The sequence below is a fragment of the Cyprinodon tularosa genome, unplaced genomic scaffold, assembly GCF_016077235.1.
Source record: "Cyprinodon tularosa strain WSP-4 unplaced genomic scaffold, ASM1607723v1 ctg283, whole genome shotgun sequence".
In the NCBI taxonomy this organism is placed as follows: domain Eukaryota; kingdom Metazoa; phylum Chordata; class Actinopteri; order Cyprinodontiformes; family Cyprinodontidae; genus Cyprinodon; species Cyprinodon tularosa.
This window is the reverse complement of record NW_024038989.1, coordinates 780,841-898,364: the sequence shown is the minus strand read 5'-3', so window position 1 is coordinate 898,364 and position 117,524 is coordinate 780,841. Positions and strand designations below refer to the sequence as shown.

General features: G+C 37.0%; 5 protein-coding genes across 8 annotated transcripts; 1 reads left to right on the top strand and 4 right to left on the bottom strand.

Moving 5' to 3' along the window:
* Positions 1 to 17,846: 17,846 nt before the first annotated feature.
* On the top strand, positions 17,847 to 50,894 carry cabp2a (calcium binding protein 2a). 3 transcript variants are annotated; one of them, XM_038290556.1, is made up of 7 exons: positions 17,847 to 18,020; positions 18,265 to 18,447; positions 47,252 to 47,282; positions 48,631 to 48,765; positions 49,075 to 49,184; positions 49,265 to 49,412; positions 50,146 to 50,894. In XM_038290556.1, exons 1-7 carry the CDS (start codon positions 17,961 to 17,963, stop codon positions 50,169 to 50,171), a joined length of 693 nt encoding a protein of 230 aa, XP_038146484.1. In that variant the 5' UTR covers positions 17,847 to 17,960; the 3' UTR covers positions 50,172 to 50,894. The 3 variants fall into 3 exon arrangements, with proteins under 3 accessions (XP_038146484.1, XP_038146482.1, XP_038146483.1); XM_038290554.1 differs by lacking the exons at positions 17,847 to 18,020; positions 18,265 to 18,447 and adding exons at positions 37,656 to 38,140; positions 42,743 to 42,976; XM_038290555.1 differs by lacking the exons at positions 17,847 to 18,020; positions 18,265 to 18,447 and adding exons at positions 38,088 to 38,140; positions 42,746 to 42,976.
* A 999-nt stretch (positions 50,895 to 51,893) lies between these two features.
* LOC119786944 (up-regulator of cell proliferation-like) lies at positions 51,894 to 54,873 on the bottom strand. Its single transcript, XM_038290541.1, has one exon. It carries the CDS (start codon positions 54,844 to 54,846, stop codon positions 52,417 to 52,419), a length of 2,430 nt encoding a protein of 809 aa, XP_038146469.1. The 5' UTR covers positions 54,847 to 54,873; the 3' UTR covers positions 51,894 to 52,416.
* Positions 54,874 to 56,479: 1,606 nt separating this feature from the next.
* LOC119786943 lies at positions 56,480 to 76,578 on the bottom strand. 2 transcript variants are annotated; one of them, XR_005281257.1, is made up of 22 exons: positions 76,496 to 76,578; positions 76,013 to 76,087; positions 75,437 to 75,558; positions 74,871 to 74,954; positions 74,610 to 74,687; positions 73,509 to 73,580; positions 69,323 to 69,409; positions 69,013 to 69,111; positions 67,559 to 67,645; positions 67,249 to 67,347; positions 65,485 to 65,571; positions 65,170 to 65,268; positions 63,264 to 63,350; positions 62,952 to 63,050; positions 59,482 to 59,568; positions 59,310 to 59,381; positions 59,131 to 59,211; positions 58,591 to 58,683; positions 57,731 to 58,015; positions 57,628 to 57,664; positions 56,783 to 57,049; positions 56,480 to 56,700 (listed from the first exon to the last, which is right to left on the bottom strand). XR_005281257.1 is itself a non-coding variant. In XM_038290540.1 (21 exons), exons 3-21 carry the CDS (start codon positions 75,451 to 75,453, stop codon positions 57,883 to 57,885), a joined length of 1,647 nt encoding a protein of 548 aa, XP_038146468.1. In that variant the 5' UTR covers positions 75,454 to 75,558; positions 76,013 to 76,087; positions 76,496 to 76,578; the 3' UTR covers positions 57,696 to 57,882. The 2 variants fall into 2 exon arrangements, 1 of the variants encoding a protein (XP_038146468.1); XM_038290540.1 differs by lacking the exons at positions 56,480 to 56,700; positions 56,783 to 57,049; positions 57,628 to 57,664 and adding exons at positions 71,212 to 71,298; positions 72,427 to 72,525 and having other exon boundaries at positions 57,696 to 58,015.
* A 14,497-nt stretch (positions 76,579 to 91,075) lies between these two features.
* Positions 91,076 to 95,502, bottom strand: LOC119786954 (C-type lectin domain family 4 member M-like). Its single transcript, XM_038290575.1, has 7 exons — positions 95,362 to 95,502; positions 94,997 to 95,129; positions 93,419 to 93,517; positions 92,519 to 93,313; positions 92,189 to 92,331; positions 91,598 to 91,707; positions 91,076 to 91,510 (listed from the first exon to the last, which is right to left on the bottom strand). Exons 2-7 carry the CDS (start codon positions 95,100 to 95,102, stop codon positions 91,372 to 91,374), a joined length of 1,392 nt encoding a protein of 463 aa, XP_038146503.1. The 5' UTR covers positions 95,103 to 95,129; positions 95,362 to 95,502; the 3' UTR covers positions 91,076 to 91,371.
* A 6,667-nt stretch (positions 95,503 to 102,169) lies between these two features.
* LOC119786956 (N-acetylaspartate synthetase-like) lies at positions 102,170 to 104,862 on the bottom strand. Its single transcript, XM_038290577.1, has 3 exons — positions 104,525 to 104,862; positions 104,138 to 104,302; positions 102,170 to 103,055 (listed from the first exon to the last, which is right to left on the bottom strand). The coding sequence occupies exons 1-3, from the start codon at positions 104,715 to 104,717 to the stop codon at positions 102,667 to 102,669; spliced, it is 747 nt and encodes a 248-aa protein (XP_038146505.1). The 5' UTR covers positions 104,718 to 104,862; the 3' UTR covers positions 102,170 to 102,666.
* Positions 104,863 to 117,524: the final 12,662 nt, after the last annotated feature.

The window sequence follows — 117,524 nt, the reverse complement described above, 5'->3', positions numbered from 1 at the left end:
GAAGGAAGGAAGGAAGGAAGGAAGGAAGGAAGGAAGGAAGGAAGGAAGGAAGGAAGGAAGGAAGGAAGGAAGGAAGGAAGGAAGGAAGGAAGGAAGGAAGGAAGGAAGGAAGGAAGGAGTTATTTTTTAATCTCATCTAATTACAAAAATCAAGATAACATTAACTGTTTCATAAAAAATTCTAGTAAAAGTAGTTCTTCCTTGCCCTGGCTTTGCATACTAAAGAGAGATTATTTAAGCCTGTTTATTGGTTGTCATGACACGGCTGACTGGGAATTTACACAGGCATTTTTATGAGAATTATTACAAGGAAACTGGGGTTTTCTGCACTCTAAGCTCTTTGTCCAAAGTGCACTGTAGAAAAGGAAATAAGTACGTCAAGGGGTTGTGCCATGCAGATAAGAGATTGACAGTAAAATGCGATTGTTCATCAATAAGCATAGATGACGCCAATTGGCTGACAGGACTTAAGTATGCTTTAAATGTATACTGAGATGTTAGCTGTTTTATAGCCACCTAAACCCTCTCCATTAAAAAAAAAAAAATTAAGTTCTACAACTAATTGGCTTTATTGTTCTTTTATTATAAACAAAAAAAAACTAAATCTACATAATTATATAGCAACTTACTTATTTACTTATGTCCTAAATGGTGCAGATTAGTATGCAGTATTTTCATTCATATCATTTTATTTAGATACTTAATTTATTAATAATATCACCTGTCTTATATCTCGTAAATTGAACTTGGCATTGTCTTATCCTTCCAACCTTTTAAAAAACAAAACAGTAATTTTTACCTACCTTACCTACCATTTAGCACTTTGTTTTAAAGTGATATAATAAAGTCAGTGTTATTCTTATTTTTAAACACATATGAGAACCTCAAAAAACAAAAACAAAACCTTTTTACAATACAGGAATTATTTAATTTCATCTAAAGAGTTAAGAAGAGTAATGAATCTTAAACACCGTTTCAGATTCTGGATTGATTTCAGGAAGTGATTCAGATCAATCCTGAAGGATAGCCTGTCGCGCAGCAGGTTTGTTGTTCAGGCCATGGTAACTAGCCTCAATAAGAATGAATCCAGCTTTGTGGTACTAGAAGTCAGGGTTAAACCTAAGGCAGTGTTTTTCAACCCTGGTCTTCAAGGCGCCCTGCTCTACATGTTTTGGATATTTCTAAGCTTCAGCACACCTGATTCAGATGATTGCAGTTCAGCAAAGCCTGATAATCTGCTATCAACTGATAACAGGTGTGTGAAAGCTGGGAAACATCCAACAAACTAACAACATTCTCTTTTCTTGTGTTTTTGTTTTACGTAAAATACATCTAGACTGCTGAGGCTGTCAATAGTCACCGCGGCTACCTTCTGGTTTAGTGAGAAAGTGCTTGTTCAGCCAAAAATCCCTAATTCACAATGTTAGAGAATTTTTGAAAAAATCCTGTATCCAGATTATGATCTAGATCATCACCAAAATATAATGGATTGTTCCTTGGCATGAGTAACACCTCTGATGCTAATCCATTAACTAATCCATTGATCCATTAACTTTTCAATCCTGTATACGGACAGACAAACTCTCCCAAAAAAGTAACCTCCTTGGAGGAGATAATACACACACTTAATACTTATTCATTTATATTATGTATTAGAGATCAAGAAAGGGGGTCAGAAACACATTTCTTTCTTAAATTTTACACGGTAAAGAATTGTAAATTTCATCTGATCTCTCTATCTTTCTATCCAACCTAAGGGCCATTAAACCAATCACATTCACTGTGGCACGAAGCAACAGTTCCCAAAGAGATATATCCACACATCCACTGTGAGAGCATGCAAATTCCACTCCAATCGAGTGTTTAAAATATTCTGGCTGCAAGGCAACATTTAACCACTGCTGCCCCAAACCACCAGAGAGCAGAATTGTACTGAGGACATGAACAGCAGTGGGGCGATGATGTAGGATCATGAATGTATCAGGTTGAGTTTTCTAGGATCACTTCAAATCTGAGTAAGCAAGCATCTGAGCTGCTCTCTGGGAGATTAGATTTTATCCTACCTGATATCAATTTTGATTAACCAAATCATCACCATCCATTCAAGTTGTGTGAGTCTTTTACACTCCTGGAATCAGACACAAACACACACACAGGCTTTGAAATAATGTAGGCCATGGCAGCATGGGATTATCACAAAGGTAGTTCTAATTCAGATAGAATATTAGAGAGAGAAAATTCAGAGAATAAACACAGACCAGGATTAAACCTCAGTCAGCTTCTACTTTCTAATCAGCTATTCCCTCCCAATACTGTTATCTTCCTCATCTCTGTATTAATCTTTGTTGCAATAAGATCATGCAGATATTTTTTGGCCTGATTATAAAAAATGGTGGTTCTAATATCCACAATGTCATTGATATCCAAATGATATATAAACTCTTTTTTTAATCCAATTTCTCCACTAATCTCCATCTAATCAGGCTAAACTTTTTGGACTCAGTTTATAGATAAAGGTATAGTGGAGGATGTTCTTTTTCCGAGTGGATCATAAAATAGTGGTCTTCCAAATTGTCAATTATTCTGGTGATATGTTTACGTATAGCCGTCCTGCATGCTCATCCCCATTTTCACTTGCCGTCGGTGAGTCTGACATAATGTTGCAAATCAAAATTGCAAATCTTCTTTTGGAAAGTAAGCTTGTATGAGCTATGCAAACAGCAACTTTTAAACAAAGCGTGCATGAGGAGATATGCTCTAACGCGTGTTTAATAGCCGTTCCCTATTGGTAGCGGGCAAAGGGTTGTGCATGTGCATTTTTTTTTTAAGTGAAGAGGGCAGGTCATTTAAATTCACGAAAATCCTCCTCTATACCTTTAAGTGGGAACATTAACAGAATTTAAAATATTTATAGAATCACTGGTGCTGCATAAGCAATTAACTTGTGAAGCAATTACAAAGTTTTTACTTAATTATTTCCTTTGATCAGAGCTACTGAGGTTTCCAATCAGGAATTCATGATCTATTATTTCCCTGTTGTATTTATAACTAAAACTAATGTGTATCTATCTTAGCCAGTCCTCAAAGCAGAAAGACAATTGTTTGGCAGAATATTATTAATCCTCATAAGTAAAAAAAAAAAAAAAAAAAAAAAAAAAAAAAAAAAAAAAAAAGCAGTATGCTTAAACTTTACATCATCTGCCAGAGAAATCCTTCTAAAGTTTTCTAAAACTGGAACTGTGAAAAACAACCCTGGGTGATGACTCAAAAAACAACCTTCACAGTGACTTTAGCGCTAAGATTATAAACATTTTACATCCTCGCTGCTTGTTTACAAGGCCTGCCTCCATTTTTCTGTTATTGCAAGTTGGTACACAAGACTAATTGTTCAGTAATAGATGCTTCAGCTGGTTACAACGTACAAAAAAAAAAAGAAAAATTGAAAGTGAGGCAACATATATTCCAAGAATAGTATAGAAGATATGAAGACATGGCAATAGGAGCATAATTTGAACAGAACATCTGGTTTGTTTTACCTGAAAACTGATAATTATTTCGTCTTCCAGCTAAAAAAATTATCAACCTTGTTCCTCATGCTCCAGATTTCAGTATCCACTATAAAAAATATTTCACACAAGGTTTATAAAATTCCCAGTGACAGATTATGCTTCTATAACTAAATTTGATCTATTTTAAGACGTTTGCAAATATTTACCAGGGTTACCACATATTTTGAAGGGTGCTGTATATACCAATGACCAAATTTTGGATCTAACATTTAATTTTGCACATGATCTGAGCATTAAAAAAGGAGACATGGCTGGGATAATGCAGTCATATAAAGGCCTGACAGCAATCTGCAAGCAGATTAGAAAAAAGATATTAAAAAACTGGAAATCAGTATGAAGATGCTGAAACAGATGCAGCCACAGAGAAAGATGAAGATGAAGATTGTGTAACATCAGTGAAAAACATCTGGTGCAGATGAGATATGAGAAGAGAATAAAAGAGAGGTTAGATAGGAGGAGTGTTGCCTTAAAAGCGTTTAGTTCTCGGCTGGTGTATTTATAGCTGGCAGATGCTGGCAAGATTATTAGAGCTATGAACATGGTGGCTTTTTTTCTTACTCATTGTGTATCTAAGCAAGCCCTCCAATATACAAAATTTCAAATGAAAGAGCGTAAATTGTTAAAAGGAATTTGAGAATGAGAATTCTGTGAAAACGCTTTAAGAAAGGTTCAGGCAAGCTCAATCCTTCCATACCTGAATATCCACATTTGCTGCTCTCTAACTTTCAAACTAGTTTTAACACTTCAGAGAGTTGTCAGGAAAATGTACAAGAAATTGTCAAGTAAAACCATCTAAAAATACATATTCAGAGACATACTCCTGCAGGCCTATTAAAGGGTTAACATTTGCCATATTCTAAAGCTTATAATAGGTTGTAATCCTTTCAAAGTCACCATAGGCAAATACATCATTAAATGTTGCCTTTGGCTTCATGGAGTTTGTTCATTTGATATTACCGGTAAAAAAAAATTTTCTTCCAACCCAAATACTGAAGAGAATTGCCTACAATGAGAGGCCACCCCTCCTTTTGTGAGCGCCGTCCATTTCATGACATCACTCTACCATGTCACAGAAGTGGCCAAGCAATCTGCTGGAATCCTTGGTCTTCTTAACTTTATCTGCACACTTATATCTCCACAACCTCTTAGGCATTTATAGATCAGCTTTATTTTTCTCAGATCAAAAGTCATACTAAATACTCCTTAAAAGGGGTTGTACCAGCAACTCCTTACTCAATTCTTACTGTAATAACTTGTTGGAATAATTATGTATAAGATACTTAATGTTTGTTCTTATGATGTAAAATGTGTGACATATTACTGTTCAAGAGAGGTGTTGCAAAAGCAGTATAGGTAAACTCTCTGGAAGTATTGCTCAAGCTTATCGAAACCAGGAGATTCTCGGACCATTTGACCGCAAGACTTTTGAATGCAAATTAACCTGTTCACTGAGGCTGCAAATTGAATAGTATTTCTTGTTTCCTATTCCTTTATCGCAACCTCAGCTTGTGTAATTAGGGACCCCCCTCTAACTTTACTAAATAGCGAGGAGAAAGCTGAGATTTGTAAACACTGCAGTCTCTTCCTACTCTCCTCACAGGTAAAACTAAATTAATTGTCTCTGCGCCTTCTTCCTTTCCCTGTATGTATGTATGTATGTATGTATGTATGTATGTATGTATGTATGTATGTATGTATGTATGTATGTATGTATGTATGTATGTATGTATGTATGTATGTATGTATGTATGTATGTATGTATGTATGTATGTATGTATGTATGTATGTATGTATGTATGTATGTATGATGTTTTAGGTGCTTAGACCTGACATAACTACTCAATATTTCCTAAATACATTTTATGAAAGCATTTTTTTCCTGGATGTTACATCAATACCGTGTTACTTTTCCATCTGATTGCTGTTACACACTAAATTATAATGATACAGGATGCATCTTCTATCTGATTTTCTTTCTGATATTATGCCATAACTGCACATAGCTGAATTATTTTAGCAGTCATCTCGATCTACAAAAGCAGTCTTTTCAGTAGCGGTGTGATTGAACTTTATTGCTCTCACACTGGATAATTTACCTCTGCACATAACCCATCCCCTTGGGGAGCGGTGGGCTGACATCGTGGGGCGCCCGGGGAACAGTGTGGGGTTAAGGGTCTTGCTCAGAGACCCAGAGTGGCAGTCTCTGGGAGTGGGTCTCACACACAGAACCTCAGAATTCATAGCTCTATACCCTAACTACTAGGTCCCTCAAGTGTGCATGTCACATAAAACATGTAGGTGCAGTTAACTCCCAAATTCGGACTATTTAGTACGGTAGGTTTACAAACAATAGAGGGCTAAATGAAACACAGCACATTCTATGGTTGCAAAGACTATGCATAATTAAATAGCTAAAGGAGATTTCCTGCTTTATTTATATATTCATGTTTTGCAGAATGAGTGAGAAACACTGAATGCACTTCGAATGTTGTAAGACTTAAAGTCATAGTGAAAAAAGTAGTTCCTAAAACAACTTTCATTGCAAAAGCATTCCGTGCTTGGGCTCAAGATGTTACACAACACCTGATCTTATCTGAAAAGTATAGAGAATAATCTGTCTTATTAAATCCCCTGAATGGGGAAAACAAACATTTCATATTACATTTCTATTTATTTTGACACCTGGCCTACATGTATATGTACACCTGGCCAAAAAAAGTAGGGATTTTGTTGTGATTGCACAACACAAAGGCTGATGAATAGTTTAGATACACTAGGTAAGGGTGCAAGCCCTGCTTTCCTCTTCATCTTTTTTCTTTAATAAAATTGTACTTGCTAAAAAAATGGCCAGTGAAGTTATGTTGTTTAGCCATTTAACAAAGTTTCTTGCTTTCTGACACTTGAGACAAATTAACACAGCATAAAGCACAACATATCACTGTTAAACCTAGACTTTTCACAGTTTATCAAAAACAACTACTTGGCAAGCTTAAACTCTCCATGAGTAAATCAAACTGCGCCCAGCCATGCTTTCTGTGATGAATCAAAAGTTTATTGAAAAAATATCACATATGGATTTTTTGTAGGACAAAAAGAGGCAAAAAATATAAATATTTACTTATGTTAACATCTATTGACATGTTCTTAACTATGGAACAATTAAACTCATACAGTTAGATTGATTAGTTTATAGCCCTGGCAGTAGTTAACTAAAATTAAAAACGGACAGGAGTATGACAATTTTAGACTTAACTGTATATTAGTAACAAATTAAAACAAATTTTACTCTCCAGTTTGGTCCACAACAAGATTAGGATCTCATATACTTTCTTTTTTTAAGTTCTTAAATAATGCCATCGTTAGGTTAAAAAAACTAACACATGGGCAAAGCACTTACTTTTGTGTGTCTTCTTTGAACTCCAAGTTTCTATTTCTATTTCTGCACAAGCTGCAGCAAGAATACCTCACAGATTTGAATCAGCCTTATTTTTTTGAAGGTGGGTGTTTTGAAACAGGATTTCCTGCATTTTTTTTAAAAGTGAGCTCCTCTTAATTAAATTTACTGTAGCAAGTGCAGACATAAGAACGTGGGAGAACTGAGTGCTTTGGGTATTATATTACACATGGAAGTTTGTAAAAGCATTTGTACTGTTGCTGCCCTGTGTTTCTAATGTTTTTAGTACTGTGTATTGCAGCGATCTTTACTGATAGGCTCTAAAATAAAATTGAATACATTTGAAATGTATAAGATAAATAAAAAAATAAAATGTATTACAGTACACCCTAAAAAATTTTGTGATCTGCCGTTCTGGGATTTTTGGTTCTGTTTAGTTTTCACTTTGGGTTTTCAGTTAGGCCTGGATTTATGTTATTCTGGTTTTAATGTTAATGTTATATCTTTTTTTTTTAGTACTTCTTAGTCCTACTGTTCCTGTTTTTTTACTTATCTTATATTTAGCATCCCTTAGTCTTTGCTCTAGTTTTATTTTGTCATTCATTATTTAAAGTTATCTTTAAGTTATATTTCCCAATTTGTCTCCATTGCCCCCAGTGTCACCTTCCTTCCAATTAGCTTTTTTCTAGTTCTTTCTCTGCAAACCTGTTCCTACAATCTTTTTCCATTTAGTCTCCTCCTTCTTGTATATATACCCCTCCTTCTCTTTGTCTTTTCTGGATCGTCGTCATTATATCATGTTTTCATTCGTTTTTGTCACTCATCTCCTGATAACACGGTTCTGGTTCCCATGTTCTTTGGATGTTTAATTTTGGACTTATACTTTGGCTGCAATAAATCTGCAAGAAATCATCTTTGCCTCAGCCTCTCCATTTTTGGTCCAGATACAAAGTTCTCCATTTACTGACAAAAACACAACACAGTATCAATAAATACACCAGACTACCGCTCTGCCTGTGTCCAGCAGGAGCCATACTAAATAGGGACAAGAGAGAGTTAAAATACAAAGAAGAATCAGGATTGAAAATAGTGCAGTAGAAGTGTTCAGGCAATAGAACCTTTTCAAGAGGGTGTCATGGTCTTGGTTCAGTTGTTCTTTATTTTGCTCCTTGTTTTCTAGTTTTATTGGTTTAATTCCAGTTTTGTTGTAATTTCTAGATTTATGTTAGTTCTCATGTTTTTCTGTTCTCTGTTGCCCTCGTTTGTGTGTGTGTGTTCCTTTCCCCTTGGCTCCCTCGCTGTCTCCTCTCACACCTGCTCCTTGTCAGCTCGTTGGCCTTCCCTTTGTCTCTGTCAGCTATACATGCTCTCTTTCTGCTCTCACTCTTTTTTGGTTCCTTGTCTTTGCTGTCCTCCCATGCTGTTGTCCACCTACCTTGTCTCTCCCTGGCTCCTAGTGTTTGGTTTCCCCAGATGTCTCCATAGCTCTGGTTTGCTTTTCTTTATTAGTTGGATTTTTGCATCCCTGCCTTTGTTTACTTTTTCCTTTGATTAAATCCACAAGAAATCACCTCAGCCTCTCTGCCTCTGCATTTGGGTCCTAAACCACAACCAACCCTGACAGAGGGATCAGGATAAGCGGCTAAACTTACATCATTTACCTGTATGCTTCCTAAAAGTGTCTTTGAAAAAGAAGCTGATTAGTTAGTTAGATAATAAAGTAAAAAACCTTGTCTTATTTTTGATCAGGGCCTGCTATTTAAATCCCATATAAAAGAGTTTTCTAGAAATTCCTTCTTTCATCTGCAGAATATTGCAAAAATTAGAAATATCAGGTCCACGGGTGATGCTGAGAAACTAGTCCATGCATTTGTTAGTACAATGCTGGACTATTGTAATTCTTTGCTATTAGAAAGTCCACAAACTGTAGTTAAAAGCCTTCAGCTTATCAGTAATGCTGCAGCCAGCTTTCTGATGAAAATAAAAAAGAGAGATCATATCTCTACTATCCTAGCTTCTCTTCATTGGATTCCTGTTAAGTCCAGAATAGAATTTAAAATCTTTCCTCCTTCTCACAACAAATAAAAAAATAAAAAAAAAAGTGTAAATATGCAGTATTTTTGGTTTGGTGTTATCAGTGTGATGCAGACTTTGTGACATGATTTAGTTTCTTAACAGTTCAGCAGTCTGGTGGCATTGGGGAGGAAACTGTTGCAGAATTTGCTGGAACTGCATTGAATGTTAAGTCTTTTCCCCGAGGGCAGCAGGGAGAACAGTCCATGGTTGGGGTGTGAGGGGTCATTAATGATATCACAGGTTCGGGACACGCAGCAAATTTCTTTTATGGAGGGAAGAGGAGCACCGATGATCTTCTCTGCAGTTCCCACTACTCTCTTTACTTTCTTCCAGTCTGAGGCACTGCAGTCTCCACACCACACAGTGAGACAGCTGGTCAGACAGCTCTCTATGATGCTTCTGTAGAACGCCATGAGGATGGGTGGGGGCAGGTGGGCTCTCCTCATCCTCTGCAGGAAATACAAGCACTTTTGTGCCCTTTTGAATAGTGAATTTGTGTTTATAGTCCAGGTGAGGTTGTCTGTGATGTGCATCCCCAAGAATTTGGTGCTACTGCTGAGCTGTGATGAGCAGTGGTTAGGCCGGTTCTTCCCGAAGTCAACGATGATCTCCTTTGTCTTCTCCTTTTCAGGATCAGGCTGTTATTTTTGCCCCAGGCAACCAGCAGCTCCACCTCCTCTCTGTAGTCCTGGTCACTGTCGTCTCTGATGAGGTCCACCACCGTGTTGTCGTCTGCAAACTTCACAATGTCATTGGTGGTGCTCAGCGTTTGGGGGTGGATGCCCGGGACGGGTGCTGGCTTATTCCTGGCGGCTGCTTCGTGGGGCCTGGCCCCCGGGGCCCAACCGAGGCTCCTGCCAGTGGGCGGTGCACCCCTGGTGCGTCGGATCCCCGGGGCCCATGTCCAGTTCCACTTTGGGATGGATGGCTGCCAGCGTCTGGGCCACGGGCCATCGCTCCGCTTCCCGGAGGGAAGATTTCCTGCCTGGGTTGGCCCCTCTTGGGCACCTTTGCTCTGGGGATCCCTTTGGGTGTCTGGGGTTTTGGGCCCCTCGGCCCTTGCCTTGGTGCCCTGGTGGGGCAGGTCTATGGCTATTCACAACCAATATTGAGCATTTTCCCTTTGCATAAACTTTACATGCAAAAGTGCACTCTCACAAACAACTACAGGTGTTTGGTTCCAGGCACTTAGATATTCAATTCCATACAGAGAGCCAATATTCTTATCTTCAGCTACCACTGTATACATGTAAGATTAAATAATACCACTTATACTTCAGCGATAGTATCAAGGTACTACTTTATTGTCTTTCTATTATACTTGTTTTGCTGTTCTTTTTTTACATCTCTCTTTGCAGGTGATGAAGCAGAGTGAAGACGTTTCATCATTATCTCCTCTATCTTTCATCTTTTCTCATTTTTCCTGTTTTTCTTTCCTGTTCTACTTACATTGCAGTGTCCATATAATCTGTAATACTCCCTGAATGAATTATAATAAAGCTATTTACATGCATAAATCAAGCAGAACACTATGGCAATAGCCGTACTGCTCCACTTGTGAAAGCAAAATGTGTTGAGCTCTTTTTTGACAAAAAAAAAAATAATCTCACTCAGAGTATTACTTTGTTTAACCAACTTCACTTACAGAGATGTGAAGTTGAAATACTCCTGTGGTCTGCAGAGAATGGTAGCAACCACATCAATATGCCAAGAACTGATAGTGTGCATTTTCATCCCCATGTCCCTAAGCAGCCATCTAGTACTCTGCAGTCTTTGAAAAAAAGTTCTCACCAAACTGTTGAGCCGCAGCTCAGGTGGGGCCTGTATTGACAGAGTTACAATAACATGCATTGGGAAAGAAGTGTCAAAACTTGTTGCATCATGCCCACCTTGGAACTGTGTTTGGGAATTAAGGTTTCATTTCTAATTCACGCTTGTTCTATGCTGTCAATCTTCACTTTTTGTGAGGGCTAATGCCTATGCACTTTCAGTCCTTAGGCTCTAACATTCTGTGCTTTTGTCATTGGTTGCTGTTTAACAAAGGTTAAATATGGAAGTGAATCCACACCCCCAAGTGTTTGGTGGAGCCATATTTGATTGTGAAAATTGACTATACAGACCCAACAAAATTTGGCCATAAACCAGCTTCTTGGTGCTCAGTTAATCAGAGAGAGCAGCAGTCTCTATGCATTGCTAAAGGGAAGTCTTAAAATATACGTGGACTATCGGCAGCTGAAAAGCAAAACCTAAAAAAACCCTTTTCCATTGCCATGCAACAAGGAGTCCTTGGATGCACTCCCAGGCACTTGCTGGTTTTCAGCTTTACACTTGGTAAGTGGCTCTAACCAGTGGCGGGCGATGCGTCTAGTACTTAGCCCTTCAGTGGGCGTCCCTGAACTCAGAAACAAGAGCTTACCAAAGGTTCCTGTTCACTGAATGTAATAACTGGCACTGAGGGAATGCAAAGGGTTACTTGCATATTTGCAACAATCGATGTCAAGTGGGTTGATATCACCACTTTCACATTTTAATTAAGAAACCACTAATAGCAATCAAATATGAAATGTAACATGCACAAGCATAACCGGGAGGAATATACCTCCCGGTATAATATAATCAATCAAGCAAGAAGCCCAATTAAGACAACCACAATCCTCTAATCTATAACCAGGGCTCTGCCATATTAACATCATCTTCAGCAGTTCAGATTCAATATTCATCTAATTATCAGATAAAATAACACGTAAAGCATGAAATAAGATATATCATACTCACCAGAGATGCTGGTAATGCCTGTTTCTGTCTTTGTGCAGGAAGTCTCATTTAGCATCAGCCATCGAGACCAACACTTTTAACAAAAGCAAATCTAAAATGCAGATTTTTGCTAGCTTAACATGGCTGTAAACAGTTTGCTCTAACTGACCAATTAGAGGACAGAAAATGCTGACATTAGGGTGAGCCCTATAGCTGACTCCTGGTGAAAATCTAAAATCTGATTGGTTGAAGAAAACGTTCCTCATGAATATTGTTAAGGTAAGATCAGCCAGCACTGCTGGTTCTGGAGGCAATGAGCAAATTTGATTTACAATGCAGCGCACTAAGGCTTTAATCTGATTATACAAAAAATACAGCAAACACATAATTGTAATAGAAGCAGTGCAGTCAAGAGAAAGGCTACAAAATTAAGAGAATGGATTGTTTGAAATACAAATTAATACAGTTGGATAGAGGAAAATTCAAGCTTTATTTTTTGAATGTAAGTTAGTGTTTCTGATTGATATTATGCCAGCAGTCAAGGCCATGAATGCTCTGACCACCCACCACTGGTTCTAACCAGGTACCTGTTGTGGAGGCAGACTTCCACAAAACAGCATTCTGTACTCCAGTTAGTTTATTTACATTCAATAAAATGCCATTTCTGCTTTGTAATGTGCCCTCTACATTGCACTACTCCCTCGGCAGGGAGTAGTGCCTACACAACGACGCTGGCAAAGCTGACTCAGTTCCTTTTTCAGCTTGTACACTTAATACCCAATACTACCATCTCCCTATTACCATTAATGGGCTTAGGTTCTTACTTCAGTTTGCAAGCCACTACCATCTAGTGGGTGCACCAATGAGGTAGTACCCAATTCAGAACATTGGTGAGTGCTTGATGGATAAGTATTACAGAACTTGGAAAAGTTAACCAGGAAGCTAACAATTTCACCTGTGCTGGTTGATGTGATGGTGCTCCACTTCAAGACCTATGTTACTGATGGCTCTAAGGAGATGCTTCAGCTGCTGTTGCCTGTGACGATGAAGGATGAGGTCATTCTCATCAAAATCATGGCCATTGGGGTATAGAAAGACTGTCACCCTTGGAGGGCAAGATGTTACTGGCTAATGATGTCCTCTGACATGGCTGATTGGTTGCATGGGATGTTAGCAATACTATAAATACTGTGCAGACATAAATAGGACTTCTACCCCCACAGGTGAGTCTGGAAAGGACTTCATCACTCTTGAACCTTCAAAGGATGGGCCGGAAAGTGTGCTTGTTTTAACTGATGTTTTCACCAGGTACAACCTGGCCATACCAACCACAAATCAGCCATATCAGCCATCCCTATAGCCGCTATTCTAACAGTCTTCTACTGTTAAAGGAAAACCATACCCAGATTGCCACTAATGTGAATGTTCTCGTTTTTGAATTTTTAAGCCTATATTAACCAGCAACAACACAAATACAAGTACCTCGCTGCCATACTTTAGAACACCAACTGGGAATATTAAATAGGTTTTATCCACAGGATTTGTTTTGGTAGGTCAGTAGTCAAGTAAATTAATAAACAAAACAAATTTGTATTAGTATTCCTGCATTGATCATTTTATTCTGTCATTTTAAAGTTCTCATGTTTACATGTCAGGTCTTGCCTGAAGATACTTCTTTCTTTGTCTAACAAAGGTTAGTGGTTTTATTCACCTAATGCCTGGGCAACTAAAAGTGCATAATTACATTTAATCCTCTTATTTATAAAACGTTTAAGCCTGTTGATCCTACAGTAGAAGCACATACTGAATGTTTTAACCATAACCATGGTTTTCCCACAAGATGTATTTTCCCAGAGCCTTGGCCTTTTTACCCACCCAATTCCTCTAACACCCATCTATCTAAAGTGTTTTAAGATTAAAAGCATGATGAAACATTTCCATACATCACTCTGTATTGACATATCCTTTGCAGCATTTTGAAAAAAAAAAAACATTCTGGAGCTATTAAAATCATTCTTGTAAACCACATATGTCAAAGTCAAGGCCCACAAATTGTCTAGCCATGCCCCCCTGGATGATATTTAATTACACATAACATTAGAACCCACAGGCCACGGCCGCTTGTGTGCGCTGCTGTGACTTTGCAGGCTACCGTTGCATTGTGTGGAATGTAGTGGTGGTGTGGTTGTGTTGGACGCACTACCACTACATTCCCAGGGGAAAACATGATTGTGTTTTTCTTTTATTTTAATTTTTTTGTTGTGCTTTGCATGTTTGGATTGTTTTGGTTTTCGCTTTTCACCCTTTAACATTTTTGATTTATGATCAGTATTGAAGCATGGTCTGTGCTACACTCTGTGGGTCTAGATACGGCCGAGGCGATGAGGAAGTGGGGGCGAGTTTCGTCCGACAACGTAGGGACATGGCGGCGAAAAAGAACGGGGATCCAAGTGGAAAAAAGATCCCAGCGTTCTCCCGCACCTCAATCTTCTAGCTGGTCCAACTTCACGAGTTGTTCTCCGCAATTTCGGTCATAAAAACAAAACAAGCCAGCCTCCTGTCTGCGGCACTGTGTGCGGTCAGTCACAATTTGGAAGAGGTGCAGCGGAGTGCCTGCAGAGGGGACGGGGACGGCTTTTTGTTCACTGCTACACCTACACAGAGGACCTGGTTTCGAAGTATAAATCAGCCGCGATTCATCACAAAATTTGTACTTTTCGTTTTACAAGATGTGATTTTCTTTGAAGGAAGTACTGTTTTGTCTGTGTGCCATACATGTAGGTTTTTGCATTTTATTTAATTTATTCATATTTTTCCATTCAATGGGCTCAGGGAAAATGCAAATAAGAGCCATGAGAGAGAATAAAACTGATTTTATTATTATTTTTTCTCATTTTACTATTTAAAAGAAGTGATTGGTAGGATCCTAGAGCAGCACAGTAATGCATTGTCGGGTTATAAGGCATACACTTTCATTTATGTATTTATCTTAAGTTATTAATATAATAAAAGTTTATTAATAATATTGATGTTTTTTTTTCTTAAGACAATGTGTTAGGTCTTTGTTCAATAGGCTATGTTCATTTCAATATGTTTTAATAAACATTTAACCAGTCAGGCCCTCGGTTTATAGCAAATTTGTTTGTTTTTTTGGCCCTTGGTGTATTTGACTTTGACATCCCTGTTGTAAACTATTACACGCTATGTGTCATGGTTTTGGTTCTGTTTAAGTTTTATTTTTTTGTTTTCATTGGTTTTATTTCCATGTTTTGGTTATTTTTTACTTATTTGAGGTCTTGGGTATTTCTTGTTTGCCTTCTGTTGCCCTCCTCTGTCAGTCTCCTTTTCCCTAGCTCCTTTCTAGACTTCTCTGTTCACACCTGCTCCCAATCTGCTAATTAGCCTGGTCTTTGTTTCTCTCTCCCATATACAGGTGCTGGTCATAAAATTAGAATATCATGAAAAAGTTGATTGATTTCAGTAATTCCATTTAAAAAGTGAAACTTGTATATTATATTCATACATTACATACAAACTCATATATTTCAGATGTTTATTTTGTTTAATTTTGATGATTACAAATGACAACAAATGAAAATCTCAAATTCATCATATCAGAAAATTAGAATATTACTGAAGACCAATAAAAACAAAGGATTTATAGAAATGTTGGCCAACTGAAAAGTATGAACATGAAAAGTATGAGCATGTACAGCACTCAGTATTTAGTTGGGCCTCCTTTGGCCTGTATTACTGCAGCAATGCGGCGTGGCATGGAGTCGATCAGTCTGTGGCACTGCTCAGGTGTTATGATAGCCCAGGTTGCTCTAATAGTGGCTTTTAGCTCTTCTGAATTGTTGGGTCTGGTGTATTGCATCTTCTTCTTCACAATACCCCATAGATTTTCTATGGGGTTAAGGTCAGGAGAGTTTGCTGGCCAATTAAGAACAGGGATACCATGGTCCTTCAACCAGGTACTGGTAGCTTTGGCACTGTGTGCAGGTGCCAAGTCCTGTTGGAAAATGAAATCTGCATCTCCAAAAAGTTGGTCAGCTGCAGGAAGCATGAAGTGCTCTAAAACTTCCTGGTATGTGGCTGCGTTGACCCTGGACCTCAGAAAACACAATGGACCAACACCAGCAGATGACATGGCACCCCAAACCATCACTGACTGTGGAAACTTTACACTGGACTTCAAGCAACGTGGATGAAGTGCCTCTCTTCTTTTCCTCCAGACTCTGGGACCTTGATTCCAAAGGAAATGCAAAATTTACTTTCATCAGAGAACATGACTTTGGACCACTCACCAGCAGTCCAGTCCTGTTTCTCTTTAGCCCAGGCAAGACGCTTCTGACGCTGTCTGTGGTTCAAGAGTGGCTTGACACAAGGAATGGGACAGCAGAAACCCATGTCTTTCATACGTCTGTGTGTGGTGGTTCTTGAAGCACTCACTCCAGCTGCAGTCCACTCTTTGTGAATCTCCCCCACATTTTTGAATGGGTTTTGTTTCACAATCCTCTCCAGGGTGCGGTTATCTCTCTTGCTTGTACACTTTTTTCGACCACATCTTTTCCTTCCCTTCGCCTCTCTATTAATGTGCTTGGACACTGAGCTCTGTGAACAGCCAGCCTCTTTAGCGATGACCTTTTGTGTCTTGCCCTCCTTGTGCAAGGTGTCGATGGTCGTCTTTTGGACAACTGTCAAGTCAGCAGTCTTCCCCATGATTGTGTAGCCTATAGAACTAGACTGGAAGACCATTTAAAGGCTTTTGCAGGTGGTTTGAGTTAATTAGCTGATTAGAGTGTGGCACCAGGCGCCATCAATTTTGAACCTTTTCACAATATTCTAATTTTCTGATATGATGAATTTGAGATTTTCATTTGTTGTCATTTGTAATCATCAAAATTAAACAAAATAAACATCTGAAATATATGAGTTTGTATGTAATGTATGAATATAATATACAAGTTTCACTTTTTAAATGGAATTACTGAAATCAATCAACTTTTTCATGATATTCTAATTTTATGACCAGCACCTGTATGCATCTCCTGCTCAGTCACGGTTGCTGGTTTGTCATCATTTCTTTGCCCCCTTCTTGTGATTATTACTAATTCTCAATTTTTTGTGGATTTATTTATGTTTTAGAGTTTTGCTTCTGCTGCAGCCCTTTTTCATTAAATCTGCAAGTAACCACCTTCAGCTTAAGTGTCTGCATTTGGGTCCTGTAAAACCTCCACCCAACTGTGACACCATGAAAGGTAAGGTTATTTCACCAAATTTCACTTCCTGACTCAAAATTCAATACAGCTATGAACATCCACATCAACATTTAATATCACTTTGAGATCAATAGATTTTTTGAGTTTAAATGATATACATGATATATCATTTAAAATACTAACAAGTAAGCTAGTAGAATTATTAGCTTTCTTCCAGAAAACTTCTCAAGTATGTTAGAATAAATTAAAAGTGCTACATCCTTTTTAGACTTTTTAGTCTTTCCCGTAACATATTTATGCGCTGGGAATATATTTTCCCACTGACGGATGCATTAATTAAATCATAGACCCTGTAAAATGGTCTTTTAAAAGGGTCTTTTAGTGAAACATTTCTTTAGTTTGTAAGTTTTATTGCTTAGATCTGAAGCACCATTTTACAAAAGAAATCCAGTGAACAATGGGAAGCTTTATAAAGCCAAGGGATTGAAGATAAGCCAACATCAGTATGAGAGCAGAGGGGTGAGTGAGGAAATAAACACAGGATTAACAGAGATGTCACATACATGGATGGAAAAAATAGTGTCAGGCTCATATCAGACATAACATAAAGAGTACCACTGATACACCTCTGCTAAATAGAGAAAACTCTGACTATTTAGATGTATTTTCTTATATTTCTTATATGCTTCAAAATATGTGCATAAACTAAAGAATAAATAAAATCAGGGTCAAACAGATAAAGTGAGAGACCGATGTAAATAAAAGAGGAGGGGTAAAACATGCAGAGTGAGGGGTGAGAGGAGGGGCAAAAACAGCAGAGGAAATACCTCAGATTATGCTTTGGTGTCAGATGCTGTAGTGACAGATAAAGAATAGGGAACGAGAAATCGAGGCACAGGGAGAAAAAAAAATAAAGTGTCTCTGTGGGTCAGCTGGACTGCAAAAATGACTGAGATCAAAGGAGAACAGTCTATGGATGTACAGGAGGGGAAGTTGATAAAGAAGGTCAGTGGTTATGATTTCAGTATATGACTGCAGCGTGCAAAGTTATGCCAGTGATGCAGATGCAAAATTAACTTTGTGTGTAATGTGAGATTCTCTTTTTTTTTTTTTGTACACAAGTTGATCATTTTATGTTTACTTTCTTTTTTTTTTTTATAAGTGACTTTTGTTCAGTTTGGTTGACAACAGTGTTTTTATTAGAGACTCTAATGCGGCACTGGTTGACACCATTGGCACTATTCTCTAGGGTTCCATTAAAAAGAAGATTGAATCCTTCAGACGATGGAGTTCAGCGAGCATAAAGAGGCCCCCCAAGCCCAAAGCCAAGACCCTAAGTCTTTCCTCCCCTGATGGAGACCATGATGATCTGTGGCTGCCAGAAGGAGACAAGAGAAAGCTGCACCCAATTGTTGCTTCAGTCTTTGGACAGGTAGGACAATAATATGGAAAAATGGGTCACTTCTGAGTTCATACGCTGGGTTTTTTCATTGCTGGACTGACATTCTGATATAAGCCCTTGTCAGACATACACTGCTTTCAGTTAATCAGATGACAGCTGGACATCTATATGTCATGTCTTAAAAACACTCTATGTAGCAATTTGTGACAGTAGCAGTAATCTGATGAGGTCAGGCATAAAAACACAAGTATCATTTGTTTAATCCACGGCTGCATGTTTGCTAGCTTACTGTTAGCTGTTACTGTTAGCTGTTACTGTTACACTGTTACCACCTCAGCCTTGATTTGCCATAGCTTTTCTTATTGATGTGGTTCATCATAGAGATGCAGTTTGAGCATAGAACAATAACTTTAGATGAGAGAAAAGTGGTATTGTCTGCAGCTCCCATCCATTTCCAGTGTTCATGCAAATAATTATTTTCTTATACCTTTTCACATTTTTTCCCCTTATGAATTCAAACATTTCTATTTTTTGGGACAAATTGTAAAACAATTATTTTCAGAATAATCTTTGGGACATTAACTTAGGACATTTAACTCGTCTCTCTTAGTAGTAGTGGGCTGCTGTTGAACTGCCCTGTTCATCATTGTTCTTCTTAAACAGATGTAAGTCTTGTTCAGCGATCCAGCTGGGGGGGATTCGAAGCAGGGAACTTGCAGCCTTCACAAGATGCAAATGTCCTATTCCAACCAAGTTCCAAATCCACAAGAAGAGAAGTGTTAAAAATAAAATGACTACATGGAGGAACTGTGCTGAAGATCTCTATAAACTATTTGGAAAATAGAAACTGTTACTTGAATGGTTTGAAGGCCTCAGGGGTGAGCTATTCTTTTGGAAACTAAGAAATAGACAGAGGCTCAAAATATTCTAAAACAGCGGAAGATATGGTAAAAGTAGCATTATATCTGTTTAAGAAGAACAATGATGAATAGGACCGTGTCCTTAACTCTGCATTTTATAATTGAATTGGTATCCTACGTCCAGTGTGTAGGAGGGCTTGATGTAGGAGTAGGGAATCATGTCAATTAATTTAAATGGTAAAAAAAAGGATCAACCTAAATAAGGAGCAGACCTTCACAATCTAGAAGTGTTTAGTCCTGTTTCTCTCCTAGACGTATCTATTTGCTTAGTTTTTTCTGTAACTAAATATATGTGGTCTCCTTCATCTGTTTGAAATGAAAGCTGGCTCAGACTTAATTTTTTCTATCCTAGAGAGACTCACCAGTGGGGCTAGTTTAATTACCTTTTCCAGTATAGAAAGTATTTATAGATGAGTACTTTGGTTTCCTTGTACCACCAGTCGGACTCAGAGGATGGCCGCTCACACTGAGCCTGGTTCTGCTAGAGGTTTCTTACGGTTTAAAAGGTTTTCCTCTCCATTGTCACCACAAACATGCTCAGTGCCAGAGATTGCTGTAGAGTCAAAGACAAAATGCAAGCGAATATCAAATTGTCTCTCCAAAATGCCTTGAGATAACATTTGCGGACAATTAGGAGCAGTATAAATAAATTGAATTGAATTCCTGCATATACTGCATATGATGAAAACATACATATAACATAAATGACTTTGCAGACCTCTGAAAAGCAGCACATTTTGCTTCGGATTGTGAACTATACCTATAGCTAAAACGTGCACATCTTCATCATGACTTTTGGAGTCCAATGTTTAAGCTGCTAACTGTTTCCCTCCATAAATCACAATCTCACAATGTTAAAGATCCTGCATCTAGATTATGATCTGGATCATCACTGAAAATTAAATGGATTGTTCCATGGCATGAGACACACCTGGTAAAAATGTCATTAAAATCTGTTCATAACTTTTCAAATTATCCTGTACACAGACAGACTATCCAACATACAGATATAACCTTATTGGCAGAGGTAATGACAATTGAATGATTTAGTCCTATGAACTTAAATAAGCATAATATAGGAACAAGCAAAATATCAGCTCTAATGTAATCATAATAGTGTTTTTGTTTTGTTTTACTGCTATAATATGTAGTGAAAGTGATGGGTCCTTTATTTAACATGGTAATGCAGGATTTTCCAAAGCAGAAATGAGAGTAAATATAACAGCAGTAGTCATACAATGCAAACTTTAACTTAAGCCTTCCAGAGGAAGAAAAAAAATAATTTTTTTAATTTGTAATCCATAGAAACAGCAACAGATGGACTGAATGATGAGAAAAAGAAGGTTGGGCTTAAAGAAACACAGAAGAGACTGATTGCAATGTAAAGAGAGATTAGGGCTTAGAGGACAGTTCAGTTAAAATCCAGAGGACAGTTTAACTTTGAGGAACAAGATAAGTTCTAGTACAATCTGACCACTGAATGGCAGCCAGTTCTTATAAGCACAACAATTGCATGTCAGTGTGGCCATGTTCATGCTGTAGCATTTAATGCCAAATTTTAACTCCTGAAATCTGACTTTTTTGAGAGGTCGTCCACATTACTTTCAAAATGCTGCCTCTATCTGACTCCATTGTGGACAGTTGTAGCATGGCCATCCAGTGATGGTTCACTGGATGGCCAAAAGGAGGTCACCGATCTCTGGCACTGTTTGGTGCTATTGTGACTGATGTCCTGAGGGGTTGTTTTAAAATTTCCACATTTTGCTTTTTAATCTTTATTCCTTTCATTTTGTGAATTTCATCAGTCCTTTCTGAACACCAGAGCATGCTGCTGCCACAAACCTCTATTCTAGTTCTGGTAATTCAGTTTTTTGTGTTGTTTCCTCTCTTAGTTGCCTTTTAGCCCACTTTTCAGCAAAATCAGTCTAGATAATATCACTTTCTTACCAGCTTCAGTCAGCATCTTCATGTGGTCTTTTTTTTTTTTGTTCTTTTGGGAATTTTGAACCAAAACACAGAACCCATCTGCCTGTCCAATGGTCATAGCTGGACATTGCCATGCGTAAATCAAGCGGAACAAAGTTGCACCTTTGCACCTTTTGGGATTGTAGCCAAGGATGAAGCAGACTTCAGAGTTCTCTTCCAGATATATTAACTGATTTCTTTTTAAAATGTTCATGTTGTCACAAAGGAAAAGTGTGGTTTAAAGAGTCACTTTAAAATCCCCACATGTGCCTATAGCTGCAACTGGCTGCGTTAAAGACTTGATGAACTGGCTTGATATAAAAATTAGTTTGCTAACCCTAATGTATAGTTAAAAGGGTTCAGATTGTGCAGAACATCTCTAAATGTTTTGGTTTAATTCGAAAGTAAAAATGTCAAACACAAATGTATATATATATTTTTTCCATAAATACTTACTAGTAAAAAAATTTTTCAATACAAGAATAATAATTTCTGGGTAGTAAATATACTTTATCAAGTATATATGTCCATACTCCAGTTTTGTGTTGTGCAGACAATGTAATGAGGGCATTAGAATAAAAACAAGAACAGATTTAGCAGACAGATTTAAAAGTGGGTTAGTTGCTGAACCATTATGACGGTGGAGCAACAGTTGGCACTATACTCATGAATGTAGATAACAAGAAAAAAAAAATGCAGTGTCGACTTTTCGGTGACATTTTACCTTCATCTATCCCCTCTTGGTTAGGTTTGCTTTGGATCTCTTATCTATAGGACCTCTGGGACCTTAAAGGGAATTCAGATGTAACTTTTACGTTACACTGAAAAGCACCAGAGAATTTCTGAACAGGTGCAAAGGGCATAGCCGTTGTTCTATAGAGGGTTGGTGTTTGAGAATGAGAGCAGGAAATACGGAGTAATCCACACATTATATGGTTGAAGACTAAAAAAGGATGTCAGGTCAAACAGAGTTTTGACTAAAGGACATGTGGCTTCAATGGGCAATCTTTTGCTGCCTTCGACGTACATATTTTTTTCTTTCTCATCTTCTCCTTACTGTTTTGATTTGTGACACATTTAATTCCTAATATTTCAAATAAATAAGGGAATATTAAATAAACTGTTAAAATGAACAACCTTTGTTGGTTGTTATATACAGTATATTGCAGGTGTTATAAATACAGCATGTTGGCTCTATAAAGGGTTTTATAGGCAAACAAATTGTGGCATACAAAATGCACAATAAAGAATAATTCCCTATTTTATTTCTTGGTAATGGTGTGCATTTATCAAAACCTTTTAAAAGAGAAATGCACATTTGGGAAACATTTCAAAGTGGAAGAACTCCTAGAGAACAAATGACAATTAGAGTTTTATTGACATGGGAGATATACAGTGGAAACAAAGGAAGATATAGGCATAGAAAATAAAGATCTTATGAATTAAGCATGTTATGTTTGAGTAAATAAATGTGGATATGTATAAGGCGAAAACAAGAGGTAAGAATATCAGTGGAAAAAACGGAAGTTCTTTTAAAGGAATATGTAATATATAATATCACTTTTGATATAAGCGAGTTATGCAGTAGCATGATCACGAGATTTGAAAAAGAAGGAACTGGGACTTGATGCATATCTGAAAAAGAGGTGGCTAAGAAGGGAGGAGTTAGGACTGTTTGGAATTCACTTTCTGGAGCGGCTGTTGCTGAGGATTTAAAAAACAAAAGCTGCAGCTAAGGAAAATAATGCATGAGAATGAGTACAGGAAGTTTTAATGAAATGTCGCAGATGGTAATATTATAAAATGCCTGGGTAACTCATGCTTTGCTATCGAGGGTCTGAGACCTGGAATGGAGAGCAGTTTATAAGAGGATGAGTTGTGAAGGAAAGGGAGAGTAGGACAGAATGCACTTTGATGACGGATGGGAGAACAGATGGAGCAGGGATTGGCTTGGGTTGATGAGAATCTCTGTATCTAAAGACTAGTCGAAATGGATTCATGATTTAGTGGGAACTGCGGCGTTTAAAATGATTTGAATTCCTTGAATCCAACCCTGTATTAACCCTTATTTCCTGTTTAAAAGAGTCATTAATTTGGAAATTGTAACCTTCAACTATAATTTAGATTTTGATAGACACGACTCATTTATGTTTGTCTGGAAATTATGGTGAATTCAGACTGAGTCTGCAACACCATCATCCAACAGGAAGAAGGTCCCAGGCCTGATCCTAATTAGACTTTTACCAAATTTCTCCTGATGATTATGCAATAAGATTAAATATGTTGTATCAACAATAGTAATTTAACCCAAACTGCACCTATGATTTTTTTTTTCTTCTAAAAACTAGAAAAATACAGGTCGGTTGTGCAGTTTTAATGAGAGAAAACTAAGTCTCCAGTTCAACTCTACAGTACATTCAGGAAAGACAGGAATCATTTTAATGAAAGTTGCATCATTATTTATAAGTGTTTTAAATGGCTGGTTGAAGCTGTTTGGATTAAATGGTTTAGAAGGCCAAAATCCTCAGTTTTTTTGCAAGCCTTGATTTTGACACATGCAGTAAGTTAGGGTGGGTGATTAGTTCCATTTAAACACAGATATAAAATAGCAGATCCCTTTTACAAACCCTTTAAAGTGGGTTTGTTGCCATGAAAAAGGAGAGTAACTTCCAGATAGCACGCAGATCTATGCATACATGTTCTGTAGAAATAAGCGCTTCTCAAAATAAAGGTTAAAGTAAATTCCTGCAACAATAGATTCTGGACAAACAAGGTGTCAAGGTTATGAAAAAACTGAAGTGAACCATGGAGGGAAGCATTTACATGCTTGTCGTTAGGTTGACCTGTTTTTTTTTTTTGTTTTTTTTTTTTTCTTTGACAAAATCGTTTAGCTCTACTGTTTCTCCTAAAACAAAAACAAAAATTGGCTGATAGTAGGCTGCTTGGACATCCGGGAAGGTCAGGATGTGAATGGCTTTGAATCTCAAGCCTGAAGAGCTATCCTGATCAGCTATGGGAGAGAGGGAGGAGGGAAATCAAACTGACTAGCCTATTGAAGATTTTTAGAGAGAGGCATGTTGAAATTAAATGAGGCAATGATGGCAAGGAGATGTCATGAAATCTGCCGACTTCAGAAACACCTCATGGTGAGATGGTGGCCCTAGGAGAAAGTGGGTGACCTTGGACCTTTCTCTTGCTCTATGAACCAATCTCTACAACAGAAGACTCATAGGTGATGGCAAAAGATTTGTGGTGAGAAAAAAACATGTGTGTCGCTAAATGTTTGTTGCTATTCGATAGTCTGATTCCCCAAAACTCTAAATGTTTCTCTGATTTGATAGAGCAGTCACTCTAGATATGCAAACCAGACATGTTCTGTTTCTATAGCAAAGAAGAAGAAACTTCTTACCAAATGATTCATTTCTGGCAAAAGCTTATGGTTTTGATGAAAAAAATGTAACACACACTACAGGCTTTTTCTTATTTTAGAATGGCTTTTTACTTAATGGATTTTTCATCATCATAATCGATTAATAAAACACACCTGCTCACATTTTCCTGAGACAGTATTTTTTGTAAAGGTGTTGCGGGGGGCTTACAGGTGTTTCTTGACTTATGAAAACTTCACTTGCATGAAGTTTTTAGCAAAGCATTTTGCTAAACATCTGCCTGCAATGATTAATCAACAAACACAGGAGTAAAATTTATAAATCCAAATCCTGTGTATATTTCTTCAGAAATATGCAGATACTGGGAGGAAAGTCTGTCTCCACCTCCACAAATGTTGTCTGCTCTGCTGCATTCTGACAGTGGAGTAACAGAGGACTGAAGCAATTTATGTAGAGAGGCGGGGTAGCTTTGAGAAATGCTTCTAAAAACAAATAAAACTTATCAATTCATTGTAAATAAAATTTGCATTATTGTGAGTTTATTACTGAGGGGCATATTATTTTGTCAGTATTATAATTTCGGCTATAGAAACCTCCTTTTTCACCCCTTTTGAGCCAGAAGCAGAGGAGAGGGGCAGCCTTTGTGGCACCTAGCTTGTTGATTGCCAGATTTCATAGCCTTGGGGAGAGAACACCTGGTAGGGTTGTTAAATAGAATGAAGAATATTGTGCAGACATGTTCTTCTCAATAAAAATAATGCATTACAAAAATGCATTCATTTCTGTCATGTTACAGTACCTGCATTAGCTACATTTTTTTTTTTAGGACTTCACATTTCAAGTAAAAAAAAAAAAAAAAAGAATGCAATAGCTTACAATTTACTTGTAAATTTCTCACAGTGGGCAATATTTTCTCTCAAGGGAATTTAATTTCTTGAAAAGCTTCTTAAACAAAATAAGGCCTGATCTTCAAAAGGTTTGCAGGTCTTAAAATGCGTCTAAACTTGTTTAACAGCACAGAGCATATCCAAAGAATTAACGATGGTCCTGATCCTCAGAAGGAAAACGAGGCATTGGTACACTGAGAGAAATTCTGTGCATGTGTAAAGACATATTTGTTAATTTTAGAAAAGAATAGTAGAATGCTATCAACGGAGAACAAAAAAAGTCTAATGAGGTGGGTGCAAAGTGGTGCAGTGGGCTGGAGGAAATTCATCCATCGATTTTTCTCCCGCTTAGTCCATGTCAGGGTCTCGGTCACTGATCTCTATTTATTCCCTGGATTCTTGACAGCCTGTTGGTAGTACGGGGTGGAGTGAAGCCACCGGCTGCCATACTGGCACACCATAGTTAGACCGTTCGCATTTAAACATTATGTGCGCATTATCATTTTCAAGGGGGCTTGAGACTTTTAAAATAAAGATAAATTCATCACTTTGACACACACCTGCTGTTTCATAGCATGAGTAGATTACTGTAATTTATGATAATAGGCATATCACATTGCATAGTAATTGTGAAATCAAAGAAGTCTATAAATCATGTAACATGACATATTATACAAATACATTGCAACAAAAGAAATGTGTCAAGGGAACACAATAATAAAGGTGTGTCAAAGTGCTAAATTGATGATGTACATGTAATATACATGTAATTACATATTGCATATAATTTCAAGGTTTCATATCAAGACTAAATTACAAGTACATGTCTGTGAATGTTATAGTATTTGCCTATTTGCAAATTGTGCATGCATGATCCCATATACTTTTATGCTCTGTCTGTGCGTTAGCCTTTAAAAAGTTTAAGTTGCTTTTTTGTCCATCAAAATAACATGCAATGTTTTTCAGTACAAGACTTTTTCAAATGAGAAATACAACAAACACTACAAAAACGATAGCGTCAGCCACTTAATAAGAAATTACTATATTGAAATTTCACAGTGAATTACTTTCTATCTACTCTACTTTCTATTTTTCTAATGTTAGACACAATGTGAATGATTAACTCATGATACACATGTAGGAATTTTAATGGTGGGTCTCTGTGGGAGCGGGAAGTACTTCGCGCTATCAGCAATCCAGTGTCACCAGTCTGTGACACAGAGGGCAACACAGAGACACACAACCATGCTATTACTCCTACTGACAATTTAGAGAAGCCAATTAACTCAAAAATCATGTTTTTGGACTATGGGAGGAAACCGGAGTACCTGGAGAGAATCCACACATGCACAGGGAGAACATGCGAACTCCATGCAGAAAGACTCAGGGCAAGGTATCGAACCCAAAACCTTTTTGCTGTAAGGCAACAGCGCTTCCCACTTCACCACTGGGCAGCCTGGATGGAGGACAATCCTTAAACAATTGAAACAAAACAAGACACTTCTAACCTTTATTATTTTTTTAATCATATTGAAGGTGATAGCTTTAGAGCAGCCTTTAATGCCATCTTATATTGGCTTTGTTCAAAATGTGAATAGTCCCACACATTCACATCTTCATACTTTGGATCTGGTGCTGACATATGGCATACAGGAAAAAAATATTTCCTCTCTGACCACTTTTTAATAACCTTCAGAATTACTTTGAAAGAGGTCTTCTCCCCCGAAAGGTTTCACTTAAGCAGATCATTATGAGATAGTGCAGTTCTAAATTTTAAATAATCTGTTTCACTTTCTCTCTCCTCTGCAGGGTGCAGCACTGCTCAGTTTATTCCCCTTGATTCTGAAGGTCGGTCAGAATCATAGACAGGTTTCAGATATTACAGGCTAACAATGGAACCAAATGACCCACTTATCAGTTTCCAAGCAACACAAGGCCTTGTCTATATAAAGACTCAAAACTCACTGCGGATCCAGATATTTGAATTGAGAAAGCTTCCTGGAGAGGTGGCGAAAAATCTTTAAATCTTGGAAACCAAGTCCATTGGATTTTTTTGAACTCTTACGGAATGACTATGACCTGGATGACTGGGGAATCTTCATCAGCACGATCAGCTTATAGTTAGAGTGGCGCAGGTTATCCTGAGCTATCTCTATAGTTATGCTGCTATAGGCTTAGGCTTCTGGAGGACATAGGCACTCCTATTTCATCATTCTGCTTCATACTATCTCTATTCTCCCACTCTGCAGAATATGTAAGTTCAATCTCAAATGTTATGTTCTCTGCTGTTTCTCATAGTAGCTTTGCCTCGTCTGTTCCTGTTTGGCTTTGACACCATCCTGGATATAAATATCAGCTGTGCTGCTGGCATCAACACCTTTGTTTATAGATGTTGGAGCTTGGCCTGTTTTCCAGTGTAGTCCTATTTCTCTGACTGTGACGAGCTGGATGTGCTCTCTTTATCCTCTGACACGGGAGCTGGCTCAGAGCTCATCTGTCTGGCTGTGTGTTTCCTGGACGGGGCCGCCTTTTACAGTTGCTTTTTGTATCTCTGCTTCTGTCTCCTTTAACCCCAGTCTGCCTCGGCAGATGGCCGCTCACACTGAGCCTGGTTCTGCTGGAGGTTTTTTCCTGTTAAAGGGGAGTTTTTCCTCTCCACTGTCGCTACAAACATGCTTAGTGTGAAGGATTGCATTTGAGTCAATGAGTCAATCCAATCAACTGGTTGTCCTTAGAAAACTTTGAATCAATTTGACTGTATTCCGTAAAAGTTTAAAAAACAATCCACTGGACTTGGTTTCCAAGGTTTGAAGACATTTCGCTTCCCCTCCAGGAAGCTTTCTCAATTCAAATGTCTGGATCTGCAGTAAGTTTGAGGCTTTATATAGACAAGGCCTTGTATTGCTTGGGAACATGCAAATTGAAACTGACGAGCAGGTCGTTTGGTTCCATTGTTAGCCTGTAATATCTGAAACCTGTCTATGATTCTGTAGGTCGGTCGTTAAAGGGGGGGATTGTTGTTAAAGGTGTGATTGTCTCCTGTAATACCTGAAACCTGTCTATGATTGTGAAGGGTCGGTCGTAAAAGGAGGGATTGTTCACCTGGCTGAAGAGAGGTGGTGGACGTCTTCAAACCTTGGAAACCAAGTCCAGTGGATTGTTTTTTAAACTTTTACGGAATGACTATGACCTGGATGACTGAGAACCTTCATCAGCAATTTGACTGTATGATCTGGTGAACTGTAAAATGCCTTGAGATGACATGTTGTGAATTGGCACTATATAGATAAACTGAATTGAATTGAAGTGTATATAAAAAACCTCAAAACTTAATAGAATATTAACAGCTATCCTAAAAATATCCATCAATTATCCATCCATGTGCCTGAAACTGAGTATCTCTTAGGCTACGTTTACACTGCAGCCTGAAGTGACCCAATTCCGATTTTTTTGCCCATATGTGACCTGTATCAGATCTTTTTATGACAGTCTGAACAACACAGATCGGATTTTTTCAAATGCGACCCAGGCCACTTGGATATGTGTTCCTGAATCCGATACGTATCTGATCTTTTCAAATGCGACCTGTGTCTGTACGGCCAGGTCGCATTCATCCGACCTACACGTCATTGATACTTGACAAATGTTACTAAATGTTACTAATCTGCGTCCTACTAAGCGGAGGCGGGAAAAACTAACAACCATTGCGGAAGATAACACAGAGAGCAGTCAATGGAGAGAAAGTGAGGTTGCTGACTTAATTCATATTTGGAAAGATAGCTCGATTCAGATCAAACTCGAAGGGTCTTACCGGAACCTGGCTCTCTTTCTTTTTGATCTTCTTAAAAAGATTTCGTTCGTAATGTGCCTGCTCCTGTTGGAGAAGAACTTAAAGTATACACTGCGGTATTACGAGTCATGTTTACTTCCGCAAACACTGAGGACGCTTGCTACATGTGACGTCATCGCGTCCTCGAGTGCGCATGCGGGACACTTCGGTTGAGCGCTTTCAGTTCACACAGTAGATCACATACAAGTCGCATATACTTGGAAGTGTGAACGGACACGCAAAAAAATCTGATTTCACAAAAAAATCGGAATTGAGCATTAAGGCCTGCAGTGTGAACGTAGCCTTAGTCGTGTTCTTTAGGGGGCTACTGACTACTGGCTACTCCAACAACTGAAGAATTAACTTACCTCGAAAGTATTGTAAGGCGATGAAGGAGCAGGGAGAGCTATTAATAACCGCCTCAGCAAGGCCAGAAACTCATTCAAAATGCTCAACAACGACTGGAGGTCTTCCCAGTACATCACCATGACCAAATTGAGGATCTATCAAAGCTGTGTACTGTCCACCTTGTTATATGGATCTAACTGCTGGAGGATAATAGAGTGATATCACCAGGCTGTCTGTATTTCAAACGAAGAACCTCAGGAGAATGCTGCAATGTTTTTTGTCCTAGCACCATAGCCAGCAAAACAACAACTACTTGCCCGATGCAATCAAGACAGCATGGAGACCATGGTAATGCGAAGAAGATGAACAGGAGATCAGGACAATATCACTCAAACAGCCCTTCACTGGACATGTGGTAGAAAGCGCAGAGGAAAACCAAGAAACACCTGGCACTGAACGGAGGTCAAGACCATGCTACACTCTTGAGTGCCATCCAGAAGCTGGCCTAGAACCAACAGTAGGGGTGTAAATTATAATCGTTATGTATTGATCCATTTATCCAACAGCCGACAATCCGATGCATCGACATGTCCGCAAGAGTATCAATTTGTTTTTTTGTTTTTGTTTTTTTTTTTTCCCCTCCAGTCTATTTTTATCCATTTGCTCCTAGGTGTAATTCTGACTCCCATGCTGCGGTGGCATTAAACCTATTTTGCCCTCCCACCTCGCTTCCTGGTTATACTCTTGCAGCAGTGTGTTGCAGTGAGCTTGACACAGACATTTTTGATTTATGCCCAATATTGGAGTGTGGTCTGCTTCTCCCAGCGTTCTCGCGCACCTCAATCTTCTAGCTGGTCAAACTTGACGAGTTGTTTTCCGCAATTTCTGTCATAAAAACAAAACAAGCCGCCCACCTGTCTGCTGCACTTTCTGCAGTCAGCTACAATTTGGGAGAGGTGCGGAGTGTCTGCAGAGGGGGCGGGGACATCGACTCTCTGGAGCAGAGATATTGCATTGCACTGATTGCACTGATTTTTGTGCAGTATTTTTTGATACAAAGCCTTTCAGAATCTATAACGCAGGGGCATTATTATTTTTCAGAGAATGAGGTTTTAATAGGCCTAGGTGGAGTACAACTTTTCTACTTCTGTTGTTTCTCAAATAAAATGCATAACAATATTACAGCTTTCATTGATTTATTTCAACTTTGAAACATTGTCTAGCTTGTAAGGTAAAAAAAAAGGAACCAATTAATCAAATCGAATTGTATTGTATTCTTGAGTATTAAAAATAATCGAATCGTTTGGTCAGGAAATCAATGCTGAATTGAATCGCCATGATGGATGTGATTTACACCCCTAACCAACAGACATGGTGATCCTTTCGCTATCACCCTCACATGCCACTGAGCATAACGAGCATGGGTGAGTGAGTGATATTTGGCCTACCTTATTTTGCAGGACACTGCAGGAGGTGGCTGTTCAGGGAAGTTGATAGAGGTCAATCCAACTCTTTAGGGCACAATTCTTCTGTAAATCTGACTACCTTTTACCTGGGTGGAATGGTAGATGGGCTCAATCAACAGACAGACATTTACTCATGTTTAACATTATTTTCTTCTTGTCTGAAACATGATTTTTTTTTTTTTTTTTTTTATAATTCAAATCCTGATTACCTTCTACTATATAAAATCTCAGAATCTCATCTCTTCTGCCACTTTCAAACTGCCACTATTATACACAATATTCTCAGAACCAAATCAGTTTGTGCTTCGTAACATTTGTGCGAGCAATCATCTGCAGAACAGTCACATATTGCGCAAGGAAAAAAAAAAAAAAGAATTGCACTTGCAATTTGGTGCTGCTAATTTTGAATCTTTAAACATCAGGCCAATGTGTACAGTATGTGGTGCTCTAACAGACAGCTCTCTGTGTGGGCTACCTGTATGTCCGCCTGACAGAGTATGTTCCATCAGTACAATGTAATCTGAAGTTCACACTGTTTCTCCATGTCTCTCTGCTTCCATTGCAACAACTTCCATTTATATTGAAACACTTAACATGCAACCTCTGTTGAGCCATTTTATGGTGTTGTCACTTCTTTCACTTATTTCACCTTGTTGCACTGTACTTAAGTGTCAATCATGCAGAAGCCAGGAAATACTTAGATGTGCAACTGATTTGGTCACAGTAAATACACAAGTAGAACCTTGAGGGAAGTTTGAAAATTATAACATGTAAATTGTTTGAATGTCCCTTGGTGCCACTAAGAACTTCATTCTAAAGTATTTTATGTTTTATCATGAGAAAAAATTAGCTTGGAAGCAAATACTGTATCTTGCTTATTCAGATGAGAGCTTTCTTAAGCGTATCTACCAAAAACAGTTGTTTGAGGCCGTGTTGGGAAATTACAAAGATTACATCATGTCTTTGAAAAGTTACATTAGTGCTTAATAGATTTTATTTGACCTTCAGAAGAAGTTTTAAGGTCTTTAGAGTGTCGTATATCTTAGACTTGCCTCTCTATGATCAGATGATAGGGGGAAAAAAAGTTTGGGTTTCTCTCCAGTGTGGACATTCTTGCAAAGAACTATCTTGGTGAGCGCTATTTATTTATTTATTTTATTTTTTTATTGTGTAAAAACTGTCAAAATGGCAAAATCAACACACATTGGTTTTAACAAGAGGCTTTAAAACATTTTGCTACTTTTGGTAGGGTCAGAAAATCCAATTATGTTATATTTTTATTGTTTGGGAGAAGCAATTTAAAGCTTGTCAAAGGGTGAAGGTTATCCTGAATCTAAAGCGAAATTTAAATATAATCCATAGCACCTCCTCAAGCTTTTAATATGTAATAAACTATCGCATTCACTGTTGAAGTTGTTGGTTGACACGCTTTCTAAACTTAAATTTTTTAAACTCAGCTTAGATGCTTTGTTTTTGTTCTCTTGTTAAAACAAATCCCACATCTTCATCTATACAGGTACATATTACATTTTATCCTCCAAAATGATGGAAGCGCTTGACCTCTTTCTTGGAATGTTTTATTTATAGTCGAAATGCTACCTACTGATCATGACACACTGATTATCATGAATTGTGATCTCAGGAAAAAAGGAAAATTAAATCTCAAGGTTCTTACATGCGGCTTAAATGAAGCATTAGTTATTTAAATGTTTAAAAAAATTGACATTTTATTTTGCGATACATGGAATTGTTTTAAACATTAATGGCTATTCACAAACTCTGTGTAGTGACTTGTTTCAAGCGGAAATTTGGTAGGGATATTAGCCGAAATTCTAACAATTTGGTATAGATAACGATGACAGTTTAACACTGGAGATACAGTTTCGACTTGATATAAACCCTGTCAAGCAAAAGTGCTGAAAGACTTTTTCTTAATTTTCTTCTGTATTATTAAAAGCATGACATTTTCAGTCACTTATAATTAGTTGCTGCTATCTTTACAGTTTCCCACACCAACAATTGCAAAAATTACATTCGCTTCAAATTTCAGATTTTCTCCCTGCTAAAAACTTTTCACATGAAAACTAAGCACACTTAGAAAATGAGACCTCTGGTCATTTGCATCCTAGCGACGCCACAAGATACCTGTTTGGAAGCACATGCTGCTACTCTAAATCCCTGATCAAGACCTTCAGCCCAATAATGCTCCATGGACACTGCAAAAAGCTGCTTATTGCTACCCAAGGGATGGGGGAAATACAGACAACTACTGTTTACTGTAGTATTTTTTTCTGGAACAAGACTATATTGTTATGAAAATGCAAAGGTTTTATATTATCATTGATATATAAAGTTATCCAACTTGCTCTACAGCTGAATGATTGATTTTTGTTGTATAAAAGTATGCTAGTGTGTCACTGTATGGATATACAAACAGATGTTTGTGTATCCAGCTATTAGCATTGTGAGTCATGTAAAATCCTTACACTTGGAAGGTGTCCATACTGTCTTTTACCAACTCAGTCTTGGATTTTTCTGCTGGGAAATCTTCTGCCTATGTTTTTATTTGGGCATCTGCTCTGTGTACTGTTGTCAAGGGATGAAGCGCAAACTGTCACCCAGCTACTGTATTTTGGATTTTATGACTGAGAGGCATTGCGTTAACCAGATTGAGAAATGAAAGGTTTTGGTTTTCGTTGAAAAACAAAACCTCCATTTTTGCAACATACAAATTTGATCTCTCTCCTTTTTTTTTTCTTTCCACATTGTAGTTCAATGTCAAACTCAGCTTTGTTTTAGGAGCTCGACTTTTACCAATCACAACTTGGATACGTTTTTGGTTTTTTTGGTTTTCAATCTGTTTGTCTGGATCAGGAACATTCTATTATACAACTATGTCCTGCTCAACTCAAACCTTTAGTAGTATATAATTACAGTGGTTCCTGCTTTTGTGTGTTGAAATAAGGCAATGGTTCTCAGATTAAACATATATATTCCCACCATAATTTACTACGTTTTTCCCCACATATTTTACATAGCTCAACTAAGAAACAACCTGATCTGTGCAGAGTTAAAATGTAAAACAAAAAAGTCATAAAAACCCTACTGCATGAGTCTGCAGATCATCCTGCTAACAATTGCTGAAGCCCCTTTTGTATTGAATTTAAACATTTTTTGTCCACGGGTTAGGGTTTATCAGCATAGCAAGACCTGACTCTAACATTCGTCCATCTGGCAAAAGTTCTCCTGATTTGATGGATCACAAAGAAATCCCTTGTAAGAAGCCCTCTTCAGCTAAAGGTACATTTTTTCAGTTCTGATTAAGCCATTCCAGAATAGAATAAGTTTTTTTTTATTTTCTAGTGTAGCCCTTCTTTTTTTATTTGGACTCATTCTTTAAATATTTATTGTCAAACCCTTATAACAAATTTACATATTTGTTAATTATACATGTTATTTTTACAGTATAATGAATTGTTTTCTATGCTTATCTTCTCCCCTTATTCAAAAAAAACATCAACATTTTAATGGCTTCATCTCTGCTAAGAGAATAAGCATTTGAAATATCTATGCAGTTAGGAAAGGATGATGGTGACATTTAGTGGTCATTTATTAGTATTACAAATCATGGCCGTATTTCAGCATGAACAGCCATATCTAGTTCATCCCACTGGTGGAAAAGCCACAATGCAAATTCCATAAAAGTTCATAAACACATCAGGGTCTGCAATTTGTCATCAATTAGACACAGAGTGAAGATGAAAGTTTTTAAGAACAAATTATATAATCAACAGTTATTGTGAGTCGAGATGCACCATGGGGACATGCCTAGCTCAACATTTTGTTTGGGCATGGTATTCTTCCTGAAGCTTTCCTTCTTCAGAGTGTATGCCAAGCATTTTTAGCACAATATGTCAGTTGCTCACAAGTAACAGCACCAATATCAACCAACCGGCAACTGTGCTAACAGCACAATTACTTCACATAATATTAGCAATTGTCATAATAAACATTTTGAAAATTGCTAAGGAAGATTTTAGATCTACTTAAAGTATTAGATACTGAATATGCAAGACTTGCCAAAGAAAAGGATGAGGGTAAAAGATCTAAAAACTGGATTTTGAAAAGAACAAAAAAAGTGTAATTTGTCCTAAACTGTCCAGCACAGATTAGTGCTGCAGATTTACTTATGTGATAATCTCTGGTACACAAACAGCACCGCATGAGTCATGCCAAAACAGACACCCACGCAACACTGGATTAAAGGATCTTGCTATCGGTAGATAGGATTAAAACATACTATTAAAATATATATTTATGTGTGTATGTAAATAGTAAGATTTTTCTAATTCAACAATTATAAGGATAAAAAGAACCCCCCTTCAAAGATTGTCAATGTTTTTCCCGGTTTTCATCACATCAAGCTTTTATATGTTGTTTTCTGAGGTGTCAAAAGTATTCATGTTTATTTTTGAAGTATAAGTACAAATACTACCGTTTAAAAACAGTGAGTTTCAACTTAAGCTTTTTTACTCAAGTAAAAGCATAAAAGTACAATTTTTAACACTACTTAAAAGTAAAAATTAAAGTAATGCAGGGAAAAAGGTTAAAGACAGACGCTTTAAAGCTCATACTTGTTACTGCACTAGACTTTTAAAGGAACATTTTTCCACAATTCTGGATGATAACTTTCTGATAATTAAGTTTCTTAGTGTTATACAGTAGCTAATGGTAGGAGTGTCAGATTTAACTTTGAAAAATCTTGAAAAACTATTTATTTTGGCATGCGTTGAACAAGTTGGTGCAGCACCGAGTCAAACAACAAAGAAATAATTGTCTGGGTGAAGCTAATTATTTAGAAGGTTTTTTATTAATTTTTAAATATAAAAAGGCCATAACTAAAATGAGCTTAAATGAAATAAAACTAACACATCTATTTTTAAAATGTAAGGTGTAGAAGTAAAAAGTTGCCTAAAAAATAATTACTCCAGTAAAGTACAGATAGCCAAGATTTCTACTTAAGTGAGGTAAAAAAGTATTTGTACTTAGTTACTTGACACCTGTGGTTGTTATAATGAAACACATATTTCGAGAAGCAATGCCAGGAAAAGTTTTCTCAACCAAAATTTTAATCATCCTCCTACTCATAGATTAGATGGAGGTTTAGTACAGGGTTTAACTCATGAGTAACCAAAATATATCCTAAAACAGTGGAACAATTGAAGAACTAAGGGAGCTCAAATATTGTTAACTTATCTTTCTTTTTAAAAAAAAGAATGTGTCTTGGATTAGAAATAGACCCAACAGTGCAACAGTGGTGCTGTTCACTCTAGAATAAACTGATACAGTGTAAAACAAATTAAAAGGATGGGATTGCGCAGCAGCTGCCTACCTGATGAATATCTTTTTAGACTGCAGAAGGATACTAACAGACTGTTTTCAATTCCATTGACACTAATAGAAACTAGACCTAGCTGAGATAACTTTGTGCTAACATTGCAAACAACTTCACCAATATGCAGCCTTTACTCTAAAGAGATCTGATCTCTGGGGGGGGTTTCTTGTGGGTTAGAGCAGTGTGCTTGTGCTCTGAAAAGGTTGCAATTACCTGGTTCAGACCCCACAGCCTCCACTCTAGGTTCCTGAGCTAAACCCTTAACCCATGATTGCGCCACACAATGGCAATTGTGTGGCGCAATCATATATAGATCCCTTTAGACAATAAAGGGATCTATATCCCTTCACCCCTCACTTGTAAACAACACCCAGAAATTATTAAACTCTGACAATTGAGGCAAGGACTTCTCCACAACTTGGAAAGGGTAACCCTCCTTTTTCTAATCAAGAATCTTGGTTTCAGTTTTTGTGGAACTTATTTTCAGCCTGGACCCTTTACTGATTTTGAACAGCCCAATCCATTCTGTTGGACTTGCCTAGAGCAGCCATTATCAACCTTTGGGTTCCATGTGCCATAGATGTTTGTTTTAAATCCCTGTTTCCATGATTTTCCTCTTAATAGAGCCATAAAAGTGGACTAACTATAATTCACCTTTTTTACATTCTTCCTTTATACACATCGCCTGACGGCATAGCGCTTTTGACCTAATCTGAAATTCCAGAGATTAAACATGCGGCCAACTCTCCATCCTTAATTCCTTCATCCCCTCCCCCTTTTTCTCCTGCAGATTTACACACATTCACCCACACACACTCAGAGTTCTGCCAGGCTTGTCATTTTGAGTGCATGAATATGATGTTTTCAAGGCAGAGGGGAGACGATGGGTGGGATGAATTAAATTTAGTTGGACTAAATTCAAAAAATGACTTGTGAGGATAGAAAGAAGCTTATGTGTTAGTGTGTAAAAAGACAGACAGTGTGGAAGACAGAGAGAGAGAGAAAAACAGAGGGAGAGAGAAAAATGGTCAAGTCCTGCAATCACAGCCAGAGTCTGGCAGTAGCAGGATGTTTCAGCCCAGATATGAGCCAGTGTTACCGACCTGCTCAGTCAATCTTTAACATCCTGCTTTTCCATAATATCTCACCAAACCTTTTAAATATCTGAAGTCTTGGATTCAACATAGCATCACACACCTGTTTTACGCCTCAGAGGACCAATAGGATTCAGGGCAAGTGAATTTAGAGCAGGTGCCTTTAGTGACAGAAGTGCAGCTGGAAACTTTTTTTTTCCTCTCTTAAAAGCTGCCTCATTGCAATGGGAGGCTCTAGATTGAGCATGGATTTTGGAGTTTTATGTGACTTTTGAGTAGAGGGGGGGACCAAGGAAAAAGGAGTAGAAGAAACCCTGTATAATTGCTGCGACCACCAAAGAAGAAAGGGTGGGGGGGTGGGTGGAGATCCGTGGGGAGGGTAATGGGAAACATCAACAAGGCTTCTAACAAGGACAGTGACAGGAAAAAGGTATGTACACTTTGCAGTAAAACTGAAAGAGAACACAATGCCTTGTAAAAGACTTTAACTCTGACATCTTGTCACATTTTGTGAATCACAAACTATGGATTTTGTGTCAAGACCAATACAGAGCAGCACATTGGTGTGAGGAAAACTATGCATTGTTTTCAAAATTGAAAGTAAAACAATTGAAAAGCCTGGCCAGACCTTCTAGGTCAGTACTTTGTTGAATGATCATTTTGCTGCAGTTACAAGATTTTTGTTTGCCTTTCCACCAGCTATACAGATCTAGAGACTGAACATTTTGCCTTGTCCTTCTGCTATTGACTAGAATTTAAATTGTTCCTTTTAATGGACCCTTGCAACAAATAAATATTTTTTTAATCTGAACCCCGCCGTTGTTTCTCTTCATGAGCAGAGGCGATTCTAGAGTCTGTGGGGGCCCCAAGCAAAAAATCCTAGGGGGCCCTACTGACCAGTGTTCATCACCATTATGTTAGGCTGTAAATAATCTGACACCAATGAAAAATGTATTAAATAAAACCTTTTTTTTATTCCAAATGTTCTAAACATGAACAACCTTGTTATTTTGGAAAATATAAAAGAATAAAAGTAAAGAATAAACTAATAAATTAAAATAAATGTATAATAAAATAAAATAAAAAGTAAATTACTTTAAAAACCCAATATAAACTTTGTACAAAATATAAAGTAGCTATAGTAAGTGTAGTGAAATTATTGGGGTCCTATTAGGGCTGGGCGATAATTCAATAACGATATATATCGATCAATAGACGTGTGGCGCAATAGAAAAAAAGAGGGTCGATAAAAGTTCGATAAAAAAGAAACGCAGTTTTCCTTCCTTCTCATTGTAGCCTAGCATGTAGGTTTATGCTAGTCACTGCTTCCTCCCAACCAATCACAATCGCGGACCCAGGCACGCCGTCACAAAGCGCCGCCCTCTCAAACCACAACACAGAGCACATGAAGATGTTGCAGCAAGGAGAGGCGGAGGAAATTGTTTCAAAGAAGGGTTTTTGTAGTTCGCCAGTTTGGCAGTATTTCGGTCATGGAAAGTCGGACAAAAAACAAACCACAGTCATCTGTAAAATGTGTAGGGAACCAGTGAAAAAGAAGTCTGATAAGACAACCAACTTTTTTTTATTATCTCAGCCGCTCACACCCGCAGGAGAAGAGCTGTGCAGGCCCCGGCGCGGCTCTGCATCGCCTCCGAGGAATCTTCGGGAATTTCGGGAAAATATATATTTTCAGTTTCAGGGCAGTTTCCCACGTAGTTCTAACAATTGAGAGAAAAATGCTGAGGGGCCAGAAACTTCAAAGTAATAACTCAGGTTAAAGCAGGAAACTAAGCTGAACCAGGTTCAGCTTAGAAAAATGGGGGCGGCAGCGGTTGTGGGGGGTCCATTTATTTATTTGTTATATTTATTTTGGTCACTTTTCTGGTCACTTTAGTTTATTCTTTGTCAGTATTGAATAACATAATTCAGGTCTCTTAAGTTATTTTTCTTTAAAACAATTTTGTTATGGTTAAAAAATTTGGTTAAATAAATATTTTATTGGAAGTCTGTGATTGTGTTCTTTATTCAAATTAAATCATTTAGCAATATCATAAAATGTCCAGGCAGAGCTGCACAAAAAATATGGTTTCAAATCTTTTCAATAATTGTCGATATTGATCAATATGCATTTCTTTTTTTATCGATAAGCTTTTTTTCTATATCGGCTAGCCCTAGGTCCTATACTGCTTCCAGAATTGCTGCTTACGGGATTTGGCTTTCGCAAATGCAGACATAAGTCCTCCAGATCCAAAGACCTTCGCACACTATACTCTATGGAAATAAGCACCAGTCCTGAAAGTCTCTCTTGAGACATGGAAAATGAATCATTTTCCTTCAGCTTAGTTACATAATTGCTTTCCAATTTACTGAACGATAGGCCTAAAACGTCACCCATTCGCTAGGCTACATTCATTTTCATTAAGGGAAGTCATCCACCTGGGCAGGGCTGGATTTTGACTGGGCAAAGCCAATGTCAATCAACATTCCATCCAATCTGAATTTTTATATGCAGTTGTGCATCTCCTCAGTTACTATAGCGTTGCCACTTCATGCTCGCCTGTTGCTGTTTATCTACCGGGTGTACAGTAGCTGGCTCTCGGGGGCCCCCCAGCGGCTCGGGGGCTCCAAGCAGTTGCTTGGTTTGCCTGTTGACAAGGTGCGCCTCTGTTCATGAGCTAAGTTTTTGATCTACTTCTGACTCAGTCTGAAGTAATTTGGCAGCCCCCTGCAGAGTTCCTTCCTCAATAGAAAAAAATAACATCCCCACAGCATCATTCTAACATCACCATGTGTCACTGAGGGATTCCTTTAGGTGATCTGCAGATTTGGTTTGTGTGCAAACATCATTTTGCTTGTGGTCCATTTTTTTTTTTTTTTTTTGCTTCTTTTTTCTTGATAGGTCACCTTTTTGACATACCCATTGTTCTTTCTACAAACTAAAATGCCACTTATTGTGGCTTTGATTTAATAACGGCTGTCTTCATAATAATTCTAGACTAAACTCCTATCAACAAATTCCCCCTGTGACGGGGCAGCGCGGTCCCTCCCGCTGACACGCATGCACGCATACACACAGCAACGCACGTGCGCACACACCCATTCAACTGCGAGTCCCTTTTCATGTATGACAGTTACTGCCAGATCGTTTTAGTTAGTGATGCACATTAATCGGAACTAATACATTTACACTTAAACAAATACACAAGTTTGCACTTACCCGTGGAGCGTTGTTTTGGCCGACTGGGCCGTTTGAGAGAAAGTGGGCGGTGTACTTCTGGTGTTTTTCTTTCCTGTTTGTTTTTTCCCCCATAAAGGAAGTCAGTGATTTTCTGCTGGCAAGCTTGTTTTTTTTTTTTTTTTTTTTTTTTTTTTTTTTTTTTTTTTATAACTAAAGAAAGTAACTTCAGAATGGAAGCAGGAAATTAGTAATTTTTTTTCTAGGGATAAGTGTTTATTTAATTTTTTTTAATTATTAAAATCAATGCTCAATTGTTTGCTGATCTAATTGTAGGGCGGGGCTAAGGATTTATAAAGAACTACTGGCCCTACTGGGTCAGTCTGGCCTGGTTACAGAGAAGGTAACGTTGCTGTGCTACACAAAGTTTTTTTTTTTCCTCTGAAAAGATGTAAATACTACATTTGTATCCATCTTATTTTTTCACATTTTTCCCTGCTACTCTGCACTTATTTTTTGAAGGTGTAAAATAAATATCATAACCTGAAGATGTCGACATGCCCTCCATGATTTTTTTCATTATTTTGGAGTCAAGTTTACCGTGTCAAGGCCCAACACAGGTAGCCTGACGTAGTCCTACTCAATTCTAGTCAGAATATGAGTCTGATACGGCTCCATAGAGCTGTGATTATGGGGCGTGTTTCGAACGAACCAGGGGGAAAAGAAATGCCTCTGCACTCAATTGGATAGACCTACAACCAATAAGAGCAACGGAGTGCGTGACGTATGTTAAGCGACGCATAGTTGTTGTCAACAAAAATCAAAGCGTGCAGTTTCACACCTAGAATAAGATGAGCCTTGATCGCGTTTCTCTGTTCCTCTTTTAAAATTGATTTGCTGTTGATATCTTCTAGAACAGACCTAATAGCAGAATCTACTCACCCAAACTCTCCAGCGGCAGCCATTGTTGTTGTCACCCAAGCGTGCTTTGGTGACGTGGTTGATTACGTTACTGTTGATCATCTGTCCATCATCGTAAAGCCCGCCCTGACAATTTGATTGGCCCACTAGATATTGTGCGAGCATACTTGCGCTACTATTGAGCAATGCCAGACCGAACTTCCCGACCTCAAACGTTGTGGGCGGGACTAAGTTCGGAATGGCACCCAGGCTACAACACAGGGGCTGTTAGCAGGAACCCACGACACCCCCATCTGTCCTCTGAATCTGTGTAGCACCTTCAGATCTTTGGTTTCAAGTTTTGTCCTAGCAGAGCTGGGATTTTTACTTCTGTATCTATATTTACTTGGAGTCACAGTTTTTTTTGCCCCTTCCATGTTTGGATGATGAGAGTTTTGTGACTTCAAATCCTAACACTAGTTTAGGATTTCATATCTGGATTTTGTCAAAGTCCTCTATGCAAATTTATCCCTAAAATATCTGTTGTGTTTTTTGTTCTTCATGGTGACGTGTGTTCTAAATTGTTCTCCAAAAAAATTTACCAACTAAATTTCAATTGGGTAACTACTTAAAGCAATTGGTTTCCTGGGATTTAATGAAGGGATATCAGAATAGAAGGGATTGATATGTATGAAAATAAATATGCATCAAACATTTTTAGTCATGTGCTGTATGTGTTGGTCTTCTCAAAAAAATCCAAGTAAAATTCGTAATTTTATTACTCTTAGGATGCAAAATATGGCACTATATCAAAGTAAGATTCATAAGACTAAAATCTGACTATTACAGAACTGAATGTTGTTTAAAATAACCAAAACAGTTATCTTAACAAAATCTGACTCCTTCCTTCCACATTAGTGTATCATCATGTTAATATGAGTGGTTCTCTTGTCCAAGGAGGCTTCACCCATTCAACAAAGCGACACAGCGTTAGCTGCTGCAATGCTAGGTTCCCTGGGTGGTGCAGGGGAGGTGGACACAGAGGAGGAAGAGGAGGAGGATGAGGAAGGAGGGAGCAGGCCTGAATTTGAGGACCCCCTGTGTGCTCTGGTTAAGAACTGCAACATGCTGCACAACATAGTGGGGCCTGCTTGTATCTTCCTCAGACAGGGCTTCGCTCAAAGTCAGATTGTATGTATGACTCTCACCTGCACATCACAACTTTACAGCAGGTTCTCTCACTAATCCACTCTGTTACACTTTGACCTATACTGATCAAGGGGAGGTCAAATCTGCTGGGTCATCTTCACAATTAAAATCACACCATATCATTCCTATATTTATGAGCCCGTTTGCTGAATATAAAAGGAAATATTTTATGTAAAAGAACAGAATAACATATGTTAAAGTGGTCTATTGTATGCTATGTTTGAGTACGATGTAATTAAACGCTACATTTTTTTAGTTTTCTAATTGAAAAAAATACTCTGAGGAAAGCATGGTGTTATTGGAGATGTAAGGCTCCTGGGATACAGGAAATGGCTATTTAAGATATTTTTCTATTTACCTATGAAAGCTATTTTATGGCATTCTAACGCTGACTTTGTGTTCTGAGCATACAATCAACAAACTAATGTAAAGAATCAAAGGGCCCTGCCCCTTCAAAAGGTCGTCAGTGAAGTTCAGTTTAAACTAATGTGCAACACAAGGGCGTAGGTTTGATTTCAACTTTGGTAGGGACACTATTCTTCAGTTTCATTGGTCCTTTGCAAAAAATATGCATGCTCTTTTTTATGCTTAATGTGAGCTTCAGGGCTCATTTTGTTAAAAGAGAACAGCAGCATTTCTTGCTACATTAATACAAATCTTATAAGCACTACATGCACTAGATGCTGTTTATCAATATTTAAAGCATCACTGGCTCTGATGAATGTGGAATTAGGACTTTTTCCACTTTGAAAAGGATTGCATTTAAATTTACCTGCTACTAAGACAGTGTCTGTTTAACCAAATATAGTCTAAATATGTGGATTTATCCTGTGTTTTCTTCTGAAGATATAGAATTGTGCAGAGGTAAACCCCACTCTTATTTTTTTTTATCTAATATGCTCTCTCTGGATCATGCAAAATAATACATTCAAGGGACAGCAAATAAATGTATTGTATTTACATGTGCACTGGAACTAGAAGAGGAACTGACACTGAGCATTTAAAATATTAATATTAGAAGTTGTAAATCTGGGCTGTAGTTACTCTGTGGAGCTAATTTCATGTATTTTATCTATGGCTGAAACAATTAATCACATTAACAAATTATTTAAATAATCGTGAACTAATTTAGTAATTGATTAATCGTTAACTGGAATATAGGGCCACTAAAATGTGCCTTTAGGCGACAGTGGCGTTGGATGTGGGAGTTTGCCCTGTAATCGAAGGGTTGACGGTTCAAGCCCCGACTCCGACTTTCATTGTTGTTGTGTCCTTGGGCAAGACACTTCACCTGCATTGTCTACTGATGGTGGTCAGAGGGCCCGGTGGCGCCAGTGTAAGGCAGCCTCGCTTCTGTCAGTGAGCCCCAGGGCAGCTGTGGCTACAATGTAGCTTGCCACCATCAGTGTGTGAGTGTGTGTGTGAATGGGTGAATGAATGTAGTGTAAAGCGCTTTGGTCAGGTCTCCTAACCTGAATAAAGGCGCTATATAAGTACATGCCATTTACCATTTACCATTTAGCCGACAGAGTGACCCACTTAGAGCAGGAATTATACCAAGATTGTAAAAAAATATGTAAACATTTAGCATTTAAGAAGTAAAAAAAAAAAAAAAAAGTTTTTGTCTGTCAATATTCTCCATCCAGAACTCCTCCAAAGGAAACGTTTAAACGTTTCTTTTTCACCTGGTTTCATTTCATAAAAGATCTTCTTTAAGGAGCCTTTGGCTATCTGATTAAAAGATAAAATAAAAGTAATCCTAACGTTGTTAACTTACATTTCTCAAGTTCCACAAATTAAAAAACTCTCTCCTGCTTCTTTACAGAACTCCAATCAGAAGCTTTCGCCTGATTTAGCGTAGATATTAATATATTTTTTTAAAATTCGGACTAGTTTCATAGCCCAATATTAATTTATTTTAGTGTCTTTTTTTTCGTGCTCCAAGCACCCGCGCGCGCGCACATACAGACTAGAAAACACGCAATCAGAAAGAGAGAAGGCAGAACTTAAGGCAGAATAATCAGAGTTAAACCGCGCAGCACAGTTGATGCGCTGCTATGTGAAAGGGACAGGAAAGAGCAGGCAGCTGCAGCTACCAGGCAGAGAAGCTGCAGAGGAAAAGAAGCGGCTGCTGTATACTAAATTATAAACATGTTGTTTACATTCAATTATTGGTAGGGACAAATAGGTCCTTCCAAAATTTTGGTAGGGACATGTCCCTATGGTCCCTATGCAAACCTACGCCCATGGTGCAACAATTGCAGTGTTTCAGTTTAGAATCACAGAATAATTTAAAATCTGTAATCATACGTTCAGCTTCTCAAGGTCTGATATGTTGTTTTTATAAAAAAAAAAAAAAGTGGTGATCATTGTCTTATAGAAGCACATTGAAAATGAAGCTGTATTTTTCTGCCCTTATTAACACGTTTTGGCTGAATAGACATGGATAATGAGCCCCGGTAATGCATGGCAGGTGAAGATGAGTAAAAAGCCTTACAATTATTTCTTTATAAAGTAAGCAAATCCGTATATGTATTTATATGTAGTTATTTTTTAATCATACATCCACCACAACATTTTTATACGATTCCTGTGATGTTAACTTACCTTAAATCTTTTTTGTAATTTTCAGATTTTTTTTAGGTTTGCCAGAGTGATAAATATCAATGAGTAATGATCCCTCCATAAACCTGCACATATCTAGAGTCAGACCATTAAGCAAATATTCTGAAACATCTTGAACTGTCGCAAACAAGACTGGATATGGACCCATTTTTTATATAGCCTATGAGCAGGGTGCTAATTGAGGAGCAATACAATATCAAAACATCTGTGAAGTTCAGCAAAATATGAGGTTTTGCCAAATCTCCATGTGAACATTGTATTTGCACGCTCTATGTATTTAAGACGCCAACTTTGTAGAGAGGTGATAAAAGAGCTAAATTTGTATTTACAAAACATTCTAAATGCTTTTAAGTTATGTTATATCGGGCCACTGTAACTTTAATGAATACATTTTACCCAGCTTTAATTATTCAAATAACTAATTACGGTATTTGAATAATTAAAGCTGTCACTGCAAAACGGTTGGTGCAAAACAGAAAACATGCAAAGATAAAATCTTGTTGCTAATTTTTTGGGTTGACCGTCCTTAACCCTGCAAAATAGAAAAAAAAGATCCTGATTTTGTTTGAATCCATACAGCAAGGAAAATAATGGAATCCCTAGACAGAGAACATAGGGTTTTTAATCTCCGCTAATACTCCTTTCATAATAAGATTGCAAAAAATAAATAAATAAATAAATAAAAATAAGCAGATAAAAACAGCTCTTAACATTTTGATTTGACAGGGCACTCTTGTCATTTTGGTATCCTTTGTAGCATTCTGGCCTTAGTACATAACACATCATATTCCTCACAACTTTTAAACCTACCAGTGGAACAAGAATCAAATATGTATTGTTCGAATTTTGCATTATCCACTAAATTAGGGGGGAGGAGTGTCTTACATGTCTTCATTTAGCTCATTCAGGTGTATTGATCTCTGTGAAAACAAAAGCAAAGCGAGCAGCAGTTCAGCTGGGGATGAAAATAAGCTGCAGAAAGGGGAATTATAAACCGATAAGCCTCCGTGATTTGTAATACAATTTACGGCCGTAATCTTCCTGCTGCCGTAGTGTCCCCTGTATTCTCTAATCCAGGCCTGTAATATTCCTGCTGCTGCTGATGTCATGACCTTGCAAAGCAAGTAGTGAACAGACAAACTCTACCTTAACCAAGTATCCATGCCTGAAGCATGAACAGTAACTTGAAATGTTATTCTTCGTTCATTTTTTAAAGTTCTATGAGTTTGATGTATTCTTTCATAAGGTGGTTGTTTGCTGAGGATTTTAAAGGGTTTCATTTTTTTTCAAAATGCACACTCACAAGCAGAAAACAAACACCATCAGCTTTAAAGCACTGACAATATGTTTGTGTTATGCATCCGCTGTATTTCTACACTTCAAAAACACGAAGCATATTTTCTAGACACGTGAAAACTGAATTCATCCTGTTGCACATTATTAGTTTAAACTAACTATAGTTGAAAGGAAAAAGCTATGCTTTTATGGAGTGGGAGAGATGGACTTAAACTGAAACCTGTTTTCTTCTTTAATATGTATTCTGAGTGATAATCTCTATTGGCTGAAAGTGTAACCTGACTGACTGCTTTTCTTTATTTCTTTCTTACTTATTTCCTTCTCCCACCAATGCAGGACAGAGACCTACGACCCGAGGAAATGGAAGGTACAGAAATATTAATAGAACCACTGTCAAACCTAAAGATCTAAACAAAAACAAAAAAACTTTGCCTTTTTTTTCTTCATCAATGCAAAACATAATGAACAAATTTTACATTTAAAGGAATGTATGGTTGTTTTTTTTCAGTTAAAAGTATTTGTGCATTCATTTTAATTATTGAATTTCATTCAGTCTTTCCCACTGGGTTTGTACTTAGAACTATGAGTATTGTGATAAAAAAATATATATATATCATTTTTGTTATAAAATTAGGAATTGTGAGAAACTGAAATGGTATGAACCAAAATGCAAAGCTTTGTATTTATTGCTCTAATTAATATAAAGCTGTCTTTTTAACTTCTTATAATTACTCAGTTGCAAAGCTTGGTTTCTTATCTGGAGGGAAGTTTACGAGCAATTAGTCCAATCAAACATATTAAATAACTAATTATATATATAGTTTAATGTTTTCTTGTATAAAACTTTAGAAATCCCTCTTATATCACAAATATAGTATTAATTTCAAAAACATTACACCTTTTCAGGTGTAATGTGTGTATTTTAGATGATGATCAAATACAGTCTTGATTTTAGTTTTTATTAGTTCTTTGATTGGACGTGGAATGGAACCTTCAAATAATAGGAATTTTAATGTCACGTGCAGCTAACGGATGTATACAGTCATGGAAAATAATGATTGGAGGACCTTTGTCATCTAACAATTGTAATGCCGTGAAATAACTACTTGTGTGCAAAATGTTACTAAAAAAGAAAAGAAATCATGTGTTCGATATTAAAATGAACAACGTAATGAGAAATATGGTGGTTTGCCCATATCTCAAACCATCATTGGGACTCCTACATGTCTTTTTATATAAGATGCTAAATAATTGCATAACTCAGTAGGATCAAATAGCAAATTAAAGCTGACTTGTTATAAATCTTATCTTCATTGAGAGAAAGAGAGAGATTAGTTTCTTCACTGTAGGGCTAAACATTAGAATTTTGTCACCCATCCAACATATTAACTGGAAGGTCTTATAAAGTGATGAATTGACGCGGTCCCCGTGAAGGATTAAGGCATCCTTACATGAGTCGTGCACGCTAACCACTGCGCCACCTGCACGCCCCAAAGTGATGAAAATTAAATGCTCAAAAACCTTGGGCATAAAAACATATGTTATGTGTAGGTTATTCATTTCTGTTCAGGTGATACTATTTGTATTTTTAAAGGTACATTATCTGCAGCAACAATTATTTTGTTTCACCAGCAGGTTCTCAGCAGCCAGCAAATACTGGCTGCTGTAAAGAACCCTTTCACCCTTCTGTTGCTGAAATCTTGCTTTATTGACAGAACTGCGTGAGGCCTTCAAGGAGTTTGACAAAGACAAAGATGGATTCATTAGCTATAAGGACCTGGGAGAGTGCATGAGGACTATGGGATACATGCCAACTGAAATGGAACTGATAGAGCTCAGCCAGCAGATCTGTAAGTCCTCCAAACACCTAGAAAATGTATTTATTATAGGTATAGTATTGCAGAGGCAATTGGTCCTTGCTGCAGCATGTCTACTGGATGTCAGCCCACCACCATGCTTAGCTACACACACACAAAGTCAAAAAGTATCCATAAAAACATCCACCAGAAGGTTACACAGAGGTAGACATACTGACATGTTGAGACATCACATGGTATCCCGGTTTGTTGCAGCCTTTGAACACAAAGTGAAAAAACGTTTTCAATTCATTTGAAACATTTTGTGCCAAAGAAACAAAAACAACATATTTTCTTTTACAGGTGGTGGCAGAGTGGACTTTGAGGACTTTGTGGAATTGATGGGTCCCAAAATGCTTGCTGAGACTGCAGATATGATTGGAGTAAAAGAGTTAAGAGATGCCTTCAGAGAGGTTAGCAGCAGCAGGTTATTAAAATGTATAGCAATATTTTTGTCCATGACATTTTATACCATATCTATTTTGTCTTTAAGTTTGACTCTGACGGTGACGGTCAGATTAGCCTCGGGGAACTAAGGGAAGCAATGAAGAAACTAATGGGAGAACAGCTTAACCACAGGGAGATTGATGAGATTCTAAGAGACGTAGACCTCAATGGAGATGGAGAGGTGGACTTTGAAGGTGAGTAAGTATCAAGCTTAAAAAAGCAATAAAAATCCCTAAGTAATTCTGCAACACTTCAAAGAGATGTCACCAACTAGGTCAGAGAGTCAAATTAAACATTCTGAAGCGTGAGCATCACAACAATATGTTATGCTTCATACATCATTCATAATGTAAGGCAGATCTTTGGACTCTCAGCCCAATATGGTCAGGCTAGTACAGGAAAACAGGTGGATAGGACAGATGCATCACTACATTGATTAATCTTCTCCTGACACTGAAGAACACTGGAAATAATATCTTCATGCTCATACACAGGCACCCTTCAAAACAAGCATGGATTAAAATCTATGTACTGACATGGGAGCAATTGATGTTTTATGATATTCTCTTAATTTCTTCACATTAAGAAATGCTAGATGTGTTTTTAGATATGGATGGAAGTATGGATGGATGGAAGTATGGATGGATGGAAAGATGGATGGATAGATGGAAAGATGGATGGATAGATGGAAAGATGGATGGATAGATGGACACAGGTGGGATGTAAGGAATAAAACTAGATACTTTTCAGATTTTTTAAAGAAAATTAAAAGAAGCTAAATCTACAATAAAACAACCCTTCTCAGCTAATCCATTATGCAAGCACTCGCTGCTGCATCCTTGGTCAATACAATCGGGTGAAAGTTTGTCAGAACTTTACTATGCCACCCTGATTAAGTAAAATAACACAATATTTTATCTCCCACAGAATTTGTGCGCATGATGTCTCGCTGAAGACTCTTTCTACTGCACTAAAACCAACATGGACCAGACTGTGTACTGTTAAGTCTTTTCATATGTACAACAAATTCTTGGTCTTTGTGATTTTTCACTTACCTCTCAGGTAGATCCACTAGTTTTTTTCCATTATAAAAATGTATTATGTGCATAAAAATGATATATTTATGACTTCAAATCATATAAAAAATATAAAAATGTGAAGATATGTAAATATTTCAAGCAATTACACTACCACTTTGCAATAAGGCTCCCCTTATAGATGGCTGATAGTTTATAGATATTTTATTATTTAATCTCTAAAAACTTTAATACTCATTCATAAGTGTTTATTATGAATTTAACATATCATACATGCTAAACAATTTAGTTTGACAAAAGCTTATTGTGCTTACAAGGTAGTAACTTAGTTTGAAATGTTGAAAATAAACACTAGATGAAATACTATATATAACAGATCCATTATTACTAACCTTCTATAAAAGGAACCTTATTGTAAAGTGCTACAGTACCATCATTTTATTTAAAAGTGAAAATGTGAAAACAAATATTAATCAACTGGCATTGAAAGTCAGTTTAGACATTATATATTTTTTGTTTATTTTTGCAATTTGCCTGGTGCAGCTGTGTACATTTTCAGAAATATTTAACATTAATTTATAGACAAATGTTTAATAAAACATGGAACGTCATGTTGATATCAATAAATGATAACCCAATTGTTGTGTGCCTGTTGCGTATGATGTCATCACTAAAGCAATCAAGTTGTTTCAGAGAACAAATGCACTTTTATGCAGACACCTACATTGGTATTTTTTTTAATAATATTACTTTTACATTATTCTTACAATATTTTGAACTTTCTAACTCTGCATCTACATAAAACTTAAAGTTGCATAATGGTTTGAAATGTCATTTTTAAATCAGTTGAGTAATTCTAGTAATAATTTCTGAATTCTGTCAAAAAAATCTCTTTTAAGAAATAAAATTCTTTAAGGCATCCTGTTGCTCATCTAAACTTTATCAGTTGTTTAGTCATATACTTTTATTAAAAACATTTCTAAATTATTTTTGGGGAAAAAAACACATAACCACAAAGTTCAAATGTGCAAAAGAATACAAGGATAAGTTTCTTTCCAGATTTGTTTATAAATTCCATGTACAAAATAAAACAGAAAATACTAAACTAAAACCATTAGAAAAGCTAAACAATGCTTATAAATAATCCCCAATGGCTTTAGACAACGGCTTTAGACAATGCTGTAAAAATTATGTAAATGTTAGAATATAGAAAGAATATGACTTATTACTTGGTTTATCTAGTCAAAATGTGCCAGTACTGTAAATGTACTATGTTGATTTAAAAAAATAAACATTATTTTTAATGTATTTTCCACTTAAAGAGTTAACCTATTCTGACGGTTGGAAATTAATAATTTATTATTACTATCAAAGGCTTACTATGACAACTTTTTTCCTAAACTTACACTGGATGTAACTTCAGATCACAACAGAGTTCTCCACAAATCCCAGTGAAACCAATCTAAAACAATTTGATCCAAACAGATACCCTTTTAAGAACTTAAGAATTCCCAGTATCAAATTTATGGTGGTCCTCTTCTGTTTGACTGATTTTAAGATTGGGCAAGGCAAGCTTGTTTGTAATGCATATTTCAGCAACAAGATATTTAGTTCTGAGCTGCAGAAAATCTAGTTAGACTAGATTTTCTGCAGCTCAGATATAATTTTGACCTCAATTGAAAATAACTAACCGGATCCAGCATATTTGCACTTTTCTGGAAGTTTGTTTTAGATTTGTGAAGACAAAACAGAATGCCACTTCTGTTTGGTTGTGGCTCTTAGAAACTTATAATTTCAATGATGTCCTTAAAAAAACCTTGGTTGTGATGTTTGCTATCTTACAGAAAATTGCAAACACAATCAATACTGCAGCAGAACCAAAGGTAAATTCCTAGATAATAGAACAAATTAACAAATAAATACAATATCCATTACCTATAACAATATAGGTATAATCAAATACAATAATAACATACAACTGTCAAACGTACTTAGAGAACCGAGCTGTGAGTTCCAGGTCAGGTTGGGTTTCAGAGGTTACAAGCTGACTTTTCTTTTATATTTGTATGATTTTCTTTTTCTGTTCACTTTGGGTGACGTGAAGCACTTTGAGTTATTTTTTTTTTTATGAGCTTAACAAATTCAATGCACTGTCCAAGCTTTATAGAGATTTCCAGATGTGTTCTATCCTCTTTGCGAAATCCATCAGATCATCCCTCTCGGGGCACTTTTTTAGGTCTTTTAGCAGTTGACTTTTCAAAGCCTGTGCAGTCTCACTGTAGTCAGTGCTGTAAGCAGCCATTGGAGGTGTCCCTTTCCAAGCTGAAGGAAGGTACCAGCTCCAGGTGTATGGATCAAACTCTACCAGATCAGCAAGCTTTCTTGCGTTTATCTCAGCATCCCTCTGGATCAGTACATTGAGCCGATCTAACAACTCCTTATCTCTCTTCTTTCCCTCAGAAACAGAGACTTCATTAATGTCAACCTGAACAAAGTGGCACAATGTTTTCTTGTCTGCAACTTTTACCCTTGCCAGAACATTAACTACCATCCTTAAGAAGTCCTTGTCTGTGGAGCTTTCCTTGGAAAAAGTCACTACTGTAATGTCGCTTAATGCCACAGCAAGACTCGCAACTTCTTTGTCACGTTCGTGGCTATGGTCGTCCTGAATCATCTGATGTGCCTTCAGTCCCTCAGTGTCGATTATCATAATGCAGTCACAGCCTATCTCCCTCTTTACACGTTTGCTGACGGTGATCAGCTGCATAAATGCCCCCCTAGTGCACATTCCTCTGTTGATGGAAAACCTGGTCCCAAACATGGCATTGAGCAGAGTTGATTTTCCTGAATTTTCTTCACCAATGACTGAAATAACTTTGACCCTGCTGTTTGACTGTATAAGGTGGTGAAGTTCAGCAAGGACAGCTCTCATCCACGTCATTGGAATGTTTCCTGCATCCCCATCAACAAGCTCAAAAGGGAAACTATCTAGCATCAACTGAGCAAAATAATAGGGCAGCTGTTCCAACCTCTTCCTTAGATTGCTAAATTCTGGTACACCATTTGCACATGTATACCTCTGCCCACATTCTCGAAAAAAATGTTGCATTCCTAAAGAGCAAATAGAAATTTGCTGCTCCACATCTGCTATTATATCTTTTTCTTTTGGAGACTCATGTTTTAGTCTCTTGTATTGATCCAGCAGAGCTGACAGCTGCTGTCGAGAAAAATCCTCCAGTGTCATTTCCATCCATTTGAGGAAAAAAGAACAGTGAGCTTCAGAGGCACTGATACCTTTAACAAAGTTTGATATCATAGGTGTCATCTCAAACCTGTGTTGCTTCTTTTTGAACTCTTTTTCTTTTGCTTCCAAAGACTTACGGTAATCCTCAGTTTTCAGTTTGCCAACTTTGCGTAATCTACAGTGCTCCATTTGCACCCCTGATATTGCTTTCCAGATGTTTCCCTGACATGGCAGTTCTTGTTCTTTGAACTCAGGTATTTTATCAATACATGAAGTGATGAGTCTGGAATTCCTCAGCCCAGTTTTGCATTCATCTGTGTCTTCATCCACAAGGATCTCACAACTCCGAGCTCTTTCAGCCAGATTTTCCAGGGAGACTTTTTTTGTTTTATTCTCGAGTATTCTAGAAACTGATTCCTGAAGGGCTCTTGCTAACTCTTTTTCAGTTCTTTTTGTTTCACTTATATTTTTTGTTTTTATGCTTGGCTTGATGGTCATATATTTTAATCTAAAGGATTTCCCCTTTTTGCTGCTAATCAAAATAATTTTTGCTCTGACATCTTTTACTTGCACAGTTTTGAGGTACTCAACCTCTGCTTCATCACAGAAGATGTAAACAACGGCAGATGACTGACAAAGGAAAGTGAACTGCTTAACAAAGGTCCTGATATCACCTCTCAGGTTGGCAACAGCTATTGGTTCATTGAATTTATCAACAGAACGGATGCCACAAGGAAGGTACCAGGAGAAATCGACAAGCCCCTCTGATATTCTTCTTGGCACATCTCCACACTCCAAACCAGAATGATAAAATATGTCATGGTACTGCTCAGTGTTACTTAGCACTTGGTTTAGCATCTGTGACTTAGAAAGGAAATGCTTCCCCAATCTGACAAATGATATAAGAGCAATTTCAGACTGCACAAGTCTTTCTTCAGTGCTTGACCCTCGGAATGCTTGCATCAATGGTTTGAAGGTTCGGACAACTTCACGCATAGACCACAGCATCATTGTCAGTTCTCTTGTTTCACTGTCAGGCAGCAGGAGTGGGACAGCAAACTGACAAAGAACCATTTTCTCAATAATCTTCTGCTGTAGGAATTTGTCTGAACACAGAAACAGTGCAGTTATCAAATCTAGCGGATTTATGACATTTTTCTTGTCCACATCCGAATCACTGAACATATATTTCACACTTCTTGCATTTGTGTTCCCCATAAAAAGCCTCTTGAGAAAGGCCTCATGAAGGGATTCTGCTGTTTCCATATCGATCTCTGTGTCACTCCGAGTAATTTTCAGGATGTTGCATATTTTAAGTTTGATGTCATAATGCTCTTCAAGTCCCATTATTGACAAAACCTCTCTGAGGCACAGCTCTGTAAAACAAGAGAAAATCGATATATCATATATTCGCACCATCTAAAAAGCATTTAACTAAGTGTTTTTCTATTGGTATACAACAAAATACTTTTTATGAAGATAATTCTAAACCTGTTTTGGCTTTGGTTCAATAAGGACACAAACCTTTTAAAACACGAATAGTGATTAGAAGCAAAAAATACTTTTTAAATATTTTAAACCTTTTTCTTATACCTAATATTAGACATATTAAATTCCTATAATTAATTGTATAATTCTTGCATTAAGTAATAAGTTTATTAAGGATTGTTGATGTTTGTTAACTTTACTTACAGCCAAACATCTTTTTGGAATATTTTACATATAATATGAATGAAAGTAAGCTAGATGTTAAAGTATTCCCGAGTAATATACTTGGTTTTTCTTTTTCCTGAGTTGTATTATGAATATTTGTCTATTTCAAACAATGACCCTTTAGTTTTTTGTTTATCCATCAGAGTTTCTTTAATAAGGCCGTCAAACGCTTTTACCAACCAAAGTCTTTAGGTGGTAGGATCAAATATACCGGTTTAAACCCTGTCTTGTGTGATACACTGTCTTGCAAAAGCAATCATCCTTTTTAAAAATGTGTCATATCGTAAATGCAAAGTTTAATCAATTTTTTTTTCTGTAATTAACTAAGATAAAAGAAAAGAAGGATGTATACAGGTTTCAAAAATGCTTTTCATGAACAAATTGTCTTTAAAATGTGGCATGCATTTGTAATCAACCCCAAAAGCAATCAATGTCCTCATTAAGTTACTGTTCAATCCATCATCTGTCAAAGGAAGGAGAACTGTGATCCCAAGTAAACACTGTTATCTACCCGAACTGATCCCTCTGTTTTCAAAAGTGATGGAATTAGATCAACTAGTTCAGGTGAGAGGATCTATCAGCAGGGCATCTAATAGTTGTCTCTGGTCAGATGGAACAAAAATGTAAGTTCTTGGCCTGAACGTGAGATGCAAGATGTGGCATAAATTGTAATGGTGAAATATGGTGGATGCAGGTAACTTTGCATGCAAGCTGAATTCTGGCTGGATTTCCTCAATCAGATTCAATCAGAGGAGTTCCAGGTCAGTAATGTATGGAGTGTAATCTGCTACACATTATCAGTCTAACTTGCCAGGTTAGATGCTAGGATCAAATTGTGGAAATTTTTATGTTTCAGCAGGGACAGAAAAGCTAATCACAGCTTTAAGCTCTAGTTTGTTGTTTGACTGATATTTTAAACTTCTGATGGGAATGGCTGCAAGGTTAATGTAGACGTAAATCAAAACTACAGAAAAAGACAATTCTACACAGCATTGTTTGTGTCGTGGTAAATATAGAATGCACAGCACACTTTTCACACTCCTAGTTTTAAGTTAAAGCATTTATTTCCCTCTATCTATTCACGTCCTTAATTTGTTTTTGTTGCTCAATTGCATATAATCCCAGTAACTGAAGTTTGTTGTAAATCAGAAGTATTTTAAAGGGTTGAATACTTTTACTACTTATTGAACGGTATATAAAATGGTATGTATAGACCAGTGGGCAGTCTCAGGACTGTGTCTAAATGCTAAAGATAATATAAATTCAGCAGTGTGCAGACTGATATGCTGTACTCCGTGTCTGGTTCTAAGTCAGATAAAGTCTTTTGGCAGCTTTTTGTGCAAATGACAAAAGGTTTTTTAGCTGGACTTTTGACAGTAATCAGGAATTGATGTGGGATTCCCTCCATGTTTTCTCCTTGGGTCCAAGTTAAAGACAGGGTTGTGGACTCTGAATGATCTTTAAACAGATGTCGGGGAGGTGGCACAGCTGCAAAAAATGTGTTAAAACAATCATTATTGGAACTTAAAAATGAACCCAATGAAAATAGATTTGGCTTCTGTATTTTTACCTGTCACAACACTTTCTTTTACCCATCTGCTTAAATTGCCATCCTCATCCTCTGTGGCCACACTGAAGAAATACCGCTCTCCAAGTTGAAGATCATTTATTTCCACTGTATTCAAATCTTTGATGACTAAGGAACCTACTGCTTCTGTTAATGAGCTCCATTTAACTCTGAACTTCTCAGTTCCTTTCAGCTCCTTCGGGAATCCCCAAGTCAACACCACAGAGTTTGTTCCAACTTTCAGGAACTGGATGTTACCAGGAGGGGGCACTGCTGACCAACAAAAAAAAAAATAATAAAATAGATGTAACGCTACACAACTATACACTGTGAATTCTTATATTATAAAACAAGATTGTCGAAAAAGAAACCAGTTTGAAACAAAACTGTGCATCCATCTACAGACCAGTGTTTGTAAAACATTTTAGGATTTTGTTTTCAGTGTTCGATCTAAAGTATGAAAATTGTGTGCATTTTGTGGCACTAATTAAATAGACTTGTGAATGTGTTAATTCCATGAAAGCAGTAATTCCATTATCACCAACAGCACACAGTATCTTCTTTTAATCAGAAGTCAGATTTGAAAGTATGACGTGATTTAATAGCAGGTGTTTCATAGGTCGGGATAAAGGTCAGTCACAGTAAAATAACCAAACAAGTAATAAAATCATATTTATTAAACCAACAATAACATTGAAGTAACAATATTACATCAAGGACCATTATTTCCTTTTATCTTAATTATAGTGTTTGGTATTAATTAAATCGGCTATATTTGACTATATTCAAAGCTATTTTTTTATTTAAACTGTGATTGGTAAAATGCCAAACAAAAGATAGTTATTAACCTGAGTCATGCTGCCCAGAGTCCTCACCAACATCCACCTGTAAGAAAATATTTTTCATTAAGCACACTTCACAACATTCTCACAGTTATTATCTCAGGCTTACCTGACGCATGGTCCTTGGTGAAAGTATGTCATGTTTCTTGTGGTATCCCTCCACACAAATGCTGCAAATATGCATCTGATCAGTTCTGCAATAAAAATCTTTAGATTTCTGATGCTGGCAGCATCTTCCATGGGCCTCATTGCCGATGTCTTTCAGAATGTGTTTTTGCATATCTTTGCTACAGTATGTTGAAGGGCATCAGGCTCGCAGAACAAGTCGTTGCATGTCAGGCAGATCCTCACAGCAGCATTTTCTTGGCACAGGTCACAAATCACCCCATCTTTACTAATAAGAGAAATTGAGGAACAATTATTTACAAAGTTATAAAACAAAAATATATTAAGAATATATTTGTCTATTATAAACATCCAAGAAATGATTTCTTCTAAGCTAATACAAAAAAGTATATAGTATAGACTATACAAGATCTGAAAAAGGCCTTTTATGACATTCAGAACAGATAAAGCGCCGTCATCAGTTATAGGGAGCATTTTTAACATTAAGAACATGTCAGAGTACAGAAATATGCCAGTAGGTTCTACATGTAGCATAGATTTCAACAGTCCAAAGAAGAAAACATCACACCGGTCATTTATCCATAGGTTACATGCTATTATTGTGCTAGCAGCACAACCTGTGTTTTTTCTTTTTTTAATCATTTATTATTTTATTTTATGATTTATCATATTAATCATAGCATGTAATCATTTAGAGATTTCAAAATGACAATATCTCAAACAACTTAGAAATTACACGAAACAATACAATTTTAAAGGATATAAAAAGGATTGAAATTTTCAATCTTTCAGTTTAACATCATCAACATGATTTTGCCCTGAATTTTAAGAGAGAACGTTTACCCATCATAGGAATCCTTAGATATAAGCGATGAATATTCCGAGGTCTCAGAAGAAGATATGGACTCAACTATCTCTGGATAGTCCAATTTCGGACTGATGGCACAAAAACAGGAAAAGCATGTATTAGTCCTTTATTGTTTTATTTTCCATTTAGATTATACAAGATTAAGCTATAAACACACGGTTGATAGATGTTTACATTTTCATTTATTATGATTTTTTTCCCCACATATTATATCATCTATTTGAACATGTAGATCATTGAAATGCATGCTCATCAACTTTCAATTTGTTCTTAAATTGCTGACTTTTGCAAATTGCCCTTTTAACAGCACAATTCAACTTGCTGGTAAAATATTTTTCTCTATTATGTACTCTTTTGACCAGATTTTATATGCCCAAGATTTTGTCTAAATTGTGTTTTTTGTAATGAGTAAACACATATCAGATATTGGAAAAATACTTCACACAATCAGATAATAGATGACATTTTTTGATGATGATAGCGTTTTATAAGTTTGTTCATTTAAAGTATTTTACCTTTGGAAAGTAGTATCATGATGGGCTATGTTAGCAGTTTTTTGATGATATACAGCAGATGGAAGATTAGGTACTTGAAATCTAGAAGCCAAAATACATAGTTTAGAGCACTTTTTTACAAAGAGTAATTGTACCTGAGTTGATCAGAAATAAATATAAACCTTATACTTTAAACATACCTGGAAGGATCAGTGTTATGTGATACAATTCCACTTTTTCCCCAGTGTTTCGGGATGCCTCGTGATATTTCTCTGCATCGCACAAAGACAATATAAAACTGTTCAGCCAAAATAATTACTAAAAACCAGGGTATTGAAATAAAGAATTTTATAAAATAAAGTTTTTGCTTACATTTTGTTTGAAAAATAAAGAGGGTTCTCCCTTGACAACTCTGACTCTGTCTCATATTGAGAATAGTCAACATCTGGTTTCACAGATCTGAAAATATTAAGTAAAGTGTAACTTTTTCATCATCAAAGGAGAAAAAATTGAAGTTGCTCCAACAAGATTCCAATTTCGAAGAGAAGACAAGCAAGCTATGTTGATTTTAGGTGAAATATTGTACAAAGGGAAATATTTTTATAGTCTTTATCTGAGTTGATCATCATACATAGGTTGTCATGCATAAATCTGGTATGAAAATATATGTTGTCTTTAAGAAAATGAGGAGGAGGAAAAAGAAAATAAGAGACATCATACTGCAGCCTGCCACATGTCTGGGAGAGGGAGCTAATGCTGTCTCAGACAGCATTATTAATGACATTGATCAAATATTAGACCAAAATTTGTTTTTTTTCTCTACTCAAATGACTTAGGGGCTGCTCAATGGGCGCAATTGGTAGCACTGCTGCCTTGCAGCAAGAAGGTTCTGGGTTCAATACATGGGGTCTTTGTGCATGTAGTTTGCATGTTCTCCCTGAGCATGTGTGGGCTCTCTCTGGGTACTCCAGCTTCCTCCCACTGTCCAAAAACATGACTGGTAGGTTAATTGGCTTCACAAAATTCTCTTAGGTGTGATTGTGTGTATGAATGGTTGTATGTCCTGTTTGTCTCTGTGTTGCCCTGCGATGGACTGATAACCTGTGTACCCCGCCTCTCGCCAATAAACAGCTGGAGATATGTTTGGTTCTAGTTCTGGGTGCACAGAGTAGGCTTGAACTAGAATACCTCAGTGGTCTGGGAGGTTGATAAACTGACCATGAATCTGTTTTGTATTGAGGTGCTGATCCATTCAATGATTTACGTCCTGGACTATTGTTTGAGCTACAGGGAACCAGTGTAAGGACTTAAGAACCGGGCTGATGTGCTCTACTTTCTTAGGTCTAGTGACAACACAGGGAGCAGTCTTTTGGATCAGCTGCAGCTGTTTGATTAACTTTTTAGGCAAACCTATTAAAACACTTTCGCAGTAATCAGTAAAAAAAAAATGCAATGAAGAGTTTTCTAGATCCTGCTTGGACATTAGACCTTTAGTCCTAATGCTGTTCTTCAGGTGACTAAAGGCTGAATTAGTAACTGCCTTTATGTTCCTATGAAGATTTAGGTCTGACTCCATCATGAAACCAATATTTTAGCCATAAACAATGGTTTCTAGCTGTAGTAGCTGAAGTTGATAACTAACTCTGGATCTCTCCTTCTTTGGTCAGAAGATTATTACATCAGTTTTGTTTTTATTCAGTTGTAGAAAATGATGGTGCATCCACATATTGATCTGTTCTAAGCATCTTACCAATGCTCTGATGGGTTCATAGTCACTAGATGACATTGTTATGTAAAGCTGTGTCTTCTGCATAGTTATGGTAACTGACCTGGTTTTTTGCTATCATTTGAGCTAAGGGGAGCATGTAGATATTAAACTGGAGGGGCACAGGAATGGAGCCTTGAGAAACCCTTGCATGATTTTCTGGTCTCTGATTTAAAGTTGCCTACTGACACACAGAAGTCCCTGTCCAGACACTTTAATAAAATCGAGTGATCGACAGTATCAAAACGCTACACTGAGGTCCAATACTGTGTTTCTTCCAGAGTCTGAATTTAGATGGACGTCACTGAACACCTTAATCAGGTCAGTCTCTGTACTGTGGTTGGCATGAATACTTGACTGAAAAGTAGCTTCGCATCGTCTCATTGTTAAGAAGGCATTTAACTGTTGAAACAAAACTTTTTTGATAATCTTACTGATGAAGGGGAAGTTTGAAATTGGCCTGTAGTTCTGAAGCACCAATTTGTCCAAGTTTTTCCTTTTGAACGATGGTTAGATAATTGCTGTTTTTAAGGCTCGAGGGGGAAATACCTGACATTTATTATTTGAACCAGATCAGACTATAAAGCAGGCAAAAACTTCTTAATAAAACCTGTGAGTAAAACATCAAGGCAGCAGGAGGAGGAGCTTTGCTGCTGCACTTGATACTGATGTGCAAACTGCTTTTCTTATCTTATACCTTGTATTTTTTCAGTAAAGAATCATTGCAGGTTTCTTTTAAATTTGAGTTCATTGCCACAGAGATAGGAGGATTTGTTTAATTGACTGTAGCAAATAAGGCATTAGCATTATGAATGGTTTTGTTGATAATCGCAGAGTAGATAGATTTTCTTGCATATTTTAGTTATAAATTGACTAAATTGACTAAATTGACGGTGAAGTCTCTCTTTATAGATTTCATAGTGGACTTGGAGTGCATTCTTTCGCCACCTTCGTCAGGCTTTTCAGCACTCCATCTTTTCATTTCTCATTGCTGGAGCATTTCTCCATGGGGATTTCATCTTCCCAGAAGCAACTTTCACTTTAACTGGAGGAATGGAATCAATGATGAGTGCAACTTTAGAATGCAAACTATCAACCATCTTATCTACTGAGTTACAGTGATAAAGCAGACGGATAAGCCTGGGTAGAATTATCAGTTGTACTGTCCATGATAACACACATTCTTACAACATTTCTTTTTGTAATTAGATCAGTGGGAGAGATGGTTTCAGAGTAAAGATAAAATTGGTCTGATCGGGCATCATCAGTCACAGAAATATTATAAATGGTTTCTTGGTCATTTTACTGATGACCTCATCCAAAATATGTCTTAATTGTGAGTTGGCTGTTTGACATGTTAAGTCAAACCAAAATGTTTAAGTACTGTATATCACACACTTCTCTTGCAATTGTGTCTTCAGGGTTGTCAACAGGTACATTAAAGTCCACCAGAATAATTAAGTACTCATGTTCAACAAATATCAAAGATACAAGTTCAATGAAATCTCTAAAAAAGCTTGTTTTGACCTTGGAGGCCTATAAAGATTCACAAACATGGCTCAGAAAGGGCCTTGTACTTGGGCAGCCAGATATTCAAGATTCAAAGTTACCCAGGATCATGTTTCTATGCTTTAGTGAATCATTAAACAGAGTGACGAGTCCTCCTCCATTTTAAAAAAGTCTGTTCTGATCAAAAAAACTGGGAGGTGTGGTAACTGGGAGGTTTATTCTCCAATAAAATCAGAATCTCATTATTTTCATCAAGCCATATTTTGCTAAATAATAACTAAATCATGTCGATTTGGTGGCATTTCCTTGCTCATGGAAATAGTCTACAATGCTAATGGGAAATAAATACACTCAAAATGTTTGTCAGTATTTTGGTTTTAATTCCTTTATGAACATGTCTCTTTTTTCCTGTCCACTGCCTGTTTGTGATCAAATGTGTATCTTTGGGTTTGTTTTGCTTTGTATCAAATAAAAATATGAAATAGCATTCGAGTTTCACAATAATTGTAAAATTGGTTGTTCTTTTTTTATTTCTTTAAATGAATGAATACATGTACTTTTCATTTACCGTGCTTCTTTGAAGGTTACATGATGTTCATTAGAGTGTTCATACTTGGCTCTCAAAGATCCAATGGCCTCTAACACCAGTTCCTTCTGTCTGAAGTCCCTTTCACAAATACAGGACATTATTTTTGGTGACAGTTTTAATCCATAAACAACTGAGTCAACAAAAGGTTCTTAAATATTTTTGTGTTCAAAATATTCAACAAAGATTGTATCAGTCATTATTATTTTCAAAAAACATATGAGCATGAAATCAAATATCAAAGCCAAATAAAATCAATGTGTTAAAATATGTGAGCTTAAAGGTCTTACTCACTTCTTGTTTGAAAAATTAACAGGAATATCTTTTGAGCAGTCTGACTGAGTCTCACCCAGGGAATAGACCAGGCCTGGCCTTCCTGATCTGAAAAAATTACATAAAAAAAAATAATCAAACTTTAATGTCTACAGGATAAAACCTGTAAAACTTCAAAAGAGCACTGATTCTAATGTTTAATTAACAAAGATTAATCAAAATTAATGTTAGAATAAAAGATAAATTGTAATAAAAAAACTGAATAAACTGTAACCTAAATGTTTTTAAAACTAATTTTAATTTTACTCAAGCATCCTTTATCAACAAGAATGGATACAGTATAAGGTGCTTCAGTTAAAAGTTTGGTTAGTCGCTCTGATACAGTGGTTATTGTCTTTATTTATTTTAAAATCTCTGGGAACTCTTTCAGGAATATTTGCTGTCATTTGAGAAGTCAGGAGTGACGAGTCCTCCTCCATTTTAAAACAGTCTGTTCTGATTGAGAAAACTGGGAGGTGTGGTAACTGGAGGGTCATTCTCCGATAAAATCAGAATCTCATTATTTTCACCAAGCCATGTCTGTCTTAGGAACATAAAATCAATATTTTGCTGAATAGTTTAGTCATTGACTAAAAAATTATTTTCCTGACATAGGTCTGATTTTAATTAAAGCTAGTTTAAATGCCTTGGTTGATATAATCTCTCTAGTTGTTGGCCGAGCTTCACACTGTATAGTTTTCAAGGGCATATCACTAAAAAGTGATTGGAAGGTCCTGATTGCAGCACTGCTATCTTTCTTTGCATGGTGAGGAGACAGAGCTGAAGGTGGGGAAGATTTCAACATTCAGGTAGTGGTTAGCTGCAAAGACGAGGTGAGGAGTAAGTTTTGGTGGGATGGGGGGAGGTTATAAATTTTCATGTTGGGGGGACAGATTGAGCTGTAGTGTTAGACTGGATACAGGAGATGATTATGTGGAGGGCTTGTGGGGGTCCAGTTGGAGGGAGATCGTGCTGTTGGGACCACACACTGGTTTGTTGAGGTCACTGTTCTCCAAAGCGATGAAAGATGTGACATATATTTCCCCATTAGCTCATCGACCATTTTGACAAGATCAACACATGCGCAGGACAATTCATACATACCCAGTATAGCTCAAATATAAACACATGATTTGCACATGTATAGCACACAACCCCCAAATGTATTTATAGGGCATACACAAACGTATATGAACATGCTCATGGGATTAGGGTATCTGTGAATTATTGCCCACGTAGGGTAGGTTTTTGTGACTGGCTACAGCAAGGGCAATAAATGATTGGTTTCAAATTACTGCCTGCGAAAAAAAAAAATTATGTTTGTATTGAGTCAAGTGAGGAGAGTCTCAGAACTCCTCACACAAATGCAGTGACCTTCTCACAGGTCTGTGAAGGTTTTGTAGTTGTATTCTTGTTTTTTGTATTTCATTTATGGATAATGTAGAAACAAATTTGTGAACCTTGTCTTGTGCACATGTACTGTAATTCTTGTGGGAATATTTGAAAACTCTAAGCCCTGTGTGGCTCGTCCTGAGCATGTGTGTCAGGTCTTCTTAAGCTCCATATTCATGGAAACAGAACTACACTAAATCATGTCGATTTTTTGTGGCATTTTCTCGCTCATGGAAATAGTCTACAATGCTAATGGGAAATAAATACACTCAAAATGTTTGTCAATATTTTGGTTTTAATTCCTTTATGAACATGTCTCTTTTTTCCTGTCCACTGCCTGTTTGTGATCAAATGTGTATCTTTGGGTTTGTTATGCTTTGTACTGTATCATATAAAAAAAATGAAATAGCATTCGAGTTTCACAATAATTGTAAAATTGGTTGTATTGGGTGTTTGTATTTCTTTAAATGAATGAATACATGTTCTTTTCATTTACCGTGCTTCTTTGAAGGTTACATGATGTTCATTAGAGTGTTCATACTTGGCTCTCAAAGATCCAATGTCCTCTGACACCAGTTCCTTCTGTCTGAAGTCCCTTCCATAAATACAGGACATTATTATTTGGTGACAGTTTTAATCCATAAAAAACTGAGTCAACAAAAGGTTCTTAAATATTTTTTGTTTTTAAAAATATTCAACAAAGATTGTATCAGTCATTATTATTTTCAAAAAATATATGAGCATGAAATCAAATATCCAAGCCAAATAAAATGAATGTGTTAAACTAGGTGAGCTTAAAGGTCTTACTCACTTCTTGTTTGAAAAATTAACAGGAATATCTTTTGAGCAGTCTGATTGAGTCTCATCCAGGGAATAGACCAGGTCTGGCCTTCCTGATCTGAAAAAATTACATTTAAAAAATAATCAAACTTTAATGTCTACAGATAAAACCTGTAAAACTTCAAAACACCACTGATTCTGAGGTTTATTCAACAAAGATTAATCAAAATTTATGTGAGAGATAAAATTGTAATTAAAAACTGAATAAAATGTAGCCTTAATTTTGTCGAGCATGGGTGTCAGGTCTTCTTAAAGGGATAGTTCGGGATTTTTGACATGAATCTGTATGGCATCCCCATCACCAGTGTCATGCAATCACACTGACTTACCCCTGGCAGCATCCTGTGAGCAGAGTTCTCGTCCAGCTTTGGTCAAGCCGAAAGTAGTCCGGCAGGTTTGCTAGACCCAGCGAAATAAAACGTTTCTCTTCCCAAAACATTATGTGTTCAAAAGAGTGATATTTTTGCATCCCAAAAACATTGTAGTGGAAAAAGTCACACGTCGTTATCACTTGGTCCTATTTTCTCTCTGTTCGTATCAGTGCGCGCCGTCATTCTGACAGCGAGCTCAACTTTGAGGAGGGCAGGGAAGTCGCTGTTGTTTGTGATGCAGACAGCAGCTGCTGCAACTCCGACATCCTCATCAATGGAAAGGTTCTGTATCTCGGGCATTACTAAATCCCACTCGTGGCAACAGTAGCATCCACCTCTGTCTGCATTAATTTGCACTTGAAACAAGTGCACCATGATTTGTCGGCCACCCTGGATATCGCAGCTCCAGCTGAGGCTCCTGCGGCTCCGGCTTCAGCTTCCATCACTTCTCTGTCCACCCTCTCTCTTTCTGCCCGATCTAACTCCATTTGTCGAAGTTCATCGTCAGTGTACTCGGGTTCATAAAGATATCCCTTTGGCTCTAAGTGGAAGTCGATGTTTTCCTCGTCGCTCTCGTAGTCAGACATCTTCCCCAGTAGTAAACAATCGCGAATCAAACAGGTAGGCCCTTAACCTGACAACAGCCAGATGCATGCCTCGCTCCGCCCAGCTAGGAGCTAGGCGGAGCGAGACATGCATCTGGCTGTTGTCAGGTTAGTAGGCCTTAGCTGTCAGGTCATGGTGTCGCGCGCACTGATACGAACAGAGAGAAAATAGGACCAAGTGATAACGACGTGTGACTTTTTCCACTACAATGTTTTTGGGATGCAAAAATATCACTCTTTTGAACACATAATGTTTTGGGAAGAGAAACGTTTTATTTCGCTGGGTCTAGCAAACCTGCCGGACTACTTTCGGCTTGACCAAAGCTGGACGAGAACTCTGCTCACAGGATGCTGCCAGGGGTAAGTCAGTGTGATTGCATGACACTGGTGATGGGGATGCCATACAGATTCATGTCAAAAATCCCGAACTATCCCTTTAAGCTCCATATTCATGGAAACAGAACTACACTAAATCATGTCGATTTGGTGGCATTTCCTTGGTCATGGAAATAGTCTACATTGCTAATGGGAAATAAATACATTCAAAATGTTTGTCAGTATTTTGGTTTTAAATCCTTTATCAACATGTCTCTTTTTTCCTGTCCACTGCCTGTTTGTGATCAAATGTGTATCTTTGGGTTTCTTACGCTTTGTATCATATAAAAAATTTAAATAGCATTCGAGTTTCACAATAATTGTAAAATTGGTTGTTCTTTTTTTATTTCTTTAAATGAATGAATACATGTTCTTTTCATTTACCGTGCTTCTTTAAAGGTTACATGATGTTCATTAGAGAGTTCATACTTGGCTCTCAAAGATCCAATGGCCTCTGACACCAGTTCCTTCTGTCTGAAGTCCCTTTCACAAATACAGGACATTATTATTTGGTAACAGTTTTAATCCATAAAAAACTGAGTCAACAAAAGGTTCTTAAATATTTTTGTGTTCAGAATATACAACAAAGATTGTATCAGTCATAATTTTTTTCAAAAACATATGAGCATGAAATCACATATCAAAGCCAAATAAAATCAGTGTTAAAATATGTGAGGTTAAAGGTCTTACTCACTTCTTGTTTGAAAAATTAACAGGAATATCTTTTGAGCAGTCTGATTGAGTCTCATCCAGGGAATAGACCAGGTCTGGCTTTCCTGATCTGAAAACATTACATTTAAAAAATAATCAAACTTTAATGTCTACAGGATAAAACATGTAAATTTCAAAAGAGCACTGATTCTAATGTTTAGTTAACAAAGATTAATCAAAATTAATGATAGAATAAAAGATAAATTGTAATAAAAAAACTGAATAAACTGTAACCTAAATGTTTTTAAAACTAATTTTGATTTTACTCAAGCATCCTTTATCAACAAGAATGAATACAGTATAAGTTGCTTCAATAAAAGTTTGGTTAGTCGCTCTGATACAGTGGTTTGTCTTTTTTTATTTTGATATAATCTTTTGATAGAACTCTTTCAGAATATTGGCTGTCATTTGAGAAGTCTGCATTTTAAGGTTAATCCAGAGAATACCTATTGGCGAGGGCAATAATCAAAGCTTCAGTTCACATCCAGCAACTTTGCACAGCTACTGAAGAGAAGTGGAACCGCAACCAACAGTCTGATCAACTTAATGTGAGGGAAACTCCTTGAACTGCATGATGCCAGTCCTAATCACATCAAATTCTGACTAGTTTCCATGGTGCCTCTTGTTAAGAAATGTTTGTCATGATCTCAGCACTGAAGGCTGACTTAATCACACATTTTTTTTACCTGCCTAATTCTGCCCAGTATCTCATTACTGCTCACCTGAACCACCTGCTCCTGCCTCTATTTATGCTGCCTGCTACAAGGGGCTGCAGCATCTGGGGCACTTTGGGTGGCGCCCGCCATATCTTGCTGGCAGCCACCGGTTAGATCCTACCTTGTTCTCTGGGCATGGACTGAACTGAACTGTTAAATCAGGTTAGTGACTCACGCGTTCATAATCATCCATCCGTCAGATTATCGGGGTCACTGACCTGTGTTTTCGCTCCTGCACAGTTTCCTGTCACTGCTACTGCAGATCCGCAGTCTGTTTATTTTAATAAATGCTTTTTGAAGTTATTCCACTGTCTGCCTTGCCTTGAATACTGGGTCCTCTGTTCTAAGCTGTTAAAATATTAGAATTTTTGAAATTATAGCCTTATTGAATAATACATGGTAATATCTTATGACTGTTTGGAAGAAATTAACAGAGATAAAACAGCGACAGGAAGATAAAAGAGAGGTTGAAAAAACTTTGGCTGAACAGATCTGGGCATAAAATAAAGCAGAAAAAGTTGAGACAAAACCTTTTAATCTCTTTGAAGGAGTTAGAGAAAATCCCAGGCATAGACTTACCAATAAAAAATGAAGTAGAAGGCATAAAAAAAGAGAATTTCTATTTCAAAATTGTTTAAAAAGGCAACAAAAAAGTTCCTAAAATATGAGTGCCAATAGTATGAATATCTTTATGAATGTGTGGACTGCACTCTTCATTTACCGTCCTCTTTTGAAGGCTGTAGGATGCTTTTTAGAGAGTTCATACTTGGCTGTCAAAGATCCAATTGCCTCTGACACAAGTTTCTTCTGTCTGGAGTCCCTTTCACAAATACAGCACATTGTTATTTTCTGACACTTTTGATCCATAAACGATCGAATTAACAAAAGGTTCTTAAATGGTTTTGTGATCAAAGTATTGAATAAAGATTGAATCAGTCATTGATTTTTATAAAAACAATATGAAGCATGGAAATAAATTTTAAAGCTGAATAAAAACAGGGAGTGAAAGTAGGAGAGGTTAAAGGTCTTACTTCTTGTTTGAAAAATTTACAGGAATATCTTTTGAGCAGTCTGATTGAGTCTCATCCAGAGAATAGTCCAGGTCCGGCTTTCCTGATCTGAAAACATTACATTTCAAACACAATCAAACTCTAATGTCTACAAAATAAAACCTGTACAAAAACAGCACTGATTCTAAAGTTTGGTAAACAAAGATTAATCCAAAATTACTGAAGAAGAGAAAGAAGAATTTTAACAAAACTCTGAATAAACAGTAGCCTGTTTTTGAACTAATTTTGATTTTACTCAAGCATCCTTCATCAACAACAATGGATACAGAATAAGGTAGTTTTAAAAAGCAACAAAAAAGTTCCTGAAACATGAGTGCCAATAGTTTTTTTTGTGTGTATTTCGCTGAATATCTTTACGTATTAATGTGGGAACTGAACTTTTAATTTACTGTGTTCCTATAAAAGCTAAATGATGCTCAAGAGATTGTTCAGGCTTGGCTGTCAAAGATCCAATGGCCTTTGACACCAGTTACTTCTGTCTGAAATCCCTTTCACAAATACAGGACACTGTTTTTTTTCGGACAGTTTTAATCCATAAACGGCCGAGTCAACATTAGATTCTTAAATATTTTTGTGTTGAAAATATTCAACAAAGATTGTATCAGTCATTGATTTTATAAAAAAAAAGCATATGAAGCATGAAATCAAATATCAAGGCCGAATAAAAGAATTGTGTGATTAAAGGTGCCGTAGGAGATCTTGGAAAAACAGTTCTAGCAAGCCATATGTTTGAACATACACCACCATGCCTCTCCCTTCAGAACATCCCTCGAAACCACGCCTTCAAAACATATGAACGTGCATGCTGTCTGTCGAGGTGTTCAAATGTTTCAGAGATCGAGAGCGAAACAAGCCGAGACCGGGTGCTCGTGACACGAGCTAAAAACAACATAATGCTACGTTCACACTTATAGCAGCAGAGGCAGAAAAAGCAGCTTGTTTACATGCAAAGTCAATGGTTGACGCTCATCATGGCATACCAAAAGATCCTGCAGCACGTCTAAAGCAGCAGGAGCAGCGCATCTGAGCAGCTGAAGCAGCGCGTTGCTGATGTCAGAGTTGGCAGGGAGACAGACACAGTACTGCTGACGCAGAGCACTATGATCACTCCTCTGATACAGATTATTAACGTCTAAATTAACTTAAAATGCCAAAATCTGCCGATAAAACATGTTCGCTCAGACCGCACGCTCTGAGCGCCTCAAACAGAAACAATATTTGAAGGCAGGATGTAAATCTGGATGAACTGACTGCACTGACGATGCTTTCAGGTGGACTTTGTCACTTCAAAATAGATTTAAACTACTTTTTACCAATTGATCACAGCAAATATAGCTGCCATTGTTACAGGCAAAGAAAGGATAGGGAAGCTCCGCCCAACACGCATCAGACCCATTTTTTCCACCGTGCAGCCAGAGGAGCAGAGATGCTTCAGCAGCCCATCAGAACTAAACTTGTACACAAATCAAAAATGAAGCAGCACACGCATTTTTGCTGCTCTTGCTACTTTATGTGTGGACGTAACATAACAGTGGCTAGCTTCTAGCCATGGCGTCCTGCTCGAGCATTTGGGGTCAATTGGTTAATGTGTAAGGGTGTGCGCACAGGGGGGAAGGACAAGCAGACCACGATTGACATGTCAGGAACCAATAGTATACAACACACCATGTTTTATGATTGGTGGGGGTTACTCATTGATTTCACACTTTAGCGGGGACCATTTATTTTAGTTTCACTTCCAGACCTTCTATTTCACTGCTTGCTACGCTGTTGTGGGGAGATCTTCAACCCACATGGAAAAAAATGGGTCAGAAAAAATCTCCTACTGCACCTTTAAAGATCTTACTCACTTTTTGCTTGAAAAATTTACAGGAATATCTTTTGAGGAGTCTGATTGAGTCCCATCCAGAGAATAGTCCAGGTCTGGCTTTCCTGATCTGAAAACATTACATTAAAAAAAAATCAAACTTTAATGTCTACAACATAAAACCTGTAAAACTTCAAAAGAGCACTGATTCTAATGTTTAGTTAACAAAGATTAATCAAAATTAATGATAGAATAAAAGATAAATTGTAATAAAAAAACTGAATAAACTGTAACCTAAATGTTTTTAAAACTAATTTTGATTTTACTCAAGCATCCTTTATCAACAAGAATGAATACATTATAAGTTGCTTTAATACAGTCATTTAAAATGGCCCTTCCCAGTCAAACCCACTTCCCTTCAACTCCCAGCAAAATCCCCTCCAAATTCCAGCCACTGGAGGGACCCCCTGTTGCATTTTTGTACTCTGACTCCATCCTTTCACTGAATTACAGGGTCTGACCAGAAGAGGATGCTTCACTTTAGATCTAAATGTCAACAAATCATGACAGAAAGAATATTTTAGTGCAAATATTGATGTTTAAAAATGAATTGTAGAGGACCAGCCAAGGGCCCATCAAGGAAAGTGAAGAAATTTAAAATGGCTACTGCTGTAGAGGGGAGGGCAGCAATCAAAGTTTCCGTTCACATCCAAAAACTTTGCACAGCTATTGAAGAGAAGTGGATTTACAATCAACAATCTAAACAACTCAATGTGAAGCAAACTCCTTGAACTGCATGATGCCAGTCGTAGTCACACCACATACTGAGTAGTTTTGCTGGTGCCTCTAGTTAAGAAATATTAGTTTTTAAAATATTATTCTTAATGAATAATATATCTAATGCTTGTTTGGGAGGAATTAACACAGGTAAAACATTAGCAGCAGGCAGAGAAGTAGAAAGAACTTTGGGTGAAATGGTCTGGGCATAAAATAAAGCAGAAAAAGTTAAGAAAAAACCCTTTAATCTCTTTGAAGAAGGTAGAGAAAACCACATGCATACTGTAGACTGACCATTAAAAAATAAAGACAACAGACTTGCTTAGCAGAAGGCATAAAAAAAGAGGTCATTTCCATTTCAAACTTGTTTTAAAAACCAACAAAAAAGTTTTTAAAATATGAGTGATTAGTTGAGTGCCAATAGTTGTTTTTGCGTATTCTAAATATCTTTATGAATGTGTGGACTGCACTCTTCATTTACCGTGCTCCCTTGAAGGCTGCAGGATGCTTTTTAGAGAGTTCATACTTGGCTGTCAAAGATCCAATGGCCTCTGACACCAGTTTCTTCTGTCTGGAGTCCCTTTCACAAATACAGCAAATTGTTATTTTCCCACAGTTTTAATCCATAAGTTATTGAGTCAACAAAAGGTTCTTAAATCTTTTCTGTGAGCAAAATATTCAACAAAGATTGTGTCAGTCATTGATTTTTATAAAAAAAATAAATAAATAAACATATGAAGCATGAAATCAAATATCAAGGCCGAATAAAATAATTGTTTCAAACTAGGTGAGCTTAAAGGTCTTACTCACTTCTTGTTTGAAAAATTTACAGGAATATCTTTTGAGCAATCTGATTGAGTCTCATCCAGAGAATAGTCCAGGTCTGACTTTCCTGAGCTGAAAATATCACATTTCAAAAACAATCAGACTTTGATGTCTACAGGATAAAACCTGTAAAACTTGAAAATAGCACTGATTCTAAGGTTTAGTGAACAAAGATGAATCCAAAATTATGAAAGATTAAGAGAAGAATTTTAACAAAAAAAATGTAGAAACTGTAGCCTAAATGTTTTAGAACTAATTTTGGTTTTACTCAATCATCCTTCAACAACAATAATGAATACCGTATATGGTTGTTTTAAAAGCAACAAAAAAAGTTCCTAAACTATCAGTGCCAATAGTTGTTTTTGTGTATTTCTCTGAATGTGTGGACTGCACACCTAATTTACTGTGCTCCTATAAAAGACTTATAATATAATATAATATATATATATATAATATATATAATATAATATCCTATAATAGACTTGGCCTTCAAATATCCACTGCCCTCTGACACTAGTTTCTTCATATGAAATCCCTTTAACTAAGGATAGAAATAGAAAATAGTATACAATACATAGATACAAGCTATATTTCTAAATGCAAGATATGTTTGAAATCTATAACCCACAGAAATTCAGTGTGATCTACTTTTTTCTCACCATTACTTGTAGTATAAGACTTGAGAACTAAAATAGCAAAGGAGGGAAATAGTGTACTAGATTTACAGGCATAACTCACATTTTGTTTGGAAAAGGAATATGCTTAGACCAGTGTGATTGAGTCTCATTGTCAAAGTCTGGTATCTCTGATCTGAAAACATAACAAAACAAACGTGTCAAGCTTGTACACAGCACATATCCTAAGACTCATCAAACAAGATTAATCTAAGATTATTTAGAAAAATAACAAAACAAAACAAAAATATCTCAAGCTTCTACGAAAGCCAAAACATGTGACTAAGGTTTTTGATTTAATGAGCAATTGCTACAACCTTTAAAATGTTGACATGTAAAGAAATTTGGAATAATATATCAGCTATACTTCTTATAATTTTGCTTCTGAAAAATTATAACAGACAAATACCATATCATAAAATAGAAATATTGTGAAGTTATCAAAATGGTATACTCAGAATGCTTTTTTAAAAGCATATGTATTCTATTTGCTTCTATATTCCATTCCATTTATGTTATGAATTTAGGTTTTCTAGTGAAGAAATGAAATATAAAATGTTTATAAGGAAAAGTGCTAGGCTGGTTTAAATGTTATTTATCTGACAGATTTTAGTTTGTGCACATTATTCATAAATCCTCCAGGGTTACCGGATGGAATACCGCAGCGATCAGTGCTGGAAACAATTCTCTTTAATATATATATATATATATATATATATATATATATATATATATATATATATATATATATATATATATATATATATATATATATATATGCTCCCAATGGGTATAATTATTAGGTAGCATGGGATTAATTTCCATTGTTATGCTGATGATTCTCAGCTATGTTTTCCTATAAAGTGCCTTAACATGATGTGTTGTGAATGGGCACTATATAAATAAACTGAATTTAAAATGTTAGCAATCTGTGTGCTAATCTAAGCTAACCCCCAGCTGTTTTCCTTAGACATATGTACTGTATGTGTTTCTAATGAATGACCAATGAAAAAAATACCAGCTCTAGAAATGCCACAGCATTAGAACCTTGTACAAACAGAAGAAGTAACACAAAACTACATTAAGGAAAAGAGCCAATCCATTATCGAAGAAAGGAAAATCAAAAACCTAAAAAATAAGATGTATATTATTGATATGATCTTACCGTTTACCCTTCAAAGGGAGTTCAGTGGAGCGCTGAGCCCTTTCACTCAAACATTCACAGGATTTTGATGTTCTCAGCCTGAAAATTTGTTTTAGTTTGTTTAGTTTAATAGCTTTAAGGAAAAAATAATAATAAAAAATAATAAAGCTTGCAACAAACTTCTTATTCTCATTGCTTTATAGTAGATTGTGTTTGCTTTTCGGAAACTTTGGCATTTCATTTTATTAGTACTGGGATTTGAAAGGTGGAAGTCCCTCTTACTTTTTATCTTTCTCCTTAAAGCCTGCAGACTTTCCTGTGTGCTCTTTGTCAAGGAATGTAGCCACAAGATTCCTCACAGTCCCCCTGTTAAGAGTCAGTGAAATCATGTTTGACTAACATTTATATACACAAACACGATACCTTAAGCAGGTTATTCACAGCTTTTTATGTTTCTGACTTAAGTTGAACGTTTGAGTGAAATGAAACCTCTGATTGTATTGTACTGATGTGGAGGGAAAAATAAGCTTGTCAAAGTACTGTTGAGGTAAAAGTCACTCAGTCAGGTATATCAAAGTATCTACAATGAGAGAAAAAACTGATACAGAGAGCATCTAGGCATACATGTGAGCTCTTGTCAACGGATTCAGTATAACTTTTATACCCAAGGACAGAAGAATTTCAAAAGTATTTTCCGGATAGGCTTTGAGAACCGACTTTTTGACAGCTGTACTAAAACATTTGTTGGAATGAACAGAAAGCCAGTAATCTAAACAAACAACCAAAAGCTAAATTTTAATAGCATCACTCTCTGTATAAACCAAAAGTAAAAAAAGTTTCACTCTTACTTTTCAATGTCCTCCATGTTCAGTGAACGCTATGGTGAGAGTTACTGCCTTCCACCTTTGAACGGAACAACCGCTGAGCCATTAAAGTTAATGCTGGTTTACAATCATAGGGTCAACTATAACTTGAAAAGAAAAAAAATCAGAGGGAAAAAAAATTAAGCTGAAACATTTAAATCTGCATCAAAATCTTAGATACTCTTCCTTTGTAATAATTATACCTTGACCGATGTATTCAATACTACAGAGTTGTAGGGTATTGGGCTAGATTGATTTAAAATATTGAAAACATTTTGTCTTTAGGATGGTGGTACTTTGTAGTCTAAAGTGCTTTCTTCCCTCTGTGAAAACCCCTGACCAGTGCCAAACCCTCTTTTTAAACTAGACATGGGTCGAATCTTAATCTTTTATATCTATGCTGTGGCTGTCTTTCTTTTTCCACTACAGTATAAGGCCCCTAGTCCCCCAAAGAAAAGAGTCAGGTAACAATTAACAATAGAGCATCTAATGTATTCCATATTTTAGTAGGAACAAAACCAATGTAATTGTAAAATCTATACAACATATTTTTTCAGATACCTTCATGTTAGTTGCTTTATTTCTTCAAGAATAAACATTTAAAGGAAGAAGATTCCATTTAAAAGCCTTTTTGACCTGGAAAGTAAAAAAAATAAAAATTATAACCAATCTATAACTTTAGATGTTCACTAAAATTGGGGAAAACACAAAGTGACAACTTTAAAATTATGTAGTACTTGTATTCATGTCTTAATCAATCAAGTTGTCATTTTCTCACTGAACACAGTGTTTGCTACAAGAGAATATTTATAATCATCACAAATCTACACATCACTGAAAAAAGTTGCTTGAAATGATAACCAAAATATTTATAAATACTCACAGAATAATGTTTACAGTTAAACAATCTTCTTTTTTTTTTACAGGAAAGAACTATAATAAACGCCACTCGGGCATTTTTTTTTGCATACAGAGTACACGTATATACATGGAGAAATGTCTCACGTAACTATCAAAAAATATATGATATAAATAATAACTTACCAACAGCAAATGTTCCTGGAGATGACTACATTTTAGTGAATGGACTGACAGCTGGAAAGGTGACTGAACAAGGAAGAAGGGTGAGGACTTTGGACATCCCTTAGAGTCTTACAGGAGTGCTAATTATGAGTTTGTGCTTTGCTGAGATAAGAATTGAGCACTTGTAGGATATTACATAAAATATGCATCTGATTTCCTGGTTCATAGCAGTGATTTATATCACTATGATTTAAATATTACTGCTGTAACTGAGTATAATCTCTGTTTTATTGCTGTATTACTTGTATATCTTAGATATAACAGCATTTAGTTACCTGCTGCTTCATCTGGGAAGCTATTGGCAACATGTACATTAGGTACTTGCCTCTGTTTTTACCCGTCATATTAAATGTTCCCAAGTTGGCCTTGGTTGACTGTGGAGCAAAGGTTATTACAAGCAGCACTCCTTCACCTTTCTGAGCCTGAAAGATTTATTATCTGAAGTTAGTTGCTGCAAACCCCAATCTAAAAATAACCGGGAATCTTTCCTCCAGCACCCTTTATCCATTTTAAATGCTACAATTGTACATTTATGATTTATCCCACGATAGATTATGTCAAAATGTTTTGCAGTAATCTCAGTCAAGAGTTTATCTTATTCAGAAATGTGTGTGTTTATTAAATACTGATTAAGGTAAAGTATGCAATCTTTATGTGTTAGTTTTTTTCCTCCTTGAGAACTAGTGGGAGTGCACACTGAGATGCTACCACATTGTAAATAAAACCTGACTGCCTACACGAATGAGTGGTTGAAGCCGTCAAGGCCAAGACTGATGTCTCCAAACCTTTATTTATGTTGATATCATGACCTCCTGCTTAGTACCAAAAAAAGTAGATTTAATACTTTTCCTCCTTAAAGGTTGTAAGTTCTGAAAAAGAAAGACGACTTTCATATGATATTATCAGCGTGAGTTGCAATGACATACTTAGGTGCAAGTGCTCAAATGGAAAAAAGCTGAAAAGTAGCATGGGATGTTAGCTACGAGTTGGCTACCTTGGTGACATTAAACTTTTTTTTATACAGGTACGGCCTAAATGTCATGTAAACAGTTTTTTAACAGTACTCATAAACTGTTTAATGTAAAGTATATTAGAATATATAAGAAAACATGTTCATTTAAACCTGTCCTCTGAGAAGCCAAGGTTTTTTTAACTCGTAAAAAAGAAGAAATTATGTTTTCTCAAGCTTTTTGCGTTATATACGTTATAATGCTGCCTTTGGCCCGTTCTTATGGCTTTCAAGGGTTTTCTATAGTGCTGCCTTTATCTTTACCTTTTATACCCCCCATGGTCATGGACAATACACGCACCTTAGTTTAGTTTTGTCTACAATTTAATGTTTCGTTTAGCAATAACTCAGTGCAATATTTATTGATGTTACTTCTTCAATAACTCAGTTCAATATATATGTATATATATAGTTCTTTACCCTGTATATAGCGAGCTCTTAGTCATAGAAAACATATTTATTGTGCAGGAACAAGGTCTTAGCTCTGTTACACTGGTAGCCAAGTAATCGACATTTCCTTGTCAAGATTCCCCTCGTGTTTTTTTGTGCAATGACAATAAAGGAAGTCTAAGTCTCTAAGTCTAAGTTATCTCTGTGGAAAGATAGGAGACCCATTGGGGAGGGAGGGGGGAAAAATTTACATTTCACACTTTATCCTTGACGTATACAATTTGAGACACCAAAAAAACCTCAGCACAAGAAAAGCACATGTAACCCGATACAAAGATTTCAGCAGAAGGAAAACATTGGAGGCTGGAGCCACATGAAAGTCAATATGATATTAGAGACATTAGTTGTGTGTTGTGTGTTAAATTTGTCCATGAACTCTGTCTACAAGCCATTGTCCTTAATAAGATGTAGGTTTATCAACCGGCACTACAGTTCGTGGCGCATCCACAGATATTCGGGTGTAGGGGAGGGGGAAGCAATTCTTCTGTGCCCTTCCACCATAACATCCAGTGGAGATTTTGATAAGGGGGGAGGCAGAATCCAAAATAACAATTAATGTTTTGAGAACAGACTGCACAGGAACTTTCCATCAGTTTGGGTCTTGTCTTGAGTCTTGTTTGAAGTTTTCTGAAGCTGGCACTACGACGCGAATCCCATATTCCAATTTTGTTGGGCTTTTCCGCCTTGAACCGAGTGTGGAAATCCAAGATATTATCCCATCTCACCGCAGCCAACCTGTGTTCACTTGCACGCAGCATACAGCTCAGCTCCCGGTCCTGCTCATTCACAGCCTTTGTGAGCACATCAACCACTGCCGGCAGCCTGATCAATGCCCAAATTGCCATCGACATCCTCTGTAATTGTAGATACATCAGGTATCCTCCACATCCAAACAGGAGAAATCTGAGTATCATAAATCTAAAAATCCATACATCTTAGATATCCTCCAATGACAACAATGTAAAAAGCGCCATCCTCCAAGCCTTCCATGAGTCCATGCTGTATCCCATGAATTATGTCCGGGCAGGACAGGACGGGTCCCCTTTTACCTGTCTTCCAGTTGAGAAAATTCGATCAATTTCATTGAGAGACCAGCTGACCAGATCCATTATTTGCATTCGGGTAATATGAAGAGAGGGCTCAGAAAAGACAAAACAGAGCAAAGCATGGACAGATCAGGGAGTTGCAGAGCAGCAAGAAAATGTGACCACCTCCTTCGAGAGTCAGAACAGAAAAAAAAAATTACAATTATCATCCTATCAAAATAATAACAGCTTATTTAAAACAAAAAAACTGTTTCTATGTACACATTAATAAAAATAGGTTTAGGATTGTGAAAATATATTCCTATTAGGTGCGTGTAATGACAAAACAAGTATTTCTTATGTGGCTGCTTCAGGCTGCTCATGAGAATGCTCAAGATTTACAGATGTCTTTTAATGTTTGTAATTTTATCTGAATATAAAAATCTAACTCAACTTTTTTAATATTGATACAGATTTTAATACAGGCTGATGGAGGCTACCCAATGCACTGCAGCTGTCCAGGATGAAGTATAAACAACTGTAGGCCATTTGATTTTACATTTTTCGTCATTTAAAAAAAGATAGATAGATAGATAGATAGATAGATAGATAGATAGATAGATAGATAGATAGATAGATAGATAGATAGATAGATAGATAGATAGATAGATAGATAGATAGATAGATAGATAGATAGATGATAGATAGATAGATAGATAGATAGATAGATAGATAGATAGATAGATAGATAGATAGATAGATAGATAGATAGATAGATAGATAGATAGATAGATAGATGATAGATAGATAGATAGATAGATAGATAGATGATAGATAGATAGATAGATAGATAGATAGATAGATAGATAGATAGATAGATAGATAGATAGATAGATAGATAGATAGATAGATAGATAGATAGATAGATAGATAGATAGATAGATAGATAGATAGATAGATAGATAGATAGATAGAAAATGCAATGTTGCTCAACTGTCAGTGGGAGAGGGAGGGGGTTGGGGGTTGAAGAAATGGGCTGCTGGTGGATCATCTGTTTACATGATGATGGAGGGAGACTGATAGTTTAATGATAATTTAATGTGAATATCCTGCTAAATATCTACTAGTGTTTGGCTAATGTTAACTACAGTGTTTTCCTGTAGTCTAGTGTGGTTGGTAAATGTTAACTCTCAGCCCTGTGAGCTTCAGGCTAAGTTGCTTGGCCTCTGTGTTATTTGCAGACACACAATATGCTCAATAAATGCTGCATTAATCCTAGTTTATTTTTTGAAAACACAATAATATAAAATTAAAAAACTTGCAGTCATGTTTCGTTTCAGAAAGGACCCAGCTGGGTGGCATCATTAAGTGATCCCCCTCCGACATTGAGGGAGAACTGCTAGTTGTATCCAGCAGATGGGTATCTTATTTGTTACTATTTGTTATCTTATTTGAACTATTTAGTTAGAGGGGGGGAAACTGGGTCACTGTATTGGACGCCTTTCTCCTTCTCTCCTCTTTCTCCTTCCTTTCCATTCCTTTTTGAAACCCAGGCTTTGGGGCGCTGCATTTTTCAGCTGGGGACGTTTTTTTTCCACACTGCTGCTTATTTACAAATTTTATTGTTCATTTGTTTCTTTAGTTATCACTATCTGAAATTACTTCAGGTGGCATTTAAGCCCTGAACAGAGGACCAAACAATTTACTGCAATTTAAGGGGGGGGTCAATATATTCACTTTTTGTTTCACTGTTTACTGCTGAAAAATAAGGGAGAACATGAATATTATTTATTTTCCTGATGGATTTTTCTTTTTATATTTAAAAAAATATGTATAAAACTAATCTTTTCTTCTTCTATTGACCCCCCTCAGTCAAGGGCCCCTAGAATCGTCATCCTAGCTTTTCACCCAATATGGCGCCCCTTATAATAAGTCCAGAACTTATGTCCAACCGCCGTCCGGATCTGGACCCACCTGCTGGCTAATCTGGACCCAACCTCATTTAAACATTTATAAATTACCGCATGTTGTGTCTAACTTTACTTGCGCCACTTCTCCTGCTAATATGGTAAAGCCCTCTGGAGCGTCCAGGACCAGGCTACACGTGATACAAATTAGCCAATGAGCTGTGTCAGTCTGGGTTGCTGCAGCTATCTACTTTTAGACACAGCAGGCAGATCTGTGGCAAGCCGGGCAATGGGAAAGTGAAAGAAGACGATGAGAAAAAGGAAGCAGAGAAAGTGTGGATGCTGGAAGAACCGCAGTGAACTGGTGACAGAAAAGTGAAATTGTGTGCTCAAAGATAACTTTGCACATTTTAAGTATGTTTGGCTCAACCTGCTGCTGTGAAGCAGGATTTTCCACCATAAACATAATCAAAAATGAATATCGATTGAGGCTCATAAATGAGCACCTTGATATGTGTGATATGTGCTTGAGAATGGTTTTGTCACAATTCAAACCCAGTTTTAAAAGCCTAAAGAGCAGTGTAAAGCCAACTTCTCTCATTAAGCCATAAAAAAGAAAACAGAAAAAACAAAAGGTCAGTTTAGGCGTTTTACAAAATATGTGAATCAGGAAATTGTCTACCAAACTGAACAGTTCTTGTTCTCTACTTTGAAAAAACACTTTATATTTTAAAAATTTAAAATTTTCTTTTTTTTTTTTTTTTTTTTTTTTTTTATTTAAAAATTAAATGTATAACATGGATGCATAAAAACCTCATTTTATTTCAGAATTAAAAATGTATTTAAAGTAACAGATTATAAATAAAAATGACCTTTACTGGTTGATGATTTTCTTTATTCGGACCCCGCTGATTTTTAATTGGTTACCCCTAATTTATGTATAACACATGGCAGCGTAATGCCCATGAAATGTCCCAAGGCAGTGTCCTGAGAGGGGCAGCAATGCGCCCGGAGGCGCCTGGCCTGTATAAAAAGCACAAAAACATTGCTGTCACAGTAAAAACCTAGCTACTCTTTCCCACCCACCCACCAAAAAATAATAAAAGATTTGTAAAAGAAAAAAGAAGGAAGGTTTGCAGTCACCGCAGATTTAGCATTCATGTCTGCTAGGAAGTTTATTGGTTCTGGCCATAGGAGTGAACGCAAGGAGGATCCTTCACACTCACTTTCACGCTCACATTACAACCTGAACTGAGTCAAATTGATGAGATCTTGCTCATGTTGGAGGACAGCTAGTATGGATTTCCATCTCAGACTTGCTGGATCCTCCATCTCTTGTGGAATGTTTGTGTCCTCCTGTGAGCCCCCTTTTAATTCCAAAATTGCTTCCAATAGGCCATCCTACAGTAGCTTTAAGTTAGGTGGGTGTCAGCCTAGTGGTTAGGGTATAGTGCTTGGAACCCTGAGGTTCTCAGTTCAAGCCCCACTATCACCAGATCTCATGACCCAGATCAGGAGCAAATCACAGGGGTCACTCTCTGGAGGAGGAAGCTGAAGGATGAGGAAATAAACCCAGCCACAACCCCTGACATATTTGGCGTCAGGGTTACTTAGTTTCTTGGAAATCTTTGTAGGCTTTAATATAGGAAGCATGGGGCAGCAATTGTAGATACAGCAACACAAAGACATACACATTTTCATGAGTAGACATAGTATATTGTTGCACACTCGAACAAAGTGACGTTGAGACATGCGGTGGTTTTAAATTTTCTTTTACTTTTTAGTTTCTTCTGGAAATACAAACAGTATTCGTATATCTGACGTGCATCACACTATGGCTGCTATCAACTTCTGAGCTTCTTCTCCAACAGAAAACTTTGGACCCCAGGGTGCCCTAAAATGCCTGTTCAAAACAAATCCCTTTCTAAACTCATTTCAATCTCTCAGCCAGAACAGTTATCAATATACTCTTATGAGATTTCAGCTTAACATTAACAATGACACGCAGTGCCGTTTAATAACAAAACAAAATAAAATATTAGGAAAGAGAATAGAATATTTTAATGGAAGGGGGGGGGACCCTTGATCTAACCTCCCAAGCATCTGATCCCCCACACTCTCCCCCTCAAAATAAATGTCGTCCCGACATAGTGACATCTCCGGAGGCCTGAGTCTTCAGCTGGTATGGGGACAGGTTTGGAAGACAGTCTCTTGGTACACCTTTCTGTCTGACACAGTTCTTAACATGGCATCCATCCTCCTCTTCATGCCACGTTGAAACGGTAGACATTACTGGCCAGGTAATATCTGTATGTTCACTCTGCCATCTCTGCAGGTTGTGTATCTCAGAGTGCAAAGTTTGACTTTATGCTCCCGCCCCATAACCCTTTATTCAGACTCACTTGTGCTACTATATGCTTAACACATATATATATATATATATATATATATATATATATATATATATATCAGTCTAAATCAACCTGAGAGTGGTCCAAACACCAGATGTGCACTAATCAGTTATCAAGGCACTTAAAGCTTATGATTCTAAGCCTCTCTATCCTGTACAGTTACCTAATTTGTGTACTACAACCTGAACATGTAACGGAACAATGTAATTTAACCCCAATATGAACTAATCATTACTTGTGCCTCATCATAAGTGTAGGTTGGCCTAACTTGCTGTATGTGAGTGTTTTGGGTGGATTTCGCTGTCTAGAAGGATACTGTCTTGACACAGGTTCTGGCCCTCTCTCGTCTGCTTCATCAGATGACACTGCCTCGCTGGAACGTTGTTCGTCTGCTTCATCAGATGACAGCTCCTCGCCAGAATCTTGTTCATCTGCTTCACCAGATGGTGGTGCTTCCGCTGGATCTTGTACATCTGCTTCATCATACACTGAATGATCCTCTGCCACCATTTCTTGTTCTTCTCCATCCACTTCTCCTTTCCGCTCCGGCTCTGAGTCTGAAGCCGCTTGAGCATCCTCTGCATCCCCCCTGAGCTGACCTTCAACTTGTTCCGTTGGTTCTCTTGGATGGGTGATGAACCTCCAGTTATCTTCATCCTCAGAGCTGCTGTCACCATTCTTGTCAACCCAATCTCCTTGCTCCCTTCTGTTTCTTCTCTGCTGCTGCCTTTTTTGGTCCTTAATGTTTTTCACCTCTTTCTCTGTTTCAGCAGTCAGAAAATCACAAGGCAGTAGTAAATTTCTGTGCAACACCCTAATCTTCCCTGTGCCTTTTTCAGGATGTACTGCATAAACCGGACTGTCCTTGTGCTTCCTTTCAGTGACTACATAGACCTTGTCCTCCCAGTACGACCTGAGTTTTCCTGGTCCCCCTTTCTCTTTGAAATTCCGCACCAAGACCCTAGATCCTGGCTGCAGTTCCACTCCATGAATCTTCCGGTCATACTCCATCTTTGCCCTGTTCCGCTCCTTATGTGCTGTCTCAGATGCCAACTTGTAAGCTTCTTGCATCCTTTTTCTCCACTTACTAGCATAATCACCGTGGGGGGTGCTCTGATCAGCTGGAGTTAACCCAAACATCATGTCCACTGGCAGCCGAGGACTCCTGCCATAAAGAAGGTAATAAGGTGCATATCCTGTTGCTTCGCTGCGCGTACAATTATACGCATGCACCACTTTTGGCAGGGAGCTCCTCCAATCGGACTTTTCTTTTTCTGTCAGGTTTCTTAGCATTGAAAGAAGAGTTCGATTAAATCTTTCCGCTTGCCCATTTCCAGCTGCATGGTAGGGAGTTGTACGGGAGCCTTGGATACCACAATATTTTTGCAGCTTAGAAAACAGCTTGTTTTCAAATTCTTTACCCTGATCATGATGAAGTTTAGCTGGAAATCCAAACTTTAGGGCAAAGTCTCCAAAGATCTTTTCTGCAGCAGTTTTTGCTGATTTATTTTTGCATGCATATGCTTGAGCGAAGATTGTAAAGTGGTCTATGACAACCAGAATGTATTCATATCCTCCTTTACAACGCTCCAAATGAAGGAAGTCAATGGAAACCATCTCGAATGGGTGAGTGGTAACAATATTAACCAGCGGTGCTCTAGTTTTCCTATTTGGATGCTTCCGCTTCAGACAACTACATACTTTTGTCACATAGTGTTCCACATCCCTCTTCATATATGGCCAGTAGAACCGGTCACGGATTAAGTTCAAGGTTCTTTCCACACCAAGGTGTCCCATTTCCTCATGCAGTTCTTTATATATTAGCTGGTGGAACACTTTGGGTAGCACAAGTTGGACTCGATTGGAGGACTCCCTATAAAGGATGCCATCTTCATGAACACACAGCTTGTTCCTTTCCCTAGCGAATATAGAGATACCATCACGCCAATTTCTTTTGTCATGCGTGGGCACACTGTTTTCTCATCACAAACCACCGTCACCTTCTCCCGATCAACTGAATCTTCCTCCTGTTGCTTTTCACAGGTCCTCTTGCTGAAAATCTGGCCACTGATGTAGTTATGTGTATCCGTATCTTCATCACTGCAGCGTCATTATGACGCATGACAAAAACTAGGGCCCCTGATCATAGGGGATGTATAGCTGGACGTGATGTGTGACAGACGAAATTACCCTCTGGCTCCATCTCCTGATGTCATGTTCTGCAATGTACTCCTCCATGTCAAGAATCATCCTGTAGAAAGCCCGTCTGCATCCCACAGTTTAACTTTCCCTGGTCTATACTTTATTGAGAAGTTTGAAGTCTAATAATTCGGCATATCCAGCGGTGTGGGCGCATTTAGTTTGGGGCTGAGGTTAACACATAGGTTTAAAGGGGTTATTTGGTCTGTTAGAACACAAAGACGTTGCAATCTCTTAATACTCTATGATATCTGTATTCTATCTATATCTCTCTCTTACTATCTTCTCTCTATATATATAGAGCTTCACTCTGTTTTTATATTCTCTATTATATCTCTCTCTGTTTCTCTCTTTCATCTCTCTATATTTCCTCATCTTACAAATTGAGTGGAGGTGGATAATCATTTTCTGGAAGTTAGTGGTTCTTACCCAAAATACCTATGAACCACAAGTTTGCCTTGTTTGTCTCTGTACAATACTTGCACCTAAGGCCTTCATTGGGACGCATCGCAGTGCAATACAAAGTGGTTTTCTCAAAGAGTCAGGGTAACCCAAATAGGGGGAGGAGACAACAAATACCCAACAGCTGCACAAGAACATCCTTCTGATTTTTTTTCCATCGATTGGATGGGCTTGAGGCAGCTGGTCCCTGCGATTTTTGTGTTGTCCCCATGATTGTCTTTTTACCCACCTTCCTTTCCCTAACCATTTCCGGTTTCTTTTCTTTTGGATCAACAGCTGTACAGTGGCGAGCAATGCGTGAGAACAGTATGATGGTAATATATGGACGATAGTATGATAAGAAAGCCCAGCATTTTATCTCAAGTCAACCCACCTGTTTTCTTGGTAGTCCGGTCTTTGGATGATTGTACTGGTGCAATTCACAGCAGGATCACATTCAGTAGCCATACCTTGGATACAATCAGTTCCTCAGGAAACTTCACCTTGTCTTTGAAGAATTTTCACCACTTTTTTGGTGTTAGCTTCACTCCATAGCTCTGATACTGATGCAGAACCCTCTCCATTCACGTAAGGTGATTATTTCATAATGACTGGCTGTGGACTAGATTAGCTTCCAAATGATGGCTGGGATGTTTCATCCATGAGGCCTGCAAGGCACTCCTCTCCACCATACTTCTGCTTGAAACAGCTGGCTAGGGGCTGGAGGACAGGTCATTTATTATTATAGCGAGCTCAGAGCTAGTGTGCGCGCGCGACCTAGCTGTCTCAATCTCTTTTCCTATAATAGATATTATTATCATTATACTCTTATATCTATTATAATTATCATATATTATCGACTACCTCCGCCAGGAAACCCTGATGGTATGCCTTGCCTTGTCCAAACAGAAGAATCCATGCAACTTCAGTCCACTCATTAGTTAACGATAATCCTGCGGCACTCGAGGGATGGGGATGACGCTCTGGAATGGATTTCCGGTTCAGTTCAACGATAAGCCACTACACTACCGAGGAGCTCCCATCCTTCTTGCGCACTACAAACAATGGGTGATGAGTATGGAGATCTGGGACTATTTTGTATTCAACCTCTGTTCAGCAGGGTCATCAATATTCCTTGCACCTCTTATATAAGGCAGCGAGCTCTATATCTTATATCACTAATCCTATCTCTATCTCTATTATTTGTCACCGCCTTCTCTTATATCTGTTCTTTCTATTTTATATCTATCCTCTCTATTTCCTTAATTTTTAGCTGCAGGGATGGAATTGCACCCCACAACACGCTCAAGGCCTTTGAAAATGCATTAACACTCTGTCATAAAGGCATCCTCCTACTAACCCTCATCTTGTCTTGCTGCATCAGTGAAGTTCAGTGGTCAATGGGCACTAGAAGGTGTCCTCACCGATCATGTTTGGATGCTTCCGTCTCTTCTGTATTCACCATTGTAGTGTTCGTACGATTGCTGGAAGGTTGCATCACGTGCAGGGTGAGATGATCTTTTGTGCTTTCATTTACACTTGCAATCAACCGGTCATGTGTGGCTTTCGACTGGATAAACGCTTCTTGTTCTGCTGAAAGGTATCCCAATTAACGGTGCGCGTATAAGTTAATGTTCTGAATCTCGGTCCGTCATTTCTTGTGACTGGGATCCATACTGCTGACCGGGTTTTCCTCTTTCAGGCAGACCACTGTTTTTGAGATGTTCAAAGCCCTCAGTGTTGCCGAGTTTAGGGACCACCTCCTGGCTCAAAACAGTGACATCCTTGTCTCTTAGAGAGAGGACTAATCCTCACCTCTCACATATCACCTCTTTTTGTTCTGACTCCGCTCGAATCACAGTTTTTGCCGTCCTATATTTAACAATGCTTCTTGCGTTAATTTTGGTGAGCTGTTTTTTACTAAGTGGAATAAACACATCTGCCTTTTTGCAGTCAAATAGAAAGCCTCTTTCAATGCTATGGATGTGACACCAGGGAGGTGCTCCCATGCATTCTTTACTAAATGTTCAATTACATTGTATGCCAAATTATCAGGGTGGCTCAGACCACATCCAGGCTCATAAGAAGACGAGCACTGGCCCTAACAGCAGTTCTTGGATTCAGGCCACCCTTTGACCCAAGTGTTTGAATGTTATTACTTCATCCAACCTGCAAAGGGTATGGAGTCGGTTTGCGCTTAGCTTTTCCCAACCAACGTCTCTCCCGTCCTCTTAAGAGCTCAACCTGTACTGCGTAACTGATGTGGGTGAAGTCTGGGACTCCTCCAGCTTTCCATTATGACTCTTATATCATCTTCTCTGATTCTGTCTTCTTTATCTTATTTCTCTCTTCAATAGCTCTAGTCTTCTATATAGATAATATCTTGGTATCTCACTCAGTAGCCTATGCTGACGCGTGATCTATCTCTGAGGGACTCCGGGCGCTCGTGAGCTTTCGAGCATATTTGATCTCTAGCGAGTATCTGAGCCCGTCAGTTTGTGTGATGAGTATGGAGAGGTTGACTGGCATAGATGGAACCCTAGATTTTTTTTGTTTTTCTCATCCCTTTCCACCTGCTCTCCTCCCAGCTGTCTAAGTCGTTCACAAGAGCCGTTCATACTACCCATTATTCTTCAGTTTACTCCTTGGGGTAGCAGTAGTGTGGTTGTGGATGTGTGGAGGTTTTGCAGACGTCACAATCTCATGCCAGCTAGGTTCAACAGTTAACCTCTTTGTCCCGGTGCAGCCTCTGGAGAGTGTGCCCCACACTGTCCACACTTAAAGCAATGCTCACACTGATCACTTATGTTGTTAGCTCTTCACAACCTTTGCACCCCCTCCTAACATTCCTTCTTGCTTAGGAAACAGGCTGCCAGCTGGTCATGTTTTTTCCTTTCATTTTCAGCAAACTCTTCTCTGAGCACCTTACTTGTTTCTTACAGCATCTGACTCCCTAGAATAGATGGGTGCGAGGTTTTACGGGTTTTCTGCTTCACAACTTCGGCTGATTGTTGCTTGGTTTGCAAACTGGTGTTAGGTGCTTGCCTGGTTTTGCTGCTGTTTTGCATTTCGTTTGTAGTCTCGTTAATTTTTGGACTTTTAGTGTTGTAGCTTTTTCCTCTGTTGTGGAGACTGTCGTTCTGAATCCACACTTGCAGCCTCATTCATTCTATTTCAATAAGGTCTCATCTGTCACTGTTTGATCATCAAGTGAGGGGGCTTCAGCTTGGACTTTTATGTTGTCACTTAAACAGTCCAGTACTGACTGACCTTCAGGAATTTCCTTTGAATGAAGATCGGACGCTGTACCAGCTCAACGCAATCGACTTCCTAAGAAGCAGAGACAGCAGCCATCTCTTTAAAGTTTCCCCAGGGGGGGGGGGTTGGGGGAATTGCCCTGAAGAGGAAATTTTTAGGGGATTCACTTACATATCCTAATTATCTGTATCTCTTCTATTATCTTTCTCTTCTCTATCTTTATATATACTACTTATCTCTTATCTTTTTTCATTGATCTATCTCTTCTATCTTTCTCTCTTCTTCTCTCTATGATACTCTAGTTACTCTCTCTCTCTTCTCACTCTTCTCATCTAATCTTATTGAGAGCTGGGACAGTGGTCAGATCACTTTAATTTCCAGCATGTCACGAATACTTAACCAGGGCAGATTGATTTTATTACAGCTTCGATTACTTCAGCCTCACTATGTCCTTTACACAGCCTCTCTCAAAGACTGAATCGCATTAAATTTGTGTAAGATAGCCTGTCTTTCTGACCCTTCAACCCCTATCCTACCGACATATTTTAAATTCCCTCCGTATGGTCACTTCTGGAAGCCTATTTGCTGCTGTTGTCATCACATTTTCAGTCACTGTTCTCTGAGGTTTACTATTTATGTGTTCATTTAACCTCCGTACTTTCTCTTGCAAAGCTTGGTTGTTAAGGTGGAGTTGTGAGTATTTTTCTGCCAAGTTCATTTCAGTTACAGCCTGGGCATTTTCTGACGTGTAACTCATTGCCATCGCTTCAGCAGTAGCTTCAGAATGCTGTAATATCAGTTCAATTGATTTTAACATTCTCTGCAGATAGCACCTCCCCACCTCCTCTTCTTCATCGTTAATCACAGCATCTATGGACTCTGTTATTAATCGTATCAACGCTCGCCTTGTTACAGAATGACCGCTTTGGATTTTCGCTTCTGAACACACCTCTTTGAGCTGATCCACCTGTAAGAGCCACAGCCGCTGAGAGACGGTCTCCGCCAGCTCCTCCGTGTCGTCGGGCGCGTCCAGCGTCTGCGCGCTCCCGCTGCTGCTCGCTCCGACAGTCAGCATCACTCAAAAGAAAAGTCCCGCGGCGAAGCGCTGATATAAATCTCGGTGGGACCTCCAATATTTTGTTGCACACTCGAACAAAGTGACGTTGAGACATGCGGTGGTTTTAAATTTTCTTTTACTTTTTCGTTTCTTCTGGAAATACAAACAGTATTCGTATATCTGACGTGCATCACACTATGGCTGCTATCAACTTCTGAGCTTCTTCTCCAACAGAAAACTTTGGACCCCAGGGTGCCCTAAAATGCCTGTTCAAAACAAATCCCTTTCTAAACTCATTTCAATCTCTCAGCCAGAACAGTTATCAATATACTCTTATGAGATTTCAGCTTAACATTAACAATGACACGCAGTGCCGTTTAATAACAAAACAAAATAAAATATTAGGAAAGAGAATAGAATATTTTAATGGAAGGGGGGGGGGGGGGACCCTTGATCTAACCTCCCAAGCATCTGATCCCCCACAATATCCAAAACCCTATTTCAACTTTACAAAAAAGCCACTGTTATTCCTCCCAAATATGAAAAGTAGCACTTTAAACACTGCTGAAGTCCAGTTAATGTTTATAAAATACATAAAAGACTATTAAGTGTTTCTTTTGGCAACCGTTGTGCATACAATGATTAAAATAACATGTTCTTTGCAGTAGAAATCTGCTCAAGGCTAAATTGAAACATCTCTTCTGCTTTAAAAAAAATACACAATCCTCACTTTCTTAAAGTAGTTGTATGTAGTCCTAATGTAGTTTTTAAGTGAATATGGCACTGACATAAGCAAGAGCATTTATTTATGACTTTGTATCTGGTTAATCAAAAAGTTGCTTTCAGTCTGTAATATAGTAATTCACATATTTCGGAAAAGAAAATCAGCAGAATTTGATAGGAAATAGGGAAATGTTAAAAAATACAGTCCAATTGAGCTGTGATCAATGAGGAAAAACATCTAAAAACATTTATCAAATATAAAAAAAATAAACAATCACATAATAGTTAAAGATACATATTCAACATACATCATACTTCTTAAATCAAATCAGTGCTGGTGCATGCTGCAGAGAAAAGCTACTTCTCACAGATCCAGTTCTGTTCAACACTGCAGTTCTCGTCGTTCCAGTCACCACTTCCTGTTGCACGGTGCCAGAACTCCACACAGTCCTGGTCCCTCCCTTGATGGCTATTGGGCTGCCCTTTAGCCCAGAATCTAAGAAATACAAAGACATATCAACAAAAGGAACAAAATCTCAAGAAAATATTGTATATTTTTGGATTAAAAAGTTAAGCTTCTTACGTTAAAGTCAGTGGTGTTCCATCCACCCACTTCCAATGCCCTTCCACTCCTCCATCAGTAAGACCGATCCACACTTCTTTGTCACTGCTGTACAAAGTGTTGAGGAAATTCTAGGGAGACGAAGGAAAATCAGCTGAATTATCACTTGAGTAATTCCCATAACAGTTTTGGATATTTGGGAAGTATGAGGCCACTGTTTGTTTCAATTCACTTTTATAATCTGTCTTGGCTAAGAGTTTTATCAGGAATTACTTAAAACAAATCATATAATTTTTCACAATTGAATTCAAAGGGCTGCATCCAAAAACAAGTGATAATGTTTGTCTCTTTAACTTATTTTTCAAGGCTTTAACAATAAAAAGAAAACTGTAAAACTTACATGCAGTATATAAGCTGCAACGCACAAGTTTCACAAGTTGACAAAATCAAGATACCTTAACTGGTTCACCTACATTGCATTTTTAAAAGTTGCCTGGACAGCTTAAGTCAGACTTTAACACCTCAATCTCGAAGTTAAGTTTGTTTAGATGTTTCAAAAGGAATATTTTAATTGCCTCTTTTACACTTTCATAGTACATTGAATGAGCAAACCATTTCTTCTCTGCTGTTCACGATTGCTAGGTCTGCTCCTTTGTTCAGGCAGTCCTCTCTGCTTTTTGTCCAGGTTTTTTTTACTGTAGAAGGGAAGTAGCAGCTATACTGGAACTTCTTCCAGCCAGCAGTGCAGTTCTTCTCTGTGATCGAAACAAAGAACAAAGTTGAACATGTTTGTTAGTCTATCTAATCTGAAAATACACCAACTAAAAAGATGTTAAGAGTATTCCATGGTGAAATGGAATTAAAATATTTGGAGATGTCATTACAAAGCACAAAAATACTCCAAAAAATAAAGTAAAAGGATTTATTGATTGTTTGTCCCACCTTCAATCGTTGCATTGAGTTTGTTGACAGTCCCCAGCAGTATTTCTCGTTCAGCCGTAAGGTTGTCAGCTTTCGATTTAAGCAGGTCTCTCTCTGTGGTAACGTTCTTAAGGCTCTTCTCAAGTTCGCTTTTCTCCCTCATCACCGATTCATATGAACTCTGCAAGTCGTTTTCTCCCTTCTTTAGTAGGCTGTATAGGTCTTGTAATTTTCTTAACTCAGTTGTCAGGTTTTGGTTGCTGCTTGAGAGATTGTCTTTCTCACTTATAGAGAAGTTGTATCTGTCGTGTAGCTCCTCTACCTTCTTGATCACATCATTGTAACTGAGCTGGAGCTGATCCCTTGATCTGGTAACATTGTTGAATTTGTTCTGTAGATTGTTCCTCTCAGTAATTACGGTGTCATAATTGGCCTGTAGCTCTTTTCTGCTTTTGACAACTGCATCATATTTTGTCTGTAGGCTGATTTGGGCTGCATTCAAGTCATTTCTCTGTTGCTCTACCTGGGCAATACTGTCTTTTAGCTTTCCTAGCTCTTTATTTAAACTACTGCTGGTAGCCTCTGCCTGACTTTGCTTAGCCTTAAGTTCATCTCTCTCATTTGACAGAACTCTGTTATCGGCCTGTAGTTGGTATACTCTTTTTGATAAGGAATCAACTCTGTCTTTGGTCTGCTTGCAACCCTCTTCAACATTCTTTTTCGCTTGTTGTGCAATCTTTAGGTTTGCTTGTAGCTTCTCATTGTCTTCATTGAGACCTTTAAATTTGTTCTGATTGTCTTGTTTAATATTTTCATCTGCTCGAAGAATTAAAAAAAAACATAAAAGGAACACAAATCAGTCCATTTTTTTTATATCAAACAGTGTGAAATCTTGACAAATGTATATAAAGTGTAACTCACAGTGAACACTCTGACCTATGATCCAAACCAACAGAAATACGCAGACCAGTCCAAGGCCAATAGTAGCTAATTTAAAGCTGTTGTTTCTCAAGGCATACACTGAAAGATAGCACGCAAAGCAGAAGCAGAAACACGGATTTAATGAAGTGATCTGAGGAAGTTGTGGCATTACTGGGTTGTGTTGCAAAATCATATAAAGACATTATACTGTCAGTCAGTTGGGAGGAAAACATATTTTTGATGTTCTCAAATCATTAAAACAAGAAAAATGTATGTTTCTTTAACCTATTTGTCAGACGTGTTAAAGGCAATCATTTTGATTTACCAACATATTTCTTCTAATTGGAGGTACTATAAAAGTTAGGAGTTCAGAGTCCTATTCTGGCCCATTGATAATCTTCAGAAAAAGCTAAAGACAGGTCATGGTAAAAAGGTTTTTCTTATACTTATAATAATCTTTTAACAATAAAAGTGTGAAAAGCTTTTGAATTCAGTTCCCTTTAAACGATGCTTCACATAATGACCCTGGTCAAACATCTATTTTTGTCCTTCAGAGCAGTGATTCCAACCTGGGGTACGCATACCCCTAGTGGTCCGTGAATGCATCACAAGGGGTACATTAAAGTGTTTTATGTCTTAGGTAGTAAAATAAAATAGGACTTTTTGTGAGGACCCAATTGAAAGAACATCAAACAACTTTCACTAGCCAAAAAGTATATTTTTATTTGAGTTCACCTTCAGCTCTGATCAAAACCAAGCAGGGGTAAAGACGTGATGTGGAAAACTGCCTGGTATCAGCGGTTTTTCCCACTGATCTCATCAAAGCAGCTCAGGTGTCTTGATGAAAACAAAGTAAAACTATTGAAGTCAGTCTACTATAATTTCTGTTCTGAATTTGTTTTTAAATTCATCAAGTTTAAATGTGATTATAAGGGAGTTACTCAGAGGAGCTCCAGTTTTATAAATACTGTTTTAAAATATGATATGAATATGATTTATTTCGATTCCTTCCTAACTGCCAGGCATCTTGTGTTAATATTTTTTTTATTTGAGATAGGTATAATAAAATGGCTAAGAATAGAATTGCTCAAATTAAAAGATTAAGTAAAAAGGTTTTTATTTTATAATCAGTTATTGTATGTTTCACTTTTGGACAATCATCAGTATTTCTGACTGAAAGGGGCTACACAAGCACACAAGCAGGATACTCTGCTTTAGACCAACTTTTCCTTTGAAAGGAAATTACACATTGAAACTTAAACAGAAACAATTCAAACTTTCAACTACAGTATGTAAAACCTTGTAGATATTCTTTTAAAAGTTACTGCAAATGTGCATTGGAGCTTTTAATTGCTCCTCCATCTGCCTCTGAGAACTATTCAGCAAGTTATTTGTTAATTAGATTATTAATACAAGGGAAGTGAAGAGAGTCATTTATTATTATTATTTATTATTATTAGTAGTAGTATTATTATTTATTATTATGACATGTAAGATAAAGGCAGGAACATCAGATCCTGTGTGTCGGTATCTTTTCATGAGCAAAGGCTTGAATCAAAATTATGGTTGTTTCTGTACCTGAATGGAGGAGCTTCTTTCTTCCATCAGAAAAATTTGTGTAGGGTGTTTCACTATTGGTCATTTCCATATCAGTTATCTTGGAGGCTCGGTACTCAAAGCTCATCTTTTTCGGGATGAATTATCCAAGGACCTAACAGAGAAAATGAAAAACTGTTAGATTTTGTTGGAGAAGAAAAGTATTCAGCAGTGTGGCCAAAAAAAAATCAAGGTGCTTTATGTAATTTCAACCTGAAAAAGTCTATAGTGGATTATCATTACCTTTAACATAAAAAGTATGAAAGTGAAATTAAGTTACATGGTATGATCAGTAGAGCAATTTCATCCATTCAAAATTTAATTGATGATACAAAAAAAAAACGTACCTCTTTAGGGAGAAAAGCTAAAGTCAAAGAACTGCTCCAAACAAGCTGGTTTTAGGCGGAGAGGCATGAAGTCAAATCTACTTTCTGCAGCTACCAGCTGAATATTCTGTGAACACTTACGCAAAACCTTGATACCCGGTCAGAAGGAGGAGCAAAGATATGTCTCCTTTATCAAAAACTGGGGAATTATGAGTCAGGATTTTAATGCTTTAAAGTCGTTCTGTCATAAAATCATGTTTGTTGTTTAACTCATATTTAGGATACAGCTTATAACCAAAACTGTTTCACAAGGATAATAAATTAAATATAAAATGTGTTAATTTGCTGAATATGTGCTATGTGCTTACTTTCAATAAACTGTTTTTACCCATATTGTTTTTTTTCCTTATCTTTTTAAAATGTATTGAAAGAGAAAATATAATAATCAGAATTTAGGTAGCCCTTATTGCTCTGGTTAAAACTGTAAGGTCAACATTTGAAGTTTTTAATTGCCTGCATTATGATTAGGTTCATACAGGCTAAAAGGCTAAGTCAATCACACTATTATTTCCACTCATCCGGGGTTCTTCATGTTTATTTATTTTTTGTTTATGTATGTTTTTGCCTTGATATTATTCCTCAACCAGTGAAGATTAAAAAAACAAAGATTGGATCAAAACAAGTCTTCATCATCTGGTTTGTCTTATTTAGAATTTTTCCATAACCTGCAAATTAAATGGATTAGGAAGTTAACCTATTACCCTATATTTCTCTGACATATTTAGCTAGATTTTGTAGTAATATGTTTTTTTGAGCAAACTAGGCTCTGACTTAAGTTTCATCTACAGCAACATGAAACTAGTTTCTTTTGCAATAATCATTTCAAAACATTTTAAAATATTTTCTTCTTCCCACAAGCTTACTGCGAAACCCGTACTCTACTAAATATAACTGCTGATTCAGGAATATTTTTGCTGACCAGAAAATCAGTTTTTATGTGTCGGTTTGCAAAAAGACTGCCTTCCTGTCTTTCACAGATTTGATATTGCATAACCTCAACTACCGCTAAACTTGTTTCTACTCTTATTTCACAATATGAATCCTTAAGGTTGTTTTTTTTTTCTTTTAAGCATTTCTGTTAGATTAGAAAACATGTTATAATGCCACTAAAAGAAACCTGATCTTTCTATTCTTTACTTTTTAACCCTTTTTCATCACATTTAACTACAGTTAGTTGCAAAAGTATTCGGCCCCCTTGAACGTTTCAATCTTTTGTGACATTTTAGGCAGGGCCGTTTCAAGGAATTTTTGGGGCCCTAAGCAAAATTCACTTAAAGTGTGATGCATCTCATGGCATATTCCGATAATGGTGTCATTATATATATATATAGTAGAGGGAGACAAGACCGATTGTATGTGTGTGGCAGGCATCTATGCACTACAGAGCATCGTTAATAATGGCACAGAATAAACTCTATGCATCTATAAAAAGGCAATTTCTGTTGATATTTTTTAAAGTCGTAGGGAAGCGGCTGTTCCAACAGTTGCATTTCCGAATTCTCCCGATGGTGTCCAACTTTACATGAATAAAGTGAATGTGATTGGTCAATTATCAAGGGGACAGGATTGTTGTGGCGGAACGTTCGCAAGCAAGTTTGGTTATGGCCGGTGTCTCTGAAGCATCTTGCTAACCAGTTAGCAACTTATATCTAGTAGGTTCCCAATGGGAAATTACATTGGGGCCAAGTAGCACTAAATTTTGACTTAGAAACTACTCTGTCAAGGAACTGTCAGAAACCTGCAAGAGGGGGAAAGTTTTGTGTGGATGCGTCTCCTCCGTCATACATTTTTTATTTAGGGGAGGAAGAGGACGCCAGGGTGGCAGAAGCTTGGTTTGGTGTAGAAGGCTTCCAGCCGTACATGTTTGAGCCCTTGCCTCACAACGCTGCCAGTTCTGTTTGCCCTACGCCTGCCGAAGACACAGACGTCCATCCCCATGAACACTGGGACGGAGCTCAATGGTAAAGTAAATTATTCTTATTTCAGCTGTTGGGTATATGCTGCGACAGATGAAACAAGATGCTATGAAAATTTTTAAGACAGATGATTGTTATGATTGGCCAAATTTAGGTGTACAAGCTGACGTATAACTAACTGGCCTTCATAAGATAATGAAAAAACCCCCACAAATTTTAAGGCAGGATTTTTTTTTTTTAAATAGAAATTTTTAACTTTTGGGACAACATGGTCTGATAAAGAGTCCATGTATGAACATGGTTAAGCCAGAATGATTTAAAATTTAAATATGACTTCCCTACGACTTTAGCAGATAGTGTCTTAAAGCATTTCAGCCTTATTGAGGTTTTGAATATGAGTTTCTGTGCATCTTTTTTATTTTTTAAACCATTCTCCAAAGACATAGAATATATATTTTCTGCTGTCATGAAAAAGCATTTGATTGTGCTGAGGTACAGTAGACTAAATGTCATTTGCGCCTGAGAATGTTGCTGTAAACCTGCTCTTTCAACTGATTGTGGCAATGACTGGCAGCTACACAGCATGTTCTTTGTGTTGGTTCATAACAGAAGTGTTAGTACTTATTTTATTGTATTATACACACAGGATTTTCTTACAATCTAATACAAATTATCCAAGGACCTCAACTTAGATGATCTGAGATTTTATAAAAATTCCCATAAAAGTGCGGAAAGAAAGAAGAGGGAATGTTAAAAAGCATTATTACTCTTGTTTCATACCACCAGGCTCAATATGGCTTGCGCTTTGCATAAGTTCTCCTCCAGTCAGAGTGCTGCTGGTAGCCACAGCCAATTTTCAGCATGATGATCATTTTGAAGTGCTTGCCACACAGTCTGCATGCCCCGTTCCCAGAATATTAAGCAGTCAAACCAAAGCTCTTTCTTCTTCAAAGATATCATTCCCATTCTCCCTCCTTACACATAGTACTTTGATTACAATAAATAAAGGCTGTATTTACAATAAAGTTATTTGATTATTTGCTGATAAGTGAGCAGCTTGGCTAAACAAGTTGTTGGATAGTGGTTTGGAAACGCTTTTATTTTTATTCCTGAATGGCTCAATCTATTATTAAACATGTATTAAATTTCATTTATTGTTCAGAAAACCCTAGCTTGATGTTGATTTTTGATTTATTTGATTTGACAATTAATACTTGTATGTATTGATCTATTCCTGCTTAAAATGTCTATTGTAAGTGCATGTCTAGATCTCTGTAGGATTTCTTTTATATCAGAAAAATATATTTAAAAATTGCTTGTGACTTTTAAATAATCAGTTTCTATCTAAGACTACCTTAATGAATAAATGTATGCTGGATTAATTTTTTTTTTTTTCTTTTTTAAACCATTTTCTTGTCTTGCTATTTTGGACAACGTAGTACTAGAGTTCTGCCCTTTTGTTAACTTAACAGTACAAGAAATAATTATAAACAATTTCTGCTATAACTTCTATATTCTTTTTGTTTAACTTGTAAAAAGGCTTGTCTGCTTTAGCTTTATTTTTCCTAAACCCACTACATCAAATAAAGTTTTATAAAAACAAAAACTGAGATAATTCTCTCTTTGAGTGAAATTTCAGTCTCTTAAGCAATCCTCCCTTCTCTTCCAAACAGTTCTTTTAATACCTACCACATGTTTAATGTACATGGTTGTATACATATTTGTACAATGACTATGGCTGTGTCAGCTATAGGTAGTAATTGTATGAAGATGTGTGCAGACACACCTGAATGTGTAAATGTATGTTTATATGTACATACAACAATTTTATTTGCTCACTTAACAAACTTTTGCAGTGGTGTATTCATTATTACTTCCACCATGGAGGTTACTGTATGTTTTTAGCAGAGTCTGTGTTTGTCACACAAATTCAGATTTTAATAAAATTGGAACAGGAATTTCTTTAACAACAAGAACAAGTAGTTCCCACCTAAACAAAAGGGTGGCAGCAGTGAGTATTGAAAGCCTGAGCAGTCCAGAGGTTTTTTACTGAAGACATAAACACATGGTTTGTTAGCAGAATCAATTGAAATCTATGAACTTAACAAAGGTGTGCTTCATGTCGAGGCACAATTAATTTCCATTTGTAAATTAATTGTTGGAATGAAGTGGTAATGATCCGATGTTTTCGAGTTTTAGCTATAGGTGTAATTCACAATTTGGGGCAAAATATGCTCCTTGGCGGAGGGCTTTGCTCTCTGGGTGCTTTTCTAGTTTCTTTTGCTTCCCTCCATTATCTGTGATTGCAGCTTTTCATTTTAAAACGTTTTTCTGTTGAATTTGACATTTTGTGTTTGCATGTCTTGAAGTTGGTACCATTTGTTTGCATTGGGGTTTGCCATATGCTGTGTGTTCAGCCGTTTGCAAATTTTTACCCCTGTTGCACAACCTTTGACACAACATATGTCTGACATAAAACAAACACATCTGATATATATGCTATATATATATATATATATATATATATGTGTGTGTGTGTGTGTGTGTGTGTGTGTGTGTGTGTGTGTGTGTGTGTGTGTGTGTGTGTGTGTGTGTGTGTGTTGGTTTCACGTTTTTAGCAACTAATGTTGCCAAAATATCCAGCTTTAGCACCCGCGGATTGGGCCAGGAGGCCTCCGCCTATGATCCCGATCTTCTTCGCTTTGGGCTTCCCCCAGCAGAGCTGTAGGAGGTATCTGCGGAGAGGGAAGTCTGGGAGTCTCTAGATAGACTGCTGCCCTCATGACCTGGTACCATGTCAAGTGGGAGATGATGACGAGCATTAATAAAAAAAACTAATAAAACTAAGACTAATGTAATGTTATTCAGAAAAAGGATGCATCAGACGCCTTAGTCATCTTACATGCTCATCTACAGAGGCAGTTTCCTGCCCCCTACACAAGTCACTGCTTCAATGACATCATGTTATGTAGCAATTTGTTGTCCTTATACACAAACATTAGATTAACCACTAAAACTCAAGAGTTAACATTTTTATTGCCTAGCTGGGGATGAATAACGCTTTTTCTGACTAAACTGACATCTCTCTCAAGTAAATTTCATAAATCTGTAAAAATTGTCACATCTCAGAATTCAGATTTTTCTTTCTCCTTATATTATTTAAAATCACCAAAAACAAATAATAATTCTAGTTTAATAAGGTAAATTTCAATATGGAAATTGGTGAAATATTTCAAAAGGAAGATCATCTTGGATGTCATGAAATATGATGCCTCTTTCTAAGATACTTAAATTTGTCAGTATTAAGACAGCACTGGTGTTTGATATTAATATTTTCATATTTTTCTCTTTTATGATCTGTATTTTTTCATTTTAAGGAAGAGAAAGTTGCTATGTAAGAAATTTCTTTTTTACCCACTTGACATTAATTTCTGCATTTTTAAGATCACATAAAACATTGGGTCGGATTTATCAAGATCCAATTTTGCGTGCAGTAATTTGCGCTCGCAAACTGGAATTTTGCGCGAGGGGCTAAACCATGGTTTGGGGTGATTTAACAAGAGTGATTGCGTAACTGGTGGCAGGCGCAAAACTGTTGGAGACGCCCTATTTAAATGATGGTTTTGCGCGTTTTGTGGTTTGCGGCAAAGTAGTGTGTAGTTTCTACAAACTAGTGCATTAAGAAATTTAAATCTTACAGTGACCCCCAACAAAAAAAAAATAAAAAATAATAATAATAATAATTATATATATATATATATATATATATATATATATATATATATATATATATATATATATATATATATATATATATATATATATATATATATATATATATATATAAAGAAAAAACTTTGGCAACCTTTATTCCCTAAGGTGGTATGTGACTGAATTTCTACTTCACTGCAGTAAAAAAAAAAACAAAAAAAAAAAACAGGTGTTTTGTATTGGCCTGTAGAAAAATGCACATACCAAATGGCTCACAAGAAGTGACTGTGGATGAGATTACTGCGCGTACGCATCCCCGCAGCATTGGCATGTTGCTCCACAGGCGCAGGGGGAGAACCCCGACCCCGTCGGACAGCACTTCTGAAAAACGAGATTGGGAGATCCCAGCTCTCGCTGCAACCGTACGCTGGAATGACCCAGATGCAAAAAAGTGCAATGTTGCAAGGAGTTTTGTGATATCCGGGGTACTGCGTGGGTCCTCCTTGTGGCTGGCTCCAAATCCATTCGGAGTTCCCCCAACAGCTCCAAAATGGCAATGCAGGATAAACGATATGTTTTGATGATCGTTTCCTCCTTCATTGCAAAAATATTCCCACGGAGTGAAAAAATGCGTTCTCTGCGTCTCCTTGCTTCACTTCCATGTCTCCTTCTTGCGACAATAACCGCTGCCATGTGTGCGCAATTACGCATACAGACCATTTGCACCTTCTTTTGAAACGTGTTAAATATAGAGTCAGATACCGTTAGCAAAATTGCTTTCAGATTTAATAAATCACTTTGCGAGTGCTAAATTAATATATTTACATGTTCTCCTCCCACAAGACGCACTTTTGCGTGTAAACGCCCCATATTGCATATTCATTGTAGAAAAAGTACTAAATAGATAAGAGGCGCTATTTAGCACGTTTTAAAGACCAAATCCTTTTAGCACGCTGTTGATAGATCAGTTTGTACATTTTTTAGCGTGCGCAGTGAAATAGCTCACGTTTTTATACACGCAAACTTTTGATAGATCCGGCCCATTATGTTTATTAGTGTAAATAGGACTTAAAATAAAATAAATAAACAGTCTAACCTACGGTATAATAAAAAAGATGATAAGCGGTATTTAGTTCATTTGTGTTTATTGAAAATGTAAGGGGGACCAAATGTTTCTGAAATTATCTTCAATACTTACCAGTAATTGAAAGACTGTTTTAGCTTTTTTTTAACCTAATATTATTATACAAGGACATTTTATTAACAATAGTAAGCCAGATCAAAAAAGAAAAACATATCACACAGCAACAGATTACATTTAACATGCTAACAAATACTTTTAACTTTAAAAGCAAATCAAATTCTCTATAGCAAATATGACTTTTACAGTAATATCCATACATTTAGAATTTACTTTCAAAATAAAATTAATAGGTATGAATGAACGTTCAGGACACTTTAGGCAATCAATTGCGGTAAACTGAGGTAAAAAACAGATCATCACTTGACTTAAACTTGTTAAATAATGATTCAGTTTTTTAACAACTGCACAAACTTTCTGCTGCTTTTTAGAAAATCATAGAAGTAAACACTTAAGAGATTATTTTACTTTAGCTTTTATATTAGCTATGTATACAGGTCAATGTTGTCCATCTATGTTGACTTTCGAGTGTTGAAGGTTGCAGATGTAATAATGATGCCGAACCCTGTAGAAGATCTGTTCTAGGAAGGACTGCGTGGAACCAGGTGTGATGTAGCCATTCGTGACAGCGACGCAGTGGAAACCCAGACGTTTGTAGAGCTTATGTGTTGCAGGTGTGTAGGATGTTGTCCCAAGGACAACAGAGGAGTAGCTATGAGAGGCAGCAAAATGAAGTACTTTCTGTCCCAGCATAACACCAATTCCACATCGCCGGTATCTCCGGTCAACACACATCCTCCGAAGCTCCACAGTTTCATCTGAAAGGTAAAATGCCGCAACAGCACCCACAACTTTACCCTCCAGCTCTGCTACCCAAATATGAGAGCCTGAAGGAGAAGGAGCAGAGAGTACAAATTTAGAAATAAAATTATATAAAAGTTATACATAGTTGTGTTTGACTTTCTAGCAAAATTGTAATTACATTTTGTCAATATGGAGTTGAATTTTAAAGAAACAGAAGATTTACGAGTTTTTGCAAGTTAAATCAGAACAAAAACTAATTGAGAATGGCTGGTGAGACTGTTTTTAAAATCTGTTTGAAACTATGTTCCTTAATAAGAATTGAGCAAAATTCCTCCTTTACATGTTTAAAGCTGACAAAGGCTTACCCAAAAAGACTGACAGCCACAATAGCAGTAAACAGGGGCTCTATAAAATATTGACAGTAAATAACATAAACAAATAATAAAAATAATAAATGACAGTTCCTCTTTTCAGATTTAACTGCAAAAATAGTTGTAAACCATTTTCTTTTATTTCATAGTTGTGCACCACTCTGTATAGGTCCTTTACACAAAATACTGATAAAACAAATGGTATCAGTTTAATTAGAGTCATTTGAAGGCGGAACCAGTTATATCAGATCATACAGAGTGATTGGTTCAAAGCCTTCTGTTGAAGGGAACCCAGCTAATAGCGTCAGAATTGACTTCCAGAGTTAACCCCCGATTAATTAAAGTTAATGATTCATTGAAATTTCTGGTCAGAAGATGAAAGGACAATAAACATTTAAGTGAAATGAATTGTTTTGGTGTAGTTAACTGTTTTTTATGTAGTAATTCTTCTATCAAAGCATTTCTACATTATAATATTTAGCTTAGATTTGATTACACAGCTGTAAAAAGACTTCAAATAAACATAAAAATGGAGGTATGTCAGGATTTTTTTTAAAAGCATTCAAATCAGCCCTATTAAGCCAGAAAGAAACAATAAAAGCAGTTTGGAAATAATACAGGATATGATTAATGATATGGTTTGCTTAAGTAACTAAAGTAGAACTCCACAGAAAAATCTCACAGAAGGCTTTCACTCTAATGTGCAGGCTGTTAATTACTGTACTTGATCTAAGCACTAGTCATGGAAGAATGATAATTAGATATGGTTTAATGAAACTGTTTGGATTTCGTACCTGGTGTTTTCATGTAATGACCCTCAATGTCTCCCATATCTGAGCTCATAGCTTGGCGTAGGTAACCATGGATCACACATCTACTGTAGAAGTAGCGCAAACACACCACAATGGCTGGGAGGAGTCCTATCAGCCAGGAACATTTTGTGGTGGCAAAACACACAACTGCCAAATGAAAGATAATGGTATGTAGTAGATAATGTAAAAAACATAATGTGAAAGAACAAAAAAATATTCATAAAATAGGAAAAAACATATTATACTTGGCATTTCTGAAAAAGACACTAGAAAATGTATTTTTTCTAATTAAGAAAATGATACAGGTGAATAAAAAAAAATTTGTTTTTTTAAAGAAGGATAAAACTACAATCCTCAAGTGTGTTTTACCAGTTATTGCTGTGTAAAGCAGAAGAATCTCAGGGTGATGCCTCAAACCTCTGAAAGCAGTGTCTGGTACCATCTCCATCAAGCCTTCATAAAAAATCCGCTGCACCTCTGGTTTATCTTTCAGCTGAAATTCACGAACCACTAAACTTTGACCATTTTGATCTTTTAACCCTTTCTTAGCTAGATCTGCCATTTCTGCTTGGTGATGTGAGCCTCAGCTCAGTTCAGGATGCAGTGATAGCAGCTCATATTGCAAGCTGCTGTTGGCTTTCAGGAAAAAAAAAGATTTGTTTCAAAATTTTAAATGTAACGTCTCTTGGTTGTGTGTTGCTGTCAGAACTGTGCTGCTGTTATAAGTGCTTATCAGTTTTGACAGATAACAAGCCTGAAGTTGTCTTGAGGCCTCCCATAGCAAAATCTACAACTGCCAGTTGCTCCAGAGCCTTTCATCCTCCCAAATACAATATTTTAAAAAATGCTCCCCTTGGAATGTGTTGCCCGGACAGCAGAACATGCAGGATGGGAGATGCAAGGTTCTAAGGAGGAGACCATGAGCCCTTAGTTTGCCTAAAGATTCTTGCTTCTCCTAAATTGGACAATTTGTAGATCCTGCCTTCTGTTCCTAGCTAAAATGCCCTTACCTTTTGTGGGATCAACAGTAAGAACACTATCCAGGGAAGGAAAAGGTGCCCTGAACTGCTGCCCTGAATCCAGATAGACTTCTGCCTTAAGCTCGTAATTATGTGAAGGACATGCACATACAGTAGATGATGCTTGTCAAATTGTGAATACAGAACTAAGCTAATTCAGACCTACAAGAAACAAATGATTGAATTAATACATTTATTTAAGAAAATCAAATAAAAATACCAAATAAAAAAAAAATGCAAATATTTTATACAATAAATCAGGGTTCACACAGGTGCTTTACATCCTTGAAAATGCTGGAAAATTAATATAGTGTTTTTAAGGTTTACAAAATGTTTCACACCAATAGTAATCTCACTTTATTTACTACTTATTAAAGAAAGAGAAGTAATATAGAGAAATTCAAAAATGTTAACCTCTTTGTCTGGTGTGGCTCCCCCGAGCTTTTGCGTTAGTGCCATGCTAGTCTGCTGTAAAGGCAACATTAAACTCAGGCAGAACATTAAACGAACATGCTGCAAGGATGTAATTTTGATGAATATATAAAATATAGACCATGGCATAAACATGGGGCAAACTAACATTTGGCAAACTGCAAATTATGCAGAAAAGAGATTCCTCTTTTTGCAATAGGAGAGTCTGCAATCTCCAGCCCAAGGGTATAAGTTTGTAATGATAGTTGGTGGGGACAACAGGATGGTGGCTGATGGACCTAAAGTTACTCAACCCAAGTGGTTTCAACAGGGTTTTGTATTTTTTTTAAATGAGCTCAAACATATATTTATTGAATGCTCTCCTGTTGTTGAGAAAACAACAGTATCATAATACACTGATAAATTTATATTTATAGAGTTAGACAGATGCCCATTATTGCATTATTTATAAAAGGCTCAAAAACATTACATATTAAAAAAGATGAATAACAGCCGATACCAATGGATGGATGGATGGATGGATGGATGGATGGATGGATGGATGGATGGATGGATGGATGGATGGATGGATGGATGGATGGATGGATGGATGGATGGATGGATGGATGGATGGATGGAAACCAAAATTGAACAAAGCAAAACACAATACATGTTTATACTTTTTTATCTGCAGTCACCCACATTGGAAACCAAGTCCAGTGGATTCTTTTTCATTTTTTTTTACATTTTTGGAATGACTATGACCTGGATGACTAAAAAACTTCACCAGCATGTTAGGGTGTACTTTATGTGTTATGTTTTGAAGGTTTAGAATTGTATGATGTGTGCTGTGTCCAGGTGTCTGGCCAAAAAGATTTTTCAGAGACCAGACACCTACTTAAAAGTTCCGGGCCGAACCAGGAGTAAAGAAGTCTAAGTTTGTTGCTTGTTACTCGTAACTTTGCTTTGTGATAATTACAAGTTGCCATTAGAGGATGACTTTAAATCATCACCACATGTGGATTTCTGGATGTCTTAAACAGCCCAGATGGAGATAGGACCATCAATGCTTTAGTGCAAAGATTTTCCTAACATTGTTTACAATAACTAATTGGAGCTCCATTCTGCATTCAAAATAAAAGCATGTAGGAATATCTTAAAAACAACTCAAAATTCCTAACCTCTTCTTACTGACATCTTTAACTTCAAAATGCTATCACATTTCTGAACAGGTCCTCTACTCCATCTATGATAAGTATTCGAAAAAAAGAAGCCACCCCTGAAATCCCTGAAATGCAAATGTTATAAAAAGAGCTTGAAATACCAGCAGCAGGAGTATAATAAAAGCATTATGGAGTGCACACAAACACCAACTGTTTCTGTATTGGCTCAAGGCTAAAAACTGAGCCTCTGAAGATACTGTGTATCAAGGGGCACATCAGAAGAACATAGTTATTGTAATTCAGTCATCTTATCTTAATTTCTCCTGATTTAAAATAGACTCTGTGAGGAGAAGGAGAGGGACTAGGAGGAGGACGGACAACTGGCGGCTAATGAGTCACTTCAACTGGGAGGATTCTTGAATGGTCTGTTGAGATTAAAAAGAATCGCAGCACACAAGTCAAGACCAAGCATGCCAAAAGTGACATGATTGTGGGATCAGTTGGGTTCTATATTTAACTGCAATGACGTATTTAGTTGTGATGCATGGAGTGATACAATCGTCTGCCAAGGAGGAGGGTGGGAATGGGATGCTAAAGTGAAAATATAAAGACAAAATGTTAGAATGATCATGTGAATGTTTCATGATTTAGTACCTCAAACTACATCTATGTGCATGAGAGGACAAATTATGAAGAGATTTTTTAAACAAAGGATAGAGGTTTTTTTTTTTTCACCTGTGTTTACCACATTGAATAAAATGCGAGGAAAAAAAAACAATCCACTTAATTTAAACTCCAGCTTTTTAGAGGAAAAAAATCCAACTTGAAATGAAAAGTTGAGTTGTTAAAGACAATGATTCTGAGCAGTATTCAGTTAGGACTTATCAGGCAGCTAAATAAAGCAGAACCGTATTTACACCCACACATACTGTTCTTTATCTTCATGTCTTATTTCATGGTTTCAGTTAAACATATATGTCGCATAAACAACACTGCCTCCCACTAACATCAACTATGTTCCCCTGATTGTTAACTATTCCAGTTTCTTAGATAAACCTGCTGAAGCTGTATTTATTTTAAACACATCTTGTCATTTAAAATCAAAAACCAACAAATGCAGAAACTCTAAACTAGGTATGATTTTGATAACTGTAACCTTTCTGCTTTGTAGAACAGAAAAGCCCATTTCATATCTGTGCTTCTACAGTCATAGTTTTTTTTTTTTTTTTATCATTCCCCCCACATGAACAACAGTCAATATAATGGATGTGTTACTCTGATATGAACATGGATATCAACATATGAAGTTGATTACTTGTTCAAAATGACCAATGCAACAATAAGGATGCCTCAATAACTTGTGAACTGTGTAACTATGGAATACTCTGACAAACTGCAATACTTTGCAATAATATGGTGTTACAAAGACTCAGATGGTAAATTGGATGACCTCTAATAAATTATGTTATTCTCATTTATTCTACAATGCTCAATTCCAATTTATTGCTGAAGTTTTTGACTTCAGATCGTTTCTGTGTGCAAAGCTCAGTTATGAGTGTCACACGTTTGTCAGGAGGCCAAGCAGTCTTGGAGGTGGGATCCAAACTGGTTGAAAGAAGTACATGCTCTAAAGAGTTTACAGCTAACAAAATAAAAAAAAAATTTCTGGTGTAACCAAACCACACCAACCACCAGAACAATGGCAGACATGTTTCTTATATAGAGGAGGAACTAAATTGGAAGAAACCATTTTTAAAAGGATGTTCAGCTAACAAGAAGAAAAGGAAAATTTTGTTTAAACGAACAGCTAATTAAGAAATACTTTTACCAATAAATACAGAAAACAAATATTTCAATTCAACCCAATGAATACTCAAACTCAATATAGATAATACCATACATCAGATCAACCTCCCCCCTTAAATTATCCAATGATGCAGTCCTGTACACACCTGCTTGGAGAGTGAAACAGCAGAGGTGAGTATTTCACAATATTTGAACTCTTTAATCCATGAATTTCCCTTTTATGAAGAGTTAAACAAAAACAAAGTTTTGTAAAGTGAAATCAATTTACCTTTTTACAAAAATGAAAACAAGATGTGGCCAACCAAACAACCACAACCCAAACAAATCCACTTCACCCAAAACAACAAAAATAAACCAGTGTAGAAAACCAGATGCTGTGTTTAGCTGCTACTGAGATATAATCATACAAAACCTGGTTGAAGAGAAAATAAATATTTAATGAGAGCTTCAGCCCTGGTCTAAAAAAAAAACCCCTATGTCTCCCATGGCTGGAAGGGAAACTGTTACCTAAGGAGAAGGATGACACCTTGTGTTAGATCTGATGGGCATCTGAGTTTATGGGTGACAGTAGTTATATTTCTGATAGTTTGCCTTCAGAGTAAAAAGGAAAGTGAAGTACAAATAACTTTTCCTTTTCGTTTCATATAAGCATATTTGGTTGAAATTTCATTGAGATTAATTATTGAATAATCTGTGAATCTGTATCAAAAATCTAATCCCATAGAGCAAAAGGAGCATTTGCTCTCCAACATCTCTGCATTAATTTAGCACAGAACATGCCATTTATGACACTTTTTTTGTGTCTGATCTCAGCTCAGACGTGTGACAGACTTTGGATAAGTTCAGGAAATCCAGCTACTGATCAGAGTTATTTCACAGCTTTCTAAAACCAAAAATCCTGGGATCCCAGAGATTCATCGCCCAAACTTATTCCCAGTTATGATCCCACTCACCAGTCTTTGGCTGTGCCAGCCAAAAGAATCACTCTTGTCAGGAGCTAGTGTGAGCCAAGAGGAAACAGCAGCCAAACAAGTTTTCCATTGTGAGGGCCACTTTTATTTACTATTTATTTTAGTTTCTATTGAGCCCAACAACCCTGTCTTCTGACCCCTTATTCTTTAAAAGAAATAAAAAAAAAAAATGGTGAGAAATTTAGGGAAATTATCACAAGATCAAGCAGCTGATCCCTTTAAAACATATATAGACAACTGGGAAAGGAAGAGGTGATGCAATATAGTGGCAACCCGTTTCTGGACAATCCTAATGGCATTGCATCAATAATAAGTATTTATTGTTAAGGGGCTCTATTTCTTTTAAGAAATTAGATTTTTCAGCACATCAATTGTTTTTTTTTTTTTTTTTTTTTGTTTGTTTGTTTTTTGTTTTGTGTCATGGCCAGTTTTATTTTGTTTTGTTTTGTTCTTTTAACCAACAAGTTTAAGGAAGAAAAAAAAACAAATAGTATTTATTTGGTTTATAGCCAGGACATGAAGAATATTTCCTCCACAGACTCAATAGTCCAATATATTCCCTGTATTTCAGACATTTAAAATGTTTAATTGACATAAATCCATCTTTATTTGAGACTCAGAAAGAGTTTGCTGTCAGCTTGTTATTGCATCACCTCTTGGTGTTTACTAGAAATATATTCACCGCCTTTCATCATGTGTTTCCTATGATTTCAAGGTTACACTAGATGAAGATTTGTCAGAACCAAACTATGTTACTGTCAGCCTGTGATGATCTGCCACACTTTGATCATCTTGTAATTCTCCCAGACATTTAAAAAAAAAATTCTTTCAGATTTGTTTATCCCTTCATGATAAAGGTTTTTAACCTAATTTAGCCAATGACTCAGTAAACTCGAAAGGCGCCCACATCAAAAGACGTTATAGGAGGCGCATTTCCTTTATGCAGAGAAATGGAAACCATGCAAATTGCAGTAAAACCCTCCCAGAGAGGACAAGTGGAATATAATTTGGAGAATCAAATCAATCAAAAGCCCACATCTTAAAGCATAAGCTTGATTTCAGGAAAGTTTACTAAATATTTTATTCTGTTTTGACATAGAAATGTGGAATATTTCTGTTTTAGGAAATATTTTCTGATGGAAAAAAAGTGTTCCCCCAGACTGTTTACAGGGTTATAAACCCTGCTGATGGACAAGACGTCAGTCTATTTCTAGTTGCTAAAAACAGAACTTGAAGCACAGATTTATAATAGACTTTTCCTTCTTACAGTATGTTGTACAATAAAGCCATTTTGTTTAATAAAGGTAGTGTTGCTCATAGTTCAATTTTCCCTATGTGGTTTGGGGGCTACGTTGTCCTTGTCATCTCTTTGCTCTTCGCTCCATGCCTCTAGTCAGGTCATGTTAACCACTTATTTTACTCTGTTTCAGCATAAATCTGCCTGAAGTAAAATTAATATATGTCACACACACTGTAAGCATCTACAGTACTTGTTTCATAATCTGTTAAAAGTGATTGCTGGCTCATCAGTCCACTCATAAAGATGCATGTCAGTAAGAAAAGGTTAGGAACTTATCCCCTAACATTTATATTTTTGATGTGTCACACCTTGATTTCTCCAAAGATATTTGCTTTTATGCTATAAGCTTTTTACTATAAGCAGTACAAGCTCATAGCATTAAATTATCTCCATTTAATGATTGGAAAAACAAAAGAAAGGACAGGATTTGTTCAATGTCAAAGTATAAACTATCCACAATGCTTATTATTAGCTTAGCTTATCTTAACTTATGCAAAACTTTGTTGGTGCAAAGCAAAGTTGTATACTAACACTTGGCCTGCTCCATGAGTTCCAACAATAATAATTCTTGACTTTAGTGGAAGTTCTTCTTTATTTCAGCCCTAAGGTAAGATCTAACTTTAAGCTCTGTGAAAAATAAAAGAAAAAAACGCTGCAAGACAAACCTGTTATAGCCTTTATCATTGGATGTAGAGATCCAGCTTTCGTTGTGCAGATTCAAGTGTAGCAACCGATCTTTGGGATTGCCTGTCTGGAGCCTTGGTCCGCTTTCATCCTGGGAAACATTCACTGGAGTAATCATGAATGCTAAACGGGCACAATAGCCCTGTTTCAGAAAGAATGACTGACCCACTGAGTTAAAAACAGACACTCTGAGTTTTCAATATCAGATCATGTGATATCATGGTAGTTGCTGAACCTGGTATTAGGTCAGGTCCAACTTAAGCTTAAGTGGTTGCCTCAAATGGTTGTCCAAAAGAATATTACATTAAGGATATGATCATTTTTATCCAGGCCTATTTTATGAGTTTATTTTTTTTTTAAGTGAAGCACGGTTGAAAACAGATGTCTGACTTTCTTTGCTTTTTTCATTGATTTTTTTTTATTTGTTGTTACTTTTTAAGTAATTTTTATGACCATTGGGACCATTAAACAAATGGTACGAACAATTTTATTCACATGCGTAAACTTAGACTTCTAATTAAATGTAGATATATATGATATATATCTATATATATATAGAACTAAGGATTATTTATAAGCTATACATTTATATAAATAACTATATATAAATGTAGGATGTACAGATAGATTTACCATATAAATACTGTATATATCATATTTTGAAAAAAGATTTATCATCTATATTTGGCATTTGCCACTGTTAGAAAAAAAGCACTGAATGTTAAGAAAGTGCACTAAATAACCAAAATGTCACAGTGAAAATTTGACTTGCTAAATCTTTACAAACCTGAAAACATCAGTTTGTGTGTAACTGATGTATGCAATGTCTCTCACTGAGTGATCTTATTTACTGAAAAAATAAACTCTAATAAACTCTAATATTTTGACCTATTACTATAAAGGACTGCTAATATGGAAGACTGATCCTGTGATCCAAAAGATCCTGTGAAGACTTAAGTTTTTATTTTCCTGCATAATATTAAAATGAAACTTTATATTTTTACCCTTTTTTAGAGAATCTAATCTGTTTCACTACATGTGTTTCTCGTGTTTACATTTGTTGTGATCTATGTTCTATTCAATTCCCAGCCAGCTGGGAATTTATATTTCTGACACTTTAAGATGTTTATTTTCCTCTCCAGTAGGGGTGGTAAATATCTTTTTAATCAGATATTATTTCGGGTGTTATATATTGTTTATGACCCATAGCCCTACTAGCTGTGTGTTAGAACAATAAATGCAAGAGTGATTTGAGCATTAATCATGGTCAAACAGTTAATTCTGCACATACATGGAAGAAATTCACCACAACTTCTGTTAAAAATATAAGATTTTATTAACAAAAATCATTCAGCTACAAGTCAAACATATTTCAGTTTAACGCTCTTAACTAAAACTAGTGAAACTCAGCTAAACTAAACTACTATGTACAAAGAGGAAGGGAAAACATAGTTGAAAACCATATTACAGTTTAAGATGGATCTTGTGTTTGAAAACCAAAGTTTATGTACAAGAATTCAGGATATGATCAATTTAGCTTTTCACTAATTTAGAGAAATTGGAATGTTTTCAGACCAATTCACAATGCAAATCCATGAGGTGAATAAAACATTACTTGGCGAAATAATTATTAAGCAAATAATTTATTTGCTTAATCAATTCACCAAAGCTGCGTCCTCTTCTCTGTTCATCATGTCAAGATGAAACATGGACATTGGGTCCTAATGTCCAAAAACCATGATCATGGCATATGGCACAACACATCTTGTGTTTGCAGTGTTATTCCATGGCTGTGGGGTGTGATTCATTGGGCAAAGTTCTTTTGGTAGAGTCCTTCTGTCCCCTACCCCATGAATTGTGTCCATGGATCATCCTAGGACAAAGCTGGCCTTCCTATGGGCTTATTTAACTACTTTCTCTATGTGGGTGATAGGTTGGTGCTCCGATACATCACACTAAAACATGGCTGATGCTACCACAGTGTCAAAAAGGGTCTTCAGACTGTACTCCAAAAGATCAGGTCTAACCCTACCTGTAAAGAGTGTCTGTGCAGTTAACTATTTTCTCAGAATCAGTACCCTGAATTTTTACCAGTGTCCACATACTAAATCTTCACTTACAGAAATCTATCTCTAACATTTCAGTTTTCACCCATAATGAGGCCAACTATGGCAGAGTCCTCTTTGAACTTCTGAAGAAGGCAGCCTGGGGAGTTAACAGAGAAGTCTGTAGTATAGAGAGTAAACAGGGATGGCGTCAGCACAGTTCACTTCTTCACTCTCTGCTGCAGACCAGTCTGTTAGAGACATGTCCCTGCGTCCTTACATACTGTGGGTGGTCAGTAAGATACTATAACTGAGCATGCATTGGGCCACATGGTGATGCACTCCTAACTGCTCCAGCTTAACACAATCCTTACAGTGGGGCTCCATCAGATTGTTCATAGTTTAAAGCGGCAGGTAGATCTTGATGTCATCTGCCCGAATGCCACACTGCAGGGGATCCGACAAAGACCAACTTCTGTGGGTCAGAAAGACATTTCATATAACCATTACGTTGAAAAAATTCCAGTTTTATTTGAAGCAGCTGTTTTTAAAAAATATATATAAATTCCACACCATGAATTCCCTGTGCTTTTCATCTATCTTTAACTTCTCTGTGTAAAATGTACAAGCCAATATGATAAAACAGTATCGCAGCAGAAGAACAAATTACTAAACCAGTTGACTGAGGCCACACTTCGCTGACATGGTCGGTCATCACCAGCAGAACAGAACGTACGAGAGGATGACATAGGACATGGAAGGAGGAGGGAAAGTGATGTGTGAAGGAGGAATTGGTGAGAGAAAGAGACAAAGAAGTGGGAAGATGTGTAGATGAGTATAAAGCTTCGCTCAGAGCTGCAGGATGCAACTAAGAGAGGTGATTAGTGAAAAGCAAGTGGAGCTGCTCCATGTGAGACAAGAAAACGTGGCACAGTAAATAAAAAAAAACAGGAAGTTCTTGTTATGATAGTAGAAGAAGAGGTAGGACATAAATGTGAAAACTGTGGGTGGTCCAGTTCAGTGCTGTTTTATGATTATATGAGTTGGAGAAATCAGACATGCCCACCCTGGCTTTTCACAAATATTCTGGGCTTTTCAGCTTCTGAAAGTTACATACCAAAATGATTTCATGTTGGGAAAATTGCTGCACTTTAAAAAGAACTGCACAAGGAGCGTTATACTGCAATTTACGTTGAATTCAAAGAAAAAAAATGTTTTATCAATTACATATATTGGAACACACAAGTGAATGCCAGTTCATCAATTCAAACTTATGAGTCATATAACAAAAAACGTTTTTTGTTTTTTTTAACAGGCCTAAAAGGCAGTGGGATGAAGAAAAGGTATCCCACCCCAATGCTCCTTCAAAGGGATGCATCTGAAACAGATGTCAAAGCCACCCTTGCTAATTCCTCTAGTTGTGGAGGAGAAGCAGTTCTACTTCAAGCCTCTCCTGGGAGAGGATGGAAAAACCTGGAAGAAAAGTCTTAAAACTTCTTTAACAGTGGCCCATATCCATCTCTTATTACAAAGGTAAAAACCAACTAATCTGGAAAAATTTAAGAAACTGTCATACAAATATACACCTGACATTTTAGTCTTCTGCTGGTTTTGTCATGATGGGTCTAATGTGTTTGACCCACATCCAGAAGCAATCACAGAGACTGGAAAAAGTTAAACAGTTTATTGAAGGGATTACTGTACAGAGACTAGGAAAAAACAGTTCTTCAGCTTGGGGAGGTTCCAGCGGTCAGGTGAACCAGAAGCAGAAGCTCTAGGAGGAGATCAGAGTGGTGAGTTCAAGGACTGTGGGAAATCTGGCCGATTGTCTGAATACAAGGTTTGACTTGGCCTCACTGTGGTTGTTTGGGAGGGTTCCAGAGTTCCCGATTTGTGGAGGCTTGATCTGTAGAAGGTGTTTTCGTTGTAGGGTGGACAGACAGACTATGGTGGTCCTTATGAGCAGCTGAGCAGACTGACACAAAGTTCCTGTAGTGAACGGCATTCAGGAGAGGAGATCTGTCTCCTATTCTCAGTGTGACAAGAGAGTTCCTTCCAAGACTTGAAGGGCCAGGCTTTTCCAGTGGATCTGTGATATCCTGCCGGAGAATCAAAAGACAAAACTTGATTAGCGCTGAGAGCTCAGAAGAAGACTGGGACTAAAGGTTAGACTCTGCAAACTCTGAGGGGCTATAGTACCCAATACTGGCAAGCACTCTGGCGTGGAAGTGAAGACAGTCTGCTCCTTAAGTACTCCTCAGGAAGTGATGACCCAATAGGCTGCAGGTGTGAGGTGAGAAGAACAGGAAGCCCTCCAGACCAGCAGAGGACAATAGCACCATCGGGTGGGTGCACGGTGGAACTGCAAGAGAACAAAACAAGCCCCACAAACTGGAACCCTAACAGGTTTAACTGAAAACTACACCATTTTCTTTTTACGTTGATTGGATCTGACAGTTTCCATTTATACGTTTTCCATCAAATTCTAATATAAATTATGCTGAAGTTTCAGCATTACTTTGAATTGAAAATTTTACTTGTGCAGTTTTAAAGGTGTGTGATGATTAAGAAAATTTCAACACAAAAATAACTCAAAGCGTTTTTTTCAAAAGTCCGAGTTCACTGCTTTAATTACTCCAAAAAGTGCTTATATTTTTTTTAACTGGGTTTTCATTTTAGGATTTAAGACTCAAAAGATCAGCAGTGGATATTTTTAAATATTGCTTCCCTGTTTTGCCCTTTACAGTATTTAAAAAGAGGGCACTTACAGAACTTACAATCTTGCTCTATTATGATCCTGTTGTGTGAGTGTGAGTTCTTTAATGAACAGGGGTCTTTATAAAGCATTACTTAAGATCTATACTAACAGTATTTATACAACAAACAAAAGAAAATGCAGTGCACCAGAAAAAAAAATCCTATAAAATCATTCTCACACACTAAACCACTGACGTTTCCTTTAAAGATTAGAGCTGTACCTCAAAGTTTGCTTTCAAAGCTCCACCTCTTGGCCTCTGTTCAAATGTCTGGCCTAAGCCATTAATCACCATATAGACTATATATTGGGACTATATATTGGATTTCATAGGGAACTCACCGTGAAGACAGATAACCACTTCTTTTCCCTCCCCATTGGTCACAGGATTCGATCCCTAAACAGTCTATGCGATTGTGATTGTGCTTTTGCAAAGCCTTCTGGGATATATCTGTTCTTCTAGTGACAATTGATGTACACTACTTTTCAAGGTGCATTGCAAGCAGAGATGGGAAGTAACGAAGTACAAATACTTCGTTACTGTACTCAAGTAGATTTTTCTGATATTTTTACTTTACTACTTATTTTTATGGTGACTTTTTACTTCTACTCCTCACATTTTACACAAATATCTGTACTTTCTATTCCTTACATTTTAAAAAATTGGCTCGTTACTTTATTTTTGAATCATTTCAATGGAGTTACTGTTATTATTTTTCACGTCATCAATACCAAATTCAATCTAATTGGATGGGAATCTATGTTGCATTTGACGCACCACTACAAGATAAATCAACAGATTCAGCGGTATTCATTCGCAACAAATCATTGCAGCTTGGTGGCGGTGGCGTTAGCATAGTAGTATGGACGACGAGATGATTGAAAATGAACACAACAACGGCATGAAAAAAGTGGTTTCTACTTTTACTTTTATACTTTAAGTAAATTTACAAGCCTGTACTTTGTTACTTTTACTTGAGTAAAGAAGTTTAATCAGTACTTCCACTTTTACCAGAGTATTTTTTTAACACAAGTATCTCTACTTTTACTCAAGTACGGAAAGTGAGTACTTTTGCCATCTCTGATTTTAGGAAATTTTTTGTCCACATTTTTTTCATATTCTAGATGAAAAAAATGCTTAAAAACCTTATGCTTCTTCTCTTTCTCCAGATATCCTTAAATCAAGATACTTCTCTGCTGCACAGTTTTCTCTCT

What these genes read in the sequence shown, in the direction of transcription:
- LOC119786956 (XM_038290577.1), bottom strand. Translation starts at nt 104,717, where the DNA reads ATGGCAGATCTAGCTAAGAAAGGGTTAAAAGATCAAAATGGTCAAAGT. An exon ending in GCTTTACACAGCAATAACTG is followed by an intron (nt 104,303 to 104,524) that starts GTAAAACACACT and finishes TTCATTTGGCAG; the next exon opens with TTGTGTGTTTTGCCACCACA. An exon ending in TCATTACATGAAAACACCAG is followed by an intron (nt 103,056 to 104,137) that starts GTACGAAATCCA and finishes CTTCTCCTTCAG; the next exon opens with GCTCTCATATTTGGGTAGCA.
- cabp2a (XM_038290554.1), top strand. Translation starts at nt 38,093, where the DNA reads ATGGGAAACATCAACAAGGCTTCTAACAAGGACAGTGACAGGAAAAAG. An exon ending in GCTTCGCTCAAAGTCAGATT is followed by an intron (nt 42,977 to 47,251) that starts GTATGTATGACT and finishes CCACCAATGCAG; the next exon opens with GACAGAGACCTACGACCCGA. An exon ending in ACGACCCGAGGAAATGGAAG is followed by an intron (nt 47,283 to 48,630) that starts GTACAGAAATAT and finishes CTTTATTGACAG; the next exon opens with AACTGCGTGAGGCCTTCAAG.
- LOC119786943 (XM_038290540.1), bottom strand. An exon ending in GTAACCTTTAAAGAAGCACG is followed by an intron (nt 65,572 to 67,248) that starts GTAAATGAAAAG and finishes TAATTTTTTCAG; the next exon opens with ATCAGGAAGGCCAGACCTGG. An exon ending in GTAACCTTCAAAGAAGCACG is followed by an intron (nt 59,569 to 62,951) that starts GTAAATGAAAAG and finishes TAATATTTTCAG; the next exon opens with ATCTGTGAAACCAGATGTTG.
- LOC119786954 (XM_038290575.1), bottom strand. Translation starts at nt 95,102, where the DNA reads ATGAGCTTTGAGTACCGAGCCTCCAAGATAACTGATATGGAAATGACC. An exon ending in AAAGAAGCTCCTCCATTCAG is followed by an intron (nt 93,518 to 94,996) that starts GTACAGAAACAA and finishes GCTATCTTTCAG; the next exon opens with TGTATGCCTTGAGAAACAAC. An exon ending in GGAACACCACTGACTTTAAC is followed by an intron (nt 91,511 to 91,597) that starts GTAAGAAGCTTA and finishes TGTATTTCTTAG; the next exon opens with ATTCTGGGCTAAAGGGCAGC.
- LOC119786944 (XM_038290541.1), bottom strand. Translation starts at nt 54,846, where the DNA reads ATGGGACTTGAAGAGCATTATGACATCAAACTTAAAATATGCAACATC.